The 118,487-nt window shown below is 42.2% G+C and overlaps 1 protein-coding gene across 8 annotated transcripts; it reads right to left on the bottom strand.

Annotated features, from left to right (window-relative positions):
* Window positions 1-14,438: 14,438 nt before the first annotated feature.
* On the bottom strand, window positions 14,439-116,610 carry MARK3 (microtubule affinity regulating kinase 3). Of its 8 annotated transcripts, none has more exons than XM_043489303.1 (18): window positions 115,931-116,610; window positions 93,681-93,872; window positions 79,219-79,272; window positions 52,727-52,775; window positions 50,018-50,083; window positions 45,869-45,939; window positions 41,850-41,906; window positions 39,080-39,316; window positions 38,802-38,921; window positions 38,453-38,552; window positions 37,814-37,926; window positions 37,166-37,319; window positions 32,646-32,863; window positions 29,753-29,856; window positions 23,714-23,875; window positions 22,754-23,011; window positions 17,561-17,605; window positions 14,439-14,983 (listed from the first exon to the last, which is right to left on the bottom strand). In XM_043489303.1, exons 1-18 carry the CDS (start codon window positions 115,979-115,981, stop codon window positions 14,638-14,640), a joined length of 2,397 nt encoding a protein of 798 aa, XP_043345238.1. In that variant the 5' UTR covers window positions 115,982-116,610; the 3' UTR covers window positions 14,439-14,637. The 8 variants fall into 8 exon arrangements, with proteins under 8 accessions (XP_043345238.1, XP_043345231.1, XP_043345234.1 ...); XM_043489296.1 differs by lacking the exon at window positions 23,714-23,875 and adding an exon at window positions 18,856-18,882 and having other exon boundaries at window positions 115,931-116,606; XM_043489299.1 differs by lacking the exon at window positions 23,714-23,875 and adding an exon at window positions 18,856-18,882 and having other exon boundaries at window positions 37,166-37,271; window positions 115,931-116,606.
* Window positions 116,611-118,487: the final 1,877 nt, after the last annotated feature.

Here is a 118,487-nt window from a genome sequence, read left to right as displayed (position 1 = left end):
CCCTTCTCCAGTGGATCTTCCCAACCCAGGAATTGAACCGGGGTCTCCTGCATTGCAGGCGGATTCCTTACCAACTATCAGGGAAGCAAGACCCTATTCCAAAATCCGAGTCTAGAGAACTGCGTGGCGTGCCTGGCTCACACCCTGTCCCCCCAGAGCCACCCGATGTTTTAGATGATCCCCTTATGAGTCAAGCACCCTGAGGTCCACAATTGGGAGCTCCTACCTATCCCAATTCTGAAGGGGTGGCGGTCTTCCAGACCCTTTACCCCTAATGTCCCATCTGGGGGGGCTGGAGACCCCAGACTCCTATCAATAAGCTCATGGATATGGCCTTTGGGATACTTAACAGCATAGAAGGGGCAACCCTGGTGGCTCAGATGGTAAAGAATTCACCTGCAAAGCAGATGTGGGTTCGATCCCTGGGTTGGGAAGATCCCCTGGAGAAGGGAATGGCAACCCACTCCAGTATTCTTGCTGGAGAATTCCATGGCCAGAGGAGACTGGCAGGCTACAATCCATGGGGTTGCAAAGAGCTGAACATGACTAACCATTTCTCTTTTTCTTTATAGGGGAGAAGAGACAAAAAGGATTCAGGGACAACATGAAAAAGCCTAATTCCTGGCAGCAGCCGTAACCCCAGCACCACCTCAAGGTTATGCACCCTTGCGAAGACCCATGCTGAGGATAGGACCCAGGAAGCCTGGATCAGAGACGCTGTCTCACTGAGAAAACATGTTTTAAGTGCGGACAAGAGGGCCACCGGAAGCGTGACTGCCACCAGTCCTGAAGGGATATTGGGGCTCTCAAACCAATGATGGCCGACAGGGCCCAGGGCCTCCCCATCTCCCAAAGAACACCTGGAGAAGCCTCCACGGTTCATTTCTCTGGAGAAGTCTCAGGTAAGCCTTGACGTGGCTGGTAGTTTTCTTAGTAGAAACGGCGGCTGACTGACCTCCTTCCCAATCCTGTAAGATGTTGGGGACTGATGGAAAGCCCCCAGCCAAGTGCTGCTCGTGCCGGAGTGCACTGCCCCCTTGCTGGGAAACGGCCTTGCTCACCAAATCCCAGGCAACTTGTACAGCTTGGAGACCCTCAAATAAAAGGCACCCACCAAGAAAGAGTTATTCCTGGTGGGGAGGGGAGCATGCTCAGTCCCAAGCGAGAGGTCTCCATTCTACCCCATCCAAGCTGTCAAACTATGGGCTGCTGACCTGGTTCATGCTGCTGGAAGTAAACGTGGCTTTCTTCTGCACCCAGACTCTGAACACGTCTTTGCCTTTGAGTGGACAGACCCAGACACCGCAATGCCATGAATGCGTCCGCTCTGTGTGCTTATAAAACTCAAGCCAACGGTGCCCACAGGATACAGATGTAAAAGTCTGGCAAAAAAATTGTCCTGGTACCTTTAAAAATAGGATTCCATGGGGCTACAGACAAGCCTCCTTACATCAAAGGCCAGACTGAGGGCCATACAAAATTGTAAACAGATTACCAAAATGGAGGCCGATGGTCTGACTAACTGTACCTGACAGGAATTTTGGGGGAAGGCTTCCCGCCTAAGTTAAATGAGGAAAAGTAAAACATTCCAACATGCGTGAACATGAGTGTGTCAGTCTCTCAATATCATTGAGGTAGCCACCTAATTTTTTTTAAAAAAGAAAAAAAAAATTGTCCTTGTTTTGCAAGTCAGATCTTCAGAGAACTAGAGGTGTGGCTCTAAAAGCAATCCAAAACCCACCAATCCTTTTACCACTCTCCAAACCTTGCCCATTGATCTTAAAGAAGTATTAAGATTAAAGAAAGTCATCCTGGGAGGAACTTGCCTGTGCTTTGGAGATTCAAATGCCCTACGTGGTTTGCTCCAGGAACTCCCATCTCTGCCATCTTTTTAAAATGCAGAAAAGTAGAATCACTTGTTTGACTTAGTATGAAGAGAATGCCCTTGTGGCTCAGCTGGTAAAGGATCTGCCTGCAAAGCGGGAGACCTGGGTTCAATACCTGTTGGGAAGATCCCCTGGAGAAGGGAAAGGCTACCCACTCCAGTATTCTGGAGAGTTTTTGTTAGGGCTACAGTCCATGGGGTCGCAGAGAGTCAGACACGACTGAGCGACTTTCACTTTCACTGAAAATTGAAAATCTGAAAGTCAGAGTTTCAGACTTTCACTTTGCAAACAGACATGCCACAAGCAGCAGAGGTTTACTGTATAGCACAGGGAACTACAGTCAACACCTTGTTCTGTTCTTTGTTGCTCAGTCATGTCCGATTCTTTGTGACCCCATGGTCTGTAGCCCGCCAGGCTACTCTGTCCATGGGGATTCTCCAACCCAATCCAATCCACTGGAGTGGGTTGCTATGCCCTCTTCCAGGGTATCTTCCTAATCCAGGGATCAAACCCAGGTCTCCCGCATTGCAGGTGGATTCTTGCCATCTGAGCCACCAGGGAAGCCCAAGAACACTGGAGTGGGTAGCCTATCCCTTTCTCCAGGGGATCTTCCCGACCCAGGAATCTAACCAGGGTCTCCTGCACTGCAGGCAGATTCTTTACCAGCTACCAGGGAAGCCCCAATATCTTGTAATAACCTACAATGGAAAATAATTTCAAAAATAATATATGTATATAAGTGAATCACACACACAAAAATTCTACTTTTTGAAAATAAGTAATATTTATCTTTTAGCCAAGTTTTCTAAATGTCCTTTGGACATGCAATAACAAGGAACAAGATACAACATTTTAAATGTATTTGTGTAGCATATAAGATTGATATGATTTTTGCTTATCTATTTTTCTTTGTTGTTACGTGTCTAATGGTTTATGATGTCTATCTTCTCTGTGAATTGTACCTTTTATCATTAAAAATATTCATCTTTGTTTCATTAAAAATAATAAAACGCAAATTTTGAAAGAGGGAGTAAATAATTTGGAACAGAGACTTTTCCGATGGTCCAGTGGTCCAGAATCTGCCTTGCAAAACAGGGGATGCAGGTTTGATCCCTGGTCAGGGAACTAAGATCTGACATGTCATGGAAAAACTAAGCCCCCACACCAAAATTAGAGTCTGTGTGTGGCAACAAAAGATCCCATGTGCTGCAACTAATAACCCACATAGCCAAATTTAAACAAATTAATAATAATTTGGAACTTGTCAAGGACAAATAAAAATCTTAAGCATTTTCCATAAATATTAGTAGAAAGGGTTTTGCCAGTGAGACAAATAAACTTGATTTGTTCCATCTGCCAGAAACTCAATTTTAATCCAACCTCTCTTGCAGACTAGTGGGTTTATACTGCTGTGCCTGACGCATGGCTGAAATTTTAGAACAGGAACTATAAAGCCTCTCTGTTTGCCTGTTCGAATGTATCTCTATGTGTCTTGTAGATGTAAGGTACTGCCAAAAACTAATTCGTGAAATTGACTTAAAGAAAATTAAGCGCTTATATAAATACTCAGAAACTAATCTGGCCAGAATGAACTTCAGTTTCACATCATCTGGAAAATATCTAGTACTAAACTGATGTCATCAATGTTATGTACCATGGTTTATCTATTGCTAATGTGTCAGCAAGAAAAATTACTCAACATGGAAAAACTTTTAAGGAAAGCATGTGTTTTCAGTAAAAGAAGGTGTGAGGAATGAAAAAATACTAAAAAGAGTTATGTACAATCATGATTTTCTAAGATTGGATTGAGTTTAGTTGGATAAATCAATTTTGGGAGGGCCCCTGAGACATCCCAGAGAGAAATATTTAACTAGTAGTATTTAGTATGTTGGGAGTAAGTTAAAGTAACACCTAGATTTGGTTTTTCTTTCTGTTAAGCCTGAATTGCAAGCAGATTCTTTACTGTCTGAGCTACCAGTGAAGCAAATAAATACTGTCTCAGTGTAACAGGAGGCAAAGGGGCAGGGCACACCTTTGGAAAGAATGACATAGCCCAAGGATACAACATAAACCGATTAGAATCAAAAGGGACCAAGACTAGCCAAGACTAGACCTTGATCCTCCATTGTAACTAGTGAAATGACACACCCAGAGGTGCCCTGACAGTTCCAAGGCACTGTTAAAAGACCAAGGAGTAGGCAGTTCCAGAAAAACACCCACTTCTGCTTTATTAGTCAATTAGTCAATAAAGCAGAAGTCTTTGACTGTGTGGATCACAACTGTGGAAAATTCTTAGAGAGATGGGAATACCAGACCATCTTACCTGCCTCCTGAGAAATCTATATGCAGGTCAAGAAGCAACAGTTAGAACCAGACGTGGAACAACAGACTGGTTCCAAATCAGGAAAGGAGTACGACAAGGCTGTATATTGTCACCCTGCTTATTTAACTTATATGCAGAGTACATCATACGAAATATCAATAACCTCAGATATGCAGGTGACACCACCCTGATGGCAGAAAGAACTATAGAGCCTCTGGCTGAAAGAGAAAAAAAGAGTGAAAAAGTTGGCTTAAAGCTCAACATTCAGAAAACTAAGATCATGGCATCCAGTCCCATCACTTCATGGAAAATAGGTGGGGAAATAATGGAAACAGTGACAGACTTCATTTTTGGGGGCTCCAAATTCACTGTAGATGGTGAATGCAGAGATGAAATCAAAAGATGCTTACTCCTTGGAAGAAATGCTATGACCAACCTAGATAGCATACTAAAGAGCAGAGACGTTACTTTGCCAACAAAGGTCCATCTAGTCAAAGCTATGGTTTTCCCAGTAGTCATGTATGGATGTTGAGAGTTGGACTATAAAGAAAACTGAGTGCTGAAGAATTGATCCTTTTGAACTGTGGTGTTGGAGAAGACTCTTGAGAGTCTCTTGGACTGCAACGAGATCCAACCAGTCCATCCTAAAGGAAATCAGTCCAGAATATTCATTGGAAAGACTGATGCTGAAGCTGAAAACTCCAACACTTTGGCCACCTGATGTGAAGAACTGACTCATTGGAAAAGACCCTGATGCTGGGAAAGACTGAAGGCAGGAGGAGAAGGGGACGACAGAAGATGGTTGGATGGCATCACGGACTCAACGGACATGAGCCTGAGTAGGCTCTGGGAGTTGGTGATGGACAGGGAAGCCTGGTGTGCTGTAGTCCGTGGGGTCGCAGAGTTGGACGTGACTGAGCCACTGAACTGGAGTGGGCTGTGGCCCAAACCCCGGAACTCTCCACCCCTTCCCCAAAGCAGTTGGACTAATCTTCCCACTCATTAGCATATGAAATTACCCAGCTTATACAAACTAACCACACCACATTTCACAGCTGCACTCACCCTCTGCAATGGTCCACACTCTGTCTATGGAGTATGCTTTTTCTCTCTGAATCTGAATAAATCCACTTCTTACCTATCACTTTGTCTCACTGAATTCTTTGTGATGAGTCATTAAGAACCTGAGCTTCATTAGGTCCTGAAACCAGGTTCTGTGGGTTTTGGCTGGGTTTGAGTCCCAGCCATGTGGGTTTTGAGTCTCAAGCAGAGTTCTGGCTTAGTGTGAGTCCCAGCCACATGGGTTCAAGTCCCAATCTGAGGTAAACGGTTTCAGCAGTGAGAGATCTTATTTGATCAAGTATTTTGAAACTTTCTGACTTCAGCTAACTTTGGGATGCTTCAGAGGGACCTTGAGGCATTTGAGAGAGAAATATTTAACTACTATTATTAGCATGTTAAATTACACAGAGAGCATTATCACGAGTCATAATCCTACTTAAAAACATACTCTAGGGGTGTGGGAGGGAGGGGATATATGTATACATTCAGTTAACTCACTTTGTTGTACAACATTGTAAGGCAACTCTACCCAAATAAAAAATTCTTAAATTTAAAAAATATAATGTATGGATGTTATTAATGCAGAAACATGTCCTGGTATAATGCTAGAGCTCTAGTTGTTACCTTAAAATGCTGTATGTCATATCAATGACTAAGCTTCTTTATCAATTACACTGTAATCAGATGTTTAACTGTGCCTTTTAAGTTTTCTGTTGTTTATAGACAGTTATTGTACCTTGATGCTGTCACAAAAATGCTTCATCTTCGAAAACAGGAAGGCTATGGAAGCAGTTATAACAATACCACATCAAGATAATGGCTGTGCGAGATTATGCATACCTACTCAAAACAAGGAGCTGTCCTGCCCCTGGGGCCCTAGATCAGGCATCCAGAGATCTTCACTCCCTGACAGGCGGGGTCGATGCCCCTCCTCAGCCCAGAAGCAGCTACAGAAGACGCACTGTTGTCCCTCTGCTTCCCATAAGAATGTGGGAGTAAACCTCTGAGGGGTGAATTAGTCAGGAAGGGGTCCTGGCACAGCCTTTAAAAGAATGACACAGCCCAAGAACATGCCATAAACTGACTAGAACCATCTAGGTCCAAGACAGTGGACAAGTGGACTTCCACTAGACCTTGAGCCTCAGTATAAGCTCACCATAACATGCCAGAAAGTTAAGTGACACACCCATAGGCATTATATTTCCAAGGCAGATTGTAAAAGTTAAATAGTGGGCAGTGGCCCAATTCCTGGAAATCCCTGCCCCTTCCCCCAACAGCTGGAGTACTCCTACTCATTAGCATATGAAATGACCCATCCCTATGAAAACTGACATCCTCATCCTTTGGGGTCACTCTCACCTTCTGAGATGGCCTACACTGTGTCTATGGAAAGTGGTGGTGTTGTTCACACACTAAGTTGAGCCCAGTTCTTTGCAGCCCCATGGCCCCAAGCACATCAGGCTTCCCTGTCCTTCACCATCTCCTGGAGTTGGCTCAAACTCATGTCCATTGAGTCGGTGACACCATCCAACCATCTCATCCTGTTGCCAGCACTTGGGTCTTTTCCAACCAGTCAGATCTTTGCATCAGGTGGCCAAATTACTAGAGTTTCAGCTTCAGCATCAGTCCTTCCAATGTATACACAGGGTTTATTTCCTTTAGGATAGACTGGTTTGATCTCCTTGCTGTCCAAGGGACTTTCAAGAGTCTTCTCCAGCACCACAATTTGAAAGCATCAATTCTTCAGCATTCAGTCTTCTTTATGGAATGCTTTCACATCTGTATATGACTACTGTAAAAATCACAGCTTTGCCTATATGGACCGTTGTTGGCAAGTGATGTCTCTGCTTTTTAACAGTATGTCCCTCAATAAAGCTACTTTCTCACTGAACAGAAAAGAAGGACCTTAGCCCTCACCCATCCTTCTCCATGCTGTTATCCTACACTGGCTATGCGGTGAGGCTTTAGGTGTTTTCCCCATTCATCCCACCCCACCCAAACTGGGCTGCTCCTATGTCTGCTACAGGTGGTCTATGTTAATACATGCCCTGGTTATTTTAGAAATATACCATTTAGGAAATAAAGTTTCCACTGGAGTAAAAAGTCTAGTTTTTGTCAACACTTTTGACCCATCAACTGCCCAACACTTCAAACAGAATTACAGTTTCAAAAGAGTGTAATAAAGGTGGTCCATACTCATCCACACTTGAAACTGCTGACTGTTTGCCAGGGGCCACTTGCAGGCGACACCAACAGTCACGGCACCAGTGCAGTGTCTGTCTGAGCAGAGCCGCTTTGAGCAGGGGGGGGCCGGGGTCCTGCCTCCGCCTCCTTCCTGGAGCCTGGAGAGAAGGATGCAGGTGCCGACGTCTTTCCTCTACTCTCCAGCATCAGCGAGAGACGCTAACACAGCTTTGCCTCTCCAGTCCTGTCCCAGCATTTTGGTTCAATTCATTAACACTGAGAGACTAGGAAACTCAGATCAGCAACACACACCCTACATCCTGAGCGAGGTCAAGACAAGAGGATGTCCGGCATGCTCTTTCAGGATAACACGACTCCCATCCTCTACTCACAGGCTAAGCCACGAGATAAGCCCACGCCATCTCCAGAGCTCAGAGGAGGAGGGGAGAGGACCCAGGGACCTAGGGCATTGGGGCTGCAAGAGAAGTCAGCCGGGCTGAAGGGGAGGATACCAAAGACAGGAGGCAGTAGGTACCAGTGGAGCTGAATGCTGAAGGCCGACAGAGGAGGGACCAGCACACGGTCCTTCAGGGAACCGGGTGCGTCTGGGGCTGGTGGAGTGGGCCGCGGCTCTGGTGTCGGGACACGACTCCCAGGGGCACCTCTACCAAGGTCTCCTGGTCCCACATGAGGGAACAGGACTGCATGTGCTCCCACTTCCCGGCTCCCTTGCACGCAGAACATGCCTGCCTGAGAATGTGTTCACACCCACCCACGCCTGCTGGCAGCACCCCCCCGAGGGGGACGGGCAGCCAGGGCAGCCCTCACTCCAGAAAGAGCGGGAGGACTACCCGGGCCACAGCGGATGCCTCCTGTCTGGTCCCCAGCACCGGGCTGCCCAGGGCGGCAGGGTCTGCTTTGGTCTGGAGGCAGAGCTGTGCCCCGAAGCCTGCCAAGTCACCCCTAAGGAGTGCTGAGCCCGAGTCCCCTCACCGGGGCAGGGCGGCGCCGAGCCGCTGCTGCCCTGACACTTGCCCCACCGCGACCCGGGGACGCGGCGAAGCCGCCGTGCCCGCCCTGACACAGGGTACCTACTCCCCGCTCCCACTGGGCAACATGCGGCTTCCGGGCGTTCCTTGTCTCCGCCCGCCTCCTCCACCCAGACTGGGCTTCCTGCTCGGCCCTGAGCCCGGCGTCCCTTCACGCAGCGCTGGCCACGCCAGGCTTCCCGGCTGTGCGTGCGTCCCTCTTCCTGTGAGGGAACATGGCTGCTAACCTACTCCCGGAGCCCAGAGCTCAGCACGGGGCCCCCAGAGAGCAGCTGTCCCACCCCGAACCCTTAGTGCGAGTGTCGCTAAGTGAACACACAAACAGAAACAATGACAGTCTTCCCATCTTGTCCTGACAACACTTGAACTAGGACCGTATCACCTGGAGTGGTGAAACTCAGGAAGGAATACAATGTTGATCTTCAAACACTTGAGCCTTGAGCATAAAGCTGCCGAGGAGAGCAGAGCACGCCAGGGTGTGCGACAGGTCAGGAAAATGCAGCAGCCGCCGGAACTCCCAGCAGACCCGGGCACCGGAGACGGTCCTGGTGAGCAGTTGCAGGCTTCCTTTCTGAGAGGGCAGGCGGAGGCGGGCAGGAGGGGACACGGCACAGGCTGGGGAGGGACGCTCTGCCGGCTCTTCCCTTGGCGGCACCCCCACCAAGGCCTCTGTGTATCACTGCAGCCAGAAACCGCAGGAATGAATACCAGGGAGCTGGGGAGGACACGAGAACCTCGGAGCATGTAACCACTCAGCCCCGTCACACAGGCAGCCACAAAAAAACCACCACAAGAAAATCCACAAGGCAACCAAACCAACGCTGACGGCATCAGACCGGCCAATCCGGCCCCAGGGGCCCCTGGGGCCCCTGAGCCTGGGTCGACTCGACTTGGCAAGTGCGGTCTGGTCTAACCTCCGCCCCAAGGTGACGCTGCTCTGCGGGAGGCTCCAGCTTGTGGCTAAGCAGTCAGAGGTAACTGGTGGCGGCCACCTCTAAACAGAGACAATGGTGGGGGCCCCCGCTAATCAGAGTTAACGGTGGGGCCACTACTAACGCCCAAGTGAATCCTGACTAACCTCCTGACTGAACACACCTCACAGGCTGGCGAGCCTCAGGTCGCTACTGTTTCAAGGGACTGAAACCCAAATGCCACGCTGACCGTGCGACTCTTCAGGGCCGGGCCCAGAATAAGGCGCTCAGCCAAGTGTTTCGACTCGAAGGTTTGCATCTCATGGCCGATGTCTCACCAGGTGGCCTCCTCCTGGGCGTCTACAGGAACCTGCACGGTCTGGGCTGAACGACACCACATGGGCATCAGTACAGGCAGGCGGGTGAAGAGCAAAGAGCACTGGCCCAGCCGGGACCAGGGGCTCCACCCTCACCCCACCGCCGGGCCTCGCTGGAAACACAGGAAGGGCCCAGAGAGCTGCTGGAGATGCAGCAGGATGGGCCTTGTCTGGACCAAACACGGCTCCCTGCAGCTGCAGCCCGAGCCAGCCTGTCTCAGCCTGGGCTGACGGGCGAGAGGCGGCTCAGGGGGACTCTGAGCAGCCACCTCGTGTTCCAGCCCCTCGGGCCTGTGCTCCGTCACTGTCGCCAGTGGCTACCTCTTTTCTACTATGTCCCAGGCACCATGCTAGGTCCTTCAGTTACAGAAAGGGGCAAAAAAAAAAAAACCAAAAAAACCAAAAACAGACGAAGCTCCTTGCCCCGTGGGTCTTACAGTCTGGCAACAGCAAAGAGACAAGAGACACGGGAAATCTGTAAATGCTGTTGGCTGCTAGGGTGGCAGGAGCGGGGCATGCTGATCACCGAGGGCTGAGCAGGGCAGGCAGGCCCAGGAGTGGCCAGCGTTGGCGGAGGAGGAGACTCGGGCCCAGGGGAGGTGAGGCGCCCTCAGCTTCCTGCCTGGTGCTCACACCTGGCCCAACACTTCTTGTCCTCTGGGCACACTGGCACAGGCCTGTCAACCTTCCTCACAGCAGGCTCTGAGCCCAGAACCCCATAGACACAGGGGGAATGTCTTCACGAAGTCTCTGCGGGCAGGGCAGGGTCCCCTCCTGAACGCCAGAGAACGCTGTTCGGGGACTTCTGTGCTCTGGGCAAGCCAGGAGGGTATAGTCGAGGACTGGCCTAACAGGCCTAACAGGGCCTGCGCCTGGGGAGCTGCTGACCTCCAGACAGCTGATGACCTCCAGACAGCTGCCAGGAGCCCTGCTCTGCATGTGCCATGTGAGGGACCCGGCCAGCACCCCAGCATGAGACACCTTAAACATGCCGACTTTCTGGGGAGGAAAGCTGAGGTTAAGAAGCTGGAATCTGGAAGCAGGCCGCCCAGGTCCAGGGCAGACACCGCGAAGGCATGGTGCCCGACCCACATTTGAACAGGGCTCTGAGGACCACAGGGAGAGACTCCGGTCCTTACCTGCTCCGCCCTGGCCCCCCTGGCAGCACTGACCCTGCCGTGGCAAGGAGCAGGCAGAGGCCCCACGGTAGGCAGCGGCCCCCTTCCTGGAAGAGGACGTTCACTTTTGAATTCACACAGGCTTCCTCAAAATGCCCCGTCTACTATCTGTCCTGGGCCCCAAGGCCACCCCTGCACTCTCAGCGTTCTCAGAGTCGGGCCCAAACTGAAGAAAAGTCTCAGATTCTCCCAGCAAAACCCATTTTCCACATGCCCTCCTCACCTGGTGAGCTTCCTTCCCTGGGGACACAAGTGAGGCCCAGGTTTCCTGTCACCTCTGGCTGGGCTCTGTTCTCTCAGGCAAACCAAGACCAATTCGCAAAGCTGCTGGCCTCTGGCCTCCTCGGGGACTTGGGGGGGACAGACCCACCCGGACTCACCTGCGCACCATCAGAACGCCTGCAAGGCACGCCGTGCTCTTCACACCGCTCCCTTCAAAGCTACCACTTTCCTCCCCACTTACAGGGCTGCTGAACTGTCTAAAGGATTTCACGGCAAATTAGTAATAAAACCCACCCCAACAAGAAAACCCAAAAGAGCAAAGTTCTGGGCCCTGCGCTCCAAGCCCTTCCTGTCCCTGCTGCCCCTCTGGCCTGAGCCGGACCAGGAGGCAGCGCCTCACAGACGTGCCCCCTGGCATCCCCGATGCTGCTCACGGAGCCACACGAGCTCCATGGATCCCGCGGTCACCGAGCATCACTCACTGAGCAAGAACTGCTGGGAGAGGGTATTCCAGGGACGGTTTCCATGGCAATGGTAACTTGTTCATACTGCACAGAGGGAAATTTTTTTTTTTAAACACCATCTTCTCTAGGTTTTTGGAGCAAGATATGCTGTGAAAGTGAAAGTGATCACAGTTGTTCTGAAATTTTCAGTGATGTTTCTTAACAGTTTTCTGCATGGGTCTTCACTTTTGGAAATGAAAGGACAGTTTGAGGACAAGGTCCGTCAATAAAGAATGATGTCTTGGTTCACCTGATATGCCTGATCTAGATGAGAGGAAAGTCAACCTAACTAGGAGATAAGCCTTATTTTCAGGAATAAGAAAACATCCTGGGTGTTGGGTAAATAAAAACAGTAGCATGCCCCCGCCAGGTATCTTACCTCACTTCTGGGGATTCAAAAAAAACACAGCTTTGTCTGAAGTACTCTAGAATATTCTCTTTCAAAATTCACTGTATGAGGAATAAAAATGCTCTATCCCAAGGGTACATACAGTATCTCAAGGAAGGACATGGGTCCTCTAGTAATGGATCAGATTTCACATTTTAACCTCAGTAAAGGTAACACTATCTATGCTGCCACTAAAATCAAACCTTTATTGTTAGAGCCCTTTAAATATGACCAGTTCAGATGACTTCTGCAGGTGAACACTGGTGCTAAAGACACCATTTCTCATTGGATCAGTAACATACTAAAATACAGATAGCTTATGACAGATGAACAATCAGAGAAATTAAACTCCTTTACGAGAGGTCTGTATTCCGTCTGTCCTTTAGAGCATGAAGTTCCAGGAAGGTGAAAAGGACCTGCTCTGTTGTTAGGTCACGAGGCATTCACCCCGCCACCCTTCCCTGACCCCTGACTCAGGCCCAACGGTCTGGCCTCCCCCCACCACAGGGCTCTTCTGCCGGGCCCCCTTCTTGTCCTGGCCTCCCCAGGCACCGCCTCAGGGCTCAGCGCTGGTCCTCTCCTCTGCTCCTCTTACTGGCTGAGGGCTCCTGGGGTCTTCCCCCCAGTCACCACCTATACCTAAAGGTACCTCAAACTGTGTCCACACCTGCTCTCTCACACCTCTAAACTTTCCTACAACTGGCCCCGTTTCACGGACAGCAACCCTGTACTTTCTGCTGCTCTGGCTAAAGAAAAAAAAAAGGGGGGGGGCAGGCATTCTGGCTCTTTCTCACCCACTTCCAATCCAAGAGCAAATGGATTCTTATATCAAAACATCCCCAGAACCCAACCCGTGTCTCACCAGGACAGCATCCCCTCTTCCCTCACTACTGCCAACAGCCTGCGAGTGGCTTTGCTGGCCTCTCCTCGCTTCCAGCAGTGATCCTGCAACACCGCTGCCAGAACAAGCATCTGAAAGCCTGAGGCCACTCTCCTTCCATTCGAAAGCCTACTCCCAACCTCCCATCTCAGAGTAGACACACTGGCGTGGCCTCCGTGGCCCAGGTGGGCATTCTTAGCCCCCACCACTCTGCTCCAGCACACAGGCTGCACTCTGGCCTCAGCCAGACACGGACTCGGGTGCCTCCCTTGCAGCCACGTCTCAGCTAAAGCACCTCATCCCCACCCATCACCCATTTAACACGGCACCACTCAAACCCCGGGACCTCTGGATGCCTCACCCTGCACTGATGTTTTTTGTGCCACTGACCCCTTTCTCCTGTACTAGACACTTAATTACTGTTTACTGACTGCTGCCCTATTAGGACATAAACTTAAAGAGGTCAGGGATGCATCCCAAACACCTACACCACCTCCCTGCCCGTGTAGACGTAAGCACTGATGACCTTGTGTCCAGACTGTCATATTTGGACCACCACAGACAAGCCCAGAACCCACAGCCACCAATGTCACGGCATTCCCAGGAGACTGGGACGTCAGACTGACCGATGACCTCAGTACCCCCTCTGCGTAATCATGCAGCAGCTGGGAAAAGGCTGTGGGTCTAATTCATGCCCTGAATCACAATGGACAAGAGAGGAAAATTACATACTTCTTGGAGAACAGACCCAGAGCAGCCAAGGCCTTGGCATCTCTCTGCACAGGGGCGCACGTGACTCCCGAGGGTGAGGCCAACAGCCACGCCCTACTCCCGTCCAGCTCTGGTCGCCACGTGGACTGTCTTCTCCCTTCAGCGCCTTTGGGGAAAGAAGATGCTAGAAATGACAAAATATTAGGATCCACGAGAAGGAAAAAGTGGCCTAGCCTTCACATGCTTTCCATTTGCTTTTGTTCAAGGTGGCGGTGGAGGCAAAAACACATACTTTTAGTCACTGCCTTAATCTGAGTCTTAAATAGAGCATCAGGAGACAAAGCAAGATTTTACTGAGAAAAAGTGAATTTTTAATTATCTTGTGAATCTACTTAGAAAAACACACAAGCAATGTTCACAACTATAAATTTAAACCTTTTGCACTGAAAAAAAAAAAAAACAAAACACGAAACATCAAACACAAAACCACAGGCATGAACTGTAAACCTGTATTAATTATCAACTAGTCTTAAAAGTTAATTCTTAGTCGTAATTCAATATTTTCCTCCTTGGCAATTTTAATGTTTTAGCACCAAATAATCTCCCACAGAGGTACTCATAAAAGCTCTGGTTGCCAGTGTAAGGAGATGCTTCTGCAGCACTACGCACACGCACACCGCCCACGCTCACACCCGCAGACAGGAGGCCCGTGCAGACGGGCGTCACACGCTGACTTCAGGGCAATGGAAAGAAGACAGAGGGCACACGGGTCACACGTCTTTAATGTAGTGCATTCGTAGAAAAAAGGCCAGCTCTCGCTCCCAGGCGTGCGCTCGTCCTTATACTTTAATGTCATGATTTAGAAGATGCAGACGTTATTGCCTAAATATTATTCTATACATTTCCATCAGTGTTCAGGAAAACACTTTAAACTGCTACTTAATTTACACCATAATTACGGGGTTACAGCTTTAGCTCATTGGCAATTTTGGAAGCGATATTTTTGAAAGCTATGGACGTCCCTGATATCCGCTTAAACCGGACCCCGTTCAGAGACAGTCTTGGCAGCTTGCACACCTCCATCTCCCACTGCACGAGGTTCTCCGCGTGCCCATCGCCGTGGACACAGAAGAGTAAGAAGCGCTCTCTCTGCTCATAGTCGCAGTTATTGGCATCCAGCACTTTGCGGATTTCCCGCATCATGTCATTGGGATCCATGGAACTAGTGGTTTTCATGCTCCAGGTGAAGCGCAGGGAACGAGGTTTTGCTTCTTTGTTTTCCTCCTTTTGCTCAGCAGACACGTTGCGACTGAAATGCACAGTGGCAGGTTTATTCTTAATGGCATAGGAAACCCCACCTTCTCTATTCTAGCTAGCTCAATGCAGCGTAACAAACGACTCCTGGGTCATTCCTACAGAGGCTCACCGTTGGTAATCAGTTCCTTCTCTAAGAAGCATTCATCTATCCATTCTCCCACCACATCATAAGCCAAGACACAAAAAATCTACCTGGCTGAAAAACCTTCACCAGTCATCTGGTGAAAATTAAGAAAATAATTTGTTAAACAGAATCCTTGGGAGTCAGGCAAGGTAGAGAGCGATCTGAGCACATCTCCAAGAACCCAGCCCTTGTCATCCAGGCTGGCTGCAGGCAGCAAGGCCCACCACAGCCCTTCACAGGCCCAGCTCGGGGAGGTGGTGTTAGCACGCCAGCCTCCAGTTCTGCCCCGCCTGGCTGCTTCTCCTACCGGTTTTTAAAAACTCATCATAACCTCCACTCTCACTGTTGTTCAGGATAATCAGTGACGACGGACTTTAAAGTCACTTTCCCCGTAAATGGCCGCAGCTGCTGAACAGAGCCGGGTGGCAGGTGGGCCACTCTCTCAGATCCCTACAAAAACCTTAGCGCTTTTCCTTCTATTCTGTTCATTTAAACTTCTCAAACCTCACAGTTAAAAATAACTCTTACTACTGAAACAGGGAAGTGGCATGTTGAGACCTCTCTGCTGCTGAGCACTAAAATGACTGGTCTGAACGCAGACCGTACACACTCACAGAGCGCAGGCTGCGGTCCCAGGCGCGGCCCTCTGGGGAGCTCCAACAGGCACCTACCGGGTCTGCTCTGCAGCATGCCGTCATTACTGCCAGCAGCCGCTACTCACAGCCTCCTGTGTTTCTGGAGGTCTCAATTAGGACGGTGAATACCTAACACTCTAGATCATTAAAACCTCCCAGTGTATATATGCTAATACACTCAATCCTTTGGCAAATTCATCAGCGCTAAGGGTGGGCCATGGGTTTTACTATGTACGTAGCTCTCCCTGTCATCCACCTGCTAGTAGAATACGCAGTTTGGTTCACATCTGCCAAAACTGTTTGAAAGCTTCCTAAGTATAAAGTGCTGTTAAATATGACATAGGTTATTTTAAAAAAGCAAACGCACTCAGAGCCAGGGTCCGGGGAAGAGACTAAACCCCAGGGCCACAGCCGCAGCACAGGTGAAGCGCAGGTGGTCTGTTCGGGTCACAGAGAGGTGGAGCCCGCCTCACGGGAGGACTGAGAGAGAAGGGACGAGGGCAGGGGTGGGGAGCAGCGACTGAGGAGAGCTATGAAAAGCCCAGGGGCTTTCAACAACATGATGGAGGCGGCTTAAGCCTGCCTGCTGAGCAGAGGAAATCTAACGAAGGCAAGGAGGTACAGAAGCGCAGAATGTGTACCAAGCCCCTGATCCTCAGCACACCAGGAGGAAGGCTCTGTCCCTCCGCCTCCGACTGTGGCTGGGAAACAAACTCGGGGCAGCTAGACCTGCTCCAGGCCAGGCTGGAGTTGCCTCCTGGCTCTTGCCCCAAACTTCTACTCAGCTGAGGAGGTTGTGTGTGGGGGAACCTGGAGCTGCTGAGACCACACAGGACCTCATATGGACATGCTCGATCAGGCGAGGGGGCCATTGCAGGCTTTTATTCAGGGAAGTCATATGACCAGAGTTGTGCCTCAGGAAGAGAGTAGATGCACTAACAAGGACCTGAAACAGCACGATGGTGACCAGTATAAAAAAGGGCCCACATGGAAGAAATCTAGAGTCCTGAGCCCATCTGGTCACTCTCTCCACAGCCAAATCCATGCAGTGACAGCTGAACAAAACTTTTTGCTTTTAGCAAAACACTCAACCACATAATCATTCTTTTTTCATTTTTTTTGGCTCCACTGCATGGCTTGTGGGATCTTAGTTCCCCGAGCAGGGACTGAATTCAGGCTGTTGGCAGTGAAAGTTCAGAGTCCTAACCACTGGACCTCCTGGGAATGCCCCACATAATCGTTTTACATATATATTAAAAAAAAGACATTTAATTTAAAATGTGAAAATTCTCCTAGGGAACTCCCTGGAGGTCCAGTGGTTAGGACTCGGTACTTTTACTGCTGGGGCCAGGGTTGGAGTTCAATCCCTGTTCTGGGAACTCAGATCCCACAAGACACGTTGCAAGGCCAAAAAAGAAAAGAAAAGAAAGACATTCTCCTAAATATTCTGCTTTCCTTCCTTGAGACTAGCGCTAGACCAGGAGTCTTCACATGTCAACAGTGCTGCTATAGACTCCCAGACCTCAGGAGAGCACAGGCAGGAGGAATGGTATTTTTAGCACCCAAACACTAGCATGAACCTGGATGGGGACGGGCGGTGTGCAGGCGGCGGCGGCGGCACCGTAGCGCCCTCGCGTGGCCGCCGGGCGCCAGCAGCACACACGCTTCCTGACCATAGACTGCTGCCGCCCTAAGCAACCCCACGTGGAGCAAATCGGATATGACGCAGAATGTTGGAAAACTGTTGCCTCTGCCACAGAAATGAAGTAAATACCTATAAAATATTTTAAGTAAAAATCATTTCCCTCACCTGGAGCCCTCATATCTCCCGTTCCTCTCATATTCAGTTGGAAGCCTCAATGAATAGAATGCAGAAGCACAGAGAAGTGGGAAAGAGAAAAGAAATCTTACACACCAGTACACGACCAACCCAAATATAAAGACATTATAAAACGAACCCAAAGCACTTTCTGGTCACCTGTTGAGCTCATTACAACTTGTACTCTTGCAGGTGTGACTCAGCCAAAAACCATCCATGTGCCCACAAAGGCCATGCAGGAGGCAGGCCGCACATCTGCTTCATACACGACAGGCATTCCTGCCCAGTTCTGGAATCTGTGCACGTGCACGGCTTTCGACTGGAGTTATTCTGACTTTTTAATCACTCCCCAAAGTATGTGCTTAGTCACTCAGTCGTGTCCGACTCTTTGTGACCCTATGAACAGTAGCCCACCAGGCTCCTCTGTCCATGGGATTCTCCAGGCAAGAATACTGGAGTGGGTTGCCATTTCCGTCTCCAGCCCCTAAGTACAGTGGGTTTCCAATTAAATCATCACAGGGTGGAAAGAAGGAAGGAAGAAGGCACTCTTCCTGTGGTTTCTGACAAAGAGCCCCCGTGAATGAAGCCTCTCTGTGGCCCACTTACGGCGTCGCAGGTGACCCACGGCCTGGCCTCCGGGGAGCTGAGAGGCGTGGGCACGGCAAGGCTGCGGCGGCCGCTTTCCCTGAGGGCATGTGTCCTCAGAGTGTGAGCAACGCCCCCGGTCTCCTGACTGTCACATCACAAAACATCTACCCAATAAGAGTAATATTTACTACAGTCAGATATACTTTCTTCAGCAGTTGGTGGAAAGTGCCTTTTAGATACAATACTATTTACTCTTCAACTCTTAGCCTTTCCCAAATGCAATCCTCCATGAAATTAAAAAAGAAAACAAAAACAAAAACACAATTACCACTTACCTTTTGCATGCCTGGGGCTAATCATTAATTGCATATTGTTACTGAACATCTCATTCTTCAAACAGAAGCATGCTAAGTGTTATTAGTATGAAGACAGAATTATTTGGAGGCTAAACAATTCTATCAAAGGAAGAAAATGCACAGAGCATGCGTAGGCCTCTTGTTACATGGGTGCAACAGTCCCTTTTAAGATGCCTGACAGAGTTAATCTCTTTCTCTCCAATTTCCTTTCAAAGAAATAAGTATTTAGTTCTCAGCAGAAAGTTTAGTTTTCAACAGGGCTACAAAGCCAAACCTGATGTTAATTGCAGGAGCCATTTCGGGGTGAGGATTGAAAAAAAAATGTGTATATATAAATCCTACCTTTTGATAAACCTGAATGACATGTTTCTAAAAGAAATTAAGCCAAAAAAAAAAAATTAACAAAAATGACTTGCATAAGTTAAATAGTTATTACAGATAAAATAAAACCAGCAAGTAAAACAGGGCTCCTCTCCTACCCAGTGAACAATGAAAACAGTGACATCTGATGAAGAGTAAAATTATCACAAATAACTATGTGTCTTTTAAATAGAAATGTAAAAAAATCTGTACTAATAAGAAAAAATTTAACAGTAAATATTGACAGTATCTACAGTTAAATTTTTTAAGGTTCTTCAGATGGGTACACCTTAAGATAATAAAATCCAACATCTTGTATTAAAGAAAAACCATTTTCAACGTACTAGAAATAAAATAATATTTTTTTAAAAATAATATTTCTCAACATATCTTTGAACAAAAAATATCACCTTATACAGAAACATTAAAAATTTCATTATAAAATGTTTATCCATGAAGAGAATCAATACTTATTACAGTGGCTCGATATAAATCACTTTTTAAGGAGAGGAAAAAAAAAGTCATTGGAGATTTTTTTTTTCCCCTCCAGTTTTGATATAATTGACATACAGCACTGTAATACGTTCCTGGGAGTTTAAAATGAAGTAGACTTTTTAAAGCTTTTATACCAAAATGATAGAAAAATAAATGACAACATTGGGAGTTTCATTTTTAAGTAATACATTGAAAGAGCTCTATTTAAAAGAACTGACTCTGCTTATTAAAAAATTTAAGGAAATGTTTAGGCTGTACTGAACTGAATTTGACAAAAGAAACTTCCAACTATGGCTCAGGCCTGTGTGATGACACGATACGCATTCCTGGGTGAGCGCGTCCTGGGCTTGTCAAACTACTGACACTTCTGAATCTCAGTTCTGTGACAGCACAGAAGTACCCATGAGTATTTTGCTGAGTGACTGAATTAACAGTTTTCTTTTTGTTCTTTTATTTTTCTCTAATTTGGGATGACTTTGGCACTGCTTCAGATACCTACCAATTTGAAAAGTATATAACTACTGGAGATAAGCACCATTTACTCCATACTCAGATCAAGAGTAGTACACCTTGGAATACACACAGTAGGAAAGATGCCTGTGAAAATTGATTAAAAGGTCTTTAAGACCTATTTTCATTTCCGATTTTTCTACCTGAGAAAAGTTAAGGGGACTGCTCAGGAGTCACAGGACTGACATTAACTTGTCCTCTCACAAATTCCTTGAGGGATAAAGAGGACGACGCCTAGGGAGCACGCGGACGACCCAGGAGCACAGGGCCCCTGCGCGTCACCCGGGCTGTCCCGCCTGCAGAGGACGGGCTCTCTAAAGCGCTCACACTATCCAGCGCACAGCCAGGGGTAGAGGGTGAGCTCGGACACCAGTCCTTGTTCTGCCACGTCCCGGCAGGTCTCCCCTGTGGCATTCAAGTGCCAACACCTGAGCCTTCTGGGCATTAGCTTTGATCAGCACCATTACTAGGGGAGGCTAAGAAGATGCTGCTGGAGCAGCAAGGACTCTGACTGCCTTTAAGAATGAGCTGACGACAACAGAAGCACAGCACCACGGGAGGCTACAGGACTGCGTGCAAACTAACAGAGAGAGGACTTCCTGAAAAAACCTGGGGGAAGACGACCCTCTCTAGAGTATTTTTAACGAGGAGCCCCAGCCTTCAATTTCAATTCAAATACATAAAATAAACAATTAGGGACACTATGTAGCGGGGATCAAGGGCCCCTCCGGGAACCATGGGCCTGACTCAGCACTCTTCTCCCATAGGATCTTGAACACGTGCCTTATTCTCTCTGAATCTTACCTCCAGTTTCTTCTATAAAACTGGGATAATGTGCACTCCACAGGGTAGACTGTGGAGATTCAATGTGTGTGTGAGGGAGAATGTATGTATGCATACATAGCTATATAAAACAAGTATCTCCATATCGATAAATGCACAGACATCTATTTGTTAGCACATAGTAAGCATTTGATGTATTGCGGCTGATATTACTTTTATCAGTGATAGAATTAAGAAGACAAAAGAAAAAGAACACAAAGGAGACAAATAAATGCAAGGATTTTAATGATGTGCAAGGCTTTATTTAAAGAGCCCATCTGAGACCAAAGCCTAAGGACACAAAGCTGCTCATCCTGTGACTGGAGCCTAGACAGACCTGACTGCCACACCCCGCCTCCGCGCTCGGGGACCAGAAGGCAAAATACCAGTTGATACTAAGCAGCCTAGTCTCCAAGGAATGAGCTGAGGCACAGGGAGGCTTGGGATAGCCCCCGGAATGACCCTGAAAGGAGGCAATGCATTATTCTGGGGTCACCAGACTCTCCTTGGGTTGAACTCATTGTCTCTCCTGTGGTCACAAATGGGTGACCTGAATCTGGCAAGGCCCCTTGGACCACTCTGCTCTTTAGCCCATCCTGGAATGGGAGGTCTCAGCAAAAGGGCTAAGAAGAGAATAGGAGGGTAGACCAGAAACTTTTTACTCCTCTGATCTCTAGTCAATTGCCAGTGGGTATGAGACGTCCTCCTTAATTTGGTATTCAACATCCTGACAATGAAGAGATAATCTGGGGAAAGACAGCTTAATGTGACTTGTCTGAATTATTTTTTATTTTTGATGTGGACCATTTTTAAAGTCTTTACTGAATTTGTTACTATGTTTTTTGTCTCTCAATTTGTGTTTTTGGCCCTGAGGCATGTGGGGTCTTAGTTCCCCAACCAGGGATTGACCTCTCACCCCCTGCTTTGGAAGGTAAAGTCTTAATCACTGGACTGGCAGGGAAGTCCCGTTTTGTCTAAGTTTTAGATGGTTGATTTAAAATAACATTACTGGAGGCATTAAGGAGACTGCCAAGTGATGCCCAGCTTACAGTTAAGTAACACAGATGGAATGGAACAGATCAGCAGGATAATGCACCACAGGGAGTGCAGAGAAATGAGGAGGAGTGAGGAGGGCATCTATCATTTCAGACTCTGGGAAGGCCCCATCACTGTCCTGTGAGGGTCTCTAAGAGGCACATCTGCAGAACACCTGGAGAAAAGACTACTGCACAGAGAGGCTCAAGTACAAAGAACTTCCTCCAGTACCCCAGAACTGCAGGGGCTTGGAGGCTTCCTGCGAGTGGTCCTGGCTAAAGGTGCCTTCGCTTACTTGCTAACAGTGTACAGTGGTACCTTGTCTCTTTCCTCTGGTAGCAGCCAATGTTTCTAGGCTTAGCAACCTCTAGACTAGATTCTGCAAGTAAAGTACCTTAGAGATTCCCCAAGGCCCCAGCTGACAGTCAACTGGACAAACAAAAGATTTTATACATCACCAGATACTAGCTTCTTCCTGGGAATAAAGCAGGGATTTTATCTCCAAAACTATACAATGTAAGAATGCTATCTGTTCTCATTATACCTTAGGCCGACAGAGAGAAGAATGTCAAGATTTAAGCTGTAAGAAATGCAGTGCTCCTCCATGACACTGGCATGAAACGAGAGGAGAGGCACCGTGTCTACGGGTGGTCACACCCCACAGTCCTCCTCAGTGGCAGCCTGCAGGGCACCCGCCGCTGCACAATACCACACCTGGGGTCTTGCTAAATGCAATGCACACACCATGTGGAGAAGTGTATGACTAACAGAAATGGTAATTAAGGAACAACAATTTCCCAAGCGCTAGAGAACTTTCAGTGTTGTGAAAGGACTCTGGGCTCTATAATTTCTCTTCTAAAAGGTTTCAGAAGTACAGAATGAGATATACAAACCAGACAAATGTGAGCTAAAGAAAGAATGAAAAGCATCTGTGCAGTGGCTTCACATAATGGGGGGTAAACACTTCTCCTTTTGCCCTTATGTTTGCTCCAACCAACCAGCACCACCTGCCACTTACCTCCTTGTGAGTTTGGAAGTTAATTTACTAAAAAGATTAGTGGAGCCTCGGCTTCGAGTCTGCGACAATGGTGTGGCTTCATGGGACAGGCTGGGTGAGGCAGGTGGGCCGTTGTACGTGGCAGTGCGCCGCTCCCGGGGCTGACCGTGGAAAGTGCTGCGGCTGGCAGTGCCTCTTGGGAATCGGGTTCGATCTGGGGTGGTGGTGCTGCTGACACTGTGTGTTGAAGCAACTGGAGCTCTCTGGTCAGGAACAGTGCTAGGAGATCAGCAAATGACAGATTCTTAGAGCTTCGATCACAAAATCCTGGCTTCGTAGCAAACATGGCACACAAACACTTATAGTCATGATATACCTTTGATATAGAGTAGAGATAACCAGTATATAAATCCAGATCCAAGGGGTATTTTATAGGACTTAAGAGCAAAAGGTAAGTTAAACGGCAAAGGGCACCAAAGGAATAGTACACAGTGAAACAACACCTTTGGAGCTGAAGGGAACGATACACACATATTTTCAAGGACAAGATTAATGAGAGGAAATTCTAGAACAGAGAACAGCTAACTCAAGCTTCTTTTCCTTTGCGTCCCTCTCAAATTGCTTACATGCAGAGAACCCTGCCAATACAAAAAAAACAAAGGCTATGCAGGTGAAACTGAAGAATAGGCAACTAAAAAGTTTCGGAAGCACAAAAATGGCATAAGTATTGTAAAATTCCACATGCTGAAAGCAACTTGGAGAGAAAGGGGAATTTCTTACATCCTTTATAGTATGAAGAGGCATGAAGATACAAAGATGACCAGGGACACCATGAGACAGGATGCGCTGAACTAAAACCACACACAGGAAGGACACTTTGTGGACAACTGGAACAAAACCTTAAGACTATAATATCCACAGCACAAAATTAAGAAGCAGTGGGTACACATTAGTTTCACAAGGAATGTGCATTTTTCTTACATAGCCTTGAAGTTATCTCCTTCACTGTCTATTGGAGGTAACATCATCTTGGGGTGCCCAGAGGCTGACATGGACATCGACTTCTGATGTCTCAGCCGACAGGTGGAAGATGTCTTACAAACAGAGGCAGGGCTAGCTGCGTAAGCGAACATTTCTGTCAGGCTGGGAGGGGGTTTGGGTTCAGGCAGAGGCAGAAACAACAGTATGATGGACCAGTGACAAAAAGAGCAACCTGTTGTTCAAAGCACATTACCTTCCTCCCCAAACCATCTCATTTCTGTCAAAGAACAAAAATCTCTTAAACTCGTTTTGGGGATTCTGGAGTAATTGCTAATCTGTATCTGCTTTTTAAAAATGAGTAATTTTTTAAAGTTTATTAGCTTTAAAGAAAAGAAAGTAACACTGTACATGTTTGAATATTTATGTGAGAGTGATGAAGATCTCCGAGCTATGTGTAAAATAAAGCTTATCTCCATTCAAATCAAAGCGAATATGTAATACGTCCGCTGCGCTCTCAACCTGTTCCCAAAGCACAGTGGCATACATTAAATGGACTAGAAAAACTACGGCTGTAGTAGTAACTAGTTGTACTTATCAAAGTATCCTATGTTATCAAACCATCCCTACTCAAAGCACACTGACTTCTTTATAAAAAACGATCACAATTCTTAAGAGGTCAACAAAGCCCCCTTTTTTCAAGGTGGGAAAACTAATAAGAGCAAATTAACCATTTACAGACAGAGAAAGAGAGACACAGTGACCACACACCTGCACAGCTAGCTACAGGACACAGCGACCTAGGGCTTTTCTCATTCTTAATGCCAGCTCAGCCATCATGTCCGTGGAATTTCAAAGGGAGCAGTTAAGGACAATCAGGGATTTAGAATTCTGACCATACTCTTTCAGTGTCTCTCTGCAGAAATCCTCTCAAAGCCTGAAACTTAGAAACCATCAGGTTTTTTCCTTCACGTCTGACATACAGAGCAGCTGGGTCACCCTGTTGGTGTCACAACTCCTCACAGCACTTCACTGGGCCCCACACCTCCACACCCGAGGGTCTCTGGGCAGAACTTCATCTCTCTTCCAAGCCCAGACCTCAGCCACCTGTCTTCATTGTTCTCCACAGTCACACTTTCCAGTCGGTCCACCATACAGCTGTGAACTTCCTAAAACACACACCTGACTTCGTCCTTGTCGCTTGTCTGCTTTTAACCTTGCAAAAGCACACAGCATCTTCAGGATAAAGTTCAGACTCCTCATCCTGGTACCCGAGCCGCATCCTCAGGAGCCCGTCTGGCTGCGCCCCTGGCACCTCTTCAGGCTTGACCTTCCACTGTCACTTCCCGGAAATTGAATTTCTGGCCCATCTGATGACCTGCCGTCTCTTGGTCATGCATCAGGTCAAAGAACTTTTGCAGGAGCTAGTTTCTGTGTCTGGAGAGCTGACATCTTTCTCTTTTCATCAGAATTTCACCTCCGAGGTTACCCCCGCCGTGAAGGCGTCACCAGTGCCCTCTCTCACCCACAGTTACCCCTTTCCCTCTGTGTGTTCAGTGACGGCACCTGCTTCGCACGCCCCACTGTGCTGCAGTGGCCCCCGTCTGCTTGTGTGCTCTGGAAACACGGCCTGCAGCCTCAATGGGACCCCACACTGTATGTGCAAGACTATGTGGACAGTTACTTTGTGGTCAGCAGTATGCCTCACTTAGAGCAGGTGCTTAAGAATATTCAGTAACTGAAAAGGCACGTTAATGAGGTGAGCCACTGGAATTCCAGCAGTCCCAATATGAAGGAGACAGGTCTGTATAATAAACTACTCAAGAAGATCTGCTTGCCCCTCTATCTTTGACAATCCTGCCCTCTGACTTGGGTGAGTGTGACTTTAATACAGTCACAGAACTGTACAATCACCTTATGAAGATAAAAATGGATTCACTTTTTTGTTTCTGACATTTTTTTTTTCCTTTGGCAGCTGAATTCTGTTTTGGGAGAAATAGGCTCTTGGTCTCCATCTCCCCATGTCACTGACTCCCCGCTGGATTTTCCCACTATCCTGGCCAGTGACAGATTTAGAGATGGGCAGGCCACAGCCAAACCAACACTGCCCCAGGGCTTCTGCTTGAGCAGAGCTGAGTGTGGGACATCAAGGCTGATGTCACCGAGCCCACCAAGGAACTCCTGAAGAAGCAGCAGAATTAGGAGACAAATCCTGACTCTATCCCTGGACTTTTTCAGTTACAAGAATTCACAGATGCCCTTTAATTTAAATTTGTTTGGACTGATTTTCTGTCACCCCAACATAAGAGTCTTAAATGATTCAACTATTTGAAGAAAGGCTTTGTTGTCTTCAATATGCACATACAGACATACATACACATAGACACATACACTTTTACTTTACTAAGTTACAGATAAATAACTTTACCAGCTGAGCCACCAGGGAAGTCCTACAGATAAATGCAACTGTCCTTTGTGCTCTATTATCTGTTCAGAGCAGGTCAAGGATCAACATGCTTTATTCCCCTGCCCAGCAGCTGACATTCTCTTGCCCAAATTAGGACCTAGGATTAGTAAGTGCATTAAAAAAAAAGCAGGGGAAGAAGAGGTGGTAGGGGTTACCTGGCATGTTCCCTGGAGAATATATAAATGGACCCAAAGACTCAGATGAGGAAATGGCTTTTAGTCAGAATCCTGAACAGGGAGAGGCTCAGTCTGTTCGCCCTGAGCTATCCCCCTGGCTGGAGGGCGCAGGCAAGACTATGTGAACAGGTACTTTGCAGCAAAAAACTGACCCTCCTCAGAGTCAGAGACCCTTTTAAAAAGGAAGTGCAAATTGATATATTCATTATAAATTATTCAATTTTTGGCATAATCTTACAAGCAATGAAAAGAATTATTTCTCTAGAAATTTAATCGTGTCATATCACGAGTTCCACAAAGGAAGCAACAAAACAGATTTTTTTTTTTTAAACTCTCAAAGCAGGCCTAGGACCTCAATTTAGGAATCAGTAAACTCAAGAAATGTTTGTGAATTTCATGTTTGTACAAACTCACAAAAGTTCTATTTACAACAAACAATCCCAACTCACAATGGGCTGCATCAAGTTGGTTGTTGTGAAAGCTGGACAAAATTTTTTCCTCAGAAATGTGGTAAATAGGATGGTTATAGTCCACAGACTATCCCACAAAAATTTACACAAACAAAACAGTAGTTGCATCATATTTTTAGCAGTTCTGGGTCCAAGGAAAAAAATCATTATTTAAACCTTAACTTAAAGAAATAGCACTGTTTCTTAAAATTAAAATTGTGTGATGTTCCTACTGATCTTTTGTCTTTATATCTAAATATGTCTGATATGACTTTTATTCTGTATTGGAACATTCTAATATGAAACATTTTGGCTGCTGATGCAAAGCATACTCAGTGATTGGGCAAAAGCAGAATTAAAAATATAATCCAAAGATACATGTGGTAACTGTGACAAAACCTTTTTTGTTCATCTAATTTTTATTAGCCGTGATCATTCTTATGTTGGGATTCCGTAACAACACTCACATATTTAAGAAAAAAGTCGAACATACTAAAGGCTAAAATAGGAATTCATGTCTTTCTTCCAGAAGTTAACATAGATCCAGGCATCCTGTACCTCACTAGTATTTTAGTCAAAGAATAAGATATGTGTGTGTGTGTATCTATAGGAGAGGAAAAAGCAACAATCTGCCAAAGACGTCATCTGTGCACAGAGAAGGCTCTGTGAATAATTTATCACTCAAGCATCTATTTTAAGGGTGAAAAAGTCATCACATTTAATGTCTTCCTTAACTGAAAGTAAAAAAAAAAAATATGACGACTAGTGTGGCACTCAAACCTCCAATATTTTTCCATAATTTTTCAATTCATTTATAAGATACAAAACCAAAATCCAGGTATTATTAAAGTTATGTGCCTCGTTTTGTGTGGCAGGAGGCTGTTTAACTAAAGATAAAGACAATACTTTCAGAAGGAGAGCACTTAAATAACTGATGCCAACAGAGCAACGAGGCCCAGGTGGGGATAAAGAGGGGGCAGCCCCACTGAGGAAGGTATCTGTAGGCAGAAACCAGGTAATGACTCCAAAGAAATCAAGAGCATTCTTAAAACTGTTTCTAAAGAGTGGACTGTGTGGCCGCAGGAGAGGAGAGCTAGGAGCTACGCGCACAGACACAAACTGAGGGAGCAGAGAGATGGCGGTCTGAACAGCCTTGCAAAGAAAAGTCTGACTCTGTACCTCAGAGAACCGTGTATTCTAAAGTTCAAGAGGAATCTGAGAGAACAGTTCAATAATTTAGAAGAATTTTTAAAAAACAACAGTCATGAAAACAACATTCTTCTCGTTCTACAGATTAAAATTCTTAACAGAAAAAAAAAATAAAATAAAAATAAAATTCTTAACAGAAATGTCTGGGAACTCCCTGGTGATCCAGGGGTTAGGCCTTGGTGCTTTCACTGCAGGGACCCAGGATCAATCCCTGGTCAGGGAACTAAGAATTAAGATCCTGTGGAGCCAAAAGAAAAAGAAAGAAACTTCTAACTAAGTCTTCTATTGGTGTCTCCTACTCAGTCACCTGAACTATAAGCAATTTGATATATTTGAGAAAGCAACTGCAATAAAAGAAAATTTACCAAACAACAGACTACTATTAAAAAAATAAACATACCAATCATAAATCCGTTAAGTTATCTAGCCCAGTGGCTCTACTCACGTTATTAGGAGAGAACAAGCATAGACAAGATTCAAAGACAGAATACCAAGATGTAAATATTTCTAAAAAGTCACTGAAAAAAATGAATGAATGTAACCTCACAGAACCAGCTTCTCCCTTCATGTCAATTCGAACATAAGTGGCCTGTGGAAGAGGGGAATGACAAAATAGTCTGGTTTAAAGGATGAAAAATGACAGAATTTTTGTTTATAGGTTGTTATAGAAGTTAGTGATCAAACATTTCATTTGACTGGTGAAATCTAAGGGAACAGAAACTTTAGAGTGTCATTTCAGAAAAAGCAAAGGTCAGAAAAGAAGAAAAACAATTTTGATGCTACACATGAGAATGTGCTGTGACCAAATAATGTTCAAGTTGAGAGGCCAGGAGACAATGAAAGATGATGTGAATTTATTTTATGGATTTCTATTTCAGAACTTTTCTGCTCACTTTACCTCATCATTCTGAATTTAGTTTTATACTACTCTTCCAAAACAAAAGAAGGAAAACCAGGCCCATTTGAGAAATATTTTCTATACAGAATATATTTAACTACTCTACCAAGCCAACTTTTTCTTCTCTTTTCTCTCTATCCAAACTGAACTCTACTGTATGGTTTCTGGATCTACTTAATCCCACTTTTCTAGTTCTTATTTTGAAACCCCTAGAAAAGGGTCTGTATGATCTGATTCCTTACTGATATATTACTGTTAGTATTTAAAAATCATGTTTATTCAATGTAAGATTTCCTCTCTACCAGATTAAAATCATTGAGAAGACTGAACTTTCCATTTCTCTGGATATTCAAGGTGAAGACCACCTTTAAAGTGTTTTGTCTGCCCAGCCCTTCTGGCACAATGCTGACCTATAACTGATGGCCCACCCACCCCATCTGGGGCTCCACGTCCCTGAGGCGTGGCTCCCCGTCTCAGGTCATCATCCTTCCCCGCTTCCAGTCTTGGTTCAAGATATCCACATGCACAAAGCAATCTCCATTTCCCTGTTCATAATTCTACAATTAAAGCATAGCTTACCACCTATTTCATCTGGGAAAGCTCTCTGGTTTAACTCAACCCTTCCAATCATCACACCCAGCCGGCCAAGAGAATAAGCTCTGGACCAGGAGAGGAATTTGGAATTCTAGGATCTCACTAGAACTGCATTTAAATTTAACTTACCATTAGAGAATACTTACCACTATTATTTGAATTTTGATTATAAAAATTAAGAAGTAAATATCATCCTTCCATTTCTTTTGGGAAAAACACATTTTCTTGCAAACAGGTAAGATTTCATACCTGTTTTCTTTGCCATTCTGAATTACTGAATGTCTATCAGCTGTGGTTCTTTCACTGCAAACGTAAGTATTCCGTCGCGTCATTCCACCAGATGCCGTATTACTCTATTAAAAAAAAGGGCATTTTGGTCTTAAACAATTTAGTAAGTATAATACAGCAGGGAAAAAAAATCCCATTTAAATAAACATGAGTACTTAGTCTTTAAATAAACCTGAATTATTAACAGGCCTCCCAGGTGGCTCAGTGGTAAAAAACCCACGTGCCAATGCAGGAGATGCGGGCTTGAGAAGGTCCCGGGAGGAGGAAGTGGCAACCCGCTCCAGTGTTCTTGCTAGGGAAATCCCATGGACGGAGGAGCCTGAAGGGCTACAGTCCAAGGGGTCACAGAAGAGCCGGACATGACTTAGCGACTAAAGAACAACAAAGTATTAACAGCACTGGGCACTAGATCAGCAAAGACGACGAAGGCAGCAACCTCTATCCTCTTTCCTACCGTCCAGTATTTCTGCAACAACGAAAAATGACTATGGCAAAGTGACTTTGAAAAGCTGGCTACAATAATCTATAAAGTAATAACTCATGGATTATTTAAAATGAAGCAGGAAGACAGAGAAATTCACTTTTTAAAAGGTAACAATTTCAAACTGAAACATTAAAAAGCAAGGATTATGAGGTAAATATACAAATGAAACAAAAATAAAAAATATCAGAATTAAAACTGCAAAACTATTAGCAAAAAAATAAAAAATAAATATAACAGATAAATCTGCATAATCTTGGATTTGACAAGAGATTCTGATATGTCACACACAGGGCAAAGGACAGAACAGACATTTTTCCAACGAAGGCATACTAACGGCCAATAAACGTGTGAAAAGATGCTGAATACCACTGGCCATTTAGCAAATGCAAGTCAAATCCACAATGAGATACCACTTCACATCCACTAGGAGAGCTACAATTGAAAAAAAAAAAAGCTAGAAAACAACAAATGGGGCAAGAATGTGGAGAAACGAGGACGTGACTCCGTAAGGATGTGAAGGAGTCAGCTGTGGTGCGCACGCTGGTGCACGAACGCTCACAGCAGCACTGTTCACAGCAACCAAAGGGGACGCGCTGGATGCCCACCGACAGGCACGGAGACAGACTGCGGCGTGTAAAAAGGGATTAATTCACCCAACAGCTTGGATGAAACCTGGAAATACTATGGTGAGTGAAAGAAGTCAGACACAAAAGGCTATGTAAGTGCACGTATATGAAATGTCCAGGAGAGGCAAATCTACTGGGAGAGAATGAGGTTAGTGGCTGCAGGGGCTGGGGAAGGGAGGACTGGGGAGGAACTTCTTAATGAACACAGGGCGTTCTGTGGTGTTTGGGAACTAGAGAGGTAGAGGCTGCACATGCACTAGATGTGCTGAATAAATGCTTCAAATGGTTAACTGTATGTACGTGAACTTCACATCAATTTTTAAAAGTTAATACTTTCAAAATTAAAAAAAAAAAAAAAAAGGAGAAATGAAAGTCACAGCACAACTTTTATCAGATAATTTCAAGAAAAGATTAAAAGCAGCCACCTTTACCAGAGCATGAGCAGGTCACATATAAGGAAACTCTGAAGACAAATGGGAGAAAATTAAAGCAACATACTTTTTTCCTTTATAAATAAATATGAGTGGCTAATAATGCTTGGGATATATTTTCAAAAGGGGGATGTGCTGATGAGTAGAGCCAAGGAATAGAAGTTATGAAGGCAAGGAACAAGTTTCTTTAAGGCTGGATTTAAACTGCAGGGCTATGGAATGACGACTGAAGTCGAAATAAAAAGCCTTTCCACACAGCGTTTATTCTGAAGAAGCACAAGGTCAGTGGACAGAGCAGACAAGACTCTTCGGGCTCCTGTGTAAGCCCTTCCCCAGAACAGGACAAGGGAGCTGTGCCTTCACAAAGTGCTGCCTCCTGACTCTGGGTCTCTTTAGGGTTGAAGGAGGCTGTGTCACTGTTAACTTTCAGGGAAAATGTGATTACAGAATATCCTTAAAATTGTTCATTCTCTGCAAATTCTTATCAAAATTACTTTTGGGGTCTTCCAATTATAAAATAAATAAGTCATGGGGATGCAATATACAGCGTGGTGACTATAGTTAGTAATACTGTATTGTATATTTGGAAGTTGCTAAGAGAGTAAACCTAAGAAGTTCTCATCACAAGTAAAAAAAAATTCTGTACAGTGCTAAGAGGAGTGATTATTTTTTTAGCTCAGAGAGAACACATTTCAATCCATGAAAAGTTTCTGAAACTGAACAGATTCAATTTAACAAACACTACCTACTCTCTAGGGAGATTTTGTTAAGCGCAGGAATTAGGAGATTTAGGTCAGTAGTGTAATTTTGGACAATTACCTAACTTTTCTTCAATTTCTTCACCTTGAGATTTAGCTGATACATGGAAAAGCACTCGGCAGGGTCCCTGGCACAATGTTAGGACTCAGTCAATACTCTGTATCGACAGAGCCCTTTGACATGCGGGGCAAACACCATGTTCCTGCCTTGCAGTTAGACCTCACAGTGCCCTGGACAGAATCTGTCAGGCTGTGTGTGACCACCTGTCTGCACTGTCACCACTGGTTTTATTTATTTTCTGTCAGACTATGCGGTCTTTCCATCTCTCAGACGTTTTTGGAATAACTAGAAACAGCCCTTGACATGAAGGATCTCATCCAGTGGGATGGAGTGCAATAAGAAACACCAGCAACAGAGCTGGTGATCCCAACAGGGTGACAACATACACAGGGGCCCAGGAGCAGGGCTTTGTAGGCACATAAGAACAGAGGAGCAAAATGCGGTGTCATTTCAATCCTGCAATCCTAGGCAGGCTCCAGAGCGCAACAACTTACACTAGGGACAGTGGAGCTCTTCTTCCGTTCAGGGATATCCGCCTTGTTAGGGTTACTTGCGTTCCCAAGCATGGGACTAGCTGGAGCAATCCCCTTTCCTCCAACAACACTGGCCCCTGGTTTCCGGGAGGGAACTCCGTCTTCTTTGAGGTCACTGTCTGCAGTGCTGGTCTGACTCCTTTTTGGATATGCCACAACTGAAGGAATAGCTGGTCCAGCTAAAATAAAGAAATCACGTTTTAAAAGTCAGAATATTTTATATTCTGAATATTTTTCAAGTTTTATATTTTATCTTATGAAAATAAACTTTATAAGATGATCCAAGATTTCTGTTCATCTAATATAAAACAGTGAAATCTTCTAAGATGATTCCTATTCACATATGCTTTCCCTATGCAATGAATTCAATTTTAAAATTTTACTTACTAGTCCCCAACTTTCTAAAAGTGTTTTTTTTTTTTTAATTAGTAAGCTTATATAGTTGTCCTGAAACATCTTCACAGGGTGTTCCTGGACAGATAAGTATGCACACACATCATGCAGAATAACTGCTTCACCTGGTACATCTGAGTGAATCTCATCCTTTTTGTACAAGAGATGCCTTCACCTTTTGGAAAAGAACAGTACAGATTTACAGGCCATTTCTTTTGACACTTTATCTTGCATCTTTTTTAAAGCACTCATACTCTTCTGGATAAACAGGAATTTGAGTAGATGAGGAAAGGCAGTACAAGCAGAGGAAAGCATGTTCCTCACACAAGTGACTGAGAGGACATGGGGGGCGGGGTGCTGCAGCTCACATCTGCTCCCAGGAGGGTGCTTAGGGACATCCCGGGCGGCAAATAACTGATGTCTTGCAAGAAATCATCTAGAGACTGTGATGACACAGGAGATCTGGAGTTCAAAAAATTTTGGAAATGAACAAGATAACTTGCATGTTCATTATATATAACGTCCAGTGGTAATCTTAAGAAACAGCACCAAATGCTCAACATTTATGTTGAGAAAAGATTTTATATACTTGGGTCTATTAAAAAAATGGATGGAAGGGGAAGGGAGGGACAATGAGTTTGAGTCGTAGTCCTATGACTATACATACAGAATGGGTAAAAAAACAAGGTCTTACTGTATAGCACAGTGAACTATATTCAATATCTTGAGATAAACCATAATGGAAAAGAGTATAAAAAAGAGTGTATATTTATGTATAATTGAGTGACTCTGCTGTATAGCAGAAATTAACACAACACTGCAAATCAACTATATTTCAATAGAAAAATAAATCAATAAAAAAATAGGATGAAGTGGGATACAGAAAAGCTACTTCTTGGACAATAATCTAAATGGTAAACCTAGAGAATTCCCTGGTGGTCCAGTGGTTAGGACACTGCACTTTCACTGCCAAGGACTCGGGTTCTATTCCTGGGTGGGGAACTAAGATCCCGCAAGACACTCAGTGTGACCAATAAATAATAACTATATAAACAGTAAATCTATTTGGAAAGGAATTAAAAATGAACAGATTTGATTTCATTTATGGGACGAGAACAATTAAGCTCCCAGTCTGGCAATTTTAACATATAAAACAAAGAACCAGCCAAACGTAGGATGATGCTACCCTTAACACTTAGTTTTTATTCTATCATGATACATCCAATGACATTCTAAAACTATATCAATTTGTTTTGAACATCTATTATTTTGATTAAGAGGGTAATTTTTCCCCTTCATTTTAGGATTTGAGATTGTGCGTGGAGACGGCTGTTGACACAGCCCACTGACCTCGTTCCTTCAGACCGCCCCAGTTTCACGTGCGCTGTGTGCAGTGTATTCAGTTCTACACACTTTAATCACATGTACAGATTCATGTGCTCACCCTCTGCCAAGACACACAACAGTTCTGCCTCAAGGGTTTTGAGGCTGACCCTTCACAACCACCTCTATTGCGCAAGTCCCTTTCCTAAATCCTGGCCCATCTGTTCTCACCTCTGTAATTCCCTCATTTCAAGAATGTTATGTGAATAGTCAATGTAACCTTCTGAGATTGTTTTCCCCTACTCAGTATAACTCTCCCAAGATCCATCTAAATTGTTGTATTTATCAACAATCTGCTCCTTTTCATTGCTAAGGAGTGTTCCATGGTGTGTTCCATATCACACAAAAAAGTGACTGTTCTTTTTTATCTTTTAGGGGTGGAGGGGGGTGCACTGCGCAGCTTTCCAGATCTTAGTTCCCTAACCAGGAAGTGAATTTGGGCCATGAAAAGTGCCTAGAGTCTTAACTAACCACTGGACCACCAGAGAATTCCCCCAAATATGACTTTTATGTAGTCAAATTTGTTAAGTCTTTTCTTTTGTGGCTTTTAGTGTTTGGGGCCATAGTTAAAAAGACCTTAACAAGTCCAAATTACAAAGAAATTATCTCATTTTTTTCTTTTAACATTTTTCTGGTTTCTGTTTATTTATTTACATCTTTATTTCAATTGGAATCCAACCTTGTATAGGATATGAAAAATGGATGCAGTTTTTTTTTTTCCTGATCACTACCAACTACCCCAATACCATTTATTAATAGAATAGTGAGGCTTCAGCCTTTTTTTGAAACAAAAAAATAAAAGAATCCCTTACAAATCTGATGAAGAGCTCCCTTCAGAAGAAAAAATATACACACAGCAGCAGGGTGGGGGGGTGATCACACGTGGGACCCAAATGAAGAAACACAAAGAAAAATTGTTACAGTTTTACAGAGGCAGGCATCTGTAAGCCAGTGGCATTGAGAGCTAGAGGACCAGATGAGAGATGAGGGTGGGAGGCTGAGCTACGGCTGGACTGGCCACAATCTGTCTGCCGCACCTGGCACCAAGTGGATGTGCTTTATTAGACCCCAGTTCTTGGAACCCAGCCCATTCTTAGCACTTATATGAACAGTGCTAGAAGCATAATCAATTCTTCTTTCATTGCTGACCACTATCTTCATCCCCAAAAAGAGTAAAAAAAAGAATGTGGAATTGGGTCTGTGATCTATGCACAGAATTTCTTGAAATGTTCCTTTGTGAATTTCTTTTTAGTATTAAAGGCTCCAAGAAGGCAGGATGATTATTACTATAAAAGCACTACTACAAGAGGCAATGGGTGGATTAGTGGACTGAGCCCCTAAACCAGGGACCAGGAGTGCTAGATTCTGTCTCAAGCACTTCCACTTCCATTTAACCCCAGAAGACCTGGTGAGCAATCTTGACCTATTTCTTTACTGCCAATATGGGGGTTTGGTGATCTCTTTTTAGCTCTACAATCTTCTGAGCTGGGAAAAAGGGCATTACTAATCCAGACAGATTCTGCTTAGGGAAGAATGAACTTACTAAGACAGTTATTAGGGACATGAGAAAACTAATACCAGGTTTCTTCCAGGATTTAGGAACAATTCCCTTTAAACTGGTTGATTCAGAGCAATATGTAAGCATTTTGCTAATTGCTCTGTATGTAGCACACAGAAAAACCCTTCCTTGCTAGCAACTAATAAGAACACAAAAGACTGAGACCCAGACCAACACTTGCTTTACAAATGCCAGCTGTAACATTCTGGCATCAGATAGGCTCTGAGCGCTCAGTCACACCTGGAAAACAGCCCATGTGCAGACAGCTTACTGACAGCATCAGTGCCACGTGCTGCTTCAGCCTAACCACACAGAGGCGCGGGCAGCAGGAAGAGAAATGGAAACCAAGCATAGCGTCCTCACTTTTGGTCCAAAACCAAAGCTCAGACACCTGGAATACTCCGTACAGTTCTAAGCACCAACTCTCAAGGTGGAAGAAAACAGGAGGACAGAGTCAAGGGAAGGGAAGTGACCTGAACAAAGAAATGAACGAGGATTCCACGTTCCAAGTCAGGACTAGGCCAACATAAATTTGTGCACTGGAATTAAAGGAATTAACACATGAATAAATGCACATCTGCTAGAGTCTCTGGATTACAACAAATGGGGCTGCCTTGAAGGCAGAATAATTGTCACGTTTGCTAAGCATCCTTTTGGGTCCTAAGTCTCATGGAAGATTCACTCTATGGTGAAAACCTAAGAGTGAGGTGTTCAGACACATGGACAGTTAAGAGTGTGGGTCGAGAATGACATGAGTCAAAAATTTAAACCAATTAAGGCAAAACTGGTGTACTATACATTTTCCAGGGCTGTGCTGTCCACTGTGGTAGCCACTGGCCACATGTGGCTTTATAAATTTAACTTCGACAAAACTGAAAATCACCTTCTCAGTTCAAGTGCTTGATAAAGTCCCATGTGGCTCAGGTTTCTACCCACCCAGGCCTTAATCAACCCAAGACTACTGGGTGTACCACGGAGATCAGAGCCTGCAGCGCCTGCAGGACTGCTTTGCAAGAAACGCTAAGAAGGGCAATCAAGCAACCTTAACCCCAGGAGGCCACAAGCAAAAGGATGCCTGGCAATGTCAGGAGGCCTCTTGGTTAACAGGAGGCCTGGAACACGCTGGAATGATCTCAAACTCACTTACCGTGGTCACTGTAACGCCTCTGCTTCTGGCTTGAAGAGACACTTCTCTGCACTTTGTGGTGAGGAGACTGGCCAGTACTGTTGTTGAGGTCACTGCTTGGCCTAACCTTAGCAAGTGAAAGATTGCTGCTAGAACTGGAATCACTAGCATCCAGCTAAGAGAAAATGAGAAAAACAGAGCAAACCACAACACGAGCCCAAATGGTTTATCATGAAACTAAACTTCTCATAACACACAAACCTCTTACAAACTGTTCATTTAGGGAGAAAAACCACAGTGTACAAAAAACACAACCCTAAACTCAGGCAAAAGTATTTTTCTGACTACTGGAAAAATTCACACAAGAATAGGTATTTATGTTCTTCTAGGCTTTTTCAAAAAACTAAAAATTCTCTATTTCATCTGATACTTTACACCATTTTAAAACTATTACTGACTACACAGGTTAACAAAAGCCAAGTTATTAAAGGTTATTATCTTAAAGCTAAAATAGTAACTCGTAATAGTCATAGGAGTTAGATCAGTCATTTGAAGGTAAATTTAAAAATATTATCAATGTTATACACACTAAAAAACCCCAAAACTAATTATTACATGAGCTAATAATTCGCAAAAGGATATTATACGTTTTTATCTGGTTATACTTACCTCTGAAGATTTTCTCCCCAACAATAAATATGTAGCTGTGATTTCATCATATTTCATCTTACTAAGAGATTCTTGAATTTCTTCTTGTGTATATCCCATTCCCACCATAATATCTAAAAGAAGGGCATAATACAGTTTACGGGTTTCCTTTGGTTAAGAAATCATTACATTACAGCGTAAACTAATTTCCTTTATTTGACCGAAAAGATCACACATTGTTCTAACATAAATGGGCAGCTGGCTTATTTCTGAGTTACTGAGTACTATTACTGGGCCTGCAGATAACTTCCTAAATATGACAAAACATATTAGCTGCTTCATGTAACCTAACTTATCCCCATTATTATTCCTCTTTTGGTGGGTTGTGTCCAACTCTTGTGATCCCATGGACTGTAGCCCACCAGGCTCCTCTGTCCATGGGATTTTCCAGGCAGGAATAGTGGAGCAATTTGCCATTTCCTTCTCCAGGGGATCTTCCCAATCCAGGGACTGAACCTGGGTCTCCCGCACTGCAGGCAGATTGTTTACTGACTGAGCTACCAGGGAAGCCCATTCCCGTTTTAGGTGTATACATATCAATGAAGGGACAACAAGTATGTTACTTGCACACACACCAGCATGCAGGCACAGAGTAATTACCTATTCTTTTCTGGTCTGAGATGTCCAGTTCTGGTTCAACAAATGGTTTCAGCTCATCATCCTCATGCCCTGCATTGATCCACCTGTCCTTCATGATTTGCTGAAAGGTGAACTGTGTCGTTAGCAGTATAAATGAAGCATTCTGATAATCACAATATTTAGGGAAATTTATTCTCAACATTTCATCAATTATGGTTCAAAGGATAACTTTTAAAAATGTCTCAATCTTGCTTAAAAAAAAAACACAAAAAACCCAGGATAGTATTCAATACGTCATACAAATTAAGCAAAATTCTAAAAATACTTTCAAAGACTCTTCAAAGTTCTTCATTCCCACTCATGTTATTACCTCTAGAGTGCCTCGTTTTATTGGATTTAGCACCAGGAAACGTTTGAGAAGATTTTCACAGTCTGTGGACATGTAGAAAGGGATTCTGTATTTCCCTCTTAATACTCGCTCTCTCAGTTCCTTTGGGGAGGTAGAGAGGAAAGAAAACTACTAAGTCAACTTTTAGGTTAAAAAAGAACCCAACTCCCCCACTGAAATAACACTGACACGTTAACTCTGATCATTTGATAAAATCCTTTAAGCTTTCTGAAGAACAAGGATGCAACTGCTTCATATACCTTTAGGTTCTGCCCATCAAAGGGGAGCGATCCGCTGACTAGAGTGTAAAGAATGACGCCGAGACTCCACACGTCCACTTCCGGCCCATCATATTTCTTGCCCTGGAAGAGCTCTGGGGCCGCATATGGAGGACTGCCACAAAACGTATCCAGTTTACTGCCAACAGTAAATTCATTGCTAAAACCAAAGTCAGCTATTTTAATGTTCATATCAGCATCTAACAATAGATTTTCAGCCTAGAGGGAAAACATCAAAACAAAAATGAAATTTAACAAAAAAATATAATGAACTGTGATAGAATTAGGCATTTCATAAAAGCTTTTTGTAATGATATAAACTTAATATATCCTAATGAATAAGAAAACATTCTTTCTAGAGAGAAAAAAAAAGGAGATAATTCAGAAGACTTAATGTTCTGGCATTAACAACCAATAATAGGTGTAAGATGCAGTGGTCCCTCGGTCTCTGAGGGCACCGGCTCGGACCCCGTGGACACCATCCTCCACCGTCATATAAAACAGTCCAGTCAGCCAGCCTTCCTAATACACAGATGGAGAACCTGGGGATATAGGGGCCCAACTGTATAGATCAATTCCAGCACCAATTTAAACAGCAAATGTTCATGACAAAACAGTATTGGAAGAGCTTTTTCAGCTAAGAATAAGGGGCTTTTAAAAAACAGATCCTTCTAAGTACCCTTTTAAGTGGACAGTCACATTTCACAAACACTGCTAACTAAGGTGTATAATGGCTATTACTGAGAAGAGGGGCATCCTAAACTTCATTTAAGACAGAGATCACAGTCATGACTGCTTGTCTTAACAGACATTTTATCATGTGGCAATCATACACCAGGTGTTATATTAGTGTCTGGATGCACAGACAGGGTCCTGCCCTCAGAAAGCTCACAGTTTACAAACGGAGGGGAAGAAAAACCTGCAGCTATACTCCGGGACCTCAGTACTGTGACCGAGAAGAGAGGAGTGGTGGGCCCGGCACTGAAAGGTATGGTCTGGCTCCCTAACTGGATGGAACTGAAACCACTGCGAGGATTAGGTGACGGCAGTGGGTGTGTCAACAAGAGGGATTTCAAGCAGAGTAACAGTCTGAAAACCCAGAGGGTGAGAGAGAACACAGTTTGCTCAAGAAACTGAAAGGCAGCGTACGGTAGAGAGGAATAGAGGGCAGGGGACATGCTATGGCTGAATTAAAAATGGCAAGTTGAGCGACTTGTATTCAGTTAGTTTAGCTTTTTATCCTAAGGGCAATGGGAAGCCACTGAAAAGTCATTCAAGCAGGGAAATGACAAGTTTTATTTGTGTGTGTGTGTGTGTGTGTGATTTTTAAAAAAACATTTATTTACTTATTTGGTTGTACTGGGGCTTAGTTGCGGCATGTGGGATCTAGTTCCCTGACCAGGGATCAAACCTGGGCCCCCAGTGCAGGGGGCCCAGAGTCTTAGCCACTGGACCTCTAGGGAAGTCCCATGACAGTTTTATTTGTGTTTTTAAAGGACCATTCTGGTTGCAATGTAGGAAACAGACATGGAAGAAAGAGGCAAAACTGGAAGCAGGGAGGACCAGGCAAGAGGCCAGTGTAGTAATCCGGCCCCAGACGCCAGTGGACTGGAAAGGGACAATGCGAGTGGGGACAGAGAAGAACAAGCTCAGTAACATGCGGGGAACACAGCAGAGACCTGGGGACCGAGTGGGTGTCAGAGCAAAGGAGAGAGAGGCACTTGGGGTACATCAGTCACCACAATGAGAAATACAAATTTAAGTTTGGGAAGGAAGGGTTTAGGTATTTAACATGCTAAGTCAAGCTGCCTGAGGGGTGCTGAAGAGGTGTCCTTTTGTCAGCTGGACACTGAGTCCTGGAAGAGAGCTCTGGATGCAGGAACAGATCTGGGGATTAGCAAACCAGAGGTGATGGAGTGAATGTGAATGCAGCAAGGGTGGGTGAACAGAGGAACAAGCAAATCAGTAAATAACAGTTATGTGAGGAGAGAGAGGAAGTGATGACGAAGTTAAGAAAGAATCGAGACAATGTTTAGAGAAAAATGGTTGTGAAGGTGAAGAGAATAAAAGGGTATAACGGGAAGAACAACTGGGGTGGGAGGTTCTTAGGTAGAAGGGGTGTGGATGTAAGCACGTTTTATACATGCTGCTAGTGAGGCGCCAGCAGAGACAGAAGGAGGTGAGGAAGGAGGGGTGGGAAGAGACAATGACGCAGCCTGGGAGGGAGGGGCAGAGACCCTGAACACCAGGGGGGTCAGCACAAGTGCTGTGCTATCCTGCAACAAGAGGAAAACTCTGAAAGGTCAAGGGTGGATGCAGGTGCAGCTAAGCTGGAGGGCCTGCTGGGAAACAGGGAGTTTCTGCCTGCTGTTTCTATTTTCTCTGTGAAATAGGAAACCTGATCCTATGCCAGGAATGCAGGCAAAGGCGGAGAACCGTGCAGTAGGTCTCAAATAGCCACTGCTGTTAACAGGAGAGAATGCTGACTAGGGAGACAGAAAAGGGTGCAGGCAGCACTGAGCGTGCTTCCAGGGGAGAGCGTGCATATCTGGGAGCGCTCAGCTGTTTGGTGGTGGGTGATTTTTCTCTAGAGACCAACAATGAGCTGCTTTAACTAAAATGGAAACTAAACCTTAGGATTCTTTTTAAATTTAATAACACAATCTAATATATCCCTCATTTGTGTCGTCAGCAGCAGGAGAACTGAACTCATACGAGGAAAGCGTACACGAGTAAGGGCACTCTGACTCACCTTGAGGTCTCTGTGAACGATCCGCTTTTGGTGGCAGTACTGGACTGCAGACACGATCTGGACAGGTGAAAAGCAAGGTCATTAATCGTCACTGCTGCAGACTCATGATCAAGATGGAAATACGCCCCTCGTGGTCACATATGCAAAGCACTCAGTTGGCACTTCAACGGCTGTGTGGATCTCTAAAGATAATGTTCTTATGTTTTACACCTTTCAATCTGGAGAGACTGAGGGGTGAGTGCAAGAAGACCGAGGTGAGGCTGTTCTTTCCAGTTTTAACTATAAAGCCTCCTCTCAGGCCCTGTCCCTCAACATGCTAGTTACTTCTAAGTGTGGTGCCAGGGCTCAGCAAGCCAGTGGGACCCAGAGGGCCCTGGCTGCCCAGGGCCCAGAATTAGAAGGCTCTCCATGCCCACATCATCAGCTCAAAGCCAAGCCAGCAGTTACGGATCCTCCATACCAGGTGTTTTATCAGGTTGGTTCTCCTTTGCCAGTCTGCTCCTGACAACACACTCTTCCTTTTGGCTAATGTAGGTTCAAGGACAGCAAAAATGACTTCACTTCTCTAATGATCAGTGTCCTCTTTCTTAAAATGGAAGAATGAATGCTGTAATGTACGTGAACTACAAACTATGAAAACTATTATGTGCTTTATCAATAAGAAGCCCTCCTACACTTAGCAAATAACACCCTTTCGTTGAGCCGACGATTGGTCACCCTGGGACTAGCACTGCTATTACTATCATTCTCAGCTGCACAGCGCCGCTTGCAGGATCTTCGTTTCCCAACCCGAGGGAGTGAACCTGGGCCCTCAGCTGTGACGGTGCTGAGTCCCAAACACTGGACCGCCAGGGAATTCCCTGATTGGCACTGTTAAATAACTGCTCTAGAAATTTCACACTTACTACCAACTTTTAAGACTCTTTTTCTAAAACTTTATAAGCTTTAATAAAGTTTTATATGATTATAAAATTTTAGGAAATACAGATAGTACATTCAAGAATATGCTTTTATAGCCATCAAACAGAGACATTTCCTGTTATTCTGGTGTATTTGCTTCAAGTCTTTACTTTGGTATTATGTATGTGTACTTAAATATATATGATTACGTACATACAAAACTGGGGGCTATAATGAAAATACTGCTTGTTTCTCCAACTCATCAACTTTCAGTTGTAAGCAATATGCACCTAACTATACTGGACACAAAAACTCAGAAAGGGCTGATCTACTGGTTGATATTGGTTCAAAATAAGCAGTAAGGATAAGGTGGGCTGGGGTTGGGAATGATGCCAGAATCAAGGCTTCACTAAGCAGCTTCCTACATTATAAAGTGAATACGCAGAAGATCAGACCCACTGCTACTAAGTCACTTTAGTCATGTCCGACTTTGTGCAACCCCATCCCTGGGATTCTCCAGGCAAGAACACTGGAGTGGGTTGCCATTTCCTTCTCCAATGCAGAAAAGTGAAAAGTGAAAGTGAAGTCGCTCAGTCCTGTCTGACTCTTCGCGACCCCATGGACTGCAGCCTTCCAGGCTCCTCCGTCCATGGGATTTTCCAGGCAAGAGTACTGGAGTGGGGTGCCATTGCCTTCTCCGCACAGTCACCTAGAGGCACACAAATCCCAAGGCCAAGACACGGATTCAAGAGCATCTGTTAGCAACGACGTTGCTCCATTCTGTCAGCATGAAAACTGGGAAAGTGACATAGATTTGTTTCCCCAAAGTAACAGGTTTACTCCTGAGGACACAATTTTATCTTACTTCTGCCTGATCCAATTTTCCCTGTCCCTTCGCCCCCACCCCCGCCCCCAGTCAGTCATAGGTTATTTTCAAATTCTACTTTTGAACCAGATTTGACACTTTCCTACCATTTCTCAAAGAGATTTTCTCTTCTTTTACCTCTAAGCAGCTCAAATGCCACAACTTGGAAGTACTCAACTTTAAATTAATGCCTTTTCACATTCTGCTTTTAATGTAAAAGTAGTTATTTCTATGGAAGGCTGAGAACCCAGGTTGAGCCCCAGGTTAAAATAAGAATGCAAGCCTAATTCACTTCTAGTCACACATGAAAAGGTAGAGGTAGCAACACAAGCAACCCACCAAGGAAGGGCGAGGAAAGAAGTGGAGCCAGCAATCTATTCTTCTTTGAGAAGAATAAGAGCTAAGCCATGAAACTAAAACAGCATAAACAGTAACTAGGATGAGTGTGGTGAAGGAGGCGGGAAGAGGAAAGACCACCTGCTGATGAATATGGAAAGAAGGGCCTCTTTCTGACAGAAAGCAGATGAAGCATAGTGTACTCTGTGTGTGTGGCATACCTTTGTCTCCACTGTAAACAGGAAAATCTTCTATTTAGTCAAAGTAATGAGGACTTAAGTTTCTGGATTCTCCAATAAAACAACAACAACAAAAAAACCTTTTGGAAAGTATGGCAATTAAAAACAGAAAAGTGGAGGAACCAATATCATGCCTGACCTTTCCAGGTTTACATCAGCGAACTTACGGAACCACCATGGCAAGGAGAAAAGATTACATTAATTATAAGCACTGTAGATCAAGTCATTAACTGTAAAAGCACATAAACTATCTTTCCTAGACTAACTAATAGATTCCTCAACTACATGCTTCATAATTTGTGCTGGAAATTTTTAAGATAAAAAGTTGTGTGACAGGACTTCCCTGGCACAGTGGGTGGGAATCTGCCTGCCAACACAGAAGACAGAGGTTCGATCACTGGCCCGGGAAAATCCCACGTGCTGTGGAGCAACTAAGCTCCTGCGCCACCACTACCGAGCCGGCAAGCCTGCAGCCTGTGCTCTGCATAACGGCAGCCCGAGCACCACGAGGAAGAGCAGCCCCGCTCACCACGACTAGAGAAAGAAAGCCCAAGCAAAGCAATGAAGACCCAGCATGGTCAAAAAAGTTAAAAAGTGATACATGTCCAAGTCCCCTTCACAAGTCAGATCCTACCTGGGAGATGGGTAGAGAAGGAAGAAGAGAGGAGCCAGAGATCTAAGCACCACACTGCTTCCCTGGAGAAGGTCCAAGCTCACATCTGATATGAGGGCTGGCAGGAGCCCTTTCCTCACAGTCAATAAATCACACTCACATAAACACTTGCAAGTCACACTCATCTGAGTGGGAAGGAATTCCAGTTTTATGAGGCAAAAAAATCTTGATTTTCAGGTGGCCAATTTATAAAAATTAAAAGTATAGATATGGAAAGGGCCAAACAGACGTTTTGTAACAAAGAGAAATTTGAGCTCCCTTCCATAGACCACAGAATAAAGTGATATCAAAATTGGAAAGGCCTTCAGAATTAATCAAGTAAAACTTCCTCTTTTTATAGCTAGAAAAACTGAGGATCAGAAAAGTTAAATGATGGTCAAAGTCTGATATGTAACAGGTTTTAATTCAAAGTACCATTAGGATGTCTTAAGATTTTAAAAGTAATTTAAGCAACAGCAAAAGGTAGGACACTTACAGATAAGGATCAATCAACAGTTACCTTTATTAGAGACTTAGATCACATTTATGCTCAAAACTTATGTATTAAAATCAGTCTCTTTAAGGCAATGGGCAGAGACAAAGCAAGAAGATAAGTCGTTAATTCACAGGTTATGTTCTGTTTGGTTTTGGCTTATGTAAGACAAAACCAATAATGAATTTTTAGATTGTAACACTTTTTGCTAAAAATTGAAAACCGTTTTAATTAATGCAATCACAAGTGCTCAAAGACTCATTTTTTAAGGATCAACTGTCAAAAAACTAAGATTAAGAGTGGGACTATAATTCCAATTACAAAGCTAGAAATAGAACTCATAGCCTTAGCACAGTGCTTTAGGCATGAAAGCACTTAATAAATTAATAAATTTTGTTGCATTGAACTGAATGGCTAACTTCTGCTCCATCCAACAGGCCTTATGACATTTATAGAGGCAAACACTTGCGTGCGTCAGGGTTTTAGCCAGATAATGTTATTTAATCAATAAACTAAACGTGCAACAATCCATACCTGTCTAAATTTAGCTCTTGCTTCTTTTTCCTTCATTCTTCCATGTGCAACCAAATAGTCAAACACTTCACCTATAATTGAGAAAAATAAAAGTAAGCCGAAGTCCTATTTCTGAGCATTAACTTTCCCATGAATTAAAGATGCTTCACTTTTAGCAATGCTGTAATTTTAATTTTAAAAATATAGTTATGAAGATAAACAGAAATATGTGGAATCTGAACTAACCCAGTCTTAACTATAGGACAAGTTTATTGATAAAATCTTTTAAGTTATAGAAAAGCCTTAACATTAAATTCTCATATATTTCTATTATGATACTTTTACTTTAAAGGTTTTGTTTCCAGTATGGTTTAGTAAAAACTTGGAAATTAAAATTGAAAGTTAAAATGGAAATATTATGTGTGTTCAAAGAAGGTGTTTTCACTATAGGATTAGGACAAAAAAGCATTTCCTAAATTCATTCATGCAACAAATAATTACTGAGAGAATACTAACTGCTGAGAACTGTTCTTGGCTCTGGGGAAATACACAAGTGAACAGAGCAAAGTCCTTCTCCTCATGGAGTTTACATTCCAGGAGGGGGTAGACAGATAATAAGCAAATAAATGAATATACAGTGTATCAGATGATAAAACGTACTGTGGAGAAAGATCAGGGGAAAGAAACAGGGTGTGTGCGCATTTGTGTGCGTGCACGCGCACGCATAAGCGCTGTGCTGACTCCTGTAAGGGAGGGCATCCTGTCGTCAATAGGCAGCTAAAACACTCTGACACTTGAAAAGCTTAGTTTCAGAACTTAAGTGTTTCTGAGGAAAAGGTTGTTCTGAACTGTACATTGGTACCTCTGACTTTTGAACTTTCAGCCCTAACTCTGAATAAATTTTAATAAATTAGCGTAAATATTTTCAAGTTATTACCGACTGCATCATCTTTTAAAAGGAATTACATATTGTTAATTTACACTACACAATACATTTAACTATGGTGAATTATAAAATTAAATGTCAGTATTTTCTCAAAGAATGCCATTCTATCTGCAGAGTAAAAAAATATGTCAAAACAAGTGGTTAAAAAATGAAAAAACAAAAAACAAAAAAAAAAAAAAAATGAAAAAACAAAGATGTGTGCATACCACATGGTACAGTTTTGACTTAAAAAAAAACTTATGGATTAAACCCAGTAGTTGTACAGTCACACAGATAATGTCAATGTAATTTTAAAATATATTTTTTTTAATTTTAAAATATTTTAGAATTCCAATGCAATATAAACCTGTTAAGAGATTTTGGAGCCATAAAGTCATACAATCACTGTTATAAACCAGGCATACAACCCAGATTTCCAACCCCCCTCATTAAAAATGCATTAGCAACCAGGGTAAGCAACTAAATTAAGCATCTCTGCATGATATCATTTACTAGTAAAAAAAACAGCATACAGTGGTTCTCCCCACCCATGTCAAGACAGTTCAGAAAGCCCTTGGTTCAGGTCCCGTCACTATAACCAGTGATGAAACCATGGGCACCAGGCCAACTTTTCAGAGGTTCATCTGTAAAAACTAGGAAGTTGCCCTGGATGACTTTCTGAGATTCTTTCCAATTGTAAAATTCTATGATTCTATAAAACTGAAAAATAAGAGGCTGGGTCGGAGAAGGCAATGGCACCCCACTCCAGTACTCTTGCCTGGAAAATCCCATGGACGGAGGAGCCTGGTAGGCTGCAGTCCATGGGGTCGCAAAGAGTCAGACAGGACTGAGCGACTTCACTTTCACTTTTCACTTTTCTGCATTGGAGAAGGAAATGGCAACCCACTCCAGTGTTCTTGCCTGGAGAATCCCAGGGATGGGGTTGCACAAAGTCGGACACGACTAAAGGGACTTAGCAGTAGCAGGAGTAGGTAGCCAATTTAATGAAACTTTTGTTGTTCAAATTGGCAAACTATCAATAGTAAACCGCTGCCTTGGAGACAGAAGGTGCTTTGTTGAGCTGATTTAAACAAATGGGCCAAGCCAATAAACCACGCTGCTCAGTGCTGTTGTAACGCTAGGCAGTGGCACTGAGCCCTCGGAGGAGGACTGAGCGGCCACGCCCACTGAGTAGCTCAGAGACATGCAACTTATGAGGCCACACTGCCAGTGAGGGGCACTGGCCAGACTGACGCCATGTTTGTCTTTCCCAGAGCCCGTCCTTTCGGGATGGACACTTCTCCAGTACAGAGCAACTGCTATGACCCTGTGACCTAAAACAGATGAAACAGGAAGCCATGACTGACTGACCAATCAGGAGAGGCTACGTGGTACTGGGAGGCTGGGGCTCCAGGCCTGGCAACATGACCATGGGGATATTTCCTAGCCTCCATCTCCTCACTCACTGCCTGGCCACATCATGGACCCATTGTGAAAGTCAAAGGAGATCAAGTAAGAGAAAAAAGCACTGGTACACTGTAGAGGCTCCACAAAGGAGAAGATTACGAACTGTAAGATGAGTAGAAAGCACTGGAACTCCATACAGATTTATGGTTCTACAATTAACCTTCAGCTCTTCCTACTACTCAACTGTGAAAATCCCAACTAAAATCTCAACCCACACATTTAAAATACGAAGCACACAATTAACAATGAACTGCTGCTGCTGCTAAGTCGCTTCAGGCGTGTCCAACTCTGCGGGACCCCACAGAGGACAAGCCCCCAGGCTCCGCTGTCCCTGGGATTCTCCAGGCAAGAACACTGGAGTGGGCTGCCACTTCCTTCTCCAGGGACACATGCACGCTAAGTCGCTGCAGTCGTGTCCGACTCTGTGCAACCCCATGGACAGCAGCCCACCAGGCTCCTCTGTCCACAGGATTCTCTAGGCAAGAACACTGCAGTGGGTTGCCATTTCCTTCTCCAAATAATGAATTAGGAGTATGAAAAAGTGGTGTCAGGGGTGTGCCTGCTCTGCCCACAACAGATTTACAATCTTTTATTTAATGGTCAACGCATCACAATGAGGCTGTGATTCAACTTTCTGTCTCAGGTTTTACATTCTGGACCAAAGGGCTTGTTAAACAAAATAAAACTCTACTATAATCAAAAACAATTAAATCTACACTGTGGAGTTAAACAGAACATGTCTCCAGTAGTTTAAAGTTTCATTCATTCAACTCAATTCTTATTTGCTCAGAGTCTGCTCTGTGCCAGGCACTGTGTTAGAGGCAGGGAAAAGACAAAGACAGATAACAAAGCTTCTGCCTCCACAACATTCACGCGTGGTCCAAAACCTAGCACAGCCTAGCCATGACCGTAAAATAGGAATCTCTGCAAAAGAGAACAGCTATATACATTCATTTCATAAAAATTTCTACATTTATATATCCTTAGAGGCAAATAATTACTAGTCTTTAATCTTGAAGGAAATCTAATCGTATACACTGTGACCACCATTTCTGGCCTTGGGAAACAACAGGCACCACTGACGTAAAAATCTGATAAAGAAATCCATCCAGCATGCAGTACACATTTATTTCAAATAGGCTAATACATTGATGCTTTTGAAAATTGAAGTACTGGAATAAAAAAATGTGCTATAAGCAATGGAATATTACTCTGCTTTAATAGGGAAGGAAATTTTGACACATGCTACAACATGGATAAACCTTAAGGACATTGTAAGTGACATAGGAAGTCACAAAAAAGACAAATACTGTATCATTCCACTCATATGAGGTCCCTAGAGTAGTCAAATTCATACAGACAGCAGAATGGTGGCTGTCAGGGGCTGCAAGGAGGGAGGATGGGGAATTATTGTTTAATAGGGACAGTTTCATTTTGGGAAAATGAAAAAGTTCTGGAGATGGATGATGGTATTGGTTAACAATGTGAATGTACTTAACGCCACAGAACTGTACACCTGAAGTGGTTAAAATGGTAAACTTTACATTACACCATAAAAAAAATCCAACTATCTGCATACAATCAATTAATGATGGGAACAATGAAATGCTTAACAGTAACCCACTGAACTGCTAGCAATCAGCCTTTCTGATTCTCATCCTAGTGTATTATGATTCTGAAGGTTAAATGAAACTCTATCAATTATCCATATGGGCAGTGCGGGTGCATATTCTTCTAAAAGGGAGGGACGGAAGAAAAACAATTTATAAATGCCTTACCTCCACTTGCATACTCCATGATTAGGTAGAGTGTTTTGTCAGTTTCAATGACTTCGAATAACTTCACTAGGAGAGGAGAGAAGATACAGGAGAAAAAGAAACAAATGTCTGTATGTACATACCATATACATATAAACTAACTACAAAAAGTTAACTTTTTCCCTATTAATATATGGCCCTCTTAAAAAAATGATTTTAGGAAACTTTATATTACAACAGCAGAAAAGATTTTATGAAAACATGGAATCCCATAAAAATAAACATAATTTCTGGGTTCTCAAACACTGTAAATTCAGGATGCACTCAGCAGTTTATCTGCTCTCATTTCATGCTCCTGTAGTATGTCTGCACCTATCCTACTCCTATATGTTCAATTCACCTGTCATTGTGGCTTTAAGGATACACAGAATTCCACTTGAGACTTTTGTTGCTTAAGAAATTTATCACAATTCTCAGAGAAAAAGATTCCCCTCTTTTTTAACGATGTACGTTTTATTTTTTATTTTTGTTTGTCTGAGCCACGCAGCATGCAGAATCTTAGTTCTCTCACCAGGGATCTGACCGGGGATCCACCCTGGGCCCTGTCAGTGAGCTTGCAGCGTCCTAACCACCAGGGAATTCCTAAGATTCCTTTGTTTCTATTCTAAAGCCAGAGACCGAAAAATAGAACCGATTACACTGAAAATAACTTTTTAATTATTTTCAATGGGTCAGTGTGACTGCTATAGCAGTCTCTTATTACAGATAAAAATAATATTTCTATTGCTGCTAACTCATAAAACCATAACAAATCAATCAAAAATATGTAATTTTTAAATAAAACTGAAGCTAATTCCTAAAACTATCAAATCACTATCTCCTGTATCTAATTTGTTAATACATATGTTACAATTAAATTCAGCAAAAAGGAGAGCAGTGAGGGAAAATGCTAATCTCTTCTATTGTGGGTTATTTTCTGATGCTTTAATACAGAGTATTTAATCAGATCAGTAGCTTGCACAGTATTTGATGTGTTTGTCAAACTGGTGAATTAAAACTATCACAACATTTCTAAGATGGCGTATGTTCAGGTTGTTAAGAAAAATTATTTAAATAAATTTAAGACATATGCTGGTAAACCATCAACATATTAATAAATTCTGTAATTCCAATGCAGGGGGAATTCCCTGGCAGTCCAGGGGTTAGGACTGTGCTTTCACTGCAGGGGGCCTGGGTTTGATCCCTGGTTGGGAAGCTAAGACCTGGTAAGCCAAAGATAAACTTAAATATAAAATTCCAATGCAAATATTGGTTCTTCTAGGAAAACTATTTTAATCCACTGAGAATTTAAATTTTAGAAATTTGTATTTTCAAAGATATGTCATTTAGTAGTAAGTATAGAGAACTTTAATCAGGGTACCACTTAAGAAAAAACAAAACAAATAGGTTTAAGTGAGCTGGTTCTTGGCAGTGTATTTGTGGTGGGAAGTTGAAATTTGAAATCTAGAGTTGGTTAGCTAACCTCAAACAGCTGAAATAAAATATAAAGGCTTTCTTTTCACTATTATATCCCTTGTTATTTTCTCCAACCATGTCACAGTTCACATTCTAAGATATGTATTTTTTCACATTTTAATTAACATCACTGATAAGGGGATAATGGCTTGGTAGCAATTTTCTTAACAGTACCTGAACACAATAATGCCTTTTAAATGATGGTGGCTCAGATTAGATGATATAGGGTGTACGTTTTTTCCATCCTGTGGTTCCCTTTTATTTTTCTATTCTTGTGCTTCAAGAAGTCTTGATATGATATCCCTAACACCAAAGTTATCACACTCCATTTCCTAGAACTGATTTTGATAGTAAGCTGATACAATTGGTTGTCTTATGAGCTATTTCACTCAAATGTTTTTAGATTGTAGGACCTATTACTATATAAGAAAGCAGTTGTATTATTTTAAAAGATCTGCATTATGCATGGAATCAAAAATTTTCACTGAGGTGTGTACACAGGGTCAGCTTTCATCTTGTTCCTACAACTACAATGAGGGCAGGACCATGACCCACCCTCATCTTTAGACACACCTCACTGCATAAAGCACAGAGGACACATAAAGCAGGTCTGTACAGTGTGAAACAATTCATGCCAAAAAACTCTTATTAGATAGCAAGTGCCCTGTATCTTTTTCTTATGGCCGCCCTGAGCAGCATGTGGGATCTTAGTTCTCTGACCTGGGATCGAACCTGTGCCCCCTGCACTGGAAGCACGGAGTCCTAACCACTGGACTGACAGGAAATTCCCTTTATTTTTAAAAATATGTTTCAATACACCATTATTTTCTTAGGAATACAGCTAGAGCAAAAAACACCTTTGAAAACTTTAGCTTACTGTAATTCCCTCTATCTAAAATTTAGGTACAATTATGATATTTTGATATATTAAAATTTAGAAAATTACAATCTGATTACAGATGTTTCTACTAAATTAAAGCTTTACATTTGAATGTTTAATATCTAATCTTTTAACCTATCTTGAGCAATTTCAAAAAGTTAACAGAAATGATCAACTATACACACACACACACACACACACATATATTCTAAAAGTGTACCTGGAACGGGAGAAGGGAAGAAATCTCCTGTCACTTCTGGAATATATGTTTAGCTTTATGAAAAAGTTTCAAGAATGCATTTAGACCCAAAAGTATTTAAGAAAGCAGAAAGTACCTATGTTTGGATGATTTAAAATCTTCATTATTCTCACTTCTCTGAAGAGCTAAAAAACAAACACACACACAATCCCCCCAACACAGGTTATTAAACATTATATTCCACAGTGGCAATGTAAATTAAATTTTTCTCTTAGATAACTGATTCACTGATAATGTTTAGTAGTCCACATCTAAGACATGGAAATCCAGAGTAATTATGACGTAGTTTTGTTCTCTAATACTAAATGCGTCAATTTTAATGCTCCAATACTAATGCGTCAATTTTATCGTATGAAAAAGCAGAGTTCCCAGAGGAGGAGATTTTGCTATTGTGAATTATACTTTGAATTATATTTTACTATCTTGAACACAGAAATCAGATTTAAGCAGGAGTAGTTTGTTACTAGACTTAGTCCGATTCAGTATCTATAGAGGAACTCTAATTCTGCAAACAAAAACTTGTATAGTCCCAATGAACTGCATCTTGAGTGTATTAGATTGATAATTCCAAGTAATTCTATAAAGCTTTAAATAAAACCACTTCAAGTGGCTTTATTTAACTGCCTAGCCATCACACAGAATAAGGCAGAGTATTAAACTGTTGCTGTACAAACATGCTGTGAATTCAGAGGCGGGTCACAGCATCATGGTCTGGGCTAATATGAGATCTCATAAAATAATAATAGAATTTTAGAGGCCATCTTAGACACCCTCCGGCAAACCAGTGGAAACCAGAAAAAGAGAGGAAAGGTCTTCCAAGGCTCTCCTATCTCTCTACGGGGAACGTGGTCAGAACCAGTCTCCTAGCACCCGGGGTATCACAGCCTGCAGGAGGCGAGGCTGGAGAGCGGTCTGGGAAACGAGAAGCAGCTGCCTATGGGATGAGGTAGCAGGGACCTTCCCTGTACTTGTCTTTGTCCCCCAGGTCTAAACTAGAAATGAAATCAGCAACAAACAGGCATGGAGGCACGGTATCTGACCCACAAACAGCTCAGAGCTTTTTGGAATCAAGATGAATAGCCTTTCTGTCTACAATACTGGGCTTCCCAGGTGGTGCAGTGGTAAAGAATCTGCCTGCCAAATAGGAGACACAAGAGACGTAGGTCTGATCCCTGGGTTGGGAAGATTCCCCTGGATAAGGAAATGACAACCCACTGCAGTATTCTTGCCTGGGAAATCCCATGGACACAGGAGCCTGGCAGGCTATACAGTCCATAGGGTTGCAAAGAACTGGACACGGCTGAAGTGACTAAACCACCACCACCTAGAATACTGGATCATCCACTAAAGGCTTGGGCTTTTTCTTCATTTCCCTGTGCTAAGCAAACAGAGGAATCTTGTTTTCCCAATTCATCATAGCTGGACTTGTACCTATAATTTGAACCTCCCAGTTATTTCTACAACTGTTAAATTACAAGAGTGACAAGTTGGCTATCATACTAACTCAGCTCAGGACACTGTGTTTAGAATGAAACCCTGACCATGGCCACCGCAGACTGCTTACACTTTCAGCCTCAACTCCAGGCGCTCTGATTCCCCCAGAACATACTAACTCCTTCTTTCCTTACAATTTTTTCTCCTTTTCATCCTTCAAGTCTCAGGCAGATTCTCTGAAAATCTTATCTAAGTAGGTCTCCGTTGTTTTACATCACAGCGCTTCTTTCCCAGAATGTCTTTCACGTTGTGATAATACATTGTGTTTATCAGTTCATTTTTGCCGCCTCATCTACAGGGAGTGTGTCTGCCTCCTGTCACCAGTGGAACCTCGAAACCCAGCCCGGCACACAACAGGAACTCATTTGTTTGATAAATGCCTGCAAGAAAGTACTGACTACCAAGAAGTGTGGTTTGAGCCCGTCTCTTCAGCTTTCTAATGACCACGCTGCTTTTAGATCCTGAGTAGCAGAATGCCTATGACAGGGTTGTCACAGTTCTGCTGGCAAAAGACGCCAAATAACAACTTACATCCTACTAGCAGCACAGCACTACAACATCAGAACCAGAGCAGGAGAAAGACGGAGTCCTGCAGGGACCCAAGGGACAGAGAGCTGACTTCTGCCTGCGGTGATAGGCACCACGGAGGTAACTGGATTTATGCAGTTCAAAATGGGCTGGTGATCTGAGCAAGACAGCGAGGTGCAACCAATGAAGACTATTTCAAGAAGACCAGGTGCTCCATCTGGCAGAGCAGTGGGTTTCCAAGTGTGGACTTTAAGCCACCAGCATCAGAACATTAGGATATCTGTGCAAACTGTAGGTTCCTGGGTTCTACCTATCACTAGATCTGAAATGAGCTTTAAGAATTTTACATATTAACCAGCACCCCTGGTGAGGTGCTTTTAAAACAGGTCCACAAATACTTTGACAATCCTCTTCTCAAAAGGTAGAACTTAATATTCCTCCCTTTCAGTGTGGACTGCACTTCGTGACTTGCTTTTCATGAAGAGAGGAAAGCAGAGCGATAGGGAGGGGACTTCAGAGACTAAGCTGTAAAGGCACTGGGACTCCCTCCTTGCTCTCACAGATCACTGACATGCATGCCGTAAGGACATTAAGTACCTTAATGGACAGGCCCAGACAGCAAGGAAATGAGGACTCACACCTGCGGCTGGTGAGGAACAGTAGGCCCTAGACAAAAGCCAGGTGATAGGGCCTTCTAGAAGCTGATGCACCAGCCCCAATCAAACCTTTGGGTGCCTGCAGCTGTGGCTCTTCCCCAAAATATCTTGAAAGCATCTGAGTCAGAATCATCCAACTAAGTCACCCTCAAACAGATAACGAAACTGAGATAACACAGGTTCTAAGTTGCTAAGTTTTAGAGTAATTTTTAGAGAGTAGTAGTAGGTAATACACTAGAGGAAACACTGAAGTTTGAAAACCAAATCTGTATGCAGGTCAAGAAGCAACAGTTAGAACCATACATGGAACAACAGACTGGTTCCAAATTGGGAAAGGAGTCAAGGCTGTATGTTGCCATCCTGCTTATTTAACTTACATGCAGAGTACATTATGCGAAATGCTGGGCTGGATAAAACACAAGCTGCAGTCAAGATTGCCGGGAAAAATATCAATAACCTCAGATACGCGTATGATACCACCCTTATGGCAGAAAGTGAAGAGGAACTAAAGAGCCTCCTGATGAAGGTGAGAAAGAAGAGTGGAAAAGTTGGCTTAAAACTCAACATTCAAACAACTAAGATCATGGCATCCAGTCCCATAACTTCATGGCAAACAGATGGGGAAACAAAGCTAACAGTGACGGGCTTTATCTTTTTGGGGCTTCAAAAATCACTGCAGATGGTGACTGCAGCCATGAAATTAAAAGATGCTTGCTCCCTGGAAGAAAAGGTATGACCAACCTAGACAGCATATTAAAAAGCAGACACATTACTTTGCCAACAAAGATCCGTCTAGTCAAAGCTATGGTTTTTCCTGTAGTCGTGCTATAAAGAAAGCTGAGTGCCAAAGAATTGATGCTTTTGAACTGTGGTGTTGGAGAAGACTTTTGAGTGTCCCTTGGACTGCAAGGAGATCCAACCAGTCAGTCCTAAAGGAAATCAGTCCTGAATGTTCATTGGAAGGACTGATGCTGAAACTGAAGCTCTAGTACTTAGACACCTGATGTGAAGAACTGACTCACTGGAAAAGACCCTGATGCTGGGAAAGACTGAAGGCAGGAGGAGAAGGGGACGACAGAGGATGAGATGGTTGGATGGCATCACCGACTCAATGGACATGAGTTTGAGCAAGCTCCGGGAGATGGTGATGGACAGAGAGGACTGGTGTGCTGCCGTCCCTGGGGTTGCAAAGAGTCGGATACGACTGAGCGACTGAAATGAGTTACACACAGCAGAGGCCACACCAAGGGATGTGTTGTAAAAACACACAGGATAGGTGAGTGGAACCAGACATAGGGATGAAAAGTACAAGTTTCTTTCCGTAGGCAGATAGAGTAGCCAAAGGTCTCCCAGTTGGACAGTGTCAGGGTATCACCAAATAACTTTATGTATTTACCTCTGTCAGAATTACGTATCAAGCAGAAACTAGAATCAACTCTGTACCAACTTAATCAAAGGGGGTGGGGAGAGGAGGCATGAAGCTAATAGCTGTCGAGTGTCACCTGTGTCTGAAGTTCAGCGCTAGATGCTCCACAGCTGTGATCCTATCTAATTGAATTTTTACAACTCTGTCAGGTGACTATGATCCTCTCCAATGCACAGGAAAGGAGGACTGAGGAAGTTAAGAAACCAGTCCAAGTTTTCCCAGCTAACACATGCCAGAGCTCAGAGTTTGAGTTGTCTGACTCCAAAGTCCTAACTCATCTCATGATTCCAAACAGCCACCTTTGAAACGTACACGTAAAACAATAGTACATTACAAGTTGGCAATACAGAAAACTCCAGAGCAACAGGTGGGTACTGCACAGAATTTTTTTTAAAGTTGACAATTTGCGTATGTGATTAACATGCCAGAGATCTCATTGTGAACCTCATGATTGAAGATAAATTTGGGTAGAAATAATTTGCTGAAAACATGAACATTAAGGAAAGACCTCACTAGGATAGTACAAATTTTTTTTTTTAAGTTTTGCTACTATAAAAGGACATTTAAATAAGAAGTTCACTGATTTCTACTACCTTACTTCTCTACATTCCTTTTCAACCTTATGCAGATGCTAGTTGTAAAAACTAAAATGAAATAACACAGAAATGTGTAAAGTGAAAGAATTCTCCTCTCTTCATTAATCTCCATCTTCTACACTAGCGGTCACCAACCTTTTTGGCACCAGGGGCCAGTTTTGTGGAAGACAAGTTTTCCATGGACGCTGGGGTGGTTGTTTCAGGATGATTCAAGCACATTACACTTATCATGAACTTTATTTCTATTATTATTACATCAGCTCCACCTTAGATCATCAGGCACTAGATCTCAGAGTTTGGGGACCCCTGCTCTACACATCTTCCCATTTTTATGTCCTTTAGGAACTGGCAGATAGGAGGAGAACAAACATTTCTGAAGGCAAAGACCTGGATCCTGGTGATGAGAATACTGAAGAGACACTAAGCCTACAGTACCACAGAAAAAACAAATGTCCCCAAAGCCAGGACTGAGGACATAGAGAAATTATCCTTGGGAAAAAACAATTTTATCAATTGACCTAAAAATAAAACGAGCAGTGTCTTTACTGGGGGTTCAGTGGTGAGGAATTTGCCTGCCAATGCAGGAGACATGGGTTTGATCCCTCATCCAGGAAGATCCCACATGCCAGAGAGCAACCAAACCTGTGTGTCACAACGACTGAGCTGTGCTCTGGAGCCCAGGAGTTGCAACTCCTGAAGCCCGGGCACCTAGAGCCTGCGCTCTGCAACAAGAGAAGCCACCGCCACGAGAAGCCCATGCAGCAACAAAGACCCAGCATAGCCAAAAATAAATAAAATTAAAAGGATAAAATGAGCATATCAGAGAGGGCATGGGGTGAGGTATTGTCACAGTCATCAAACTGGGACATAAGTCGTCATGGCAAAAGTGACCCAACTGGCTTCTCTGGACATACAGGTATGAGACAGGCCAAAGGCTGAGAGCCTGTCAGCTGGGCAACTGACTGGATGAAAACTTATGTGTTAGAAATAATGAACAGGCATACAATCACCTACCTCTTCTTTACTAGGAAAGAGCCGTACTGTAAACCCAAGGTTGTAAGTAAGAAACACTCAGTGGGTAAGGGAGAGGGAGGCAGAGCTGAAGCTGACACCCATGTTTGTGAATTTGGATGCCACCGTGAGACAGAGAAGACTCAAGCTGCAGTGAGGAAGGGCAGCAGGCTGAGTCTGATTTAGGACACACCACGTGAAAGGCAATTAAGTGACGATAGTGAAAACCAAGTTCAGTAGCTGGTATTTTGGTTTGAAGCTCAGGAAGAAATGTGGGCTATTCTGCAGAATTATCAGCATAGGGATAGTATCCTTGGAAGGAAATGACAAATGTCTAACTGAAAAATGGAAAGACAGAAACATCAACGAACAAGCATTTCAGAGTGAAAAAAAGATGGGGATCACAATACAGACACAGAAAATGCAGCTGGAGTGACAGAATGACACCCAGACACCGGAATCCAATGCCTCCCTCAGACTGACAAGCGGGGTCACAAACCTCGATTTAAAACCAGCCTCCCTGACCCTGGAACATCTCTGGGGTACTTTATGAAGGAAGGAGGGAAGGACGATCACCCACTTCTCCTCAGCATGTCCGTCTGTCTCACTCCCCACACTGATCACAGAACCTCTGCTGAGCAAAAGAACAAATCAAAGACCCTCAGACAACACTGAGGGAGAGAGCCTGGCAAATGTCAGAGTTCATGGAGAAGGAACTGTTAAGAAAAGGCACTGGTATGAAAAAGAAAAAAATATACATGTCTTCGCCTCTCTATAAACAGGGTATTTCTGTAAGGACCAAAGAAACCAATGCCACTGGCTGTCTCTGGGCAGGCATCTGGACGGGTAAAGACTTTGACTCTTATACTTTTATCTATCCTGTGAACTCTGAAGCACAACTGAATTATATATCTAATTATCTATTTATCTAAATTAGATCTAAATATCTAACTATCTATCTCCTCTTCTCCAATTAATTTTAAGAAAAAGGTTGAAAATAAAGTGTGTATTTTTTTGTTTTTTTTTTTTTTTGGATAAAAGGGTTTTTTTCTGAAAAAGAAAAGGTAGCTGAAAGTTGCTGTATTCTGAGGACTGTTAACAAGAGAGTTTACTATTGTTTTCATGGTGTGGGCCAAAGCTGCCGGAGGGTGGAAGGCAAGCAAGTTTTCCAGGGAATGTCTTTAAAAACCAGCAAAAAAAAAAAAAAAAAAAAAAAAAAACCACACCAGCAAACATGAGAGCCAGCACAGTAAGGCAAAACCTGAGGAGCTTCAAGACAGTTCAATCCCTCTCAAGGCCACCCTAACATGGAAATAAACAACAGGACAGGGAAGCTAACAGAGGAGAGAAGGTGACTGAAAGCATCACTAAAACCTGCTTGTCTGACTCTAGGCAAAAGCGGTGACCTGTCTCCTACCCAGAAGAGCTGCCGACAGATGGGGGAGATAAACGTGTGGGTGTTGCTGCTGTTCAGTCGCTCTGTCTTTTGTGACCCCATGGACTACTGCCTACCAGGCTTCTCTGTCCATGGGATTTCTCAGGTAAGAACACTGGAGTGGGTTGCCATTTATTTCTCCAGGGGAATCTTCCCACCCCAGGGATCAAACCAGAGTCTCCTGCTTGGCAGGCGGATTCTTTACCACTGAGTCACCAGGGAAGCGAAGCCCATGTGTAGATGTACTGCATGTAATTAACCAGTATTTTACTGATATCACGTAGGTTTATTGCTAACTTTTGGCTACTGAACTATTACAGTGAGCATCCTTGTATATATACATCCTCATACATTTCTGAAACTATATTGGCAGAGCAGATTCCTAGAAACTGAATGGAAGCCAAAGGGCATACATGCTTTTAAAATTTTGTCAGTACTATATTATTCTCTAAAAATATATTAATTCACATTATTGCCAATAAGAGAGTTCCTGATTCTCTGCAATCTTGCCAACAATATGAACTATCAGCTTTTTGCAAATCTGATGTGAAAGACACAGATGTGTTCTTTTCGGATGTGGATGTTGAACATTTTTACTTGAACACTCACCATCTATCCTATTAATTGCCTGAGTATATCTTTTGACTATTTTCTATCAGGTTATATACTCCTGTTTCTCCTTAATTTGCAAGACTTTTTATGTAGTAAGGAAATAGGAACTTTGTCTGCCATAGCAGACAATGTTGGATACTTATATAAATTCATCCTGACTCTTTCTCTGCTGGCTTTTCATAAGCAATCCTTTTAGCTTCTTTAGCGATGTCATCTATTGTTCACCTACATATTTCTAAAATGCCAGATTATATGGCTTCCTTGATTTCCCACTGTGGATTTAGCTTTCCTAAAGCCCTTCCAAATAGACTTATGCTTTCCCTCTCCAATGTCTTCATGAGGTTCTATTACAGTTTTGGCTAAATAGTTTCATTTTGATTGATAAAAGTAGTACATATATGCAGCTTTGAAAGTCGAACTGTGTAATGTAGCATCTCTCTCCACCCTCAACCCTTGCTCACAACAAGGAGCCCTCTACCCCAGGTATCTGAGCTGCCTTACTTTGGAGCAGAAGTGCTGCTAGTCTGATTTCTTAGCTCCTCCCCCTTGATTAGCTATTGACCTGGTAATATTAGCAATGAAGACTGCTCTTACATCCTGCCCCTCCCCCCACGTCCCTTCCCTCCTTCCTCTGATCAGTCACCATAATATTTGGCTAAATTATTCAGTTTGCATTATAAATATTCTTTACAGCCACACTAGGAATGCATTTCCATTCTTTTTTATTTATCAAAAATGTTTTGATTTCCTTTGAGCTAATAATTGTTTTGGTTATTTTGTTCACTTAGGTTTTCTATATAGGTCTCACTTTACTGGTCCATCCTTAGGCTCTGTAACAGAACTGTACATCTCCTCTCAGATACTTTCAAATAGTCAAGTATTCTTTTTTCCTCTCTGAAGATATTAATAATCTGGAGGCCCCTGTTCTGATCTCAAGACCAGCTGTGTTGGATTTCCTGTTCTGGATCCTAGGCTTTCCCACTTGTTAGTATTCTCCCTTGCTAGCCCCACCAATATTCCTGAGGAAGAGTAAGCAGATGTCTAAATCCAAATTCAATTCTGGACCTTGCATGGCCCAGAATGTTCTGATTCTACCTTCACATTTGATTGACACTTGGCTGGTTAAAGAATTCTAAAGTTTTCTCTGGTAACTTTTTGTTAGCAAAAAGTTGGTAACGGTCAAGTTTTCTCTGCAAGTGCCACACCCCTTTTTAAAGACATATACTTGACATATAATATACATTGTGTTTAAGTCTAAGGAGTACAATGTGATGATTTGATACACGCAGATACTGTGAAATAGTTACCACAATAAAGTTAGTTAACATATCCTTCACCTCACATGATTACCATTTTTTTGTTGTTGTTATGGTGAGAATATTTAATTAAGATCCATTCTCAAAGCAACTTTCAAGTACCTAATACTTGTTAACCACAGTCCCCATGCTATACATTAGAAACTTGGAACTTACCCATCTTACAACTGGAAGTCTGTACCCTCTGACCAACCACTCCCCATTTCCCTCAACCCCCCACCCCCTGGTAACCACTATGAACTCTTTTTATATGAGTTCAGTTTTTTTTTTCTTTTTTTAAGATTCCACATAATTGATATCATAGCTCCAATACTTTGGCCACCTGATGCAAAGGGCCAACTCATTAGAAAAGACCCTGATGCTGGGAAAGATCGAAAGCAGGAGGAAAAGGAAACAACAGAGAATGAGATGGCTGGATGGCATAACCAGCCCAACAGACATGAGTTTGCGTGGGGTCGCAAAGAGTTGGATACAACTGAGTGGCTGAACAACAAGTGTTTGTCTTTGATTTAACTCAGCATAATGCACTTAAGGCCCATCCATGTTGTCACAAAGGGCAGGATTTCCATTTTTACAGCTGAATAATATTCCTATTATTACATAATATATATAATATATACAATTATGAAATATAGAATAACAATACCCCTCATGCTTTTTTTTATCCATTCATCTGTCAATGAACACTTAGGCTGTCGCCCTGACTTGGCTATTGAGAGCAGCACTGCAACAAACATGGAAGATCAGAAACCTCTCCGAGATAGTAACTGTATTTCCTATGGATATACATTCAGAAACGGATTGCTGAGTTGTATGATACCTCTAGTTTTAATTTTTTGAGAAACCTCCACACTGTTTTCCATAGTAGTTGTTCAGATTCAGACCAACAGTACACATTTCCCATTTCTTTGCACTCTTGTCAGATTTATCTAGTCTTTTTTGATAACCATTTTAACAGGTGTGAGGTGATATCTCACTGTGGTTTCAATTTGCATTCCCCCGATGGTTAGTGATGTTAAACACCTTTTCATGTACTTGTTGGTTATTTGAATGTCTTCTTTGGAAAAATTTCTATTCAGATCCTTTGTTGTTTTTTAAATTGGATTCTTTAGGGTTTTATTTGCTATTGGGTTTTAAAAGTTCCTTTTCTTCCATTTTGCAGGCTGCATTTTCATTTTGTTGATTGCTTTTTTTTTTTGGTCTGAGCAGAAGTTTTGTAGACCCACTTTTTGTGCCTGTGCTTTTGGTGTCATATAAAAAAATCAATACTAAGAATAATGTCAAGGAGTTTTCCCCCTGTGCTTTCTTCCATGAACTTTGTTTTCAGATCTTCCACTTAAATCCTTAATCCATTTTGAGTTAATGTTTGTGAGTGGTGTAAGGCAGGGGTCCAGTTTCATTCTTTTACACATGAATATTCAGTTCTCTCAGAATTTTAAAGGCTTTGATCCATTTTCTTCCAGTTTACAGTGATAATTCTTTATGACCTTCCCCCCCCTTTCTTCTCTTTAATTTTGATGTATTTATGTTTTAATGTACCACAGATTCAGCCTCTGGTACATTAGCATTCAGTCCAGATATATTGTAGATCTTTGTCCGTTACTGCATTGGCACTAAGCCTTTCAATCTGGAAATTCAGGTCTACAGTTCTGGGAAATCACGTTAGTCTTTGATAATCCTTCCCTCCTATCCCCAGTTATTCTTACAACTCCTCTTCATCAGAAACTAGACCTCCTAGATAGGCACTTCAGTTTTACATGGTATCTTAATTTTCATCTCTACGAACTGAGAGCTTTTGTTGGCTTTATTTTCTAACCCCTTTACTGAATTTCTTTCCAATACCATGAACTATCCTCTCCCCAACAGTCCTTCTTCAATGCACCAGGTTCTTCTTTCATGAATATAATGGTGGTTGTTGCACTGTCTCCCTCTTTTTAAACTCTTTGAAAACACCAATTATAGTGTGTGTGTTTGTTTTTAAAGTAGCTCAGTTTCCTCTTCCAGTGTTTCTTTCTCTTATTCCCGTTTGTTTCAGGTTATCCTCAAATATCTGGAGATTCTTGGCTATCCTCCCATATTTGAGAGAGGCACCAAAACACTGGACAGAATGTTTCATAAGAGCTGGACCAGAGGATGACCAGGCAGAGATTAAGCAGATTCACTGAAAGACATTAAACGTCTCTAGCTATATTTTAATTTAGCTCAATTCTCCTGGAGAAGAATCCTCCAAACTCCTTTTATGCAACATGAAGGGCCAAGAGAGTTCTGGGAAGCAAGCAAGGAGATGGGAGAAAGACTCATCACTCAGCAGGCCCCTGTTTTTAGTATGGGGGTCCCCAAGTTTAATGCTCTTTGATGGAACCTCTTCAGAAAACAAGCTGCCCAATTTCTACTGGGGGAGAGAAGGGCGGGCTGCCTTAAGGTGGATATAAGGTCCAATTACAGATTTTCAGCCAATCCTGTTTTCAGTTCTACTTGTACCTCCACCCACGAAAGGAGCTAACAGAACTCATTCTTAAACTTTCTAAATTCTGTGGCATGGTTCAGCATGATTCTTGCTGGACCAGCCTACCTATTCCTGCCCCTAGCTGCTTCCTTTGGGGACTTGGTTTCAGCTCACTATGATATACGAAATCTATTACGTGAAAAAAAACATACAATAATGTGTAGACACACACACATGCACCTATTCACCCATCTGTTATCCATCTGGCAAAGCTGGTTTAATTCTTTGTCTGCTAGTCTTCTCTATTTTTGACACTCCTTTTTCATTCCTTTACTACTATTTAGTGAGTGGGAGAAACAAGCAAAGGTAAATGTAGTAATGTTTAACTGGATGGCCTATATGCCAATATGTTAATTCCCAATTTTTGAACAGATGTTGTGAGATTGAACTACAGCTTTCTTCCCTGTTTCTGATACATTTTGACAACCGTCCTGGTTATCCGGGTAATTAAGATCTTTTTTTGGTATAGTATTTCTGTGTATTCTTGCCACCTCCTATTAGTATCTTCTGCTTCTGTTAGGTCTTTACCGCGTCTGTCCTTTATCGCGCCCATCCTTGCATGAAATGTTTCCTTGATATCTCCAATTTTCTTTTCTTTTATATATTTTACTTATTTGGCTGTGGCGGGTCTTAGTTGCAGCATGTGGGATTTCTAGTTGTGGTCCAGGGACTTAGTTGCCCCACGGCGTATGGGATCTTAGTTCAATCCCTAGTCAGGGACTGAACCCACATCCCCTGCATTGCAAGGCAGATTCTTAACCCCTGGACCACCAAGGAAGTCCCTCCAATTTCCTTGAAGAGATCGCTAGTCTTTCCCATTCTACTCTTTTCCTCTACTTCTGCATTCTTCACTAAAGAAGGCCTTCTTATCTCTCCTTGCTATTCTCTGGAACTCTGCATCCAGTTGGGTATATTTTCCCTTTCTCCTATGTCTTCCGCTTCTCTTCCTTTCTCAGCTATCTGTAAGGCCTCCTCACACAATCACTTTGCATTCTTGCATTTCTTTCTCTTCAGGACAGTTTTGGTGACCGCCTCCTATACAATGTTTCAACCCTCCGTCCATGAAGATCAGGCATTCTAGCTACCAGATCTAATCCCTTGCATTTATTCGTCACCTCCACTATATAATCTTAAGGGATTTGATTTAGGTCATATCTGAATAGCCTAGTGATTTCCCCTACTTTCTTTAATTTAAGCCTGAATTTTGAAATAAGGACTTCATGATCTGAGCCACAGTGAACTCCAGGTATTGAGTCGTGTCTGACTCTTTGCGACCCCATGAACTGTAGACTGCCAGGCTCCTATGTCCATTGAATTTTCCAAGCAAGAATACTGAAGCAGATTGCCATTTCCTTCTCCAGGGGATTAGCCCAACCCAGGAATCAAACTCAGGACTCTGTGTTTTCCTGCACTGGCAGGCGGATTCTCAACCACTGTGCCACCTGGGAAGTCCATTATTAGTTCCGTACATTATTCTTAGTTCCTGAGATTTATTCTGTTCGTTCTTCTAACTTACTAAATATTTAATGTACTGTCATTTTTTGTTAATAGTATGTTTAAGGTTTCAAATTTTCATGAACAACAAAAGCAGTATTCTATAGGTTCTGATACACAGTGTAACTTTCTAGATACACTGCAATTTTGATTTGCATTTTCTCTTAGACCCCATGAGTTCTGTGAGTGCCTTAAGTTCCTTACATTGGTACTTTTTCTTTGTTTCTGTTTTTACTGCTTGTTCAGAAAATGTAACCTGGAAATATCTCTTAGTTAGATTTATTAATTGTATTAACTGGACCACTGCCTATAGCTAGCTGCACAAGTGCCCAATCCTGAGGAAATCATTTTGCTTGCAGTCGTCATAGTTTTGAATAGTTATCACAATAATTTCCTGGCACATAGCAGTAATGTATCCTAAGAAAGGGATGCTTTTTAAAAAAAAATTCACAAATTTGTGGGACTTCCCTTGTGGTCAACTGGTTAAGGCTCTCTGCTTCCACTGCATGGGGCACAAGTTCCATCTCTGGTCAGGGAACTATGATCCCACATGCCACAAGGTGTGGCCAAATAATTTAAATTAAAAATGTCCAAGTCTGTAACATGGGCTAGTGGAGGAGCTCTATATAAAGACCTGTATCTTTCTTCCTCTACTTAACATGCCACACACAGCCTGAGAGAGGAAGCCTCCTTTGTCACTCTTGTGCTTCTAATTTTAGCTCAGATTTTACCTGTCACGTATTTTGGGATTCTATTTATCATCTGCCCTTTTACTACTGAAAATAAAAATTTTAAATGTGAAAATAAGTGTAAAATAACTGTCTTTAAAATAGCAATTGTGCAATGAACCAGAAAAAACACTTCGAAGAACAAAGTGTGTGTGTGTGTGTGTGTGTGTACAGGCATGAATGGAGACTGTACTGCAGTTATCAATGGAAAAAGGAGAGCCTAGACAGTAAGATGTAACACATGAAAAAAACATGAAATTAAGATTCCTATTTCACAATATGCACAACTTCAAGGTAGATTAAAGATTATAAAACTTAAAGACAATAGAGAAAACTATCTTTATGGCCTCAGGCAGGGAAGAATTTGTTCAAGACATAAAAGGTACAAACCATAAAAGAAAAGATTGATAAATTCAGGTGTGCTAAAATTAAGAATCTCTCCTGTTCATCAAAAGACAACATCCAGAGAATGAAAACATATACCATCAAACAGAAGAAGCTACATGTCACATGTTAGTATACAGAATATACAATCTCTAAAATGATTAAGAAAAAGAATTCAATACAAACTGAACAAAAGACTTCAACAGGCAATTGACAGAACAAAAGCCAATACAAATATGAAAGATGTAATACGCATCAAGCAATCATGGAGATACAAATTAAAACCACACTGACATAGTTTTATATCTACCAGATGGGCAAGAACTGAAAAATCAGACGAAAACTTGACAAGGATGTGACATTACTTGAACTGCTCATTTGTAAACTACAGATAAAAATAATGTCACAGGGCTGCTGTGACAACAGGCAATGAATGATGCAGACCGTTCATGGTCATTAAGACTCTGACCTCCGGAGCACACTACCTGGCCCCACCTGGGCCTCTGCCACTCACTCACTGACTGAACCAAGGTGGCTGGACCTCCTGGGCCTCTGGTACTCCCAGGATAAACGATCTGACAGGCAGAGATCTTGGAACAGTGCCTGGCACACAGTAAGCAACATGTGGCTGTGATTCTGGCTGTTATTGCCAGGATTCTTTCCCAAAGGTCTAGTTTTTAAACCTATTTTCAATTTTTTTGCAAATTGATTTTCTTCAGGCTGGGCTCCAAGTCTGACCCCTTTAACTCATTACTGACCGGGGGATTTTTGTAGAAACTAATGCATATGGCTGGTGATTTTTATTTTGGTTAGCTAAAAATTGTTATTTCACTAGCACTGCAGGTTACTACATTCAGTAGTTATACCTGACACACCTGTTAAGTCTGCTAATTTCTGTGAAATATCTTCTGCACTCTTTTGCTGAAGCAAAGGAGCATTCTCCAGCACCATGAATTTCATTTTCACTTTCTGGATCAGAATCAATCACTAAGGTTTTTCTTTTTGTTGGTATAACGTTCACACTGTCTGAATCATAACTATGTTCTGAAGAACTACCATCTTCTGAGACACTAGTATACATGTTGCTCGGAAAATCAGAGAAAGTATCTGCATAAAACTCACTGAAAAATTCTTCTACACTCAAAATATCATGATGCATCATTTTGGGAAATTTCCTGTTTATAATAAATACTTTGGTTGAAAGAAAAACCTAACAGAGCAAAATGTGAATGACAACGACAATCGTTAAGTTGTATAGTGAACCCCTGATAATTTTAAGCTCTAACAACTTCTCACGGTGATGCTAACTTATCATTCTCTAAAAACGTACTGATATGTCTCCGGTCAATAACCTTCAGGCAACAAAAGACATATTAGTACATCCCCAGTCAATAAGGTGCTAACATACTTGGTTTTTCAGTGACTTTTCTAAATAGCACAGTGAACCACTGGTACAATTAAAAATAAACTCTAATATCCTTAATTCAAAATCTACTCTAAACCTCCTACCCAAAGTGAAAATAAGTCAGGCAATAAATTGAAATTTTCCCCTCTAGAGCAGCAGCAACATTGAAGCTATATTTTCCTTCACTTTTATTATCACTTTTGAAATCTAACAATACACATGCATTTTAATTCTCAGTATTTTAAGTGCATAAGGTGAAGGGTCTGTATTAGAGCTCGTCTCCTGCATCCTGCTGTAAAAGTCTGTACCCTGTACCTGATTCACCACACAGATCCGAATGCAGACCCTGGATTGTAAGTAACAGTCAGGGCTCTAGGTATTTTTTTTATTTCCTGATTTCTTCAGAGACCCACTGGTTTAGTGATCCATGTTGTTCAGCCTCCACGTGTTTTGTGTTTTTTGTAGTTTTTTTGTTCTTATACTTGACTTCTAGTCTCACAGTGTTGTAGTCAGAAAAGACATCTGATATGGTTTACCTTTTCCTGAATTTGCCAAGGCTTGTTTTGTTGCCCAGCATGTGATCTATTCTGGAAAATGTTCTATGTGTATTTGAAGAGAATGTGTATTCTGCTGCTTTCAGATGGAGTGCTCTAAGGCATCAATATTGTTAAAATGTCCATACTGACCAAGGCAATCTACAGATTCAATGAAATCTTTATTAAAATACCAATGGTGTTTTTCAAAGAATAGAAAAAATAATTTTAAAACCTGCATAGAAATACAAAAGATCTCATATAGCCAAAGCAATCTTGAGAAAGAAAAGAGTTGGAGGCATCCTTGACTTCAGACTATGTTACAAAGCTACACCAATTAAAGCAGTATCTCACCGGCCCAAAAATAAACCCACACACTTATAGGCAAGAATACACAACAGAGAAAAGGCAGTCTCTCTGATAACTAGTGCTGGGAAAACTGGACAGCTACAGGTACAAGAATGAAATTAGAACATTCTCTAACACTATATACAAAAATAAATTCAAAATGGATTAAAGACCTAAATGTAAGACTGGATACTATAAACCTCCTAGAGAAAAATATAGGCAGAACATTCTAACATAAATCACAGCAATATTTTTTGGAACTTCTCCTAAAGTAAAGGAAACAAAAGCAAAAATAAACAAATGGGACCTAATTAAACCTAAAAGCTTTTACACAGCAAAGGCAACTACTGATGAAATGAAAAGGCAACCTACTGAATGGGAGAAAATATTTGCTGATGATATGACCAATAAAGAACTAATATCCAATATATGTGAACAGCACATATTACACAACATCAAAAAAAACACAACTCAATTAAAAAATGGGCAGAGGAACTGAATAGATATTTTCCCAAAGAGGAAATGCAGACGGCCAAAAGGCACATGAAAAGATGCTCAATATCACTTATCATCAGGGAAATGCAAATCAAAACCACAATGAATATTACCTCACATCTGTCAGAATGGTTACTATCAAAAACAACACAAAGATCAATATTGGTCGGAATGTGGAGAAAAGAGAACCTTCACACACTATTGATGGGAATGTAAATTGGTACGGCCATTATGGAAAACTATGGAGCTTCTCAAAAACTAAAAACAGAACTATATACAACCAATTCCATCACTGGGTATGTATTTAAAAAAAACCCAAAACACTAATTCAAACAGATACATGCACTCCAATGTTCACAACAGCATTATTTACATCTGTCAAGATATAGGGGCAACCCAAATGTCCATCAACAGATGAATGGATAAAGATGTGGTATGTGTGTATATATAAAATATTACTCAAGCCATAAAAATGAATGAAACTTTGCCATCACAGTAACGTGAATGGACCTGGAGGGCATTATGCTAAGTAAAAAAAGTCAAAGATAAATATTGTATATCACTCAAATGTGGAATCTTAAAAATACAACAAACTGTGAATATAACAGAAGCAGACTCACTGATACAAACTAGTGGTTACCCATGGGGGGGAAGGGAGGGGGGAGGGGCATTATGGGGGAGCGAAGTAAGAGGTACAAACTATTAGGTATGAAATAAGCTATAAGGATTATTGTACAGCACAGGAATATAACCAACATTTTATAATAACTATAAAGTAAGTATAAACTTTAAAAACTGTGTATCACTATATTGTACACCTTTAACTTATATAAGTAACTATACTTCAATTTTTAAAAATGAATTTAAAAAAACCTAGGACTCTAACAACTCTTTTTGTTAGTGGCCTGAGCTACTTAGCCTCTTACAAGTCAATATGGAAAGAGGAAGCTATTAACAAAGGAAAAAGATGAACAGAGCTGCTTGATGAAAAAGATTCCAAAAATGACCTGTGCTTCACCAGATGGGCAAGGAAAAGTAAAGAAATCCAGAAATTTGGTTAGGAAGAGTCTGAGAGGGAGGAGATATTCAGCAGTGGTAGTGGCACCAGCCCACAAGAGGAAGGGGTCACCTTTAACAAAGGGCACCCTCAGAAAGAGGAGAGAAATTAAGAACCCTGCAGGGAAGCAAAAGAAGTCCGGGATCCATTCTCATCTGAGATGAGCACCCGGATCCCTCTGCCTCACCCTAGACCCAACCAGTCGGCACCTCCAGGGGGTGGAGTATTCTGAAGAAAACATGGACTTTTTTTTTTTTTTTAAACTCCACTGTGTGTTTAGTCACCCAGTCATGTCAGACTCGTTGTGACCCCATAGACTGTAGCCCGCCAGGCTACTCTATCCATGGGATTTTCCAGGCAAGAACACTGAAGTGGATCGCCATGCCCTCCTCTAGGGGATCTTTCCGACACAGGGGTCGAAACCACATCTCCTGTGTCTCCTGCATGGCAGGCAGATTCTTTACCCGCTGAGCCAGAGACTTCCACGAGAGATGATTCTAATGCACAGCAAGGGTTAAAAAAGATTGGCCTAAGGAGACTGAAGCAAAGGTACTCCAAATAACCTAGTGTGGTTAACAGTAAAAGTAAATTACATTGTAGACCATATGAAAAGCATGAACCGGTTCTCTCTGCTTCCAAATATACAGTTCTTTGGTTTGTCCCACAACTAAGATTTCCTGGGATGCCAAGAAAAGGTCACTTACAGACCTCTTAAGCATTACAGTGGCTTCAAAAAAAACATCGACTTAAGAAAACAGACTTGAGTGGGTGTAAGCAGAATTTCCCAGAAAGACCCTGATAAAAGGAATCCATAGTCAACAGGTCAATAATCATTCAGTAAACTGGTATGTATCTTACACATACTTTCCTTTTTTTGGTTGTACTGTGCTGTCATAAAGAAAGCTGAACACTGAAGAATTGATGCTTTTGATCTGTGGTGTTGAAGATTCTTGAGAGTCCCTTGGACTTAGGAGATCAAACCAGTCAGTCCTATTATTCATTGGAAGGGCTGATGCTGAAGCTGAAGCTCCAATACTTCGGCCACCTGATGCAAAGAACTGACTCACTGGAAAAGACCCTGATGCTGGGTAAGACTGAAGGCAGGAGAAGGGGACAGAGGATGAGATGGTTGGATGCCATCACCGACTTGATGGATTATGAGTTTGAGCAAGCTCCAGGAGTTGGCGATAGACAGGGAAGCCTGGCGTGCTGCAGTCCATGAGGTCACAAAGAGTCAGACACAACTGAGTGACTGAACTGAACCGTGCTGTTACTCAGGATCTCAGTTCCCTGACCAGGGACTGAACCCATACCCCCTGCAGTGGAAGGGCAGGGTTCTAACCAAAGGAACACCAGGGAATTCTCATAATTTGCGCATATTTGAATTTAAGGTTCATTCTTCTTTTTCTTCTGTAATTTTGATTAATACTTTTTAAACAGAGGGATTTCCTTTCCTAATAGTCTGGATTTAAGAATGGTGCTTGAATCTTACTGAAAAAAATGTTTTCCTGGGTCAGCAAGATCAACTATAACATGGATTCTCCATTGAGGGCTCTGTCTTTGCCCTGTCAGATCTTTAATTGGACAAAGACATCCTTGTCCAAAGCACAGAGCACCAGATTAGAAGTGACAGGTAATACAAAACACTCATTTTTCAAAACTACCCCTGGCAGACTGGAATTACAGCAGGAAACCAATTAAATGGCTTTCAGCAAAAATCAGATAAATTCAGATAAGAAAAAAAAAATCAAATATAAATATGGAATAAACTAGCCCTGTGTTGAGGGCAAGTCCTGTAGTTGGCCCAAGAAGCTCAGTGTTTATTCTGCAGATGGGACCAATAAGACTCAAAATAGGTGATTATATTGCATTAGTAGGGTTTGGGCTTTTTTCTTTTTGGATTGCCATATTCACCACAGCTCCACATGAAGGAACAGAGAACATACATGTTTCTAGATGACAGATGTTTAACTAGAAAAGAAAAAAATTTGGTCAATAACTGGAGTCATCAACACTGGAACAGAGAGGCACAGGAAGAAGAATGCCTCCATCTCTCTGTGTGTTTAAAGCTGGCTAAGTGCTAACTCACTTGCTTCAGTCATGTCCGACTCTTTGCAATCCTATGGACTGCAGCCTACCAGGGTCCTCTATCTATGGGATTCTTCAGGCAAGAATACTGCAATGGGATGCCATGCCCTGCTCCAGGGGATCTTCCCAACCCAGGTCTCCTGCACTGCGGGCAGATTCTCCACCAGTGAGCCACCACGGAAACTCTAATGCTAGCTAACCAGCTGTCACAAACATACACTAGGAAAAAAAAGTCAATTATTTCATTAATTTACACAGTTCTTGTTTTTAACTAAACGGTACCAGTTTAAGAAACAGATGGTGGACTGCTTATATTGATGTAAGGCGATCAAAAAGACTGTTGTTTTTAAAAAAATTTCATTTGGCCATATCGAGTCTTAGCTGTGGCATGCAGGATCTTTTGTTGTGGCGCGTGGGCTTTCTAGTTGTGGCACTCCAAGCTCAGTAATTGTGGGATGTAGGTTTAGTTGCTCCGCAGCATGTGGGGTCTTAGTTCTCTGACCAGGGATCGAACCCGCATCCCCTGTAGTGCAAGGTGGATTCTTAACCACTGGACCACCAGGTAAGTCCCAAGACTATTTCTAAAACAACACAATCTCAGTCAGAAGAACCCAGGGGAAGGTTAGGGAACCACTGAAAAATTTATTATACACAGATGACTGTTCCTTAAAGAGCCGGGGCGTTTGAGGCTCCCAGTTCGGCCTGATACGGGCTCTGGCTCAGGGCCTTACATGGCCCTGCAAACTTGCAGGCCTCTGCAGCCCGCTGCTGCTGCTGCTCCTCACATTGTGCAATTCTCCAAGAATGCACAATGAGGACCTCCATGTCAGCACTGCAAGGAGGACTGAAAATGTCTTTGCATGCTTCATGACTTACTGAAAAACATTTAGATCCTCAAGGCCTAGGTAAAATTTTACTGCAAACCATATGGGTTCACCCAGAGTTCACTGCACTTGTCTGACTTATCATCACAAGGCTTGGTTCAGAAGAACAATAAAGTTTCTTAAATGAATTACTAAGAGGACACCCCTACACATTCCTCACAACACTATCTCCTCACCCTGTATTTTAAAACATAAGTTATTATTCAGGTATGGTGAGTCAAGAGGTTAGGAGAAGACTACCACTAAAAGGATGGTTCTTAGAGTTCCCAAAAAAGGGGCACACAGTACCATTCAGGGCCTTGTGAGGGAGCACCAGGATGGGTCAGGAGGCAGGAAGAGCAAGGGGAAAGCATGGGCAAGTTTTTATCCTGGTTTCCACAGGAAAGGCAAGTCCAGGCAGGGCGAGCAGGCTGAGGACTGGTTCCTTTGGATAATATCAGCAGATCTCAGGTGTAAGTATAGTTGTTAGGTGCCCAGTACCTGCAGCGCAGAGAAATAGCTGCTCCTGGAGTTTAAGAACAAGCAAAGGACGTGGTCAGAGCATGGGCTCTGCACTGCTTGGTCTGCACCTGAACAATCCTCAGAGGGGAGCAGTTTTCTATTTCCAGGAGCTGGCAAATTCTGGGAGTACTCTCTCCCAGATCAGCCAGAGCATCAAGAATACAAAAAACTGGAAAACACAGTTCCTGTATCTTGCTCTGTTTTTCTGTATGGCACTGACATGACATCACACCACGTATCTGCTCACTGCTACTCCCCTAGCATGACGTCAATTCCATGAAAGCCAGAACTTCATTTGGTTAAGTGTTTATCCTCAGTACTTAGAAGAGTGCCTGGCACACAGCAGGTATTTACTAGAAGTGCGTGTTAAGTGAAAGAGTGAGTAAACAAATTTGCATTAAGACATGAGTTATGCAAAGTTCAAAAGGGGAGGTGGGGAACAAGGCTTTCTTTTCTCACGTACTTGAAATATTTCTTCAAATTTGAAATTATTAACTAACTTCTTCACCACCACTACAGAGTGAAGTCTCAGGTTAGTTCCCACCACAACGAGGGAAATTTAATCACAGAAGGGTAGCGTAAGGAAATGCAATGAGTCCATGCTCTGGAGTTGGACTAAGATTTACATCTTTGCTCCATCACCTACGAACTGGAGAGCTTACTATATTAACTTTTCAGTTTGTCTCCTCAATGGAAAGTCAAGATGTTAGTAATACTCACCTAACAGAGTATGAAGAGGAAAAGATATCCATCAGGCTAGTTAGTGTGAAAAAGCCTCTGTATGTGGGGACACAGGAACTCTAGCATCTAACGACAATGAAATCCTGTCTAATGAGGGACCCGAGGACACTGCTTACACCAACTGCTCTGTTATCTAAACTGAGCTAAACATGCTTTCACTTAAGAGTCCACTAACGTTCAACTCCACGCTGACTACACCCATCATGAAATGACTGCTCGCACATCTATCAGTTAGGGGACTCGGCAGGTTACTTTACCTCCTGGCCTCTCTCTCCTGAGTAACAGAGCTTACCTCATGAAACTGTTCCACAATGTGATATGTGGAGATGGGGCATCCAGGAATTAAGTCGGTTTAGATGAGGTCATGAGGGTGTTTCCTTATGATGGGATTAGTGCCCTTTTAAGCAGAGACATCAGAGAGCATGCACATGTGCTCACACACCTTCCCCCCACTTCGCTGTGAAGACACAGTGAGATGGCAGCTCTCTGCAATCCAAAAAGAAAGCTCTCACCAGAACCCGACCATGCCAGAAACCCTGACTTTGGACTTCCCAGCCTCTAGAACTGTGTGAAATAAACACAATTTGTGAAATAAAGCCACCCAGTCTACAGTACTTTATTATAACACCTTGAGCAAACTACTACAGTACTTTATACTAAACACGCACATTTAAGCCATTATCAGAAGTAATCTACAGCAAATAGGTCCTATGAGACCCAAGTCAGAACCCACAATTCAATTCTTAAGCTTTACTTACTTCCTGTGAGGGTAAAATTAAAGAAACAAACAGAAATATCTCTGGGAAAAGAATTAAAAAAAGAGAGAGAGAAAATAGATACATATATATGTATAACTGATTCACTTTGCTGTACACTGCCACTAAAATAACACTGTAAATCAACTACACTCCAAAAATAAAAAACCAAAGAAAATCTTCTACTCTACCTCAAAATCAATATTCAGCAGGATACACAATAACACTCAGTCCTTAGCATATGCCAGGAATAAAACTCAGCTCTTCTAAGGGCTTTTAAATGTTAACTTATTTAATTCTCACCACAGCCCTAGAGATAATGTTATTATTTCCATTTTAAAAGCAGGGAAATGAAGATCCAGGGAGGTGACGTGTCACAAAGTTAGGCTAGGTTGAAGCCTAAACTTGAATCCATGTAGCCTGGCTTCACCATTTTCCCACCCATGACTCTATACTCCCTTCTCTTTCTGTTAGTACTACTCCAAGATTAGAAAAGAAAATAACTTCAGGTGGGTCACACTTAGTGTACTGGCATGTCTTAATAAAGTCATAACTTGCTTCTTTATGACACACAAAACAAAACAAGGCTGCAAGACCATTTGCATGTAACAAATCAAAGCTAAAAATGACTTTATAAAACCAGGAAGAAGACTAACATTTTTAAAACTCCTGTTGTTTTCAACAGCATTATAGGTACACAATGTTACACATTTCTTTTCTTCTTTTTCATTACACATTTCTTTAAAGGCTGACCTAAAAGACATTTATAAACAGAAAAATGTCTCAGGGATAGTTACTCAGAAATTAGGTAGCACCAAAAAAAACCATGGAGAAAGATATATCTGATTAGAATCTAACATTTATTCACTCAGTGGCTAGAAAAATTAAAAGGAGAAATAAGGAACTTGTCAGTGAAAATAATGTCAGTTTACAAATACGCAATCACCTCAGGTTTGCTTATCTGCATTTATCAGACATGATCTATGTGTGAGCCAGGATACTGCGAACACTTTTAAACTATCTTAACACTGATGTTCAAACACTGCCTGAATGAACCAGTCCACATACTTTTGGCAGTGGCAGTACAAAAAGATTACATACTGTTGACAGAATGCTCCTTAATGTAAATGTTAGCTCCTAAAGCTGTACACGAAGCTCCAGAGTTTAAGATCACAATATAAGAGCTCTGTTGCTGACGCAGGTGTGGTAACAACTTAAGTGACGCTGAGGAAGAAAACCAGAAGCAAGAAGCACTATTCCAGGGGCGTAAGATGCCAGGTACATATACCACCCTGCTGCCACTTTTCCATGGAAAAGGAACTCAGCGAAAAAGAATTCTGAAGGAAATATTTATAGAATGCTTTTAATTTATAAGAAAGGAATATGAACACATGATTTACAGTTTAAAACAATGCCCTAAAACTGAAAACATTACACTTTTCAGATTATTTAACTTGGATGGATCTTCCTTTAGTATAAATCTTCTGTGGCTGGTTCATACTTGTACCATACCAAACAAATCTTAAAAGTCATACCTATTGTTTATGTGCCAAAATTAATGCTGAACAAATCTGAATAATCTCACTATCAAGCTAGCCAGACAACCTATCATGTACTGAATTGACAGTGATAAGACAAACTGTAATTTGTAATAATAAAGAAGAATAGTGGCAATTAAAAACTATGACCAAAAATAATGAAAAAAGCAATCAAGCATGAAACAAAAATTGCAATCAACTCAATACTATGATAAAATTCTTCCTAGAAAAATGCTAGAATTCCAGCTATTCACAAGTACACTTGAACAATGGAAGATTTGTATCATCATTAGAATCCTCAGCAAACTTCTTTACATACTAATTTTAGTTCTGAACACCAAGTTTTTATAACCCCTTACCTAATAATTAGCACCAAGTCCCTAGGTGCATGAAGAAATGAAAGTTTAAGGAAAGGGATATAATTTCATCTTCAGAACAAAGGACTAGAATTTCTGGCTCCTTCCAGGGCCACCCTGAAAATCCTTAAAGCCCACTATGTCCTGTAGAACCACTTGTTTAAATAACATTTTCAGTGCAAGATAAAATCTACCTCACTTCCCACCTCAACCTCTACCCCACCCCTCAAGGACAGGATTTTCAAAATCATGATGTAAATGGAAAATAACCATTGGAACTACATTAGAAATGTACATAAGGCATTACACTTAAAATACCTTACACATTGCTTTGCAGTATACAAAACTCTTTTATATGTGTTATTTCATGGATATAATCCATCATGAAAAGATTAAATCTCCATTTGATTATTTTTTTTATTTTCAACTGAAGTTTAGTTGACATACAATATTATGCTTGCTTCAGGTATACAACATAGTGACCTGACAATCAAATACATTATGAAATGATCACCATTGTAAGTCCAATAACCACCTGTCACCATATAAAATTATCACCACATTATTGACTTCGTTCCTTAAGCTATATGTTATATCCCCATGACTTGTTTACTTCATAACTAGAAGTTTTTACCACTTAAGTCTTTCTTACCTATTTCACTCAATTCCCCTCTGGCAACCAACAGTTTTTGCTCTCTGTAAGTCTGTTTCTGTTTTGTTTGTTTTGTTTTTTAGATTCCACATATAAGTGAGATCATATGGTACTTGTCTTTCTCTGACTTACTTCACTTAGTGAAATTATCTCTGTTTTTAAAGATGAGAAACCCAATGTCAGAAAGTTAAGTGACTAGCTCAAGGTCAAGTGAGACATTCAGTTAAGTGGCAGAGGACTTCCTGTTCTTATTTCTAGGTCTCCGTACCTTCCAGCTACCACAGGCCAAGTCTAGAAATCTAATGAAGAATGCATAAAGGCTTTGCAAAACTAAAAAGGACTAGAGGGATGTTTTCATGAAGAGTGCTAATCACTCACTGATGCACCAGTGAAATACCTGTGACCAGGCCCTGCCTGAGCAAGGACATCTTCCCAAGGGCCATGAGGACCTTGAAAAGAGGCCCAGGTGATTTTAACATGCAGCATGTTGAGAACCTCTGAGCACACCAGATAATACAAATGGCAGCAGTGTATTACAAACAAGTTTTCAACTATCAGTTCAGTTTTACTTTTTTCCTTTCATATGAATTAATCATCACTCCTTAAGTAGACATATAGTGATAGTTTAATAAAGCTAAAGTGCTGACTTGAAAAAAGACCACAGTATTAGCTGTAAAAGATGTATAACTCTGCATAAGACTAATTACATGAAAATACGTTTTTCTGTCTTTTTATAATTCTATTCTAGTCAATATTTAGAATATTCAATTTGAAAGTACAGCCTTCAGTTTGTGCTATTAAGTACATTTTAAAAATCATTATCTTCAACTGGAAAGGAAGGAAAAAAATCGAACAATACTGCATTTAAACAATATTATATTTAAGTAGTATTCATCTGAGGAAGAGGAAGCTTTACTGTGTACTAAACACAATAAAAATTACAGTACAGGTAATTAATGGACAAATTAGATGGCAATTAGCACTGAAAATCATTTTTTAAAAAAATACCGTCTGTTGGACCAATCTTACCTTTTGTAGACTTGTTGGATTCAACTGAGTTTTGTCAATTATTTTTATTGCAACCTAGAAAAAAATAAATTAATAAATATTTATGGATTTTAATAATTTGGTGTGAAAGTCACTCATTCATGTCCAACTCTGTGAGACCACATGGACTATACAGTCCATGGAATTCTCCAGGCCAGAATACTGGAGTGGGTAGCCTTTCCCTTCTTCAGGTGATCTTCCCAACCCAGGGATCGAGCCCAGGTCTCCTGCATTGCAGGCAAATTCTCTACCAGCTGAGCTACAAGGGAAGTCCAAGAACAGTGGAGTGGGTAGCCTATCCCTTCTCTAGCGGATCTTCCTGACCCAAGAATCCAACCAGGGTCTCCTGCATTGCAGGCAGATTCTTTACCAACTGAGCTATCAGGGAAGCCCAAGAATTTGGTAATCACAGATTAACTGGTAACAGTTTTGTGAACACCCAGACAGGAGACACTGCTGAAAGACAAGCACTTAAACAAACCTTAAAAACTTAAAACTCAACTAGTTACAATTATTTAACATTTTATAAATATTTTATAATTGACAAGAGGGGCTTCATACAAATATGGGTACAACATTTTACATTTAAACAGACAAGGGGGAAAAAAACTCCCAGAAACCACGCCACAAGGGGAGAGATTATATAATGAAAATATTATTCATCATTTTTATCTAATTTGGGATCCAAATCGAATTCCAGCTGAGCTATTTCAAACCCTAAAACATAATACCATTAAAGTGCTGCACTCAATATGCCAGCACATTTGGAAAACTCAGCAGTGGCCATGGGACTAGAAAAGGTCAGTTTTCATTCCAATCCAAAAGAAAGGCAACGCAAAGAATGTTCAAACTGCCACACAGCTGCACTCATCTCACATGCTAGCAAAGTAATGCTCAAAATTGTTCAAGTGAGGCTTCAAAAGTATGTGAACCAAGAACTTTCAGATGTTCAAGGTGGATTTAGAAAAGGCAGAGGAACCAGAGATTAAATTGCCAACATCCGTCGGCTCACAGAAAAAACAAGAGAGTTCCAGAAAAACATCTACTTCTGCTTTACTGACTACACCAAAGCCTTTTACTGTGGATCCCAACAAACTGGAAAATTCTTAAAGAGATGGGAAAACCAGACCACGTCACCTGCCTCCTGAGGAACCTGTATGCAAGTCAAGAGGCAACAGAATGGAACATGGAACAATAAACTGGTTCAAATTTGGGAAAGGATTATGTCCAACCTATATACTGTCACCCTGCTTATTTAACTTATATGCAGAGTACACCATGCAAAATGCTGGGATGGCTCAATCACAAGCTGGAATCAAGACTGCCAGAAGTATCAACAACCTCAGAAATGCAAATGATACCATTCTAATGGCAGAAAGTGAAGAGGAGCCTCCTGATGAAGACGAAAGAGGAGAGTGAAAAATCTGGCCTAAAACTCAATATTCGAAAAGCTAAGATCATGGCATCACTTCATTACCAACAGATGGGAAAAGTGGAAACAGTGACAGATTTTCTTTTCCTGGGCTCTAAAATCATTGTGGATGGTGACTGCAGTCATGAAACTAAAAGACGCTTGCTCCCTGGAAAAAAAGCAATGACAAACTAGACAGTAATTTAAAAAGTAGAGACATCACTTTATCAACCAAAGTCCATATCGTCAAAACTGTGGTTTTCCAGCAGTCATGGAGGGACGTGAGAACTGGACCATAAAGAGGGCTCAGCACCAAAGACCTGGTGCTCTCGAACTATGATGCTGGAGAAGACTCTTGAGAGTTTCTTGAACAGCAACGAGATCAAACCAGTCAATCCTACAGGAAATCAACCCTGAATATTCATTGGAACAACAGATGCTGAAGCTCCAATACTTTGCCCACCTGATGCAAAGAGCTGACTCATTCCAAAAGAACCTCATATTGGCAAAGACTGAGGGCAGGACGAGAAGGGGGTGGCAGAGGATGAAATGGTTAGATGGCATCGCCGACTCTATAGACACGAGTTGAGCAAAATCCGGGTGACAGTGAAGGACATGGAAGCCTGGCAAGCTCAAGTCCATGGGATCGCAAAGAGTTAGACATGACTTAGTGACTGAGCAACAATGGATATCCAAAACTAGGGACTACAGACAGCAAGAAGGGGGGGATGGGGTGACGACAGGGGACAGAAGGGGACACAGGCGAATAGAGTCTGTACCATGAACTAGGGAACATACATAATTAACCTAGCTTTACACCTGAGGTCCAGGATCTCACCCCAAACCAACAAGGCTGTGTTCCTACCACGTGTCCCTCAGAACAAAGAATGAAAGATTCTTTGTCAGCAGTTCTTGCACTTTTTGATCCCTTTTATATTCTTAAAGATTATGCTGAACCAAATACAGGTTGTATCTATCAATATTTGGGCTTCCTCGCTGGCTCAGCAGTAAAGAATCCTGCAATGCAGGAGCCGCAGGAGATGTGTGTTCGATCCCTGGATCAGGAAGATTCCCTGGAGAAAGAATTGGCAATCCACTCCAGTATTCTTGCTTGGGAAATTCCATGGACAGAGGAGCCTGGTGGGCTACAGTCCATGGGGTAGCAAAGAGTCGGACACAACTTAGCAACTAAACAACATCAACAGCAAAAAGACAAATACTGTATACTTTCACTCATATGAGGTTCCTAGAATATTCAAAAGCACAGAGATAGAAAGCAGAACATTGGTTGCCAGGGGCTGGGGAGAAGAGGGAGTGGCGACTTAAATGGATACAGCTTCAGTTTCACAAGATAAAGAGTTCAGGAGATGAACCGTGGTGATGGCTGCCCAACATTAGGGATGTGTGCGTGTGTTTAGTGCGGCTGAAACACACATTTTAAAACAGTCACTACATTGTATACTATGTGCACGTTATCACAATAAAAACTGAGAAAGTCTACTGCATGTTAATATAAATAACATTTTACCAAAATTCTCACATGTCCTCCTGTAGTCAATCGGTTATTATATCACATGTCACACCGCTTCTGGAAAATTCTACTTTACACTTGTGGAAAAGAATGAAAGAAGCAAATAATGTCTTAACGGTATTACCGAAACAGTTTTGATTTTGCAGACCCCCATTAAAAGGATCTCAGAACACCTACAGGGGTCCACATTCCTACTTCAAAAAACCCTGTACTACTCAAATTAATGCTTTTTAAAAAAACTGCTTAACTTGGTTTAAAGCCTTCATCTGCCCATATATTTGATTACTTGCTAGGAATCTGTTCGCCTCCTAATGAGCTAAAGAAAGGCATCCAGTGAGTCTGACCCTGGAGTGGAAGAAACCCATCACCCCTTTACCCCTGCCTGGGAGGAAAAAAAATCAGAATTGGTGGAGGAGGGGAGAGTTAATGAGTGCACACGATTGGAAAAACAAAGTCGAAATTCTAATTTTGTATTTGGAAAATTTAAGTCTTGATGGAAGCTACTTGATGGAAACTAAATAAAGGAAAAGGAAATACTGGCTTCTGACGTATGCAAACAATGACCACCGTGAGTGTACCTCAGCTGGGGAGAGAACATCCTATTATAGCCCCAGCACACAACCTGTACACAGGAAGCAGTCAATGCTTACTGCGGTGACCCGGGGCCTTGAACACTCACATCAGTAACCACAGACACATCACAGATGGAGACAGAACAGTGAAGAACAGGGTTTCTGATATTTTAGCAAACATCAGTGCGGTTTTAAAATTACATTATTTTAAAGTCAAGGCACTTCCTCAACAGTCCAGTGGCTAAGACTCTGCACTTCCACTGCAGGGGCATGGGTTCGATTCCTGGTCAGGGAAATAACATCCCACATGCCATGTGGCGTGGCCAAAAAACCCCACAAACTTTCCTTTCATAAGTAATTTTATGTGGTATACTTGGATCTGCCCATTCCCAAAGAAACCCCTTCGATAACACTGTTCTGGCCGCAATCCTGCTTTCTTCCTTCTTCTCAGGTCCAAATCCACCATAAATGCTATCTTTCCAGTTCAATTTCTGTTCTCCTCAGAGGCCCCTTGTTTCTCATTTCTTCTGCCTCTGCTCAGTATCTACCTTCTAGAGATTCCATTCTGATTCTGTTAATATACATTTTCATTTTCAAGTACTGTTGTTCAAATGGGAGAAGGAAATGGCAACCCACTCCAGTATTCTTGCCTGGAGACTCCCCTGGACAGAGGAGCCTGGTGGGCTGCTGTCCATAGTGTCAAACAGAGTCGGACACGACTGAAGTGACTTAGCAGCAGCAGCAGCTGTTCAAATAGTATCTAAAGCAAAAACAGTTCAAAATACGTTGCATTCAGCTAAATCTCACTGTGGAAGAGAGGCTCTATCAAAAGCAAGTGTCCTCATTTAACACGATGTATGTATGTGTGGCAATGAAAGCTGAAGGGGAAGCTCCTAATCCCTTCTTCCTTCCAGTTCCCTGCTGGGATGACTCAACTACCAAAATAACTTAGGCCCAGAGTTGGAGCCAGGAGAAGAGCTCCGACCTCGAGGCAACTGTGTGGCATCACTAGGCGCCTGAGAAAGATGCGGACCCAACAGACCACTCAGTCATTCCCGAGGTTGTAGAGGGTGTGTGTGTATGGGTGTGCTCGCAGGTGAGCGCACGCCTGCACAACAAAAGCCACAGGGGTTCACTAGGCAAGGAAACAGAAGTGTCCCTGCCACTTGTGTAAAGTTCCGGGAAATTCCATGTGTTCCCCTGATGCCTGAAGCAAAGTGGAAAATTACAAAATAGGAATAAAAGAGAGCTCACATGTAAGAAAGGCTTCCCTCAACATTCCTCAAATCAAGAGAGTCCAACAAACCTGTGGCAAAAACCCACTGGAGAAAAATCCTTATCTTCCAGTTCCTGTCAATTAACTACTGACCAAAAGAGCCTTACACCCTGCTCCCGACGGGCGTTAAAGCATTACAACTACTAGAAGAGCAGGGGAAAAAAGACTCCCAAGTCCTTTAAAAGGACACAGCAATCCAGAAGAATGGCATATTAGTCAGCTCAGGCTGTCACAGCAAAAATACCACAGACAGGGTGGCTTAAAGAGCAGAAATTTATTTTCTCACAGTCTGGGAAGCTGGACGTGACGTCAGAGATCGGGGTGCCAGCACAGGCAGTTCCTCTTGGCGAGCATGTGCTCACCTTCTCACTGTGTCCTTACAAGGCGGAAAAAGCAAGCAAGCTCTCTGGTGTCTCTTATAAGCACACTAATCCTATCAGATCAGGTGCCTACCCTTATGACCTAATTTAATCTAATTATTTCCACAAAGGCTCTATCTGCAAACAAGTTTTTACATCTGAATTCTGGGGGACTCAATTCAGTCCACAGCAATGGAGAACAAGCCTATCAACTCCAAAGTAAACCCTAACGGCACACAACACAATGAGTGAATGTCACGAGCACAAGGCAGAGTAAAAGACGCACACAAATTAATAAACACTGTACGACCCATAGTTTTAAGAGAAAAACAAACAGAATAATCCGTGGGGTTTTAGAAGTCATTATAGTGGTTATCTCAGGGGGAAGAAAGTGAAATGATTAGAAGGAGGTGGAAGGGAGGACTTCTGGGGTTCTGATCATGGTGTATTTTTGCTCTGGGTCATGGTTTTACAAACACTTAATTTTTTTCTGGATGTGTGCACTATATTTCAATATGGAGTTAATTTTTTTAAAGTCAGTGATGACTAAAAAACTACAGTTGAAAAGTCAATAGTTAATGATGCCTAAAATTGAAAAATAATTAAGAATAAAACCTAAAGATCAGTTTAAAAGGCTGAAAGAGGCCATCTTAGAGGAGATTAGGGAATTGGGGCAGGGCCAAGGAACATTAAAAAAAAACAAGCACTGATTCTTTAAACTGTATAAGATATAATTAACTTGAATAAAAATAACTAAAGGGCTTCCCTGATAGCTCAGTTGGTAAAGAACCCACCTGCAAGCAGGAGACCCCCGTTTGATTACAAGACTCTCGTACCCATAGTGAGTACTCTCAGTTAAAGATGGCGCACTAATCATGTGCATTCTCTCTTCTCCCATCTGACAGTCCAATTAAACAATAAAAACAAAACGATTAAAAAAAAAAAAAAAAAAGCAAAGAGAATGGGAGAAGTAGCAGCAGCAAACAAGAGACCTGAAGCAATTTCTGGGAGACAGAAATCAAGAGGCACACACAGCAGGGCACACACAAGCCCAGAGTGTGCTCAAGGAAGGATACAACCCAGGAAAAACTTCATTGACGAGAGAAAACAAAGCAATGCTGTGTAAATGAAGGTCCCAGTGAAAGGCCAACTTTCATCCCAGCCACCGTGAAGCTAAGCCAGCCAAGTCCACACACCTCATGTAAAGAGCTCTCAGTGTGCTTCTGATTCCTCCACTCTTGAAAATGTTTTCAAGACTAAGACACTTGAGTTCAGTTCAGTCACATCCGACTCTTTGCGACCCCATGGAACTGCAGCACACCAGGCCTCCCTGTCCATCACCAACTCCTGGAGTTTACTCAAACTCATGTCCATGGAGTAGGTGATGCCATCCAACCATCTCATCCTGTTGTCCCCTTCTCCTCCTGCCTTCAATTTTTCCTAATATTCCTTTCCATGTATCTGCTGTCACAAGAAAACATCGGTAACAATTAAGCCTCCTCTTATTTCAAAAAAAAGACAGCTGATTCACATTATTCATGGTAATTCCATTCTATAAATTCACTGTGAACACTGAATTAGTGGATACTGAACCACTGTTTCTAGGAGAAAAGAGGTTCCTGTGAGCCCCTGGTCATAACATTTTCATCAACTGACCCATACATAACCTTGTTTTATGTTTCTGCCTAAGGACATCTCATTTACTGTATGTTATTGATTTATTAACACTGAATAGCACTATCTAACTCATGCCTGAATGAAGCTTATCTAACAAATATATTTTCTCTATAAGGTACTCACAGCCTTTGCCCTTAGAAACACTGGCTAGTTACCTCAGCCCTACAGGTGGGGGTCATTTTAAATAGCAAAATCACCATCAAAATGCACAAAAAATGTGGAAAATATGGACTAAATAACCACAAAACAGGCATTTGTTTATAGTATGAAAGCTGAAAGGAGGCCAAGTGTTACCTGTTGGACCTCAGCAGAGGAAACACACATAAAGCAATTCAAACTTTTCACTGCTCTATGCATGGCCAAAAAAGACTGCAAAAGCACTGCTGGTATTGATTTAGGGATTGCAAACAAATTTTGGAGAGTATGTACATTTGCAAATATGGAATTTGCGAATAATGAGATTGACTAGTGGGTCTGTGCTGAAGATGGACAGTGGTGATGGTTGCAAACAATATAAATGTACTTAATGCCACTGAGCTGCATACTTAAACATGGCTAAAATGCTAAGTTTTATGTCATGTATATTTTATCACAATAAAAAAGTGTCACAATTATGTAATTAAGTGCTTTTTAATTTGTAGGAACTAGGTTTATGTGAAGTTTTTTTCTTTCTCTGCACATTAACTATAAATACTCCATAATAAACCACTATCATCTTTATGCTTTTTAGTTATATTAGACTACTAATGCTATCTTTTACCATTCTGCTCACTTATCTCCAAATCTGCTACTATTATTTCCAATAAAAGCAAACTGTTCAAAATATTCTTTTTGTGTGTCAACAGCTGTTTTGAAGAAACATTCTATTAATCACTGCCCCCATCCCAGTAACAACTACTTACTGAGTTTTAACAGAGCAGCAAAGGGTAATACCTGGAACCACCTGAGACAGATAATGAAGTCCTCCTTTCTTTGTTTGCTGCTTATCTGAGTGTGGCCAGATTTTCTTCATGCACTTCAACCAGAACCACATACCAAAATTGTCTGAATGCAGAAGAGACATAAAAATACAGCTGCTGCTGCTGCTAAGTCACTTCAGTCGTGTCCGACTCTGTGCAACCGCATAGACGGTAGCCCCCGTCCCTGGGATTCTCCAGGCAAGAATACTGGAATGGGTTGCCATTTCCTTTCCCAATGCATGAAAGTAAAAAGTGAAAGTGAAGTAGTTCAGTCGTGTCCGACTCCTAGCGACCCCATGGACTGCAGCCTACCAGGCTCCTCCGTCCATGGGATTTTCCAGGCAAGAGTACTGGAGTAAAAAAATACAGCTACCTTCTATTAAATGAGATATTAAAGTGAACTGCAAAAAATGAAAACTAAAAGAATGACTATAATATAAAACTATAAGAATGACTATAATGTCATTCTTCTTTGTAATTTGTTTTGGAAAATAAGTCATTTTACATAAAAATATGTTTATATGAACAAGTAAAAGGTCTATTATTTTTAATAAATTAATATATATTTAAAGTTTCTTAGTGTTAACTTCTAAAACAGTAAACAGCAAAAAATGTAACTCATATAAACAAAAACTTGTTTTGAGTCCTCAATTTAAAAAGTTTAATGGAATTGTGAGATTAAAAAATTTGAAAACTACTATTCAAATCAATGAAACTGCATATAACGACTGAAACCTACAATTTATGATTATGCGCATTGGGGAAAATTGTTAAGGATAAAATTCTGAAGGGAAAAAAATCAGCATACAAAATCAGGGCCAAAAGTATGTTGAAAAATAGGCCGAGGACAAATGAGGTTCAAGACTGCAATCTTTTTTCCTCTCGCTCCTCTCTGGTTCCTCCTCTAGTGTAGGAGAGAGGACACAGGCTGACAGTAAAAGCATACAATCACAAAAGTGCAGTAACAACTTGAGAAGACAACAGTGGGAAATATATTTCAGTAACTTTCTAAAGGAGAGAGGGTGGAGGAACACTATAACCAGAAACAATGTGATTCCCACCACAGCTTGGAATGGAGGTTCCAGGTGACAGGAGCTGCCGGGCTAATTTCAAAGTCAAAAGTCTGCATAAAGAACGCTGCTGCTCCTCAGCCCAACCAATGACCACCGATTCCAGAAAAAAGGCTCTGGACTGAGTCACAGACAGGAGAGGGCAGGAGTGAGGCCTGGAGAGGAAAAGGGGGATCAGGTGTCAGACTGCCACTGAGGAGGGGCCAGACCACTGAGCCTCCCAAGCGGAGCAGAGGGTCCTTAATCGAGAGAACAGAAGGGTCCCAGAGAAGAGATGGCAGAGACACCTGGGTCCTCCAACAACAGCACTGGACAACTCCCGAACGAAAGTGGTCAAACATATTCTATGCATGGGAACCCAGCTTCCGATCAGCTTCTTAAGGTTCCACCTAAGACAGACAGACAACCAAGACTTACCAGGTTCCAAATGAAGTCTCTTAAGAAAGACACCAAGAAAGAATCCCAGCGAAAAGAGAAACAATGTAGGGAACAAGAGCAACAAAAAGAATAATGCTTTATACCATCCTCAGGGATTTAACAGAAGAAACAGCACTGATACCAGAACTGGACACTATAAAGACAAATAACCAGAGAACAAGAGCGAGCTGGGGGGAGGAGGAGGACACCCACAGGAACTCACACCCATTTCAGAGAAAGACTGGAAGATGCAGACAACTCCCAGAAAGCAAAACAGAAACAGATAGAAAACAAACACAAAAACTTTAAAAAATCAAGGCTCTTGAGAATTCACTGGTGGTCCAGTGGTTAGGTCTCAGCACTTTCACTGCCAGGGCCCAGGTTCAATCCCTGGTCACAGAACTAAGATCCTACAAGCCGTATGGCACAATCAAAAATCATATAAATCAAGGCCCTTTTCAAGGCTTCCAATCTCTGATTAATTAGAACTCCAAGGAATTCCCTGGTAGTCCAGTGGTTAGGAATCCACACTTTCACTGCAGGGGGGTACTAGTTCAACCCCTGGTCAGGGAACTAAAGACCCCATGAACTGCAGCACGCCAGGCTCCCTTGTCCTTCACCATCTCCCAGACTTGCTCAAACTCATGTCCATTGAGTCGGCGATGCCATCCAACCATCTCATTCTCTGTAATCCCCTTCTCCTGTCTTCAATCTTTTCCCAGCATCGGGGTCTTTTCTAATGAGTCAGCTCTTTGCATCAGGTGGCCAAAGTATTGGAGCTTCAGCATCAGTCTTTCCAAAGAATATTCAAGATTGATTTCCTTTAGGATTGACTGGTTTGATGTCTCTTAACATACCATATAATAACTCTTTATCATCTACTGACTGAATGAATTACCAAAATCACCTCCTGGAGCACTCTGGGTTTTCTTTAGAGGTCTTAGTACCTCAATAGGAAAGACACATCACCTTTCCATAAAAGCGCAAGAGAATGCTGATGGAAAAACTTTCATTTTCAATGGGCTGACCGCAGAACAGTACCAAGTGATAAAAATACAATAACTACAGTTTTTAGGTTTCTTTTGATCTATGAGGAATATTATAATAAACCTGTAATATAATATATACTATAATAAACCTATAATAAAATCAACTGTCTAAAAAAACCAGTTTTTTACCATATGACCCAGCAATCCCACTCCTGGATTAATAAAGAAATTAACATTTATGCTCACATAAAGACCTGTACAAGGAATTCTTTGGTGGGCCAGTGGTTAAGACTCCAGCACATTCCCAATGCAGGGTGCAGATTCAATCCCTAGTGGGGAACGAGGATCCCTTATGCCACATGGTATGCCACCCCCCCCACCCCCGCCAAAAAAAGTGGAATGAAATAAAAATTCATCTGATAGAGTAAATGGTGAGAAGATCAATGAAACTCTTAAGAAATAAGAATAATCAGCAGGGGACTTTAACCTACTCCAACAAATCAATCAAAAGCTGCAATAATAAGAACACCATGACTAGGTATAAAGCTAAATGAATTAAATCAGAGAAACAGAAGGGAATTTAACAATCGGGGGAAAGAACTGATGACCCTGGGAAAACAGTAATGCACATAAATAGGGGAGAAAAAGTTAAGACTCTAAACCTCACACTAATCCTCCAAAATACACAGAAAGTCACAACTAAACATTCAAATACCAGTCACAGCAGGATTTAAAGAAAAAAGCAGAATGTTTACAATCTGGGAAAAAAGTAAACTGTTCTCACCAAGACATGAAACCCAGACAGATCAGACCAATGTCTAAAAACACATAAAAGGTTTACATCACTAAGATTAAAAGAGAAAAGAAACACAGATAAAGTATATACAACAGGAAGCTTATTTTAAAAAGAAAATATAAATAACACCAAGATATGAAAATATCATAAATCTAAGTAGCTATCATGAAAAAGCAATCTCTTTTAAAAAATATCATTTTTTTGTTTATCTGATAGACAAAAATTATCTATAGTGTTAGCAAGGGTGTAGAAAAATAGGCACTCTCATTCATTTTGGTAGGCTAATAAAACAGTACACATTCTCTCAAAACCAATTTAGCAGTACCTATTACAGTATTAAAATGCAGAAACATCACTTTGCTAACAAAAGGTCCATATAGTTAAAGCTATGATTTTTCCCATAGTCATGTACAGATGTGAGAGCTGGACCATAAAGGCTGCGCGCCAAAGAATCGATGCTTCTGAACTGTGGTGTTGGAGAAGACTCTTGAGAGTCCCTTGGACTTCAAGGAGACAAATCAATCACTCCTAAAAGAAATCAACCCTGAATATTCATTGGAAGGACTGATGGTGATGGTGAAGCTTCAATACTTTGGCCACTTGATGCCAAGAGCTGACTCACTGGAAAAGACCCTGATGCTGGCAAAGATTGAAGGCAAAAGGAGAAGGAGGTGGCAGAGAATGAGACGGTTAGACAGCACCACTAATTCAATGGACATGAACCTGAGCAAACTGTGAGTCAGTGGAGGACAGAGAAGCCTGGCATGCTGCAGTCCATGGGGCTGCAAAGAGTCAGACACGACTTACCGCCTGAACAGCAACAAACTACAGTCTCACATTCCCTCTGACCCAGGATTTCCAGACATCTAGGAATTTATCCTACAGAAACACTCTTAATAAAGGACAGAAAGTTATGTGTAATGACATTTAGTGCAGATGTTTGTAATAGCAAAGAAATCAGAAGCCACTCAAGGCCCATCAATACAGGTAAACCATGGCGCCAGCACACACCAGAAGAGGCAACATCCCATTAAACAGTGCGCGTCAGATCTAGAAGCACCAACATCCAGACATGACCAAGACGTGATCGACCACTTGCTAGGGAAAACTACCATTATGTCCTTTCTTGTTAAAATAAACAAAAAGTTACTGTGTATATAAAAAACTGTGGTAATGTATACCAAACTGCTGAAAGTGATCCTCTGGGAGAAAGTTTCAGGAATTTTATTTTCTACATAATGAATTTCTGTAACGTTTATATTTTACATGATTCTGGGTAAGACCTACAATATGGGGGGAAAAAAGTAAAATCAATTTTTTCCAGACCTCAAAAAAAAAGTGTTTTAAGTTAGCCACTATCTAGTCAAATTCAAGCATTTCTGGAGAGAACATACTAGATGTAAACATCATAAGTCTAACTGCAGCACACATATGTTATGTTAAAGGGGAAAAGGTCTATCTGTCTCACTCGTCTTTTAACCCACCATCTCTATCTATATAAGGAAACTGGCCAAGTAACCACCTAAAACTGGTTGGGGTAAATAAACTCAGAGGTTCTGTTCCTTATTTCAAAAAGTTTGGATCTAGGGCAGCAAACAAAGCTCCATCAACTCATGCTATTTACTGATTCCAAAAGCAGTCCCGGCATCCCTATGGAGTCTTAACCAGGGAACTGTCACTAAAATTGAGATGAAACGTGAAGAGGCAAATTTTCAGTTACAGTCTTTACTTAAGACTCCCGTTAGAATAGACCAATGATGCACAACCTTCTTCAGGTCTCAGAACACAGAGGAAGTTAGAATATTTGTAGGGCAAAACCCAGGGTGGGTCCCGCTCCAGCAGGCCCTTGCACAGTGGACTGCAGGCCTCAGGACATCTTAACACTGCCTTGGCACACGTATCAGGAGCCTCTGCCACACGGGAATCATTTCTTTACAGTTGCCTTCAAAAGTAACATTAAGTTCATTCAGTAAATATTTATTAAGTACAGGGGGAGAATGGATACATGGATATGTATGGCTGAGTCCCTTCGCTGTCCACCTGAAACTATCACAACACTACTTGTTAATCGCCTATATACCAATACAAAATAAAGTTTTTTAAAAAAATTTACTAAGGCTTCCCTGGTGGCTCAGTGGTAAAGAATCCATCTGTCAATGCAGGTGATGCAGGTTTGATTCCTGGTCTGGGAAGATTCCCTGGAGAAGGAAAAAGCAATCCACTCCAGGAAAACCCACTGCCTGGAAAACCCCATGGACAGAGGAGCCTGGGCATTACAGTCCATGGAGTCAAAAGAGTCAGACACAACTTATCGACTAAACAACAAGTACCTAATATGTGCCAAATATGGTTGTGCTGACGTCTTCCCTATAGATTAGAGCGGAAAGACAGATAAATAAGCAATTTGCAACATAATTGTAATTATAATAGTAAAACATATTACTTACATAACCGTAATGGTAAATGCTATCTAGGGGGAAAGTATCATGATTTTTATCATGAGTGCCATGCCCGGGGAAAGGGAGTCTGTCAATCACTACTCTCCCCAAGAAGTGATTCCAATACAAAAGGATGAAGTGTATTTTAGGCAAGAAACAGCAGGTACAAAGATCCAAATCCAAGAAACTATGTAAAAAAAAAAAAGCAGAACAGGGACTTTCCTGGTGGTCCAGTGGTTAAGAATCCACTGAGGTCACAAGTTTGATCGCTGGTTGGGAAACTAGGACCCCATGTGCCACAGAGCAACTCAGCCTCTGCGCCACAGCTGAAGAGCCTGCACGCCAGCAAACGGCCCGCGCCTCCACAAGACCCAGTGCAGCCAGAACCCAGACACCAAAACAGCTCTGTGCTGCCCAAAGCCAATGTGAGGAGGGGCTTAATTCAGGAGCAGTTTTAATGGAAGTGTTTTTGATAAACATGGAATGTGGTTGAGCAGAAAGCAAATATAACAAAAATTAGGAAAGCATGTGCCTTTCTACATAATAACCTATCAAACATAAGCTATGAGATAAATGTTTGGGGAGATGAAGAAGCTTCTTGAGGATAAATTTATAAAAACAGTCAACACTTGATTTTTGCAAGTACCATGAGCTTGTAATGAAGTTAAACATTTTTACTGTGGTGTTAGACAATTACCACTGAAAAAGAATGCTACCTCTTTATAAAGGCAAAGATCATTCAAACACTCAATATGTAATCTTTACAACAGGTAAAGAAATGAGAAAGTAAAAGAACTCCCAGGATAATTAATATATAAGCTTCCTGTTCTTAAAAAATGTTTAATTAGCTTACAGAAAGCCCAAATATATACACTGTGTCCCTCTTTCTCTCACATGGCAATAAACAGAAAAGTGTATTAACAGAAATCAAGCATAATTTGTTACTTACCTCTCTGCCTGTAAGGATGTGTCTTGCCAACTTCACTTTTGCAAAATTCCCCTTGCCGATAGTTTTTAACAGCCTGTAGTTTCCAATGTGAGGCTGTTCATCTGCACAGGAAGCTATAGAGTTTCTACACCGTGCTCCAGAGCGCCCAGAGCGAGAGGTAACTTCTTGCCGCCCATCTCCATGTGATGTGTGCTACAATAAAACAGACAACAAAGGGTAGGAAATCAGGAACCCACAGTAGTTGACAAGGTTTAAGAGTCTCTAGTTGAAGGAACAAAACATCACTGCTTTAATTTTAATCCCAATACATACGGCACTTTATGGGGACTTGCCCACGTGATACAAAGTGAAGAAGCGAAGTTGCTCAGTTGTGTCCGACTCTTTGCGACCCCATGGACTGTAGCCCCTCAGGCTTCTCGGTCCATGGCATTTTCCAGGCAAGAATACTGGAGTGGGTTGCCATTTCCTTCTCCAGGGGATCTTCCCGACCCAGGGATATAACCCGGGTCTCCCACACTGTAGGCAGACGCTTTACCGTCTGAGCTACCAGGGAAGCCCCCACGTGATATAAACTCATGAGGAAAATAAAATGCTGAGAAGAGAAATATCAGTCTTGAGCTTCAACTGGGTGTTCAGATAGATGAGATTATTTTCTGTATGTGGCTATACCATAAAATAGGAGAAAGAAGACTGCCTTACAGTCATAAAGAACTTAACTTTCCCACATGCTATTAAATATACCAGCACATATTTTACTTAACACACCTTATGATACAGGTAGAACAGGCAACATCACCATTCACCAGATGAGGATATCTTGAGATTTATTCACCACCAAATCACTAGTGAGAAATCCAAAGAGAATATGGATTCCCAACTTCTTTCTAAACTATGCTGCTAACAATGATTTTTAAGACGTGTGCCAGACTCTAAAGCCCTTGATAAACATTTGTTGAACAGATGAATACAGTATTCAACATACTCCAAAAAGGTAAAACAAATCATAAATGCCTTTAACCACATTAAATAGAAAGGTGCTTGAGTTACCAATGCCTGATGAGGACAGCTCTGCATGCATAAGCGACCAGCTGCCTAGTGCGTCCTCTCTCCCCACACGCTCAGAGGCTGCCACACCTCACTGCCTACCTCTCATGACCACTAACAGCTTCCTCTCCCTCTCAGGACACTTTCAAGCACCTTCATTCCTTTCTCCCTTCTAGCTTTTTGTCCAGGAAAACGTCCCTTGTTTCTCATGTTCTCTCTCTACCTGTAGGTCAAAACAAGCCTGATTCTAGGTGATAAACATAAGAAACTACACTTGGTAACACATTCTTATCAAGGAAAAATGAAAAAAAAACAAACCAAAAACAAACCTTTATTTTACAGTGAAAGCTTAAGAATTTGTGCCATCAACCTCTGAATTCCACAAAAGATATCCTTTTCAGAATGTCCACGTTAATTTCCATCTACGGTTTTATATTCCTCTAAGTAAATCTTTGTCCCTTCTGTACCAAGTTTTGAGATAGGTTTTCTTCTATTTTAAGTTAAAAAGACTTTTACAAACTGGTTGCAAATCTAAACAACTTTATTCCTGTAGCAAAAAGATTCTAATTTTCAAATGAGAATTTTGGGAAAATAGCCCATTACAAACGAGGAATAGCAAGGAGAGGTAAGACCTTCAATGAACAATGCAAAGTAGTAGTGGAAAACAATGGAATGGGAAAGACTAGAGATCTCTTCAAGAAAACTGGACATATCAAGGGGACATTTCATGCAAGGATGGGCACGATAAAGGACAGAATGGCAAGGACCTAACAGAAGCAGGAGACTTAGAAGAGATGGCAAGAATACCCAGAACTGTACAAAAAAGGTCTTAATGACCAGGCTAACCATGATGGTGTGATCACTCGCCTAGAGCCAGACATCCTGGAGTGTGAAGTTAAATGGGTCTCAGGAAGAACTACGACAAACAAAGCCAGTGGAGGTGATGGAATTCTAGCTGAGCTACTGAAAGATCCTCAAAGATGATGCTGTTAAAGTGCTGCACCCAATATGCTGGCAAATTTGAAAAACCCAGCAGTGGCCACAGAACTGGAAAAGGTCAGTTTTCATTCCAATCCCAAAGAAGGGCAGTGCCAAAGAATGTACATTGTGTACAACTGCACTCATTTCACAGGCTAGCAAGGTAATGCTCAAAACCCTTCAAGCTAGGCTTCAACAGTATGTAAACCGAGAACTTCCAGGTGTACAAGCTGGATTTAGAAAAAGCAGAGGAACCAGCAATCAAATGCCAGCATCTGCTGGATCACAGAAAAAGCAACAGAATCCCAGAAAAACACCTATTATGCTTCATTGACTAGGCTAAAGCTTCTGACTGTGTGGATCACAATAAACCGTGCAAAATTCTTAAAGAGCTGGGAATACTAGACTACCTTACCTGCCTCCTGAGAAAGCTATCTGTATGCAGATCAAGAAGCAACAGCTATTTAAAACCTTACAGGGAACAACTGACTGGTTCAAAATTGGGAAAGGAATACGACAAGGAGTACGTCAAGGCTATATACTGTCACCCTGCTTATTTAACTTATATGCAGAGTACATCATGCGAAATGCCAGGCTGGATGAATCATAAGTTGGAATCAAGATTGCAGGCAGAAACAACAACAACCTCAGATACGCAGATGATATCACTCTAATGGCAGAAAGCAAGAGGAACTAAAGAGCCTCTTCATTAGGGTGAAAGAGGAGTGAAAAAGCTGGTTTAAAACTCAACATTCAAAATACAAAGATCATGGCATCCAGTCACTTCATGGCAAATAGAAGGGAAAAAAGTGGAAGCAGTAACAGATTTTCTTTCCTGGGCTCCAAAAATCACTGCAGATGGTGACTGCAACCATAAAATTAAAAGATGTCTGCTTCTTGGAAGGAAAGCTATGACAAACCTAGACAGCACATTAAAAAGCAGAGACATCACTTTGCTGACAAAGGTCTGTCTAGTCAAAGCTATGGGTTTTTTTAGAAGGAAATCAACCCTGAATATTCACTGGAAGGACTTGATGCTGAAGCTCCAATGCTTTGGCCACCTGATGTGAAGAGCCGACTCATGGTAAAAAAAGACCCTGATTCTGGGAAAGATTGAGAGCAGGAGAAGGGGGCAGGAGAGGATGAGATGGTTAGATGGCATCACCGATTCAATGGACATGAGTTTACAGAAAACTCTGGGAGATAGCGAAGGACAGGAAAGCCTGGCATGCTGCAGTCCATGGGGTCACAAAGAGTCAGACACAAGTTAGAGACTGAACAACAACAAAGTACAGTTTTAAGAGAATTTTGGTAAACATGTTCGAGATATGCTTATTTCCAAACTAGACATAAGTTTCATAAAAACAAGGACAGTAATTTCCTATTCCTGTATCTTAGAAAAGTAGTTGACATATGTAACAGGTACTTAAACACTGGAAAGTGAAAAGTGTTAGTTGCTCAATCGTGCCCAACTCTTTGTGACCCCATGGAAAGCAGCCCACCAGGCTTCTCTGTACATGTGATTTTCCAGGCAAGGATACTGGAGAGGTTTGCCATCTACTTCTCCAGGGGGATCTTCCTGACCCAGGGATCAAACCTGGGTCTCCTGCACTGCAGGCAGATTCTTTACCAACTGAGCCACAGGGAAGCCTTAATAAATATTGGAATGACTAAATAAATGATATCAAAACACTAATCACTGTAGCATTCAGATGGTTAAATTACAAGAAATTTTTATCTCCCAAATTTCTTTCTTCTAATCAAATACTTATTGAATGATAATGTATAATAGATTTTATATAATTATGAGCTGGGCATTGTTCTGAGTGTCAGAAACCCAGCAGTACATAAAACAAAGTCCCTGTAACCATGAGGTGTACGTCAAGTGTTTTACTATTTATGCAATGAAAACAGTTATTAAAATTAAACTACTATTCAAAATTTTGGTTATAAAAGCTTTTTAAATGCAAACATACACTTTTATTAATTTATATGTTCACAAATTCAACCCTTCATGCATTTATTAGTTTACATAAAATTAATTTTCTGGAGTGCAGCACAGTAGACAAAATATTAACTTTTGCACAAATCAACTGTCTTCTACTACATGTAAAATAGAAATATTAGAAGAACCTTAAAATTCATAAGCATGAAGTTTATACCTTTGCTTACTCTCCAAGCTACTTATAATAAAAAAATAAATCCTGAGACTTCTCAGGCGGTCCAGTGGTTAAGACCCTGCGCTTCCATGGCAGGGGGCCCAGATCCATCCCTGGTCAGAGAACTAAGATCCCACATGCTGCATGAAGCAAGGCCAAAACATTAAAAAAACAAAACACAAACAACTGCCCCCCCAAACGAACTCCCTGGGACTACACCCACTAGCACGTACCCTACAGGAGAACAGAGATGCGTCTGTTCTGTTCATCATCAGATACTCCCAGGAACTAACAGCGCCCGCTATGGTGGCCATGCAATACACTGTTGCTGCACGGACACTGACTGAAGGCAAGGTCCTCTGACCTAACCCACTGCTCCTCGGCTGCTGTGTCAGCCACCATTCTCTAGCGTGAGCCTCCCTCAGTCTGAGTGCCCTTTCTTCCATTCAAACCTAAGAAAATCCTACTCATTCCCGTATGCTTGAGTCATTTGTCACCATCTTTAAGCAATCTTCCCTGACTCTCCCTGCATCCCAGCAGAACTGCCTTTTCTGTGGACTCCCAATGTACTTTGCTTGTATCTACCTCTATCTTGCTACTTTGCTGTAGACACTTACCCACCACGCTACACTCACTTCCTAGAGAGACAAACTCACTCAACTTGAGGTTCCACAGTCATTTGCCCAAGTGTGGCCAATGAGATATGAGTGAAAGTGAACATGCCATTTTCATGCTGAAGTATTTATTGACAGTGCTCGACTCTAGCCCTGTGTTCTTCTGTTCTCCTGAATTTAGAATACTGTCCAAAAAGTGAGGGTCATAGGACCAAATGGCCTGGAAATGAAGATCAGGCTTCATGGAGTCAATGTTAAGCCACTAAGATTTTGGTCATGTATGTTACCACAGCATAACCCAGCCTACGTAATACACCCTCATGCAAATAAATAATAACACAAACCCAAAAAGAAAACTGTATTGTCCCACAAGTGTATAAACTCATATAACAGATTAAAATAGCTGATGTTTGCTGAATTCCAATAGAGTTAAACTCAGAATATTTAGTTTGATAAATTCCTTAAATTTTAAAATCTAAGGTGTTTAACTAAAAAATTCTCAGAACAGAAGCAAATTAAACTGCATTTTTGATTCTACTTGGCTTCCATCTTCCCCATGCATCCATCAGTAGCCCCAAAGAAGAAAAAATTTCCTAGCGTTTTAGCAAATAACTAAATTATTGCACTATTAGCCAATTTATCCAAAAATTTTTTTCTCCCTAAGGTGACAACAAAAAGTGACATAATAGTAGCCACTTTTTGTGGAAGCACTAAAAACCCAACAGGCACTCAAAGCTGTTTAATTTAATCTTTATTAAAGAGTAAAAGAGTCCAGATCTTTCTCTCAGGGAATTGAGCTGAACCACTTTATCCACCAAGAAAACTAGAACATGGGCAGTGCTACTAAAAATTATGCAGAATCAAGGCAAAGATAAAAGAGTATTAACAAATTCATAAAGTGTTCATTTTCAAACTAAAGTTTCTGTTTAATGCAAAATATTTAAGCTGCTAGGTAATATTAAGGAATGGAGCAAATACTGTAGGTATCTACTCAACATCCATACCTCCCTTCTTATCTAACAGAAGCCAGACGTGAATTTGGGGAGGAAACACGGCCAGTGAAATTCTTGTTTTCCCAAACTTCCCTGTAGCTGGAGGTAGCACATGGCTTAGTTCTGGTCAGTTCTCATTAGTGAAAATCTACTGGGTGGTCCTGGAAAAACTCTGTTTCTCAGACAAGTACTCTAATTAATACGGCCTCTTCCTCCCTTCTGCTGCCTTGAATGAAACCACAAGAGCTACAGCTCTGTAAGTCACCCTGTAGCTGCAGGTCTGAAACATGAGAGAGAAGATAAAAATATTTTTAAAAACCACCAACTCCAACAATATTGAATTGCTGAACCAAAGCTAGAGGCTGTCTAGACTTGTTTTGTGAGACAAATAAACCCTTACTTGGTTAAGTCACGGTATAAGTTAGTTACTTTTAGCCAAAGCACTACTAATCTGTCCCAGGTGCCATATCAATATTGAAGAAAGAAGCAATAAAAAGAGTGAATGAGGCATGCACTCCATTTTGTTATACATATTAGTTCTTCTTTAAAAATGTGTCTACATGTAGAAGAGCTATAGAAACTACAAAAAGCTATCACCTCACACCAATCAGAATGGTTATCATCAAAAAACCCTAATGTTCACTGCAGCACAGAAGCCACCTAAATGTCCATCAACAAAACATATATATAAAATGGAATAGTGGGTGTGTGTTCAGTCGCTCAATCTGTCTGACTCTGTGCAACCCCATGGACTGTAGCCCTCCAGGCTCCTCTATCCATGGAATTTTCTAAGCAGGAATACTGAAGTAGTTACTACTAAAAGTCTAGAAAGTTTATTATCTTAGTGACTTAAAAAAAAATTTGAATGAGGTTTAAAACTTTTAATCCAATTCTGAGAATACAAAGAAATACTATGTTGTTAAAAAGAAACAAAACAGGAAATTAACATGGTACTGTATTAACCAAAGTATAGATTTTGTTCAAATTTCACAAAATTTTATGCTAATGTCCATTATTTGTTTTCATACCTTATTCAAGATTCCCTGTTGTACTTAACTGCATCAATCAGTTTCATCTGCATGCAACAAATTCTGCTAAATTCTCTTCTCATTTTTATTCTGTTACAAATATTTTCTAATTTTCCTTGTTATGGCTTCTTAGATATACCCATCATTTAAAAGTGGACATTTAATTTCAAAAAAAAAAAAAAAGGATAACCAACAAGGACTTACTGTATAGCACAATCGGAACTCTGCTCAATGTGATGTGGCAGCTTAGATGGGAGGGGAGTTTGGGGGGGGAATGGATACATGTATATTAATCGCTGAGTCCCTCTGCTGTCCACCCGAAACTATCACAACGTTGTTATCAGCTATACACCAATATAAAATACAAAGGAAAAAAAAATACTGGAGCAGGTTGCCATTTCCTACTCTATGGAACCCAGGCATCAAACCTGTGTCTCTCGCGTCTCCTGCATTGGCAGGTTGGTTCTTTATCACCACGCCAACTGAGAAGCCCCATAATGCAGTATTACTCAGCCATAAAAAAAAAAAAAGAATGAAACAATGCCATCTGCACCAGCATGAATGGACCTAGAGACTGTCATACTGAGTGAAGTAGGTCAGACAGAGAATGACACCTATCATGTGTTATCACTTGTATGTGGAATATAAAGAAATGGTACAAATGAACCTATTTATCAAAAAGAAACAGAGTCACACACGTAGAAAACAAACTTATGGTTACAGAGGGAGAAGGTGGGTGGGGGACAAACGAGGAGACTGGGGCTGACATATGCAGACGACTGTAGTAGAAAAGGTAACTAGTAAGAACCTACAGTACCGCCCAGGAAACTATGCAAAACTCTGTAATCATCTACATGGGAATAAAATCTAAGAAAGAGCAGATGTACGCATAACTGATTCACTCTGCTGGACAGCAGAAACTAACACAACGTTGTAAATCAACTATACTCCAATAAAAATTAATAAAAAAAAAAAAAAAAGGAAACCTAGAGGGGAAAAAAGAGCCATAGAATATAAATTATTGTGCTTGTGATGACACAAATGAGAATATACCTTAGACACATGCACACTAAAAAAATTTTTTAACTATATGATTTTTTAAAGTGTATGATTCCAGGTTTGCCCTTGGATCTACCTGCTAAAGCACCAACCTGAAATTTGAGGGGCCTACTTAAGAAAACAGGTTTAAATGTTTACAACAACAACTTTATGCTGTATCTTAACTTTTCCTGAACAGAGCTTAGCCTCTTCTATAAAATGTGTGTGCCCAAACATCCTTTCTAAATAACAAGCCACCTCGTTAACACATGGGCAGGATTTTCAAAAGTGGGGGGAAAAAAATCTACAAAAGTGGGGGGGGGGGTCTACAAAGCCAAACTATGACAGTAAAAACCTGTTTCTCAAGTATTTTGTACTTTAGAGATAGTCACAAAGTCAAAATTTACTTTTGAAAACAACTGAGCAGTTATTTCATTCACTGAAGGAAAAATACCTGTTAAGACTGAATAACCTGTGTTTTAAAAAATTTAGCAAACTGGGAATAGAATAGAACTTTCTCAATCTGACAAAAATCACAGACCAAAAACCCTTTAACAAATATTACACTAAACAGAGAGACTTTATTTTTTATTTTTTGGGTGCACTGGGTCTTCACTGCTGCGTGTGGGCTATCTCTAACTGCGGAGAGCTGGGGCTACCCTCCAGTCGTGGTGCACGGGCTTCTCACTGCAGTGGCTTCTCTTGTTGCGGAGCACAGACTCTACAGCAGTTGTGGTGCATGGGCTTAGCTGCCCCATGGCATGTGGAGTCTTCCCAGACCAGGGATCAAACCCGTGCCCCTGCATTGGCAGGCGGATTCTTAACACTGGACCACCAGGGAAGTCCTAAACAGAGAAACTTAGAATCACTTTCTTAAGATCAGAAACAAGACAAAGCTGCCTATTATCACTATCGTTATTTAACAAAAAATTGGAGCTCATGGCTAGTACTTTTAGGAAAAATTTATAAGAATCTTAAAAAAAAAAAAAAAAGAAAAAAAAGAATCTTAAAAAGAGAGAAAAAATGTCATTATTTGTAGATGATATAAACTACCTGCAAACCAAAAGAAATGGAAATACCACTGGAACTCAAGAGAGAGCTTAGCAAGGTGCAAGATCAACCTATAACAAATGTTCCCTACACGAGTAGTAACCTACCACAAAATTTAACTAAAAACTAACCTTCACAATAGCAATAAAAACTAAAAAGTAGGTAGAAATTAACTTAAAAGACTATGCAAGAGCTCCCTGGACAAAGCCTTAAATTTTTAATAAAAGACATAAAAGATATCCTATATACTGTAAAATGGGAATTCCACAGTCTTGGACAGATAATATACAATCTACCCAAATTTATCTGTAAGTTCAAGGCAATCTCAATTAACATTTCCAGCTAGTAGTTTATGAGTAATTTTAAACTTACTCTAAAGTGTACATGGACAAATATTTCATGGCTACCAGGTCAGCCTTGAAAAAGAGTTAAATAAAGCTCAGAAATAAAAAGTGATCAAGGTTAAAACCAGTAACAAGACATACCTGCATCACACTGTACCCTCAAAAGCAACACAGCATCTTTTCTGTGGCATTCTTGCCAAAAGGATATAACCTTAATCTAATTCTGAGGAAACATTTGACAAACTTAAATTGTGGGATATTTGACTGGATCTTGAAACAGAGAAAGAACCCTGGAGAAAAGCAGGTGACAATTCACATAAGTTCTGCAGCCCTTGGTAAGGGTACTGGACCAGTGTCAGTTCCCTAGTTTTCATACCTGTACCATGGTTTGGGCTTCCCTGGTGGCTCAGACAGTACAGCATCTGCCTGGAACGCAGGAGACTTGGGTTCGATCCCTGGAGAAGGAAATGGCAACCGACTCCAGTACTCTTTGTCTGGAAAATCCCATGGATGGAGGAGCCTGGTAGGCTACAGTCCATGGGATCGCAAAGAGCCGGACACGACTGAGCAACTTTACTGGTTCACTGGTATCTATGTGTTCAACATCAGGGGAAACTGAGTGAAAAGTATATATGTACTCTGTACTAATCTTACAATTTTAAGTCTAAACTTAATTTAACACAAAAAGTTTGATAGGCATATACATATAAAGATACAAAGATTACAATATTCTATAAAGCCATAGGGTATCTTTTATGTTGCCTCTAACCTCTGGCAAGTAGGTAAAATGTGGCAGACTCATACCACAGAAGTGCTATTCTACAGTTAGAGGCAACAGGTTTGATGCATAGATGAGACTGGAATATTCACACAAAGCACAAAACATACAGGTTTAAGAACACACATAAGAACACTAACATCTTGGGAAGATAAGGGACATGATATATAGGGATTAACAGGAATAAAGAGAACGGCCTTACACTCATCAAGATGTGACTTCTGCAGCTGAGTTTATGAAAATGTTTCCAAGAATATGAATAATAGGGAAGGGGAACTATTATTGTTCATATGCATAAAATCAGCCAACTTGGTTTCATTTGTAATAAAATGCTTATTACTGGTATTAGGACCCAATAGAACCTAACAGAGGCAGAAAGTATTTTTTAAAAAAGGTGGCAAGAATACACAGAAGTGAACTACACAAAAAAGATCTTAAATGACCCATATAACCACGATGGTGTGATCACTCACCTAGAGCCAGACAGCCTGGAGTCTGAAGTCAAGCAGGCCTTAGGAAGCATCACTGCGAACAAAGCTAGCGGAGGTGATGGAATTGCAGCTGAGCTATTTCAAATCCTAAAAGATGATGCTGTGAAAGAGCTGCACTCAATATGCCAACAAATTTGAAAAACTCAGCAGTGGCCACAGGGCTAAAAAGGTCAGTTTTCATTTCACCCCCAACAAAGGCAATCCCAAAAAATGCTCAAACTACCACCCAATTGCACTCATCTCACACACTAGCAAAGCAATGCTCAAAATTCTCCAAGTGAGGCTTTCAACAGTATGTGAACCGAGAAGTTCCAGATGTTCAAGGTGGATTTAGAAAAGGCAGAGGAACCAGAGATCAAACTGCCAACATCCATTGGATCATTGAAAAAGCAAGGGAGTTCCAGAAAAACATCTACTACTGCTTTACTGACTATGCCAAAGTCTTTGACTGTGTGGATCACAACAAACTGGAAAATTCTTAAAGAGATGGGAATACCAGACCAACTGACCTGCCTCCTGAGAAATCTGTATGCAGGTCAAGAAGCAACAGTTAGAACCCGACACGGAACAACGGACTGGTTCCAAATTGGGAAAGGAGTTCAACAAGGCTGTACACCATCACCCTGCTTATTTAACTTATATGCAGAGTACATCATGGAAATGCTGGACTGGACGAAGCACAAGCTGGACTCAAGATTGCTGGGAGAAATATCAATAACCCCAAATACGCAGATGACACCACCCTTACGGCAGAAAGCAAAGAGGAACCAAAAAGCCTCTTGATCAAAGTGAAAAGGCTGGCTGAAAACTCAACATTCAAAAAACAAAGATCATGGCATCCAGTCCCATCACTTCATGGCAAAGAGATGGGGAAACAATGGAAACAGTGACAAAGACTTTATTTTCTTGGGCTCCAAAATCACTGCAGATGGTGACTGCAGCCATGAAATTAAGATGCCTGCTCCTTGGAAGAAAAGGTATGACCAACCTAGACAGCATATTAAAAAGCAGAGACATTACTTTGGCAACAAAGGTCCGTCTAGTCAAACCTATGGTTTTTTCAGTAATCAATATGGATGTTGAGAGCTGGACCATAAAAAAAGCTGAGCACCAAAGAATTGATGCTTTTGAACTGTGGTGTTGGGAGAAGACTCTTGAGACTCCCTTGTACTGCAAGGAGATCAAACCAGTCAATCCTCAAGGAAATCAATCCTGAATATTCACTGGAAGGATTGATGCTGGAGTTGAAACTCCAATACTCTGGCCACCTGTTGTGAAAACGGACTCATTTGAAAAGACCCTAGTGCTGGGAAAGATTGAAGGCAAGAGGAGGAGACGACAGAGGATGAGATGGTTGGATGGGATCACCGACTCGACGAACGTGAGTTTGAGCACGCTCCGGGAGTTGGTGATGGAGAGAGAAGCCTGGTGTGCTGCAGTTCATGGGGTCACAAGAGTTGAACACGACGACTTAGTGACTCAACTGAACTGATTACTGGTATGGCAGATGAAGCATCGTAATAATGAAACATACTGAAAAATAAATTTACTTGACTTACCCTCAGAAGAATAAAGCACAAATTGCAGCTAAAGAAAACTGACTCAGTAGCTTCTGACCAGTTAATTATATGCTAAGTACTCATTAAATAACAGGTTCTACAGAGGAATAAAACAAATAGAACATATGCACACAGTTTAGCTGGGGAGCTAACGGAGAACAGTAACTGAAACCAGGGGCAATCCCTGCCCCATGAGAAAATCAAAGTGTGACTACTCCAAGCACCATCCAACAGGTTTGTGAGAAATATGTGAAGTTTTCATCTTTCTATTAAAGCAATAGGTTAATTTTATTCAATTTTTAATTTATTTTTAAAAATATATCCCCAAATATTTCAACACCTAATATAAAAAGAGTAAGATTCTACATTCTTTTTTTCACATTGTCTTTAAAATCTGGAATATACTTTCTATTCACAAGACATCTTAACTCAGACCAGTCACATTTCAAGGACTCAGTAGCCACACACAGCTGGTAGCTACTGTGCTGGACAATGCAGCTCTAAGCACACAGACAACATGACCACGTTTGGGCAAGATGAAGGAAAAATTGATGTCCAGGATGAAGGGAAAAAATGGGGATGGAGTCTTTGAAAGACAAGTAGCAGAGTTTTAAAGGAAGATGAAGGCCATTTCAAGCCAGACATGAGCACAAGGAAAGCTTAAAAAGCCTGGAGGGTGCCGGGAGAGACATCCCTTAACCTGATGGTCTAGCCAATTTCACCTCTCACAATTCTTTCACACACCTCTAACACTGAAAAAAAATTGGCTTAATTCCTTGACATCATGACTGCTGGAAATTTCTTCTCTTTCTGTTCTTGACTAGGCTGGCACTTCTGTCTTGCATCCCCTTGCTTTAGTTAATTCCTACACTGAAGTACTTGACTAAGAGCTCCTTGATGGTAAGAATTCTCTCTGTATTCTTAGAACACAAGACCTGGCAACCAGCAGGTGTGAAACTGCTAGGTGAAAAGTCAAGGAGAATAGGTGAACAGTTAGAAAAAACAGAACTAGAAAGGTGGGTCTGTAACTTTGAATAATGAACCAAAGTTTAGATTACCCAGCTTTCTAGAATAACACTACAAAAGCTACCTGAAGAGGGACTTCGACATTTACATTCAGAATCCTCATCATGTGGAGCAGACTGGGCCAAGCACTTTTTGGGGTTAGTTTCTTCAGTCACAACAACCCTGAATAGATGATGTTAACTCTCTTCTGTTAAATAAAAAGATATAATGTATAGCATGCTGATTATATTATATTGAATACATAATACTAAATTATATATTTGAAAGTAGCTAAGAGCGTAGATTCTAAGATTCTCGTGAACAGAAAAAAACGCTTAATTATATGTGGTGATGAATATTAACTAGACTCATTTTGGTGATCATTTCACAACATATACAAATATCAAATCATTATGTTGTACACCTGAAACTAATATGATGCTACATGTCAATTATATTAATTAAAGTTTTTAATTATATTAAAAAATTTTAAATGAGGCACAGACAAGTAATTAACTTGCCCATGGTCAAATTACTTGTATTAGTATTGGAAGACCAGGTTCAAACACAAGCCTCTAACTCCAAATCCAAATTTCTCTCATATTTTGCTGCTGCTTCTTTTTGGCTCCACATCTGGTCCACTCCACCTCAGAAGTGTCTTCAGAATCTCTCCCTCAACCACAGTCTTAGGCTCCCATCTTTAACTCTGACTTCCAAGCCCAGACTCTTTCCATTAAGCCTCACTTTAAGAAAGCTATCTGAGGTTTTAAAAAAGGAGAAAGATGATGAATTCATTGGAACTACAGAAAAAAGAGGCTGAAGACACAGGACATGAGAGATGAAGAAATGACAACATAGAGATGAGATGAAAACACCAATAAACAAGCATTAATGATGGCTAGCATTTATCTATTACTTACTATGTGTCAGGCACCATTCTAAATGCTTTACCCATACTGTCCCATTTAATCACTAATTCAACCAATATTTATTTACTGATCACCTGTAATAAATGACCAGCATGTTCTAGGTATTTGAAATAGTATCAATAAACAAAACAAATATTCCTTCTCTCATGGAGTGTTCAGTATGCCAGAGGATATCGACAAAACACAATAAACCTAAGAAATAAATAAACTATATACTATGCTAAAGGTGACAATGCAATGGGGGGGGGACACTAGATCAGGGTTAGGGGGGTTGGGAGGGCCATCAATGGTTAGAGCAAACCTCACTGAGGTGAGGCTTGAAAAGAGAAGGTGAGAGAATTAGCCATGAGGGTACCTGGAAGAAAAGTGTTCGGACAAAGAGAAGAGCCAACGCCAAGGCACTGAGGCTGGAGTGTCCCTGGTGTCTTCAAAGAACAGCAAGAAGATCCCCGGGTCTATGGACGCAGTGAGTGAGACGAGGCAGGAGATGAGAACAGAGAGGCAGGGCAGGCCACGGCATGGAAGGTGTTATAACAGCCCCATGAGCTGACTGCTACCACCAATCCCATTTTATAGATGAGGTAAAATCTTATTTTATAGATGAGACATGAAGAAGTTAAAAACTTGTCCAAGGGCACACAAAAAATGCTAGGTCAGATTATAAACTCAAAGAGTTACTATTATAGTGGCTGGAAAACATGACCCCAAAGTCTCTGACTCCCGTTACAAGGAAAGGGCTACGTCCCTTCCACTTGAATCTGGGCATCCAGGAATGCTTTAGCATTTTAAGAACTGATACTATGCGACTTCTGAGAATAGGCCATAAAAGGCAAGCAGCTCTGTCTTGTTTGCTGAAGTATCAAGCCACCTCGAGTCTGATCACACTGAGGTCTCCATGCTGGAGAGGCCCACGCAATGGCTCTGACCAAGAGCCCCAGCAGCCTTTTAACAATACCTGTCAATGTGCCAGATTAAGAAGTAGTCTTAGGTGGCTCAACTGCTAAAGAATCTGCCTGCAATGCAGGAGACCTGGGTTCAATCCCTGGGTTGGGAAGATTCTCCTGGAGAAGAGAATAGCTACCCACTCCAGCATTCTGGCCTGGAGAATTCCATGGACTGTATATAGTCCATGGGGTCGCAAAGAGTCAGACACGACTGAGCGACTTTCACTTTCACTTACGATATGCATCTTTCAACCCAGCTGTTCAAATCCCCAAGCCTTTCATGATACCCCAAGTGAAGTCCCAGATATAAGTCATTTCCATTTGAATTACACTACTCACACAAAATCTGTGAGTATAATGAAACAGTTGTTGTTTTACACTACTAAGTTGTGGAGTGGCTAGTTCCACAGCAATAATAAGTAGGATAACTATATAATAAGCAGGAAATAACTGTTAAGCACCTGACCTAAGTTAACAGAAAAAGAAAAAGAAACTAGAATACATTACCATAGTATGTCGAAGGTTCTTTATCATTGAAAATCTTTAATGTCTAGAAGGTAACCTTCTTTTAAGAAAAACACTATATAAACTCCTTTAGTCCATTCCACTAGTGAAGCTAACACATGCCTATGAATACCAAGGCAAGTCTGGGACAGGCAAGGACTACGCAAGGGAAGGAAGACACGGAAAGAGATGGAGACAGTATGTGAATGGAGTGCCACCAAAAACACCTCATGTGCCTTCAAAAATAAAAGTTGCCTGCCCAGCTTAAATTATGCTTCTGGACAAAGAATGGTAAGGCTAAGAGTGGAAGGCTGTGTTAGGAAATTGTTCTACGTTTACTCCTCTCTGGGATTCTCATTTTAATCTGCTACTGTGGTCAATGAAGTCATAAAGGTACTGACTACAAAAAGAATGGGGCTATATAAAATTCTAGAATAAGACCCTTGAGTTCAGCTTACTCAAACTTCATATGAAACTCTCCCAAAATAGATTTTCATATAAAATGTCCTAATGGTCATGTGCAGTCGTGAGAACTGGACCATAAAAAAGGCAGAACGCCAAAGAACGGGTGCCTTCAAACTGTGGTGCTGGAGAAGACTCCTGAAAGTCCCTTGGACAGCAAGGAGATCAAACCAGCCAATCTTAAGGGAGATCAACCCTAAATATTCACTGGAAGGACTGATGCTGAAGCTGAAGCTCCAGTATTTTTGTCACCTGATGTAAACAGACAACTCATTGGAAAAGGCCCTGATGCTGGGGAAGATTGAGGGCAGAAGGAAAAGAGGGAGTCAAAGCATGAGAAAGCTGGACAGCTTCACCGATACAACGAACATGAACTTGGGCAAACTCTGGGAGATAGGGAGGCCTGGTGTGCTCAGTCTACAGAGTCACAAAGAGTCAAAGACATAACTAGGCAAATGAACAACACAAATCCCACAATATCTAACCTCCACCCCCGCCCCAAGCAACTGCCTATTAGTGAGAAACACAAACAAAACATCTTAAGCTTTGTTCAAGCTTCAGCTCTGAAAACCAAGATCCCAGGTAACCCAGATATAATGAGGTAGAAACAATGCCTTATCTACTCTACACAAGATTGTGTAGGACTAACCAACCATCGCCAAGCAGCTCAGGTGACCTAAGGGCAGTGCTAAAGAATCTAGTTTGAAGAAAAAGCTGGACTTGCCTCAAAAAAGTCATTTTCTTCCAGTGCCAACTTCTGCCCTCTCAATTACTGTACAGGCAGGTGCATGTGGGTCAGCACAAACCCTTTGTGACTACTTGTAGATCAATTCCAAGCACATTCTTTAAATTTCTGTGTAAGACAACATTAAAGTTGGGAGATTCCCAAGGAAGAGATCTGTTTTCTCATTATTTTGAAAGTTTAAAATGGATGGGAGACAAGTTAATTTATACTTTAATCTTCCCAGTGGTAATCAGAAGTGGCTATAGTCCTTGACTCTTACTTCCAGCTTGGAAACAAATTCCAGGGATAAAATCTAGCCATGTTTTAGAATCCAGAGCAATCCTCTTTGAAATTAAAGGTAACAAACAGGTACTAGTAATTCATATTAAACTGTGTATGAATCTCTTAAAAGTAATTACAGTACAAATAATCATGCACTACACAATCAAAGGGGTGTCCCAGATGGAGCAGTGGTAAAGAACCCACCTGCCACTGCAGGAGACACAGGAGATGAGGGTTCGATCCCTGAGTCAGGAAGATCCCCTGGAGTAGGAAATGGCAACCCACTCCAGTGTTCTTGCCTGGAAAACTTCACAGAGAAGCCTGGAAGGCTATACAGCCCATGGGGTTGCAAAGAAGTCAGACACAACCAAGCCTACACACACACACTCAAAACGACAAATATTCTACTCACTGAAAATTTCCACCTTCACCTAATTTACATAAAAAAGAAATGAAAACAACTCTCAAATTGAGTAAGATCTTTTCCCAAACACTTTGCCCAATAAAAAACACTAATTCTTCAGAGATCAACCCTTTTTTTTAAGGCCCAAACCGCTTGATTCCATAGACAGTTGTGCTTGGAAGTTAAGCAGATTAAATGAAATCACACGACATGTTTTAAATTAAATATTATATAAAGTACTTAGTACTGTTGCCTGATACATAGTATTCAACAACCAGTAACTATTTTTATTCTCGATAACCTCACTTTCAACAAAGAACCAATTTTAAAACTCAAGGAACCTGAAAATGTTATTGAAACCACTGAAACCTCTTCTTTAGTCACAATACAATCTAAAGGAACATAATTTAGTCAGCAAGCCTTCACGGAAGGCTTCACTAACACAGCAATTCTTTAAAGTGTGGTTCCTAGATCTGAAGCATTAACATCATCAGGTAGAACTTGTTAGAAACGCAAACTCTAGGGCCCCAAAGCTACAATCAAGGTCTGGGGGTGAGTCCGGCCATCAGAGCTTCCATAAGCCCTCCAGTGTTTGCTCCAGTTTGAGAGTTAGCGGGCTAGTTTCACAGAGCTCGGGGTGGTGTGTTCTTCGGGGACTGGGAGCCCAGAGGCAGAGGAGTGATGGAGTTCCTAGGCATATCCTCCATGGAGCCTAGCACAGTGCCACACACAGAGCAGGCACTCAGGTCTGAGCAGGGTAACAGTCAAGCTGCCAGTGGCTGGCTGGACAATAACAACATCAGTTTATTATTTCACAGAGATAAGAAATTCTGATGACTGTCTGCATTAACAAATAATGCAATAAGTAAGGACACAATGTGCACAGACCAGGAGCTGTTTAACTGGCAAAGTACTCCAGGGCCTCCGGTACTTTGGCAAGTAACCCAGGCTTACTTACAAAGTGTCATATGCTTTGAAATGTAAGTGGAAAATACATTTCAAATTTACCAGTACACAGACGTAATCTGTTCATGACCTCTATACAAGTCGACTGTGGAACATAAACTAAAATGCAAACTTTTTGTTGCCTTTAAAAAAAAGCACTTGTTAAAAATAAATAAATAAATAAATAATAAAAAAGTTAAAAAAGCACTTGTTTCACATATTACTCATCTATAATATGTGGACCCAATATAGACTCCAATTTGAACGAAGTGTTTTAAAAAAAAAAACTGAGGAAACCTGAACACTGCTAACTGGATATTCGATATTAAAAAATTGTGACAAAGGATTAAGATTACATTTTTTAAAGAAGCTTTATCTCTTCTAAAAGCTTTAGAGATGAAATGATATGTACTGAGCTTGATTCCTGGGGACAGAACATATAAAATTAGTCTGGTCACTGAGCTGCTGAGTAGACAGGAATGGGGGGGGTGCTAACTATATAACAGGGCTTCCAAACTCTGGCTCTATTGACATTTTGGCTATTTCTTTGACGGGGTAGGGGGCACTGTGCAGTGTACTGTAAAATGTTTAGGTGCATTCCTGGTCAGTAGCAACCCTCTTCAGTTGTGACAACCAAAACCAACACTGTCGAATGTCCACTGTGGGCCAAACTTGTCCCCAGTTGAGAACCATTGATAAATTCCCATTAAATTCTCTTTATTTGCTTTCCATAGAAAAATATTTTTAAAAGTCTACTTTTAATTATACTCTATGTATTGGTACAACTGCATCTCCCTAGTTGAATAATTACTACATAAAATTTAGAGAAACAGCCTGATACACGAAAAAGCAGAGAGGGCTGGGATGGAGATCTGAGGCCTAGTAGATGCTCTGCTGCTAAAGTCAATAGTTGCAAGCAGCTCCTGTCACCTTTTTGAGCCTCAACATCCTCATTAGGTCCAACTGTTTGACTAGTCCTTTTGAGGTTTTTTTTTTAATCCTTTTAAGTTTTAAAAATAATTTGGTAACAGTCTATCAGCTAAAGGTGGATATTCAAATCTGGAAATCAAATGAAAACAGAGTAGTGTACTAGTATGAAGAGAATTTTCTTTTTGCAAATTATCTGCCTTTTATTATTCTTGACCTATAAGCAACATTTTTTACACAATTATATATAATTATTTAAAATTTAAAGAAGATTCCTGGGGTAGGCAAAATGGACTTTTTTTTACAAAATATAAAGACAAAGCTAACTGTCATATCAGCCAAAATTGTCCATCAACTGGTGAACGGATTAAAAAAAAAAAAAAAACTGTTATACACCCGAACAATGAACTACTTACTACTCAGCAATAAAAAGGAATGAACTACTGATACACACACAAAAACAAGTAACTCTCAAAAATATTATGCCAAATTAAAGATGCTAGCCACAAAATTATACGCTCTTTGACACCATTTAAGTAACATTGTAGAAAAGGAAAACTAGAGAGACAGGTAACAGATCCATAGTTGCCAACAATTGGGGGAAGGGAGAGGGAATTGTGAAGAGAAACAGGGCACCTTTCTGGGCAATGGACACGTTCTCTAACCTGACCGTGATAGTGATTACATAACCATACATTTGTCAAAATTCATCAAACTGCACACTTGGGAAGAGTGAATGTTCTATCTCAACATACACAACTTAAAAGAGCTGCCCATCAGACTGAGAACTCCCATTCATTCTTGAACCCTCATTACTCAATTGGCAGGAAGTCTAATACTCAGTTCAGTAGTATCAGGTAAATAATATGGTATATGCCAGACATGAAACACCACACAAGGTATCACACTGTGAAAGATATACAACTACTTTCAGAACATGTCAACACCAGAGTTAAAAAGAGGGCATGGAGAAATAATGCAATGATGTGCTACAAACCTCTATTTTACCACTGTCAGAAATTCAATTTTAAATACATTCCAAGAAAATAAAGGCACACTCCATACCCTACATTTTTTTTAAAGTTAGTAATTTCTAATGACACACAAAGATTACACCATAATTCAACAAATTCAACAGAGAACCAGTAAAGACCCATTTGGTGTAAACCCTTCATTATCACAAATCTGCTATCATTGTTTCTGATTATAGTTTACTTAGAAATTATGGAGCTCCTGGGACTTCCCCGGTGGTCCAGTGGTTACTCCCCGAATCCACTGCAGGGGGCCCAGGTTCCACGCCTGGTGAAGGAACTAAGATCCCACATGCCACGCAGTGCAGTCAAAAAATAGAAAAAAAATAGTAACAAAAGAGGAAGTATGGACCTCCTGCTCTGGTTCAATGTAAGATTGTGCTTCTCTGAGTGAAAGTCAATGATGCAAGTTAACTCACATTTTTGCCTGCTCCACTCTACACAAAGAACAAGAAAACAATGAAGAATTAGGTTCTATGAGAAAATGAAATTCACCAATTCACCTTGTCTAGATTTTCTACTGCTTTTTATGTAATTTCCTAATCCATATAATGGAAAGGTACATACATCACTGTGCTACTGATTTACCAGGTTAAAGAGCATTAAATATCATCCATTAATATACTAAAGGGATGCTTTAGGCCAAGATTTACATAAACAGATTAAATCACCTAATGGTTATCCAGCAAATAAGTGGCATTTTGAAGATTGAAATGAAGGTATTTGATACCACTAAGTCACAAGGTCTCAGGACGTTATTGAAAGCATGAAAACAGGCAGAGCAAGGAAGCTTTTCCTAAGTGACAGCATTTTCTTGCCAGGAATTACCTCATAACACTTATAATAAAAGGCCAGTGAAGTTTCTTTACAAGTTATTTTCTAGATTTTTTTAAAACTTTTTATTTTGTATTGGGGTATAGCCGATGAACAAAGCTATGATAGTTTCAGGTGAGAGGGACTCAACCATACCTATACATGTATCCGTTCTCCCCCAAACTCCCCTCCCCATTTAGGCTGCCCCACAACATTGAACAGAGTTTCATGCGCTATACATTAGGTCCTTGCTGGTTATCCACACAGTAGTGTGTACATGTCCATCCCTCCCTCCCCACCTAGATGTTTTTGTTTTTAACAGAAGATAACTCACAGCTAGACTGGAACAGTCCTGAAGCCAGAGCTAGAAAAGAGTTCCAATCGCACTGGGACAGAGTCAACATTTCTCGAATGGAATTTTTACTACAAGTTGTCAGTCACTAAAACTGCTGTTCCTTGCCTTTTTAAAAAGTTCACAAGAACAAAAGCCAAGGTTCCTTTTACAGAATCATAAAATGTAAGTGCCAGGATAGACCAAAGAGCTCATCTAAGCCAAGTTCTTTTTCGGAAGGAGAAGAGCTAAGCCCAGAGTGGGTAACCCTCGGCTAGGCAGTGCGAGGCAGGCAGCTTGACAACACACCCTCATTTGAAAGGTGCTCAACTAACTCCTTCAAAACAGATTCGTCTGGAAACCCGGCTGCTACTCGATAAGTCTAAACTCTCTCCAAGAATTTCTGAATAGCTCTGGAGTTCCACCTAAGGGGGCCGAAAAGATCCCTCAGAGGACGTTTACTTCTAGTGACTGTCACTAAACTCAGCTGCAGACGATTTACAGAACGAGGCATAAAGGACAGTCCACTTGGTCCAATCAAGTACGTTTAGTCAACACCACGAACCCGTTTTTAACCCGAGAGCCTCTCAAGAGCTGCCTACTTCATCTGAAAAGAGTCTGGTAGCGGAGACCCGACACACGCTCTGAGAGCCCACTGCGCGGCCACCGCCTCTCAGGACCGCGGCCGGCCACGGTGCAGCCTCAACGCTTCGCTTCCGAGAGAGCACCCGGCGTAGTCACGGATGCGCTTCCCGCCCCGCGCGTTCAGGAAACGGGCCGCCCACCGGACCCCAGGTGGCGAGGAGAGGGATGCGGCCGCGCTCCCGGGGGCGGCGCGCCGAGACCCAACCCGAGCGGCCGCCGAGGTTACTCACGTTCTCAGTGTCCCGTTCATTCACCGTCGGCAACGGGGTCCTAGTGGACATTTTACTTCACTTCACTTCACAACGCGAGGGCGAAACAAAACAGCGCGGCCCCGGGGCCGGCGTCGCGGCGAGGAGAGCCCGGCGGTTCCGGAGAGGCGCCGCGGGAGGGCGGCTCCCCTCCCCCACGGCCGTCTAGAACCCGGGCCGGGCCCGGGCCGTCCCCCGGAGGGTCGCGGGGCTCATGCTCCCCCGGCCCCGGCGGCCGCGCCGAGGAGCCCCGCGGTCGGCGGTGGCGGGGCCGGGCCGCCGGCGGCGGCGGCGGCGGCGGGCTGCGGCTCGGCCCGCCGGCGTCCCCGCGCCTCAGGGCGCCCCGCAGGCCCGGACCCCCTCGCCTCCTCCTCCGCCCCCGCCCGTCGCGCCGCGGATTTCAGCGCCTGAGCCTCCACACAGCGCCGCCGGCGGCCCCTGAAGAAGAGGATGTGGAGTGCGAGACAGGTCCCCGCGAGCTGCGGGCGCCGACCATGGAGGGAACTGCGGAAGCGGCGCCTGCGCCTGGCTACTCTTCTCCCTCCGGCTCTATTTCCGCTTCAGCCTCCGCCCGGTGGCTGCCTACACCGCCGCTCCCGGCACCTTCGAGCCTCACGGACCCAAGATGGCCGCCTCTCGGCTTCCTTTGCTGCCTCCGGATGCCGGAAGTGACGACACCGCCGCCTCCCGGAGTTCGGCCAATCAGCGCGGCCCGAGGAAGCCGGCCGGACTGCTGTTGCTAGGGGCGACTCCCCGGCCGAGGGGGCGGTGCCCATGGCAGGGAAGGGCTGGCTGGTACCCGCGGGTGGCTGGGGCGGCGGGTTCCCGGCGTCCTGAGCACGCGGTCGTCGGGAAGGAGCCGGCAAATGGTCCTGGGCGGCGGCCTGAGCTAAGACTGTTGGACTGGCGTTTGTAGTGTTGATGGAGCGTCTGCTGTGTGCAACAGCCGAGGTCGCGTCCCTCAAAAAAAGCTGGGAGCGCGCTGCATGCAGATGGAGCCGTGACAGTAGTTATGGGGCCAGGGCTGCGGGGAGGAGCCGAGTTCCTGCATCGTTACCGGTGATCCGGGAACCGTGAACTCAGTCACCTTTCCTGCCCCCGGCACGCTGAGCAGCCCTAGGCTGAGCTCAGCATCCTGAGGGCGGCAGGCCCGTCCCGCCCACGAGGAACTCGCGGTCGTGAGGGAGATAGACCCGGACGCAGCTTGCAGAAGAGTGCTACAAGGGGGCCGGGAGCCCTAGAGTCCCCCTGGGACTACTGCCTAAATCTCCGTCGGGGGGAGGGTTATAACCGGACTCTTCGTTCCCGGGCCCCACCTTGGGTCGGAGTTCAGTGGACGCTTGCAGGCTGAGACGTTGGAGATAGAACCTCCCCTGCAACCCGTCCTAGCTCCTGAGCCTCTGATTGTAACGCGTGGACCTGCCCAGAGTGGCCTGCGGTGGATGGAATACTTCAGTGCGGGGTTCTGAGAGGCCAGGGCGGAAGGAGCTGGAGTAACAGTGATCTGCTACTGAGAGTCCACCTTGTGGGTTCCATACATCTGTTAGCTCATTTAAGCCTCGGGGTAACCCTCTAAGATGGGCAGACACACCCAGTGATCCCAAGTCTAAACAGGTTACAGTGACGTGACCAAAATACTCAAGTTGGTTAGCTGCAAGGCTGGGATTTGAACTCGTATCCTAAAACTTATAAAAGAAAAGCGCTTGTGGTGGGTATGTCCTGCTTTTCTTTTTCTATTTTTAATGTTTTCTCCTTTGGTCCCCCAGGATGTGACTCCGCTTGCTCTGTCTGGGACATTTCCTGCCCTGTGCGACATATATGTCTTTAAACACCAGAATCACTTCCAGAAAGGACAGATGCTCACAATGTTAGGACATAGGAGTACTAAGATGCAGTCAGGGCTTCCATTGCTTCCTCTCAGGAAAGTGTTCAGGCCAAAGATTGCCCTGTTTGAATTAAAATGTCCTTCTCTTTCTCTCTTTGGCCAAGCAGAGATGGTTGGATTTTTGTTAGTTAAATGTATGTTTCACACAGTTCAACTGAGAAATGTGGGTGAGCACAAGACCGTGGGAGTCCCTGTAGGCACATTTGGCCCCCAACCTGGGAAGGTGGTCAAGAAAGCTTCCTGGAAGCGTGGTGGTTATGCTGCATCTAAATGCATGAGTCGAGTTAGCCAGGTGAGGGTGGCTGGAAGGGGATGAGGAGCAGCGTGGTGGTTTAGGTAAAGGTCAAGAGGTGAGTGGTGAGACTGGAGGGGTAGGCCAGGCCCAGGCCAGGTTTGGACACAGCATGGCACTCCTGATGACAGGAATGTTAACTAGGTCAGCTGCGTAAACACCCAGAGGACCCACAAAAGGGTTTCAGCCTGGGGCAGGAGCTGAGAGAAAGGGTTTGGACGATTCAGAACATTCCACATTGGCCAGAGAAGTGGCTGGCGGGTGAGGTTTCCACCTCAATGCTTTTTTCACTGAAGGCACACATTAAATAATGAGTCAGTGAATGCCAAGAGGTAGGAAATGAAGCTGACAGTACTTAACAA

The sequence above is a fragment of the Cervus canadensis genome, chromosome 17 (genome assembly GCF_019320065.1).
Source record: "Cervus canadensis isolate Bull #8, Minnesota chromosome 17, ASM1932006v1, whole genome shotgun sequence".
In the NCBI taxonomy this organism is placed as follows: Eukaryota; Metazoa; Chordata; class Mammalia; order Artiodactyla; family Cervidae; genus Cervus; species Cervus canadensis.
This window is presented reverse-complemented; position numbering and strand designations above follow the sequence as displayed.

What these genes read in the sequence shown, in the direction of transcription:
- MARK3 (XM_043489303.1), bottom strand. Translation starts at nt 115,981, where the DNA reads ATGTCCACTAGGACCCCGTTGCCGACGGTGAATGAACGGGACACTGAG. An exon ending in ACATCCTTACAGGCAGAGAG is followed by an intron (nt 79,273 to 93,680) that starts GTAAGTAACAAA and finishes ATTTTTTTCTAG; the next exon opens with GTTGCAATAAAAATAATTGA. An exon ending in TCGTTCACAGAGACCTCAAG is followed by an intron (nt 39,317 to 41,849) that starts GTGAGTCAGAGT and finishes TTTTCCCTCTAG; the next exon opens with GCTGAAAATCTATTGTTAGA.